General features: G+C 33.6%; 6 protein-coding genes, 1 long non-coding RNA gene, 1 other non-coding gene and 1 pseudogene across 14 annotated transcripts; 5 read left to right on the top strand and 4 right to left on the bottom strand.

The window, feature by feature from the left end:
• Positions 1–30,348: 30,348 nt before the first annotated feature.
• Positions 30,349–34,963, top strand: LOC145976656 (uncharacterized). Its single transcript, XR_014440288.1, has 3 exons — positions 30,349–30,625; positions 30,719–30,817; positions 34,220–34,963. It is a non-coding gene; the product is annotated as an uncharacterized LOC145976656 (long non-coding RNA).
• Positions 34,964–50,605: 15,642 nt separating this feature from the next.
• LOC145976539 (very long chain fatty acid elongase AAEL008004-like) lies at positions 50,606–65,637 on the top strand. Its single transcript, XM_083107712.1, has 4 exons — positions 50,606–50,748; positions 59,951–60,222; positions 60,675–60,980; positions 64,791–65,637. The coding sequence occupies exons 1-4, from the start codon at positions 50,700–50,702 to the stop codon at positions 64,992–64,994; spliced, it is 831 nt and encodes a 276-aa protein (XP_082963838.1). The 5' UTR covers positions 50,606–50,699; the 3' UTR covers positions 64,995–65,637.
• Positions 59,038–59,111, top strand: Trnas-gga (transfer RNA serine (anticodon GGA)). Its single transcript has one exon. It is a non-coding gene; the product is annotated as a tRNA-Ser (tRNA).
• Positions 65,638–70,432: 4,795 nt separating the features above from the next.
• LOC145976528 (very long chain fatty acid elongase AAEL008004-like) lies at positions 70,433–84,978 on the top strand. 3 transcript variants are annotated; one of them, XM_083107682.1, is made up of 4 exons: positions 70,433–70,575; positions 79,786–80,057; positions 80,510–80,815; positions 84,149–84,978. In XM_083107682.1, the coding sequence occupies exons 1-4, from the start codon at positions 70,527–70,529 to the stop codon at positions 84,335–84,337; spliced, it is 816 nt and encodes a 271-aa protein (XP_082963808.1). In that variant the 5' UTR covers positions 70,433–70,526; the 3' UTR covers positions 84,338–84,978. The 3 variants fall into 3 exon arrangements, with proteins under 3 accessions (XP_082963808.1, XP_082963824.1, XP_082963818.1); XM_083107698.1 differs by lacking the exon at positions 84,149–84,978 and adding an exon at positions 83,707–84,018; XM_083107692.1 differs by lacking the exon at positions 84,149–84,978 and adding an exon at positions 81,568–82,398.
• Positions 84,979–86,763: 1,785 nt separating this feature from the next.
• LOC145959210 (cytochrome P450 4C1-like) lies at positions 86,764–100,747 on the bottom strand (annotated as a pseudogene).
• A 1,782-nt stretch (positions 100,748–102,529) lies between these two features.
• LOC145968555 (uncharacterized) lies at positions 102,530–105,321 on the bottom strand. Of its 2 annotated transcripts, XM_083094127.1 has the most exons (5): positions 104,399–105,321; positions 104,144–104,290; positions 103,800–104,024; positions 103,652–103,727; positions 102,530–103,534 (listed from the first exon to the last, which is right to left on the bottom strand). In XM_083094127.1, exons 2-4 carry the CDS (start codon positions 104,202–104,204, stop codon positions 103,687–103,689), a joined length of 327 nt encoding a protein of 108 aa, XP_082950253.1. In that variant the 5' UTR covers positions 104,205–104,290; positions 104,399–105,321; the 3' UTR covers positions 102,530–103,534; positions 103,652–103,686. The 2 variants fall into 2 exon arrangements, with proteins under 2 accessions (XP_082950253.1, XP_082950243.1); XM_083094117.1 differs by having other exon boundaries at positions 103,652–104,024.
• Positions 105,322–105,524: 203 nt separating this feature from the next.
• Positions 105,525–129,392, bottom strand: LOC145976497 (very long chain fatty acid elongase AAEL008004-like). Of its 4 annotated transcripts, XM_083107630.1 has the most exons (4): positions 129,238–129,381; positions 128,521–128,834; positions 124,759–125,030; positions 123,957–124,307 (listed from the first exon to the last, which is right to left on the bottom strand). In XM_083107630.1, the coding sequence occupies exons 3-4, from the start codon at positions 124,981–124,983 to the stop codon at positions 123,984–123,986; spliced, it is 549 nt and encodes a 182-aa protein (XP_082963756.1). In that variant the 5' UTR covers positions 124,984–125,030; positions 128,521–128,834; positions 129,238–129,381; the 3' UTR covers positions 123,957–123,983. The 4 variants fall into 4 exon arrangements, with proteins under 4 accessions (XP_082963773.1, XP_082963765.1, XP_082963756.1 ...); XM_083107647.1 differs by lacking the exons at positions 123,957–124,307; positions 128,521–128,834 and adding an exon at positions 105,525–106,584 and having other exon boundaries at positions 129,238–129,392; XM_083107639.1 differs by lacking the exons at positions 123,957–124,307; positions 128,521–128,834 and adding an exon at positions 116,107–116,222 and having other exon boundaries at positions 129,238–129,392.
• On the top strand, positions 116,681–119,362 carry LOC145974042 (cytochrome P450 4C1-like; the record flags this gene model as incomplete). Its single annotated transcript, XM_083103788.1, has 8 exons — positions 116,681–116,761; positions 116,974–117,036; positions 117,758–117,806; positions 118,024–118,142; positions 118,224–118,292; positions 118,554–118,722; positions 118,933–119,112; positions 119,169–119,362. Coding segments are annotated over 8 exons (924 nt in total), but the record flags the coding sequence as incomplete, so codon positions are not given.
• A 6,560-nt stretch (positions 129,393–135,952) lies between the features above and the next one.
• On the bottom strand, positions 135,953–138,688 carry LOC145973394 (uncharacterized). Its single transcript, XM_083102733.1, has 4 exons — positions 138,570–138,688; positions 137,873–138,191; positions 137,027–137,652; positions 135,953–136,520 (listed from the first exon to the last, which is right to left on the bottom strand). The coding sequence occupies exons 2-3, from the start codon at positions 137,984–137,986 to the stop codon at positions 137,365–137,367; spliced, it is 402 nt and encodes a 133-aa protein (XP_082958859.1). The 5' UTR covers positions 137,987–138,191; positions 138,570–138,688; the 3' UTR covers positions 135,953–136,520; positions 137,027–137,364.
• Between the last annotated feature and the right edge of the window lie 5,491 nt (positions 138,689–144,179).

Below are 144,179 nucleotides of genomic sequence, written 5' to 3'. Positions count from 1 at the left end.
AAAACATTTTTACGACGTGTCATCGCGTGCCCGAGACGCGCGAGAGACGTTCTTTTACACAAAATCCGGCGACGTGAGAAACGTATCTCCCGCTAAAGAAAACCGTACGAATACACGTATATACACGTCGATGTGTCTGTACGTCGTGCATACGTTAACGCGTTCGTAACCTGGATCTAATAGACTCTCTCGAAACAGCGACCTTTTCGCTTTGACGAGCGACGAAGTTAAATCGGAGTCGTTGCATAAAAAGAGTCAGTTCACGCTCCCTGTGCGCGCGTTTACCATTACAATGCTCTTTGTAATACCGAAAAAAAAAAAAAAAAAAAAACGAACGTAAATTTTCACTTAAGATAAATGTCTCTCGTCTCCCTCGGAAAAAAGAAATACATACGGCTGTCATAAATTATTCAGTATTACTATGACCGAACTACGCGCTCTATGCACCTTGCCTAGGGCATCGGCACTTTACAATGGGAAATGGTATATCTTGAAACATCGGAGGGATACGAGGGAGATAAAACAGAAGAGGAGGAGGAGGGGGAGGAGAGACAAGCGTGCGCCTGCTTCTTCCCCGAGGATTTAGCGGACACGAAAGAGAGTTAAAACGTTTGTTATTCGGTGATTAATGGCGAAGGGGGACGCGGGGGGCACCGCGGTCGTTAGGATCCGCTTCTGTTCTTTTTGTTAACACTTGGCCTCTCGCGGTTCCGCCTGCTCGTATCTGATTTCTTTGCGCGTAAAACGCTCGCACGCTTGATATATAACCGCCATTTTGTCGCACGCCGTTGCACTTCGCGCGCGACCGCCGAGTGTTTTTATTATTATTACGCGATGTTAAATAGCCGTTGAATACATGTTTGATACGTGTATGTACGGGGCGCGGTTCACGAAAAAAAATATAAGTTTGGAGAAAGAGAAAGAGGGAAAGAGGGTGTGTCAAGGGGTGTCTCACTGTCGCAATACATGTACATTTTTCCTGGAATTACTTATGCATTACTTCGAATTACTTCGAATTATTTCGAATTACTTCGAATTACTTTGCATTACTTCGAATTACTTCGCATTACGTTGTATTATTTCGCATTTTACCGCGCTTACGTCTGAAGCAGCATCGATAGCATAGGAATGGGGATGAGTGGGGGTCATTTTGGACGGTACACAGTGTCTGTATGCATGTACGGCCGTTCAGAACCATTCCCACTCACATATTGTCGATGTTAAACTTATAGAAAAGTTCAGTCTACAAGATATTGTATCTCCTGATTATTTGAAGCAACTTCTCCTTTTTACTGGATATGACAATATCATATCAATAAGCAAAATAAACGAAGAAAGACTTTTGCCAAAGAAAAGTTAACTTTATTGTTAACTCCTGAAGAAAAAAAAGATTTTTTTGGTATATACACGACAAAAGAACAATATTTTGAAATTTTATTTAGGCGTAAAGAATTATTAAATATATTAATTAAAAGTAGTAAAAAGTTTCTTGAATCTACTATTCTTGAAAAAACTCAAGAAAAAAATTTAGAATGTTTATGTGACGTTAGTACACAACATCAAAGCACGTCTAATAAACGTAAATGCTTAAATAAAGATAGAAATATAAAACGTAATAAAAATAATTTTGATGATACAATTAAGACATCTAAAATCTTCTTATTTAACTGAAGACGATAAATCTAAAGCTGTTAATCATATTAAAAACGTAGTTTCAAATTATATTATTAAATTCCTACATATAATATTAAATTCCTACAAAACATCGATTATGATGAAGCTAAAAAATCACAAACTCTTTCTAACTTAGATAATATTAGCATAGAAATAAAAAATCAAACTGCTTATGTAAATTGCACAGAGTGCAATTTTTTTTCTAAAACATTTACACAAATTGAAAATAATAAATATAAATGGGTTCTTTCAAATTTTAATAAGCATTTTAAAACGCATTTTAAAAATAAAAAGTCAAAATATGGTAAAAAATTCTAATATTTTAAATTTTCTTCAAGTAAATCCAAAATCTAATGTAATAGAAAAAAATATTAATGAACAACCTGATGAATGTAATAATAATGTCGTCATAATTCCGTATGATAATGCACTCAAGAAAATACATGTATGGAAGCTGAAAAATTATCAAGTGTCTCATTATGTTCTTCATCAAGTGTTGATGATTCGATTCAAAAAGAAATTAATTTTATTGAAAATGTATCACAAAGTTCTAATTTCATATGTACTCAACTTTATACGGATGATCAACTAACATCATATAATGCAAGTCTTTTCTTGGATTTTTCCTCGGATTTTTCTAAGAGTGAAATTACTAAGGAGGCAAATCAAAATGACAACAGCAATTCTGATGAAATTATCTAGCTTCCACAAAAAATAACAAATTTTCCAAGCAGATTAGATCGAACAAAGACAAAAAGAAATTTTGTTTTAGATATAAATCAAACAAAAATCACAAACTTTGTTGAAATTTGTGAACGTATCAAACAGCATGTAAATGAATGTGAAATAATTTCTCAAGAGTTTGTTTCCAATTTAAGACTTTTGGATGAGGAAAAATATTATGCTGCCTATTATAATAACACATTCTATATTGGAAGAGTCATTGAAATATTTGAAAATTCTACAAAAATTAAATTTTTAAAATCCGAATTAGATGTTTATAAATGGCCTAAAGAAACAGATATTCAAATAGTACAAAATGAATACTTATTCTTTGGATCAGTTACTCTAATTGGAACCGAACCGTTTTATTTAAATAGACATGAAAAAATATTAATTGAAAAAAGATACAAAGAATTAAAGAGAATATATAATGATTAACTATACGTAACTCAAATATGTGTACAAATATTTGTATTTTATATGTGTTCATGTTCGTAAATTTAAAATGAAAGATTTTTATTCTAAACTTATATATATATATAAGTTTAGAATAAAAATCTTTTATTTTAAATTTACGAACATGAACACATAAAATACAAATAAAATTAATACAGATCGGAATAAAATCATTAATGATTTTATAAATTATAATATTTAGTTATACATATATTTTTTAATTATTCATGTATATATTTATTTTATATATATATATATATATATATATATATATATATATAAAATAAATATATACATGAATAATTAAAAAATATATGTATAACTAAATATTATAATTTATAAAATCATTAATGATTTTATTCCGATCTGTACTAATTTTATTTGTATTTTATATGTGTTCATGTTCGTAAGTTTAAAATAAAAGATTTTTTTTTAATTAATAATTGGAACAAAGTTTAAAATAAGACATTTTTTTAAATTTATAATATGTATATTTTGCAAAATAAAAAATTATAAATAAATATATTTGCATTACATAGAATTACTTTATATTTCATGGAATTGTTTCGTATTACGTCGCATTACTTAGAGTACATGGTGCATTACATGGAATTACTTGAAATTACCTGATAATTCGCAATACATGTACAAATTTTTAGTCAGTGAGACACCCCTTGGGGTGTGTACTAGAATTGATTTTATAAGGTAAAATAAAATAAATGGAAAATTTTATTAATTTATTAATATTTCTATTTAATAAAATTTTATTAAATAGAATATTTTATTTTTATTAAAGAACATCCAAAGAGAAAGAGGGCGTATACTAGAATTGATTTTACAAGGTAAAATAAAGTAAATAGAAAATTTTATTAATTTATTAATTTGTCTATTTAATAAAATTTTGTTAAATGGAATATTTTATTTTTATTATTACAGAAAATCCAAAGAAAAAGAAGGTGTATACTAGAATTGATTTTATAAGGTAAAATAAAGTAAATGGAAAATTTTATTAATTTTTCTATTTAATAAAATTTTATTAAATGGAATATTTTATTTTTATTAAAGAAAATCCAATTCTTAAGGGGTGTCGAAATAATCATGCATTTTTTGATATATTCATTATGTTTTAAATTTATATGCTTCGAATAAAAATACAAAGACTCATTTATAAAAAGTTGGAAAATGAAAAACGTACCAGAATTAATTTTATGAAATTAAATAAATAAAAAGTTTTGTTAAATCTTCTTCTTCTGCCATTAAGAATCGAAATCGCTTCCTTATTTAATAAAATATAATGAAATTCGTTGTTATATGATTTTCTATTATATTTTATTTTATTAAAACAAATTTTTAAAATTTTTTATTAAATAAAAAATTTTAAAAATCCAGATGCTTCTTTATTTAATAAAATTTTTTATTTCATGGCTCTCGAGATAAACTGTCCATTTTTTCATATTTTCATTAATCTTTCAAAATCACAATCTTTTTTGTATTCCAGAAAATGGCGATGGGACATCAACATGGGATAGCTTTAACTAATTGTCTCCCACAAAGATTGAATAATACGTAGAATAATAATGTATCGGAAGTCAGGATTAAAATTGCTACGATCGCAACAACGGATATTATAGCGCGAGATTAGAGACATACGCATACGCACACATACACAGGAACAGTTAATGCATTACCTTCGACGATAATGTCACTGCGCAATATGTATACGGCACGGAACAACGTTAATAGCTTTAACAGGACGCTAACAGCTCATTTTCTATACCGCCGTGATAAGTGCGTAAACGCACAACGCGGGGGAGATCGATTCGAAGGCTCTTGCCGCCATAACTTCCTCGAAACGTCCTCGAAACGATATCCACCCAACCGGCCATAATCGATGACACGTTTCCAGATAGAAAAAAAAATAAAAGCGTTATTACTTGTTGAGTAATATATCCCTTCCCTTTTGTCAACCGTACGCATGAACCTGTTACAAATGTTTCCTCCGATCTACGATAACTAGTTGACAGATGTGGACCATTAAAAAGAGTGCCAAATTCGATGTGAAATCATTGCAACCATTTTTATTCCCCCTCTATGTATTTATATATCTTTGTTACATTATTCGTATTTTAATCAATATTAATATTAATTCGTTATATTAATATGAGGATTATAAAATACGCTATTTTGTAAGGACGATAAAAATGGAAAAAATAAAATTGAAAAGCGGGGATTTTAATTTGACGGTGTTCTCGATTAAAGCGATTTGCAACGCGAACGGTTAAATTCAATTTTCTCGCGATTTTCCCCTATTTTATTAGAAAATATATTGGAGAGGCGCTTCAATATATATAAATATAAAATTTAAAATTTGAATATATAGAATATTTGGTTAAAGCTATGCATTAATCACTCGACGTGTATCCATGTCAAATACGTTTTCAGTCAAACATGAATTTATGATAATTGGATTCGATTTTTCCTGGACTGAGTTTAATTTCAATCGAAAATATACTGGATCCTCTAAAGGACCTCTCCTCTTAAGATTAGTTCAAATGTACATTCAGTATCTTGTTTCGAAATTGCAACTCTGAAAAAAAAAAGGATAAAGATTTCGTGACTTTTGTGTGCCTCGCCAGCAAAAACTTTCGGAGCAGATTTGTTGATCGCCGTTGAAAAAGTTCGCAATCACACTGCAGTTCTGTATCACGGCTCATTACACGTGTAATAGGAACGAACAAAGCGTTCGAAAGGAAACTGCCGTCAGATCGAGGCGAGGGAAAACGTTGAGCGAAATTAGAGATACCAAACAATGAGACTATAAAACAAGTAAGCGATAAGTATTGTGCCTTTAGAGCCAAGAAGCTAGCTGCATTTCCACGTGAACGAAACATGAGCTTATTACATTACTGTGCTCATCTCATTATACCGAATATGATGATCTCATTATATCGTTGGACGTGATCTTATTACGGTGCTGATTAATTTTCACCCAGTTCGATTCAACGCTCGTGATGAGATCGCGATTGGTTTTTGTCCATCATCGTTTTCGAAATATTTCAGAAACAATTTTCATATGTTAGAGACATTAAGGCAAAGTATAATATCAAAAATTTCATGTGATATGTCATCGTGAGAATTTGTGATTCAAGTCATCGTGAATTTAATAAGATTTAAAAGACACACGCGACACGAACAATTATCTCATTTGTCTATTATATTCATAGCACTATGATGTTATAAGGTTTTCAATATCCCCAACATAATATCGTAATCAATTTTTCTAACGTGTATCATATAATATAGGATATTTATGACTCATAGCTGACATTATGACGTAGTATCATGTGCACATACTGATAACAAAATAAATTAAACCGCTAAAAAAAAAACATCAAGTCGCGAATAATTTAAAAAAAAAGGTATTCTAAAATTTAAATATTGAAATTATGATGACATTTAACATATATAATTAACATAGTGCAAAACATTTTTTAAATAATAATAATGCTGTAAATTCGCAGGTTATAGCAGAGAGATTTATAGAAACATTTAAAAAAATAAATTTTATATATAACTAATAATTTACATTAAATATACTAAATAATATATATATTTAAATTTAAATATTATATAAAATTAAATATCAAATTTTAAAATAATAGAATTATTTAAGAAAATAAATAAATTTTTTGTATATTTTATCAGATATAAAATTTTTAATCATTATTTTTATAGTGAGAATACAGTAAAAATCGATAATACAAAACAATAATTATAAAATAGTCTTAAAAAAATTATATTAAATTATTATTTTACTAAATAATAATATGAAAAATAAAATATCGTTCAGAAATCGACGCATCAATTTCTATAATAGCATTTAAATTACATGATTACGATATAAATATTGTTTGAAATCACACGCGATATTTTGTCGACATCAAACAAAATTTCACAAAGCCTCAATTGCTCCTATTCGTATTATGTATGTGCAAGATGGCACACATACTTGCGGCAAGAAAGCCTCTGATTAATTATACGCGGCAAAGCCCACAAGCTTCATCCGAGAATACAGAGTAATTAGTCATGAGAGTCAGGTACATGTGTTATTATTAAGGAAGGAACATACGCACGCGTACTTTCGATTTATTGCTAATCGAAGGCCGCATAAACAAAACTTAATTCGCAAGAGTTCGATTCTTGAATAAAAAAATCGCTCGAGCTGAAGATTTTTTTATAAAATTATTATTTCAAGTTAACGTGCATACAGGAAAAATAATACAAGAGATTGAAAAATCAGGGAGATCGATAGTTACATTTTAATAAAGCATATTTAATGCGCATAAAATAAATATTTAAACATTTCTATGAAGGGATTTTTACACAGCTTTCCTCAGTTTCATATTTTACCAATTTTTTTCAGCAAAAAAAATAAATCCCTAAAATCTTATCAGTTGTGGGAGGAAATAACATGTCAATTAGACGGGCGAGTATTTAAGAAATCGCGAATATTTTGTTTATTTTCCTTTCTTCTCCGTAAAATTGCATCAAAGCGTGAGCACGAAAGTGTATATACTTCGCGTGCTTAAAGTCGGCAAACGCGTTGCACGATAACGTCGCTGTTAATAACGAAGTAATTCATTAGAGTTTGCCACCCGTTTCATGAATTCATCGATAAATTCTCATTAGGAGGAGAACTCGAGAATTCGCGCTCAAGTTACAGTGATCTTGCAGGGGCAAGAAAGAGGGAGAGGAAGGGGGATAAATAAACTCGATGGCGACGATGCCGCGATCAGCATTGCCTATTGACAAGCCGAGGAACTTAACCATTACAGCTGTTTCAGGAATACCGAGAAACTTCGTTCGCGAGGAACGATTAAAAAAAAAAGGCAACGACTTCTTCGAAAAAATAAAATAAAATAAAATTTTTCTTGCTAAAGTTAATTATGTAATAATTCGTCCTGCAATCCTGTTGTTACCAAATCAGTACTGATTTTCGGGGCGTACAATGCGCGACGATGTAAATGCCTGAAATTATATCAATTTTCCGACAGCAAAACAAACAACTCGCTTCAAAGGGAAGCTTTTTTATCAGAAAAATATTATCGCCGAAAAATCAACAAAAATAGCCGGAACAGTTTTCAATAGTGACCTTGTCAATCGCTTATTCAGTCTATTTTCAATCAGAATGACATATGAAATTTATTTGCAATTAACGCAAAATTAAAATTTAAGATTTATTAAATTATAAATATAATAATAATTATATTATTATATAAATTTATTAAAAGAAAAAGAGAGAAAGAAGGAAAAAATTATAAATCTAAAAATTATAATATGAATATTTCCATTCAGGAAAGAAACTTTATATTTTACTAACAATCATTTAGATGTTATTTAATAAATATTTAATAAATTTTATAAAAATAGAAATTTAAGATTTATTAAATTATAAATATAATAAAATCAATGCCGAGCTCGAAACTTGGAGATATTTATACGAGAGAAAATATATTCACGTTCATATATCAATTAACTAATTGAAAAAAAATTACGATATAAACAATACAATATTGAAAAAATATTCTTAGCAGTTTCTCTTGAAAATAAATGTCATGTAGATCAAATCTAATTTTATTAAGGAGCGAGAGTGCAATTGTGTACATCACATATAGCAGAATAATTACTAATTATTACTATACTAACTAACCTATCATTATGTATCTTTTCTTATCCCTGAGTTTAATATAGATCAGAATAATTTATTTTCACTTTCTTTTACGCTTGAGTACATTTGATCGATATTTTTTGCTGAGCAAGCTTTTACTGAATTTTTATTATGACTGAAATAAAGTCAATTTTAAAAGTTAAGCAAATTGATGTCACAGGACAAATAAAGTCAATTTTAAAAGTTAAGCAAATTGATGTCACAGGACAAAGATTTTGACATCATTGCTACATGTTTAACAGTTTCCTTGACACATTGACATTTAGTATGTAAAGGAATCATTTTACGTAACTTGAAATATTTTGAAAATTATTTACTTTATTTCAAATAAAAAAATTGCGACACTTTACAATTTTCATTACCCAAGAGTGCAAGAGACTGCACTCTTTCCCCTTTAAATTATTTTTCGTCCTTTCAAACATCAATAATTACAGGAAGACATTTTTACAGAGCTTTCCTCGACAGCGATAATTAAGTTTCGCTTATATGTATATAACACGTGTAAAGAGAGCACTCACTCAAGTCTGTCGAGATGATTCTCAGCAGCCTCGCACTCGCTATCGCGGCATCTTTCGCCTTATGAATTCTTCGCCGAGAATGATCCTGAAGAAGCCTCGCTGTTGGTCTCCCTATCCTTCGTTTTTCACCCAGCTTGTCGGAGGAAAGTCACGAATTTCGTGGGAAAAACGCACAGACGCATCATCACGAATCACGGGGGATCAGTCACGCACAGAAAACGCAAGTCACAAACATAAACCGCTTCGACAAAAACGCAGGGTCGACTTTTCTGGCCGGCTCTCACTGCGCGTTCCAACCTGACAACCACGTGGCAACGAGCGTCTACCTCGGGGGGAAAAGCGCCGAGTGGAGGAGAGGCCAACGCGCGACGCGGAGCGACACCGTGAACTGAATTCGGCGCGGCTACGCTCGCAGCCCGATTGACTGCCGCCCGCGGGGGCGCGGGGGCGCGGGGGCGGGGGCGTCGCCCGCGGCGCCCCCGCACCCCCGTGGCCTCGCTCCCACCGGCCGCCGTTGTTTATCGATACGTATTTTCGCGGTAATATGCTCGCTCGGTGCAGGCGCGGGTCGAGAAGCAGTTACGCTCGATCGGAAATGCGGCGATTTACTATGATGGTGCTGAGAGAGGGAGATGACTCGGAAATTTGAATCAACTAATTTTAATAATTTTAAAAATTGATTACATTCTAATTATATAATTTTTTCATGCCCATTAAATGACTGAATTTTAAGTTTTGATCTTTAAATCAACTATAATAGATTTTATTCTATTTTTAATGGTAAAGAATTAGTTTAATATTTAAAACATTAAATTGTCAATCTAATAATATTTATTCTTAAATAAAATATTCTTTTATTCCTCGTATAATACCAATAATATGAACCTTAATTTATATTTATATTTACTTTATTATCCTTCTTTATCACCATCACTATACTTTTAATGTATATTAATTGTATGTTTATTTTTAATGTATTTCTCTTTACAAAAGAACCTTCTTCTAATTAAAATAAAAATTGTTTGTGTAAAGGCTTATTAGTAATTCCCTTAAAATTTTTAAAATCTTTTTTCAATCATTAATATCTTGTTTTTGTAAAAAAGTCTCCTTCAAATTAAAGTGAAAATAATTTATCGATAATTTTCCTAAAATAAAGCGAAATTGAAGCTATATCGAGCAACTGTTGCTTCAATAGTTCATCAAGCATGCTTTAATAATTTATCTCAAGAAATTAGAGATTATTAACAGTTATCTATCAGTGTTAATAGAAATTTTTTAATAATGCATGGGTTTGTTGTACAAAAAAGAAAGATGGAAAATGGGAGAATAATATCAGCGAATTCGTATCGGGGCAAGAAATAGAAACCATCGAGCATGTTTTGGAAAACTGATCCAGCACTTGCGATGCTCGTGGCATAAACTGTTTGTGCGGATCGACCGTAAACAATCCAAAGAGACAACCGACAGAGAATCTTCCTATGGCGAAATTAAATTGGGGAACCGTATCGTAAAGGGACAAAGCAAAATAAATTAAAAAAAAAAGACAAAATGTGATAAAAAATCAGGGATATAAAACGCAGCAACAACCGAAGGCGTTTTCGTTATCCTCATAGGAACTTCCTCGCGGACTCGTTTGGTCAAGCACGGTTGTTTATCGATATAAAATCGATTTTAAATACACACACATGTATATATACAGGGTGTCCAATTTTAATCTATTCTTAATTGCAAATTACATATTTTTTCTTAGAAACAACTATGTGTTTTCTTTACACCAATCCTCTCGTTATTTTACATAAAAGCATTCAGGTAAGATAATCGAAAAATATTTTACTAGATATTTTACTAGATATTTTACTAGATATTTTATGGTTTATATAAAATTAAGAAATTATTTCAAACCTCATAACTCGAAAAGTACTCAATAAAAAAATACTTTATTATAGTGTTTTGGACAGCTCTCGAAATAAGCTATAAGAACAAGTAATAAAAAATAAGGGGTGCCGTTTAAAAAATTAAAGGTGACCTACATATGATCTTCAAACAATTATCCAAAGTTAAACCAATGGCATCATCTTATGCCCCCCTTCGAACCAAACAACTTTTGTTTGAAACATTTTTCTCTACGACCGCTCCCTGCAAAGTTACTAGGGATAATAGATTAAAATTGGACACCCTGTATACACACACACACACACACACACATATAATCGGACCACCCTGGTCCGAGAGAACAGGGTTATTTCGAAGATAAAAGAACCACTTACCGATGCGATTTGCGTGGTTGAATTTTGGAGTGTACCATGAGACTGCAGGCATTATTTGAATTATATCCCTATATATAATATATACACAGGATATGTGGGGGAGGACGATTATATATATATATATATATATATATATATATATATATATATATGCCAATAAATATCAACGTTCATCGAAATCCAAATAACTAGAAAAGCATACAAACGCAGATTTTTTTAAAATACAGGTTTCAGATTAACCACTCGATGAACAAAAATAACTGAAAAAATATTGGATACGAGTGATCTTGTAAACGCACAAGTTTTTTCGTTTCGGATTTAAACATTTGACAAATGCGTGCTTCTGCGACATTTTCAAAAAAACATTTAGGAGCGTATAATGAACATTAAGAAAATAAATTCGCGAAGCTACGTCGCACAAGCCTCTGTTCATTGAAAAAAAAACAGAGATAATTGACTGTTAGTTTCACAGATCGTTTTTTGGGGAAAGAGTGATTTCAGACGAGAACAATTTCGGTTAATTAGCGGGTAATTCGCTACGAAACGCGAAGTAAATGGAGAAGTTAATTCGTTTGTTTCACTGCTAATTCAGCGTCGAAATCCGGTAATCTGACGTTAAAGCCACCACGTAGCTTATTCGCAGAGATGGGATTAAGTGAATCGACGCGCAGCGCGATTTAATCACCGGGAAATCGCGAAGGTTCACGGACTACCTGAGGGATAAGCGTTGACACGAAATTACAGCAGAATCCTCCCCGATAACATTCCAAGATACGAAATTGAGCAAAATGTCTCTAGGAGAGAGGGATCACCACAAACGTTGCATAGATATTTGTATCCTTCGTTCTTGATTTAATATTAAAAGGTATGGCTTCCAAACAAATTTAAGAAGATTCATTCTCGTGCTTTCTAAAAGCAGCAGGAAATCGATTCAGAAACATAATTCGTGCACAACAATGTTTTTATCATAAAAGATAAATTTAATCACGGAAAATTCCCTGTGGTTGCATAATATAATAGCATTATACTGGAACATAAAAAATATAAGAAAGAAGAGAGATTAACAATATATGTCACAAAAATAAAATTTAAAAAATAAAAAAATAAACATAATTAAAATAATAAAAAAATAAACATAATTAAAATAATAAAAAAATATACATAATTAAATATAATTATAATTAAAAAATATAATTTAAAAAAAAATATAAAAATATAATTAAAAAAATTTTTTTTAAATATACATATATAATTAGTATTCCATCTCTCTCTCAAACTTCAAATTCATTAATCATGTAAATTAATAGAGAAATAGAAGAAAGTTCTCCCGTGTATTACATTATATATCTTGCTTAGCTGCCCAAATGTTTCGAATCAGTGACAAGATTTCAATATAGCATATTTTCTCTCTCTCTCTCTCTCTCGCTCGAGCCCTCGAGCCAGCAATCGCTTGATGACTCGCACAAATTGCGAGGAGGCAATATATTCCACGCGTGTATACGAAGGTTCTTGGCCCTCGCTCACGCACCGTTAAGTCAGCCTTAACCGAGCGCAAGTTCGAGGCCGCGTGCAGTCGAAGACACGCGGAACAAACGCAATTAATTCGATCGCGTAAGTCTCCTGCTTAGGAGGAACAAGGATGCCAGAAGCAAAAACCACGTTGAAGAGGCAGGTTTTAGGCTTTGCCTCGGCTCAAAACGATAGGACGATTTATCCAACACGCTTCGTGCAGACATTAAAAATTGGGGTAAAAATTTTTCAGGATTTTTTAAACCTGTCGTGAACGGCCGCGATTAGGCGTGCGACGTTTACATCACAAAGTATACCTCCTACGGGATGTGTGTTTACTCAAGCCTTGTCAAAAAATTCCCCGATCTTCCAGGATATTTATGTGTTCGAAATTCTAGATAAAAAATATCTTAGAGATCTTTTGATGAAATTTTATTGTATGCAAGTTTTATTCATGCAAAGAAAAAACACAGAGAGCCTTTGAAGTTTCCAGATGTTAGATTTGCAAGTACTGAAAGAAAATGAGCAGCGTCTGTAAGATAAATATTTTTTTCATTTTGCATAACATTTTCATTTTCTAATTATTAAAAATTATATAATGAAGGAAATAATTAAATAATAAAAAGAATAAACAAAAGAAATAATTAAGTAATAAAAATATACTGTACATTCAATATATTGTTAAGACATTATTAGATATTATATACTATAAACAAACAAATATATAGAAAAAATATATTTACAATATATTTTAAGTACACTTAATTTATAACTTGATTTACCAGCGAATTGTCGCGATTATTTACAATATAAAAACATTAGCAAAGAAAAATTTTACGAAATACTCGGGCTCCAATAAAATTACTTGATTTATCCAGGTATAAAAAAAGCCCTGAAAATTCCAAGCTCTTTCCATGTTTTTTCAGGAAATAGTAGATACCTTCCTATCTCCGTATATCGTGAACTCTTGCCCGATCTCACACACGCATAGAAACACACCGGCAACAATCGTTTCACTGGGCCGCTCGTGCCAGGTGAAACCTGCGCCGAATAAATGTCGAGTGGCGCGCAGGTGCGTAAAGACGCGTGGCATTTATTAAGTGATTATTCGTATACCGGACGCAACAATCTCTTTTTTTCACATCGGATTTTATTCCGTCAAATGTCAAGCGGCGGGGAGAAACGCGTTGCGAAATAAGTCTTTATCGCGCCTTTAAGGCGCGTCCGCATGTCATATGATTCCCGCGTATATGTGGCATAATACGATATTGGCTCGCAATTTTTACGTTTCTGGGGGAAGGCTTTCGCTAACTGTTGGGGAGAAAGGGAGATCTTTGCGAGAGAGAGAAAAAGAGAGAGAGAGGAGGGAGGTAGAAAGGTGAGAGAGGGGGAGAGGGAGGGAGGGAGGGAGGGAGGGGGGAGAGAGAGAGAAACGAAAAGATCCATTCCACGTTATATATGAGAAATAGTACCCTAGGTCATAATGTATTTACGTAAAGAGATTACGCGAATGGAAGCTATATCCGATTTCCAACGAATATTTCACGTCGAATTTAAATGCGTTTTCTTAACGAACGGTTTCAAACATACATTCGAGTGTGTTTATTGTAACGATGAAAATGGAAGGAAATAGAATAGTCTCTTTTTAATGAGATTAAGGTCTGGATTAGCGTTTGTTATAATATATAGGGTGTTCCTTAATAAGTGTGAAAAATTTTAGGAGATGATTCTTTGTCAAAAATTAAGGGGGTTTTTCATATAAACATATACTCCTACATTTCTCCCTGTGGAGTTACATTCCTTTAAAAATGGGGGCAAAAATTAGATTTTTATTTTTTAGGTTTTTATTATAATTTTGTTTTTGTTCCAATTTTCCCAACATTTACTCTAATTTTATTTTTATTTTAAAATTTAACTTCTCGTAATTCGAAACTCAAGCTATTTAGCATCATACTGTGCACGATAACGTATCTTATTTTTTTTTCTTGAAAACTACTGATTTTTATAAAAAAATAAAAGAAATAAAAAAGTTTCTAAATCAAACTTTTTAATGCATATTTTTAGATGATCATATTCGGCCCATTAAAAAGTTCTAATAAAAAAATTGAATAGGGGTTGCTATAGTTTTATTCCCTTATAACAATACGGGAGGCTGAAAAAAATATTAATAAATAACCTTTTTACTAGTATAAAATATCCATCTAATTTCATTTCTTTAACTTGTTCCAAATTTGAGAAAAAATTAAAAATCTAATTTTTACTCCCATTTATGGAGAAGTGTAACTCCACAGGGAGGGATGTAGGAGTATATGTTTATATGAAAAACCCCTCTTAATTTTCGACAAAGAATCATCTCCTAAAATTTTTCGCACTTATTAAGAAATACCCTGTATAATAAGATTCCTGCTTGTGTATATGTGAACACAAAAAGACATTAATGATAAATACAAAGATGAATTGAAATCGCTGAATAGTTAGTCTCATTCATTTACATGTAATGTCAGTTTAATAATTTACCTGATATTTTATATTTAATTATTTATACATTTTTTAATATTTTAAAATATTTTAATAGAGAAAAATTAGTAGAGAAAAATTTTCCATTGTTGGAAAAATAAAAAAAAATCTTTTATCAAATCAAAATTAAATGCACATATTAAAACGTTATCAATTTTGATGTACTTTAAACGAAAATTAAGTAAATTTTCTATGCAAAGCTTTTATCTAACATTGCTCGTTCCATCGAATGGTCCAATTTCTTAGGACGCAAGAAATTTCGGCTAAGAATGATGCAATGATGTTCGTAGAATGTTTTCATTCGTAGAACGAATCGTAATGTCCAACGACATTATTGTTAATGGGACGTCGACAAAAGATACTTGGCAGTCAAGGTTCTAAAGCAATGAAAATTAATAATGCATTCACCAGGATGACTAATGCCAACTATTACGAGGTCGTACGCGGCTACTTTACGATCGTGAGATCATCATCGGTCGGTTGATAACGTGCGAATACATCGATATATGGACGCAATGCCTTTAACTTTCATATTTTCCAATTAAGCAAACCGCCCTCTCTCATCGAAAGTTCACGGAGAAGAACACTCGTGAATTGCGCGAGTCGCCGCTGATGTTATCTTTAAAATTCAATTTTAGTCTAGGAGTTTTAATGAAGTAAATTAATTCATCTAAACGCAAATAGACGTTGAGAGAAAAATGATCTCCACGCGTTTATAACTTAACATTTAAATTCTAATTCCTTCATAATTAACACCCTCCCACAGGAGAATCAATGCTGGAGAATCAATAGATCATGCTTAAATTAATAAAGAGTATAAAGGAATATTATAATTTGAATCTTGAATAAATAATTTTTTACAATACAACAAAAGAAGATAAAGAGAAAGAGAGATGGCAATAGAAGCTATTTATTTCACAAATTTAAAAAAATGTCCCATTGTCATTTGACAATCTTCCTTTCGTGGCAAACAGATGAGACGTTTGTCAGCGAAGATCGTCGAGAGGCAGACGAAGACAAATCGAGACGCGCTGAATACGAGTTTGCATAAAAAACTCGGACATTGATATGCACATGTGTTTGAATTCGACTTTGAATTCGATTTCGACGAGCGAGTATCGCTCGCGCGTAAAATTCTTGCAAGACAAACGTGCGAGTTGGAGCTGCTCCGGAATATAAAGTATGTCGGAGCCTGTGTGTAAGTAATACTCGATCGACCTTTTCGTATCGGGCGTTCGGATATTTTTAAAACCGGTTTGTATAAGTTTGTACCGCGCTACGAGAGCGACCAGGCTAATGAACGCTTACAACAGTATCCCAACTGTACGCGTTTCTGACGCTGAATCCCGTAATAAAAGTTAATTGACGGATCGGGGTCGATCGTGATTGTCGCGACAAAAACATGAGTACGATGCATTTTAAATTTGCCATCGTTCCGTGTTTGCGCGGTTGTAAATTAGAAAGTTTCTACAAAATTGGGAAGACTTTTAAGCACGAATTTTATCGAGACCACCGAGGCATGTATTCAAAATTCAGGGGGTGTCTAATATTGTCAAGAAATTCCCTGAAAATTCTCTGATTTTCTAGGTATTTTTGCTCAAAATTCCAAGTAAAGAGAATAAAGATTTCTTGGTTAAATTTTGAAAGAAAAATAGAGTGTGTTGAAGGAACACAATTGAATAATTCTCGTGACAAACATTTTTCGCTTGCATAACATTTTCATTTTTTAATCGCTAAAAATTATACTAAAAATATTGAGTATTAATAATTGTATTCAATATTTGATCAAGATATTAAATATACGAATAAAGATAGATATATATTTATAATATATTTTGAACACATATACTTCACGATTTGACTCTTATCAGCGGATTATCCATAATATGAAAACAAAATGATTAAAAAGAAAATTTTTAAAAAAATTCCATAAGAATTTCCTGATTTTTCCAGGTACAAAGAAAGTCCCTGAGGAGTTCTTCCAGGTTTTCCAGGGACTAAACACCCTGAAATTCCTATTTCCTGAGAAAAAAAAGATTTTTATATAATTTTACATATATAGGTCCTTTTTAAAGACCATTCTCCTCCGCCAACAGGCGAAATGTAATCATGAATAAAAAAGGACGATTAAAAGTACTCGACGTAAAAATTGATTGGTTGAACACTCGACTGCGCGTCTCGATTAAAAATAGGGTCGAAGGCCTTAAAGGCAGTTTCGGAGCTTCTTCTATTGCCCGAGCGTTCGCTCGGACCAGGGTAAACGAACCGTGAAGTGTCATCGAGACTTGTGCAGTGAGGTTTAGTCACGTGAACAGACGTGTGTGCAGACACGTATGAATATACGAGTCGTAGCGGGTCTTCTATTACCTTGTAAGAGTGTGCAGAGAGCTCGCCGCTTCTGGTTACCTTTGCTCGCGTTTACGCGAACGTAAAGTCTGATCAAATAGTCTTGGAGAACTCGTGCTATTGCAACTTTATAACCTGCAGGTTGATGTAATTACACAGCTACACAAGTTTCGTCGATTGTTACTGCTAAAGCTTTTAATTTTTTCATTACTGTTAATTAATCTATATAATTTGTTACACGTGTAAATGACTTATATATAACGTATGGAAAATTATTTATTTAGATCTTTATATCACGAGATATTTACGAGAAAATAAATAATCTAAATTATTGTATGCAGCTTTGAGATTACAACAAAATGTTCTATATTTTTTAAAAATAATATATAATTTTTTAATAATAATGTATAAAATGTGTAATTTTAAAAATTTTTTAAATTCATAATTTATAATTTTTATTAAATAAAAATTTAAATAAAATTTATATTAAAATATTTATATTAAGTAATTACATCAAAATATTATATATCTTTTGCAAATAATTATAGTGAATATATTAAAAGAGTGAATATATTAAATTAAAAGAGAAAATTTTTAATATTATACTGAGGAAATTACATCTACTATTTGCAAAAAATCAAATCTCATTTCTAGTCTATAATTTCATATATTTTAAAAAAATAAAAAAAAAATAATTAAAATATAATTATAAAAAATAAAAATTATAATTATAATTATAAAAAATAAAATATAATTAAATTATAATTATAAAATAAAATATAATTAAACTATAATTATAAAATAAAATATAATTAAAAAGTTCCACTCGGTTCCAATATAATGAGATAAAAAATTAAAAACTTTAATAACAACAATTTGTATTTGACCGAAAATTAACACGAATCAGAAATGAGAATGTCGAGATTAATTGTAAAAACGTGATTCATATGAGAGTATATTAATAGAATTAAATCGAATTAGAGTATATTAATCGAATTGATAAATCAAAGACAGAGAGAGCGATACAAATCGCGAGCAAGACAAATTGTGACAAATATATATTTCTCTCTCATTCTTCTTTAGCGTGTAATCCCACAATAACTAAGGCCGGTCAAGGTAAATGTAGTCGACTATCGATTAAATTTAAATTAGCTCGAGCTAATGTATCCTTAGAATCACTACGGATTTCATTCCAAAAAAAAAGCGATCGATACATCGCGAAAATACGCGCGAAAACTTTCTTGGTTCACTTGGAGAATCGATACGTTAATTTTCGAAGGTTTATATCGGATGACGATGGGAGACAAATAGCAAACTAGCCAACCGATAGAGCGTGTTATCGCAATGAGGTTTCCGCTAATTTTATGCTAATAAAGCAATCGCGCGTACGATGATAATGACCATGATAATGACAATGCCATTATCATTACGTCAAATTCAAAAACCGTAACGCTATTAACATTACGTCATTAAATCCGTATCGCAAAATCGGCATTTTCCGAGCAAGATCGCTCTTTACCTCCAATCATTGAATGCGATGAAAATGACAGGAATTCCATTGCGTGCTGAAAAAATTCGGTTGATTCAAGTTTCTTTTAAGCGCTAGTCAGTAAAAAAATTACGAGCGACGCTCGTTTTATCCGGTGACCTGCAAAACTTGAGAATTACGAAAACGTGAAAGAAAATCAATATTAATATATTTGTGCAACGTATGAAATGAAGAATATTAATTTCGGGAAGAAAATCAATATTAATATATTTGTGCAACGTGTGAAATGAAGAATATTAATTTCAATTATTGTGTATGCAAGAGGAATTTGTTGAAAGAGTAAAGTCGAAAGAGAAAAACGAGAATCACTAGATTAGGTATAAGAGTGAAAATGTGTTTTTTTAATGACAATTTTATATATTATTTGTTACATGTGTATATATATATATATATATATATATATATATATATATATATATACACAGAGAGAAAATTTTACAGTGCAAATTATATGAAAAGTATATTTTTTACATTTATTATAAAATTGGAATATAATGACATTAGGATTTTTTCTTTTATTATCATAAAAATTGTAAATTATTCATCTATTTTTATTATTTGCTATATGCATTTCTTTGTGCCTCAAAATATTTGAATAAATGTAATATTCCTTTATAAAATATAATATTATTGAATAAAAATAAAACAATATCATTTCGTTTCGGAATTTTTGATCAAGAAGAATACTGTCAGATTTTTTTTGTGTCGCTGACCTTTGAGCCAGCACGGCCACAGCATATATTTCATTGTGTTTTATGAGAATGCATTAATCAATATGTAAATATCATACTTATTTCTTAATTTAACTGATTCGTGGCCTATGAAACTTATTACAATCCATGCTTTCTCTCTCTTTCTCTCTTTGTTTTACACTTCATTTTTCCTACGTTTCTCTATCTGCTCCCGAAGGTTTTATTTCCATGAAATCAGGAGTAATGTACGCGTCACGGGAATTTTCCCGTCGTGCGTTATGCAATTTAAATTTCACTACAAGACGTCTCTCTCTTTTCCACACTCAGGAATATAAAATTTTCTAATTTAAAGTCAATATGTTTTTTCTCGTAGAAAATTAACCGCGTTATTTTTTCCTGAATCTTTTCCATAGATAAATATATGAACAAAGAAATGGCTCTATAAAAAAATATAAAATTTGCTCGACATATTTATTAAGTGTCCTCATTTCGACATTCGATAAACGCACTAATTTCTCCTTTAATCGATAAATGAAGAAAATGGCTGATATTGTTTTATTTTTATAAAACTTTTCTTTAAGACAACTCTTTCCTCGAAGACCTTCGAGAATTATTCAGCAAGTTCACGTGAGTAAAAGAGAATGGAACATCCTGTACATCGAAGAACCATGCACACCTGCATCATGCATTCTACACACGCACGTCACCGGTATTCTAATGGCAACCGGTGTTTCCCAAGCGCCTGTTGGGTCGTTGTTGACCCATTCGCTTCTGTTGACCGTCATTGTTTGTCAGTTTCTATCCTCTTCTCTTGCAATCATACGACAGGAAACTTTATTCTACCGAGTAATTATCATATTGGCTTGGACAATAACTGGACAAATGAGATAAATGGTGTTTTTCCCGAGCGTCTGCAGCATCCTATTTGCGGTCCAATGTTCTTTTTGCAAACTGCTGCGATTGGCCTCGCACGAAAAACCGATTAGTTCGAGCTGACCGACACTCAATGCTCTTCGTGCATTCACAGATCATATAATGTGTTGAATCACTGTTCTACAGGGTGTACGGAAAGTTGCTGAAATTAATCAATTGTTATTTTTAAATAGCATACAGAGAGCAGAGAAAATAAAGTCTTCTAGAGGATACTTGGTTTTCATTTATATTTGGACTGAAGACAATCTTCGGAGATATCCTTGTCATTTAATAAACGTTTATGAAAAAATGACGACAATCTTAATGATGCAGTATATTTTCTAACCAAGTCTCTTTCGGAAAAGAAAAATAAAGAATTTTCAAAGATATTTTCGATGTGACAAGAAAAGTGTTTATAGTTTTTACAGTTTTCGGAAGAATTGGTTCGAAATATGCGGAAACGAATGCCTATTTTGCAGAGTTGGACCAATCCTTATTCGGAAGGGAACAACAAACTGAAGCAGCGTTGGACGAAGTGTATAAGCCTAAAAGGAGATTACGTTGAGAAATAAAAAAGGTTTATCCCAAAAAATGAAGTAGTTTTCATTTCTGCACGGACTTTTCAAAACATCCTCGTAAAACTGCCAATTCATATAAAATAAAACTGCCAAGTGTCCTCTATCAGAAGACACTTTACTTTCTCCGCTCTCTGTATGCTACTTAAAAATGACAGCTGATCAAGGGACACGCTGCATTTCGATTAAGCTGGGAACGAGACATGATATTTCACATTCGAAACATTAGACGCAACCTATCGGGGATGTATCGTTCCGATGGTACGATAAATAAAATATGAAATTGATGGGATAAAAGTTTCACTCACTATGAATGCGTACCGAGTGAGACAAACTAGCGAAACGAAGCAAATAGTCGGGCATAAAGCATCAACCGTCGTCGTTTCTCCATATGACACAACAGAGAACGTGACTTATAGCTTCTTCTGCCGATAACTGCGACCGAGTTGCCATATACTTGCGTAATGGCAGACTTGTTGTACGTATGTTGGTCAAGGCAATTGGGTTAAAGCGCTCGTGACCAACGTAAATATCTCGCCACTTTCACGGATCATACGAACTCTCGTCGCGTGTAAAATGCTCCGAAAAAATATGCGAGTTACGAGATATCGAACGATCTGTTCGCTAATTTTGTGAAATGGAGAATTTAAACAGCACTTTCAATTCATGTATTACAATGGTAATACATTGATTTAATTGTTACTAGTACTAATTAGATTTAGTCAGTATTAATGTCAGCAAAAAATTTCGCAAATTCTGTCGACGAACAGAAGTTGGATAATATTTAGGAGAGAGTGACAATTATCCTTTCTCTGGCAGTGTGCCTTTTCTCATCTAGGGAAAACGTTTCTGAGACACCAGTTATATCACAGACCTGCCAGTGAAAGGAAGGACGCACATGTGCGTTGAATCAAGAGGATCGTACCTCTCTTTCTAAACATGTAATTAAAAAAAATAATGAAAAAGAGGAAAAAATCAAAAAGTATTCACAATATTCACGCTGATCTAACGATGATTCAGCGGCAATTCAACGATACTCTCGTACTCGAGGGAGCTGGAGCGCATTTTCTTTCTTTCTTTTTTTTTTATTTTTATTATTTTTACTGTCTCGTCGGAGTTTTCGATAAATCAAAATCGATGGATGGGCGGGCGAGGAGAATGAAACGAACTGCAAGTGAGACTCGAGAGCGAAATTATGGCAAGATGTCGAGGGGGACGCATTTAAACGCCGCTGATCGAAACCCCGGATCGCATCCCGCATTTGCAGCGAGTGCAGCGAAATGGCGAGGAGTGCATTTCGCGGAGAAAAAGGGGCAGTCATTTTCAACAACGGTGGCCGCGGCCTTTGTACAAAGTGCTACCCGTTTCCCGACGTCTGTTCCGCTCCACCTCGCGCATCTCTCGCTCGCTCGAGTTGAGAAAAAGGAGACAGGATGGACGGAGAGAGGGAATTTTCGCCGGTGGAAAATTCTCGGCGAGATGTATCAACCTTGTGCTTTTCCACAATGAACGCCTTTAGAGTTGGAATCATTATTTATGCGAGATGTTCTCGATTTACGACGACCTCGTGCTCCAAAGTGGACCGATGTTTTATTTTCTTTTTTTTTATCATGTGGCGCAAGAGAAGCCCGAAGCAACATTATGTTGTAATAAATTCGATTCACATTGCATTAATACGGAGTATTTCACGCGGAAAGTAAAGTGTTGACATTAATCAGCTGCTACTTTTAAATAGCGGAGAAAGTAGTGTCTTCTAATAAAGGACACTTGGCAATTTTTGTTTACATATGGATTGAAGACAATCGAGGGTAGTTTTGTCATTTAATAAACTTTTATGAAAGAATGTCGACAATCTTAATGAGATGTAGTATTTCCAATTTCGAACTAATTCTTCCGAAAACTGTAAAAACTATAAACATTTTTCTTGTCACAGAGACTTGATATCTATTTCAATTCTCTCTGAGATGTGTCCAATCGAAAATATCTGAAAATTCTTTACAGTTTCTGAAAGAGACTTGGTTCGAAAATATCTGCATCATTAAGATTGTCGTTATTTTTTCATAAACGTTTATTAAATGACAAGGATATCTCCGAAGATTGTCTTCAGTCCAAATATAAACCAAGTATCCTCTATTAGAAGACTTTATTTTCTCTGCTCTTTGTATGCTACTGAAAGTTTTTGTTTACCTATGGATTGAAAACAATCAGGGATATTATCATTTAATGAAACCAAGACTTTCTCAAAAACTGGAAAAAACTATATATTTTTTTGATACCATTCAACACGAGAGAAACTCGATATCTGTTTCAATCTTCTCGGTGTGCAAGATATTGAAAATCGAAAATATCTTTGAAAATTCTCTACAGTTTCCGAAAGAGACTTGGTTCGAAAAGACACTATATCTCATTAAGATCAACATTTTTTATTAAATGACAAAAATATCTCCATGTGTAAATGAAAACTGCCAAATGTTCTCTTGGAAGACACATTATTTTCTCTTTATATGCGTTTGATGAAAAATGACAGCTGATAACAGTTTCAACAGCTTCCAAGGAGACACCCTGTACATTCAGAGAGTCATAAACCAATTAATAAATTCCTCTTCGGTCAATTTATTTATACTTGTCCTCCTCGTATCATAAACTGCATGGAAACTCACGATAAACCCACAGTGATAAAAATTACGTGGACAAGTGAAAATACACTCGTAAGTCTGGATTAGATCTTATCAATCTTGAACATGTTCAGTTTTATTTTCGTGGAAAAGTTCTTATTGAAATTTTCGGGTATTTGCGCTTCTTTATAAGCGATGCAGGATTCTGAATGATTCGCTGTCCCCTAGTAGCGTGCCAAGTGGCATCCAGGGCGATTTATTGTCTCTGTTATGATACGAACGAGGGGCTAGTGCATTACGCTTACGTATAGGGTGACCGAAGTAACGCATGGGAGAGCAAAGGTTTATCATTTTATCGCTATAGGACACAGCGCTCCAATGACACGTGAGAAATCTTGATGCAGAGCTCTATACAGCATCATTACGGTCTATATAAAAAAAAAAGATGGAAAACGCGAACAAACTGTATATCCGTTCGGAAAATATGAACTCGAGACCCGCGATAAATATAGATTATGGTAAACGTGATAAACTGCAGAATGCCATATATTGCCGCAAAATATTGCACTCACCGCATTTTATGAATCGTCGGCGCTGTATTATTAATAAGTATGAAGATCTTTCGCCATTTTTAAATTAAACCATCGTAGAAATTCGTTCTTTTTCCATATTATTTAATTTTCACAAGACAACCATTCATGAAAAAGACACAATAGATAGAGTCTTCTTAACAGAAATAAAAGAGATCCTCATGAAACAAAATTCATAATTGAAAATCAAACTTGTGTATTTAGATTAGATTAGATAATTCGATTTTTTATTTCGAATATATAATACGCATCGATGAAATGTGTATGAAAAATAAAATAACATGAATAGTGAAATAATAAAAATAACAAATGTAAGAAAATAAAGTAATACAATAATAAATAATAAAATATATAAATAATAAAATAATAAAAATGGTGAAAAAATAAAATAATACAAGAAAAAAATCATGCAAAATAATAATAAAAATATGTCCCGCATCCGCACTAGTAGGAAAAATGCCTCAAAAGTATGAAAGTGTACGTTCGAGTTATGAAACTTACTTAACGCACTCTAATAAAGAACGCGGGCGGAAACGACCGACAGCCGGAAGCTTCAGAATAAAGTTCTCAGACGTATCGCGAATGTCATGGACGGTGCGTCGTCGACACGTGACGTGGAATTTCGTTCCAAGAGAGCGCGAACTATTCGATTCTTATCGCTTCTCCGACGCGAGCGTGAGCGAAGCCATTGACCCGGCTACGAATCGCATGCCCACACGCACTCACGCACGAAAATGTCCGAGTTGTGTGCACGCGTGTACAGATACGACAGATACGGCAAGATGGACGGGCGTTGTTCGTGGGCGTGCCGACTAAAATCCTGGCTGAAACACAGGGAACGCGCGTCCCAGCGTTGGACGAGAGATCCTCCGGCGAGGGACAACACGTGGCGGGACAACGCAATAACTGTCATCTCCGGTAAAGGAGGACGTCAACGACGACGCGACTTTTACGCGTTCTCGAACGTATACCGAATATGACATATATATCGCTGTGTCGTACGCGAATAGGGTTCACTCTATTTAGGACGTCGGATCGCTCCCAAATTGTCCCGCGGGGGTGGGTCGAGAATCACCGAGTAATATTTCGATGATGACCACGTATTTACCACCGCCACTATTCGCACCACGGAGAATGTTTCTACATCTTCAAAATTTTATATTCATCAAGTCTCTGCGTAAAACAATAATAAATAATAATAATAATAATAAATAATAAAATAATGAAGATAATAAATGTAAAAGGAAATAAAATAATATATAAATAATAAAATAATTAATGTAATAAATATAAAGAAACAAAATAATATGAATAATAAAATAAGGAAAGATAATAGAAAGTAATAAAAAGTATGCCTCGCTTAATACGAAGATACAATTCTCGCGCCATTCAAGGATTTTTATGAAAAAAATGAGGTAGAGGAGAAACATTTTTTTCTTTTTGAAATAATGAATATCACAAAAAATTAAATCGCCATTCCCTGTTACCTTATCGCGTATGGTTAAACTATTCCCAAAAATCTTTCGTTTCGGGACATGGATTGTTGAAAATAAGCGAGGATACTTAGGGAGGAGGCCAGAATACCTTGGTTCGTGGTGTGATATCCTCGAAGAATGCTTAAAAGCGGGGGCGCGCAAACTTTCCATGGGAATAGGGGAGGCGCCGACGAGACTCGTAAAAAGCGCCGCGAGCGTGGTCTTATGAGTTTTAAATCGTGAATTATAATGCGACAGGAGCTACTGCTTAGCTCTCTGGAATGGATCCAAGTCACATTATATGAAATAGTTATGTCGTCCTATAGCAGGCGGAATTATAATGTATAGATAGAGGGAGAGTGATTTTATATGATTAAATAAGTAAAGATACAATAGAAAACTGACGTAGATGTCTCCTATAAACGGTATTACATTTATGATATATCTCAATTTTTTAGTTTACTACAAAATAATTTTTTTGTTATTTCATTCATTTGCAATATATGCATAACTACATTTTAAATCTTTGATATTCTTTCATTAACTGACTCTTAATTATGTAATTAAATTCTATTATTTTATGGGGATGACTCTTTGGGTCTTTAATCATTTAAACACTCACAAATGCTAAGTTATATTATTATAATAAAATAATCTTCTAATTAAAAGTGCCAAGACAGAAATATTCGTCTCGTTAAATTTTATTATGAAATTAATATAAAATTATTATATGTCATAATCGTACATAAACATACAATACAATTGATTTTCCGGATACTTTTTCGATAGAATTCAAGTAAAAATATTTTGTTTACTCTTTTTCACTCTTTAATTTAAATTTAAAGCGCGTATTTTCTGACAAAAGCCATGCTAATCAAGGATAGTAATCGTGCATAACTATATTTTAAATCTTTTAGATATTCATTCGTTAACTGACTCTTAATTACGTAATTAAATTCTATTATTTTATGGGGATGACTCTTTGGGTCTTTAATCATTTAAACACTCACAAATGCTAAGTTATATCATTATAAGAAAATAATATTCTAATTAAAAGTGCCAAGACAGAAATATTCGTCTCGTCAAATTTTATTACGAAATTATTATAAAATTATTATATGTCATAATCGTACATAAACATACAATACAATTGATTTTCCGAATACTTTTTCGATAGAATTCGAGTAAAAATATTTTGTTTACTCTTTTTCACTCTTTAATTTAAATTTAAAGCGCGTATTTTCTGACAAAAGCCATACTAGTCGAGGATAGTAATCGTGTCTGTCTAATTATGCGAAATCGGCTGCCACAATGACATTATCCAAATTCGCGGTGCAATACACTAGTAATTTAATTAAGCGCGACGCGCTGTTGAATCGGAAAAAATAATAACCGCGGATGAGAAGAGCGATCCCGTTTCTGCAATATATGTGCTTTGCACATATATACGCACGTGTGTTTCAGCATGTAAATCACATTACGTTACGTGACATTTCGGGAAACTGTCCCTTTAAATAAAAATAGAGCTTAGAAAAATTCGCGGAATAGATATCAATTAAATAACAGCAATTACATCTGGAGCAATTAAAAAAAAACAAAAATAAAAATAAAATAAAAAAATTAAAATTAAAAATAAATAAAAAAAGATCTAAAAGATTTTCCTTATATTTAAAAATTTCTTTTCGTGGTTCGGATATTTTGCAGGTGAAAGTTAAGGGCAAAAAAAGGGCGGGCAATCGTTGCTTCCGGCAGGAACGAAAACGACGGACAATAAGGACGAATTACACACATGGAGAGGGCTACAAAATATAATGAGGTTAATTTTTATTTATTATTACTTTTTTTAGCTGGAAGTCCCTCGAATCGAGTCCGGATCAACTTGGCCTTAACTTACTCCTAATTCTCGCTTCACGATAAGCGTGGTATTCGGTATCTTAAAAAAATAGTCTCGAGATAAGATACAAATCAGTTCCATTGAAATTTATCAGGGTATTTATGTACTCAAATCTTGTAAAAAATTTCCTGAAAATTCCATGATTTTCCTGGAATCTTAGATCTTTCAGTAAAGCAAATATTTTTGAGATTTTTTAGTGCAACTTCCTAAAATAAATCTTTTTATTATGTGTTTTCTAACATTTTTCATTCATATAAAGGAGAAAACATAAAGCCTCTTAAGTATCAAGTGCTAGATTTATAAAATGTATTTAAAAAAGTTGAATAACTTTTGTGAGATAAGCATTTTTTACTTGTAGAAAGTTTTCATTTTTTTATCTGAAAATTAGAATAAAGAACACGTACTTCATATTCAATATTTCGTTAAGGTATTAAATATAAACAAACATAGATCATATTCATAATATATTTTAAACATTTAATTGGCTTGTCGACTCTTTACAATATAAGAGCAAAATTATCAAAGAGAGAATTTTTTTAGAGAAATTCCCTGAATCCCAATAAAATTCCATAAGAATTCTCTGATTTTTCCAAAAGAAATTCTTGAGAATTTCAAGTTCTCTAGGGAGTAAACGCGAATCAAATTTCGAGTATCGAATCAAATTTCAAGTTTTAAAAAGAGATAGATATATAAATCTTGACTTTCTTAGGTTAAATTTTAATTAACGCGCTTATTGGAATATAATATATCTTTTCTCTAAGTCAGATCGAAAAACTCTAGCACAAGGCTCGGGCGATCTCTCGATCGAACGTAACAAAGATTTCTTTGTAAAAAGCAAGCGAACTAGGAGAGAGTGATGATAGTTTGTTCTTATCAATTGGATGTGTGTGCTTAATTTTCCAAGCTGGAACTCTCAAATATAGAAATAGTATAGAATCAATCTCAATATTTTCTTATTTCAGAGAACTGCTTTCCTCATCAGAAAATTTCCCGCAAAATGTAAGCGTCATCAATATATGCGCGAGTAAGAAAAATCTGATAACGAGCACTTTTAATCTAAAAAAAAAAAGCTTGAAAATTATAGAAAAGAAAGCATGCAGAATCAGATGTAATTCTACTTATTTTATATATCAGAAAATCCTATATTACTGGAATAAGAAAATTTTCAAATACAACTTTTATAAAAAGTTATATTTGTGTGCAATTATAAAATAAATTATAATAAATGTATGATTGATGTGATTATTGAATTATGAATTTGATCAATATTAATAAAAAATTGCTTAATCCTAATTCGGAACGAATAATTATTTTCATTAATTGTTCAATTATTTCAAATAAATAAAAAGTGAAAAATTCCGTTATAATTTCTTGAGTATAATTTGTTTATAAAATAAATTTAAAAATATTATGTACAAAAAAATAATAAATTGTATAAATTAATGTATGAAATGTATATATTGTAAATAAATTTATGAATATAAGAATTTTCTAATATTAAAAAAAATTTTCTAATATTAATAAAAATTAATATAATCTGACACACTTAAGAAGTTTATAATTTAATAAATATTTAAATTTACATTAGAAATTTGATAATTTATAATAAAAAATATTAAATTTACAAAAATTTATAATTTGCAATAAAATGTTAAATTTGAAGAAATTAAAAGAAAAATTAAAATATAACAAAATTCAGTTAAACATATTATACATATTAAAGGAGATTTATAAAAATTTAACTATTATTCTACATCTGATTTCCTGCCCGAATCGAAAGTGACGCTTTTAATTGGTCAATTATAATACAATAAATGTCGCGCGAGGATTTTCTTCTCGCGATTGTCACGGTTCTGGCGCCTAGTCGTTATCCGTCATAAACAATCTCGTTAATTTGCGAACAAGTTTCTCCTTCGCGAATGTAAGAAGGAGAAGTCGCAAAAAGTTTCTTTAACGTCGACTCTGGCAAATAGTACGCGAACGCTCGGCGCTGGTTTAATAAATCGGCGGAAGGAATGCGATGCGCGCGGCGCTGACAATCAGCTGATCGAAGAAAAACATCCGAGCGTTCGCTCGCGCGGGGCTGCCGGGAATTCGCGAAATCAATACGCGTATAGAGAACGGCGAGGTTCATTTCCCTCGATTAATTTCCGCTAAAAAGAGATTAATTAAAATTAGATAAAAAGAGAGAAAATTTGCGACAGCTTATTATTTATTCCGAGTTTATTTTTCAGAATTATTACGAATCGCTTTAATGAACAAAGATCTTTAATCTAATCGAATTCGAGATATCAGTCGCCAAAATAACGCGTGTGTTTTGTCGAAGAGAACGTCATGTAATTAACATATTTATAAAAGATTATCGCGAATAATCTATGCAATGATATATCATGAAAATCGTTTAAAAAAATTAATTACCGTATATTCTACTTTAATACTATCATTAAGTAATACGTCCTTATCAATTTGCGTTTTTAATGTGCAAAGAGGAGGACGAGAGCGATGATAATAACCATAATGAAAACCATAAAAATGTCGTCATCGTGAAAAATACGCTTAATCGAAAGATACATCCGGCTCATAAGGTATATGTAACATATGTGTGATTTGCCGATTCTGGACGTTTAAATCGTGGTGTATTTTCAAACTCGTATGTATGTACATCTGTCCATGTCCAGATATCACATGTGTGTCCGTATCGATCGAGATTACTGAGAATGAGATCTCTTTTATGTGCATCTTGCGCGATTAGATAGATTGAGGATGAACAGTAGCAAGTAGGTCATTTTATGTATACAATCGTAAAGCAAACATCCTTCATGATACGAGGGTATACGTTATGATTCGTGAGAAATTTTATTATGCCCTTTCGGACAATCTGGGTTTCAGTAATTTCCCGAAATCCTCGCACGAGTTACATCATGAAAGAGACAGAGAGAGAGAGAGAGAGAGAGAGAGAGAGAGAGAGAGAGAGAGAGATAGAGAAAGAGAAAGGCGTATAAATATGCATAGTGTTTGTACGCCAATTATCGTATGAAACGCGATAAAAGAGAAGGAGAAAAAAACATAATTACAATATACAAAATTAAGATCCATTATTTATTCGCGTCATACATAAATCCATTGTAATTAAGACCGAGAGAGAGAAAAATTAATTTATTTTTACTTTATACAAAAATTACAGAAATTATCTTCTCTCTCTCTCTCTCTCTCTCTCTTTCTCTCTCTCACTCGCTCTCTATCTCTTTCTCTCTTATATAAACTAGATGTATATATTACTTTAATTAACTCTCGAAATATTTTACAAAGTCGACGCAATTAGTCAATGAGTTTATAAAATATTATATAAATATTATATAAATATTATATTATACAATATTATATATTATACAATATTTTATTATAATAAAAAATCTACACAAAAGACTCGATATATATTTATATATATTATTTATATATTTATATATATTTATAGAAATAAGACCAATTTTTAAATCGAGATCTATCGTCGTTTAACAAGATTAATACATCTCGCAAGTCAAGTGCATTTAATACTCACCGATCTTTTGAGAATCAACTGTCAAAAGGAGATAAACCTCGGGAGAGATAGAATTACGTCAAGACGATTAAACGCGACCCTCTATTTCGAGCAAGTTAACGACAGCACGATGCACACAAAAAATTCGAAATGCACACGCGTATACCCGTTTTATTGGCAGTCGCGAGAGAAAATTCGCGAGACGCGTCCGGGGCAATCTCGCGCGCGCGCGCGCATGCGCACACGACTCGAATTCCGCGCGCTCGCGTTTCGCGCGACTCGAGACGGTTTTGACAGCGAGAGAAAAAGAGAGAAGAATTCGGTCGCCGAGAGAGATCGACGTGCGATACACTAACCTTGATCGTCGGTCCAGTTTCGAATGCGTATCCCCGCGTCTCCTCCTCCTGCCCCCCCTTTTCTTCCTGCTCCTCCTCCTCCTTGCGCTCCTTCACCTGCGAGCGGGCGTAGACGCAGCTGTAAGCGACGTTGTCGAGACTCCTCGGGGATATCTATCGACGAGCGATGACAGATCGGCGCTGTCTTTCTCTGTCTCTCCCTTTTTCGAGGAAGGAGTCCTGCCCTTTCCCTGCCGCATAAAGCACAAGCTGTCCGTCCGTCTGCCTATCTCTCTCGCACCGCGAGATTCTGCGAATCTTCCTCTTCGTATCCCTCTCCCCGCGCGCTCCCTCACCCGCCCGCACGTTCACTCTTCCACATCGACTTCCTCTCTCTCCCTTCCTCTTCTACTCACTCACTCTCTACCTCTCTCTATCTCTCTTTATCACCGTACAACACACGGAAAATGGCAGCCCTACTGTACTCGCGGGCAGGCCAATGCTTGCCAACTCGCGCACTGACACGGACAAGGGCGACCGCGGGAATAGCGCGGCGTCGCGGATACCCCGACGCGCTTGCAACTCGCTTCCGGTGTACTCGGAAGGGGGAGCCGCGTGAAACGATCGCGCACCGACGAGGCCCGAGTCCGCGTTCAATTTGGGGTATGAAGCGCGAGTCGCTTGTTTACGACGGCATTTACGCGGCACCGCGTACGTTCTACAATTGACCCCGCGGTGTCCCGTTGGCATCACTGTACGTGGCCGACCCGCCGAATGCGAGCTGATTATCCGCGTCATCACGAGATGGCGCTAACGCGCGGAACTAATTACTCGCGCGGCTGCGAGATGGCACTGACGAAGGACGGCGTCGTAAATTGACAGTTGATGGGCTGGCGTTATTACAGCGACCGTTTTGATCGACTACCGGGTGAGATTCCGATGGTTCCAACGATTCGAGAAAGAGAGCAATCGCGTACAGAGCATTGTACGGAACGCGCTATATGTTAAATTGTTACAGGCTTTTTTGTAAAATCGGCCTTATGTATATGTATATAAATATATACAGGATGTATCAGACCACCCGTGCCAGCCAAATATCTCGAAAACCTATTTAGCGGTCCCGCCAGGGTAGTGTTGGGCTCTAACATACATAAAATTTCGTATTACATAAAAGTACATAAATTTCGTATTACATAAGTACATAAAATTTCGCAAAATAATTTGTATTACTATAAAAATTATTGAGTATCAACAACTTAATTTTCATCCTTATATAAATAAAATACCTATAAAGAAAAAAACAATCAAAAAATATTGACCCCTTAAAAATTCTTAATATTAATAATATAATTATTGAAATATTTATTAATCTCTTTTCCCTAATATTATTTAAACCTACATTTCCTGATTTTTTAAAAGATACATAATATATTAATCACCTAAATTAATCACATAATAGCCCTAACAATCCTCTACTTCTTCAAAGGAAAATTAAAAAATCTTAATGATCACCTAGTAGCCCTAACAATCCTATTTCTCGATTAAATGAAATTATTCGAGGAAAGCCTATCTCTTATCACGAATATTTTAATTACGTGCCCTAATTACATTCTCTAACCGCGTGCCCTAACCGCGTGAATAAATGTCCGACATTAGGTATTATTGTACGTAAAGCTTTTCTTCAGGCCAGTTGAACTTACTTTTCGTTGATCCTGGCCACTTTCTCGCTCGATCTCTAATCAGAGATCGAAAAAGGAGATAAACACTCCTTCTTTTGCCGATTAATTACCGGTAAATAAGCGTAAATATTTCACGCTCATCGTAACGATCGCTCGATTTTACGATCGTTCGTTAAATATTTGAATATAATTTTATTTTAACTCAAATAAAGCCAAATTACTACAAATTTCTGTATATTATATTTTTTAATAAAATATAAAATTCATGTGTGTGTATAACTTTTATCATATTACAAATAATTTAATTAATTCATCATTTGGCTTTATATTAAGTTAAAGTATAAAGTTTAAAAACAATATCTACAAACAAATTCTACGATGGATGAGCTATAAGGAATTAGAATAAAATAAGTGCACGTTATAAAAATACAGCAGCACCAAAAATTGGTAAAATTGATAAAATTATTAATGCGTGCTCTTTATTTAATAAATTAGACAAAAATCTTTATAAAAAAATTTTCTTTCCTTGATTCTCTTTTTTTAATTAATACTTCAATATATTTTCGCAATAGATGCAAAGCATTTCGAAAGAATTTATTAAAAGTTATTTAATTTAATCTATCCTAGCTCATGCATTTTAAGGCAACGGATTTACTACAATCTGCAATCTACAATGTACAATCTACAATCTATAATCTACATCTACATCTACATCTACATCTACATCTACAATCTCTACGAATTCGTTATCTTAAAGTTAAATAAAAGTTTTTCTCACTCACCGGCACTGATGCGCAACAGCAGAGTTATCGAAGCTACGTTGTCTGTAACATACAAATATAAAATTCATTTATAATAATGTTCACAAAATGCAATCAATATTTCAAAAAATATTTATCGTTCGGAATTTTATATCCGATATGTAAAATAATAAGCAGAGATAAACACGTGTGGAAAAATTTTATAAATTTTTGAAACTGCTTTTTAAATAGAAAGTTTTATATGACTTTTATAGAAATCTTTTTCTCTAATTTTCTCTTTAATTCATTTAAATAATAAGACCGAATTATTATGCGTACAATTTATACCAATTGATATAAAAATAATAAATATTCACCATCAGGTTGCTCCGCTGATGCAAGATACCTCTCCCAGGCCTCCTCCTCCTCTCATGCTGTTGACGCACGATACTTTTAACGGCACTCCCGCACTCACGAGCGATATTTTTATATCGCTATTTCCGCTATTTTACGCGCGATATTAAACGGCATTCCCGCACTAATTCGGTACGATTAAAAATTTGGTCGCGCGATATATATATTTAATATATGTATATATATACTTTGTACGACACTCCCGGTTTCGGTACGAGCGAAAATCTCATTTCATTTCACGAGAATCAACAGGTCGGGAATGCAACGATACAACGAGCAAAGACTAAGCCCGAACCGGAAAGAAGACGAAACGATTGATGGAAATAGAGGAAAATGAAGTTCACTAATTCTTTTTCGCGCATAATTATCCTATCTTGTATCTCGTATCGAACCTGGACCCGCTAAGCACGATTTCAGGTGCTCCGCCCGGACATATTATGTCTCCCGCGGTTGCTATATGCTACACCAGGGTGGTAGACGGCAAAAGAAGAGGATACCCACATTTTTTAAATGCTAACATTCAGCAATTTAGAAAATGGGGAGGCAACCTCTTTTACCGAGCGAAAATCGTGCCTAGGAGAATCCACTCGACGGAGTCTCGACAGGGTTAACACACGCAGTGCGTGTGGCTGTAGACGAGCAAAGAGAAGGGACCCATTAATGACCATTCCGAGCAATCGATCGAGTTCTAACTAATTCTGGCCGAATCACTTGACGAAGCACGAAGCACGAGTGTATATGTTGCATAGAAACGTGTGCAAACTCGAAATCCTAGTTAGTTGGCATCGGAAGTAGAGACTCGTGACAATAATGAAATTGGGATTTTTATACGAAAAGTCCAACGCGGAAGCGCGAAAACGCGACGACGCGAGAATACTACAACGCGAAAACGCGGTAACGAAACGCCGCCGTCCGCGACACGTTGATGGCACCAACGCCGCGAAAGGGTACTTAGCTTCCCCTTCAGGCTCCTTAAGATTTATCCTAAATAGAAAAATTTAAGATAAACCTCAAGGCACCATCCAAGTACTAAGCCCTCCCACCCCGACAAGGTGTACCCAATGGGAGGGTTATATTATATATAATTTTATATATAATATATTTTGTGGAATTTATTTTGTAATATACTATATAAATTTAAATTCGCAAATATAAAGGATAAGAGAAAATATATTACATAAAGCAATGTCCAAAATAATTGATTTTAAAATTAATTATTACGCGCAATTAATTTTTACATTCTTACTTTTAAATAGATATATTTTAATATTATAAATTGCGTAATTACAAAATAATTTATATTTTTTACACTGAGAAAAATCGTTTGATTGTACCAATAAGACGTATATGATTGAAGGCGTTTTGGTTAAATCAAACAAGAATTTCTAGTTATCATGATAAGACTTGATTTTTTATAATTAGAACGTTTAATAGATTTTACTATAAGGATCTGGTTAATATTTTCTGGTTGAATCTATAAAATATCTTATTACATTAACTTCTTTGCTTGCCGCTAGGCGGCGAGCCACTCTTAACTTAACTCGTATTCAATATTTGCCATGAAATGTATATAAAGAACTAGTATTAAATCCAAGGTATATTTTTTTTCTCTTACGAGCAGTAGTGCCAGAAAGAGAGCGCTAGCTCTCTGATTATGTGTGTTTGAGCTGCATCCTCTTCTTGCATCATTGTTTTATCAGTTTAATTTCTAACAAACTGAATTTAAAATAATTTATTCAATAATCTGGATTGAATTTATCCAATAATCTTGTTGGAATTCAGAATATTAAACAGACTTTTGAAATTAGATGGAAGAAATTTTAGACGACTTGGTGCTGGTGAGTTTAGTATTATTAACCAGAAAATTTGGTAAATTTAACAGGAAGAAATTAATCAGAATCATCTGGTAATTCCTACAAGAATTCTGGTTCGTCCATTTTCCAACAGACATACTGGTTGAATCTACCAGAATTCTAATTAATGCAACCAGATTTTCTTCTCAGTGTAGATATAAACTTTTAGTAATACGATAAATAAAAAATTTCTATTTTTTTAAATGTGAAATATTTAAATAAATATATTAATATGAAATATTTTATAAAACATAAGAAGTATCTAAAAATATTAATAAAAAATTTTATAAATGTTTTAATCATTTTAAAATAAAATGGGATATTTTTTATAAGTATATGTATTATATATGTTACAATTTAAAATCTCTATTAAATCACTATCAAAGAAATAAAACGAAACGTGAAATATGTATATTTTGAATATATACTAATGATAAATAATTTATATTTTGTTGCGTCCGCGGGTACGATATATGTATATCGAACGCGCGCGACACAATCGGCATACGCTGACGCTCGTGCACTCGTAACTAATAACGCGATTTAAGGTGCACAAGAATTTTAATAAACCGCGAGTAACATACAGGAATTCAAAATAATCGTAAAGAGGATCACAAATAGACGCGCGTCCGCACAGCTTGACAGCTGGGTTCAGACTTTCTGACAATCGTTGTTCATAATAACATCTTGACAACGCGCGCGGAAACGATCTTCTTCGAAAGAATTCAACGGGTGACGAATACATTCAGCGGGACGGGACGCGGGGACGCAACAATGTAATAAATAATGAATGTGATAAATAATTTATATTAATAACTTACATCATATCTCATTGGTCCATCCAAACCTCCCTTTTTCTTTTGCTTTCTTCGCTTTTTCCTCGTGGCACTTCAATCTTCGTTGCACTCATTTGAATTCCTCGTTGCACTTACACTCATTCACGAAAAGTTCCTCGTTGCACTTGCAATTGTGTTCAGAGAAAGAATTTGATAATATATGAAACGCCTCACATCACTACTTCACTGCTCAAGAGCTCAAGAGTCACTGAGCGAATGATAGTAAGTCAGAAACATTACCGCGGTACTGTTTATATCGCCAAGGTTGACTATGTAAAGAAAGAATTTGATAATATGTGAAACGTCTCTCACGTCACTACTCAAGGTCACTGTGCGAATGATAATAAAGCCATGTAACGTATTAACAATAGCGCGATACTGTTTATCAAGGTCGAACACGGTGTTATTGATAATTCTCTCGTTGCCGTAATATTTTCTGTAATATAAAATATTTGCGCGAGGAATATTAAATTATAGAAGTATTTTAATTTATTAATTAAGATTAATTGATCATTTATTAAACTATTCATCATGAAGTCTTTCGTTATGCTAATTAATTGCATCTATATTTCGATTGTTTTACTTCGTGTTCTTCCACAATCCCCCCTCCCCCCACATTATATTTAGATTGTTAAGTAGAATGATAAAGTAACACGGATGGAATATATTTGTGACTTTAAGTATTAAAATAATAATTATTGTCCGTAAAGATTGCGAACATCGATGTGATTATTTAATATGTTGGATTCCTATCACATTAAATCGATTTTCGATTAAATTGTATATTGTTTAATTAACCAGGATTGAGAAAATTTAAAGCATTGGTCGAAATATATTTAATTCTAGTATTGTTAAAGAAATATTATAATAAGCATGGATGATCAAAAGATCATAATATATTTAATTCTCTTGTCCCCTTTCATGTATCCTCTGTTTCAATTTTTATTCGCAGTAGTGAATGATTACGATTCGATAAATATTTATCGTTGCGATACAGTTTCATGTCGTTTATCAAAAGTTAATTAATTTTTAATTATTAATATTTATAGCAAATTATGTTTTGATACTAATCGTAATCGTGTTTAATTGTACAAAAATTACAATATACGAAGCGTTTCTCATCACTACTTTATTACTCGAGAGTCACCGTGCGAATGATGACAAAGCCGTAATATAGCGCGCTACTGTTTATATTTTGCCAAAGTCAAACACCATGTTATTAATTCGTGGCCGAAATATTTTATACATTATAAAATATACATTAACGCTAAATATTAAATAACGGAAGTATTTTAATTTATAGATTAATTAATCGATTATTTATTAAACAATTAATTAACATACGAAGCATTTTGCATCATTACTTTACTGCTCAAGTGTCACCGAATAAATGATAGCAAAACCATAACATACAAACAATAGCATCCTATTATTTACGTTGCCAAAATCGAACATAATGTTATTGATAAGTCGTTGCCAAAATATTTTATATATTATAAAATATATTATAAAATGTTTCTGACTTACTATCATTCGCTCAGTGACTCTTGAGCTCTTGAGCAGTGAAGTAGTGATGTGAGGCGTTTCATATATTATCAAATTCTTTCTCTGAACACAATTGCAAGTGCAACGAGGAACTTTTCGTGAATGAGTGTAAGTGCAACGAGGAATTCAAATGAGTGCAACGAAGATTGAAGTGCCACGAGGAAAAAGCGAAGAAAGCAAAAGAAAAAGGGAGGTTTGGATGGACCAATGAGATATGATGTAAGTTATTAATATAAATTATTTATCACATTCATTATTTATTACATTGTTGCGTCCCCGCGTCCCGTCCCGCTGAATGTATTCGTCACCCGTTGAATTCTTTCGAAGAAGATCGTTTCCGCGCGCGTTGTCAAGATGTTATTATGAACAACGATTGTCAGAAAGTCTGAACCCAGCTGTCAAGCTGTGCGGACGCGCGTCTATTTGTGATCCTCTTTACGATTATTTTGAATTCCTGTATGTTACTCGCGGTTTATTAAAATTCTTGTGCACCTTAAATCGCGTTATTAGTTACGAGTGCACGAGCGTCAGCGTATGCCGATTGTGTCGCGCGCGTTCGATATACATATATCGTACCCGCGGACGCAACAAAATATAAATTATTTATCATTAGTATATATTCAAAATATACATATTTCACGTTTCGTTTTATTTCTTTGATAGTGATTTAATAGAGATTTTAAATTGTAACATATATAATACATATACTTATAAAAAATATCCCATTTTATTTTAAAATGATTAAAACATTTATAAAATTTTTTATTAATATTTTTAGATACTTCTTATGTTTTATAAAATATTTCATATTAATATATTTATTTAAATATTTCACATTTAAAAAAATAGAAATTTTTTATTTATCGTATTACTAAAAGTTTATATCTACACTGAGAAGAAAATCTGGTTGCATTAATTAGAATTCTGGTAGATTCAACCAGTATGTCTGTTGGAAAATGGACGAACCAGAATTCTTGTAGGAATTACCAGATGATTCTGATTAATTTCTTCCTGTTAAATTTACCAAATTTTCTGGTTAATAATACTAAACTCACCAGCACCAAGTCGTCTAAAATTTCTTCCATCTAATTTCAAAAGTCTGTTTAATATTCTGAATTCCAACAAGATTATTGGATAAATTCAATCCAGATTATTGAATAAATTATTTTAAATTCAGTTTGTTAGAAATTAAACTGATAAAACAATGATGCAAGAAGAGGATGCAGCTCAAACACACATAATCAGAGAGCTAGCGCTCTCTTTCTGGCACTACTGCTCGTAAGAGAAAAAAAATATACCTTGGATTTAATACTAGTTCTTTATATACATTTCATGGCAAATATTGAATACGAGTTAAGTTAAGAGTGGCTCGCCGCCTAGCGGCAAGCAAAGAAGTTAATGTAATAAGATATTTTATAGATTCAACCAGAAAATATTAACCAGATCCTTATAGTAAAATCTATTAAACGTTCTAATTATAAAAAATCAAGTCTTATCATGATAACTAGAAATTCTTGTTTGATTTAACCAAAACGCCTTCAATCATATACGTCTTATTGGTACAATCAAACGATTTTTCTCAGTGTAAAAAATATAAATTATTTTGTAATTACGCAATTTATAATATTAAAATATATCTATTTAAAAGTAAGAATGTAAAAATTAATTGCGCGTAATAATTAATTTTAAAATCAATTATTTTGGACATTGCTTTATGTAATATATTTTCTCTTATCCTTTATATTTGCGAATTTAAATTTATATAGTATATTACAAAATAAATTCCACAAAATATATTATATATAAAATTATATATAATATAACCCTCCCATTGGGTACACCTTGTCGGGGTGGGAGGGCTTAGTACTTGGATGGTGCCTTGAGGTTTATCTTAAATTTTTCTATTTAGGATAAATCTTAAGGAGCCTGAAGGGGAAGCTAAGTACCCTTTCGCGGCGTTGGTGCCATCAACGTGTCGCGGACGGCGGCGTTTCGTTACCGCGTTTTCGCGTTGTAGTATTCTCGCGTCGTCGCGTTTTCGCGCTTCCGCGTTGGACTTTTCGTATAAAAATCCCAATTTCATTATTGTCACGAGTCTCTACTTCCGATGCCAACTAACTAGGATTTCGAGTTTGCACACGTTTCTATGCAACATATACACTCGTGCTTCGTGCTTCGTCAAGTGATTCGGCCCGAATTAGTTAGAACTCGATCGATTGCTCGGAATGGTCATTAATGGGTCCCTTCTCTTTGCTCGTCTACAGCCACACGCACTGCGTGTGTTAACCCTGTCGAGACTCCGTCGAGTGGATTCTCCTAGGCACGATTTTCGCTCGGTAAAAGAGGTTGCCTCCCCATTTTCTAAATTGCTGAATGTTAGCATTTAAAAAATGTGGGTATCCTCTTCTTTTGCCGTCTACCACCCTGGTGTAGCATATAGCAACCGCGGGAGACATAATATGTCCGGGCGGAGCACCTGAAATCGTGCTTAGCGGGTCCAGGTTCGATACGAGATACAAGATAGGATAATTATGCGCGAAAAAGAATTAGTGAACTTCATTTTCCTCTATTTCCATCAATCGTTTCGTCTTCTTTCCGGTTCGGGCTTAGTCTTTGCTCGTTGTATCGTTGCATTCCCGACCTGTTGATTCTCGTGAAATGAAATGGGATTTTCGCTCGTACCGAAACCGGGAGTGTCGTACAAAGTATATATATACATATATTAAATATATATATCGCGCGACCAAATTTTTAATCGTACCGAATTAGTGCGGGAATGCCGTTTAATATCGCGCGTAAAATAGCGGAAATAGCGATATAAAAATATCGCTCGTGAGTGCGGGAGTGCCGTTAAAAGTATCGCGCGTCAACAGCATGAGAGGAGGAGGAGGCCTGGGAGAGGTATCTTGCATCAGCGGAGCAACCTGATGGTGAATATTTATTATTTTTATATCAATTGGTATAAATTGTACGCATAATAATTCGGTCTTATTATTTAAATGAATTAAAGAGAAAATTAGAGAAAAAGATTTTTATATGTAGACGATAAGAGTAAAACGATATAAGACGCGCGTGATTTGGCGATGCGCGGATCGATTGCGCGGAGAATAATCTTCTTGCGCGACGGTTCGATTTAAACAGTCGTTCGGGATCAGTTGTTACAATAACACATATATATATAGACGCGAGTCTCCTTGACGGATTTAGTGTATATCCCTATTATATAGGCCATCCGTATTAAAGCCTTTTATACCTGATATCGAGTTATTCTAATTTTTATATTTTTCCTTACACGCCGTTCCTAATTGAGGGAGTTATTAATTTGAATATAATAATCTCCCACAAAATTCAGAAGTGGGATTATTCGGATCGCAGTATCGGATCGAATTCGAGTGCACGTTCACGGAGTGATTTTATAGTGCCTGACTTTTGACTGTGAGACTCGTGCAATGAAATTGACGAACCGCGGAATTGTTTGACGGCGGTGCGTGGACAATTTTTTTTTCTTTTCGTGTCAGCTTTGTGATCCCGCGACTCGATAATTGTTAATTTGCCGTGATTATCGCGAATCGTTAACGGCCGAATTTGAACGTTGTTTTATTTGATGCCGTGGTGACATTGAAACAGTACATTCGAGAGTTTTATCGGCTTGTGACCCTTTTGACGGGTAATATTGTGTGCTTCCCGTTGTTGTTATATCGGGTGAGCGGTGACTTTGCTGCGTGACTTAGTAAGATTTCAGTAGTGAAGTATTGTCGTTGCGGGGATGGAGCGGTTATCTCAAGACAAGTTGAACGATTTAACCGTCGTGAATTTGAAGGATATCGCGCGGCAGATCGGAGTGTCTACGAGCGGTGCGAAGGTCGAATTGGTGGCGCGAATATTGGCTGTCGGTGAAGACGGGTGGCGAGGTGCATATGAGCGTCTTTTGGGCGGTGATGTCGTGCGGGATTCGTTGACGGGCGCGGATGCGGATATGTCGGAACAGCAATCGAGTTCTGGTGGTGGAATATCGTTGCGTTCCGGGACGGTCATTGTGGCCCCGCACGGCCCTGCGTTGCCGCCGGAATTGATGGAGAGAGAGATAGAGATATTGAGGCGCGAGAAAGCTCTCTTGGAGCGAGAATTGGGTCTCGTCCGTCGGGGGGCAGGCATGACGCCGAGTATTGAGGACAATGCTAGCGACCGCAGTATCGATTCAAGAGTCAACATCCGAATCATTAGTGATTTATTAAGTGAGTTTCGCGGTGACTGCGACAGTTTCGAAACATGGAAGAGACAGATTGAATTTTTGCGTGCAACATATCGATTAGATGAGAATTCGACCAAAATATTGATCAGTTTGAGATTGAAGAACAAAGCCTTGAGCTGGTTTCATTCGAAACCAGAGCATTTACAATTAAATGCGGCAGACCTGCTATCGGAGATGTCTCGCATGTTCGATAATCGCCCCAGTAAGTTGACACTGAGGCGTGATTTTGAGAAGCGCAAGTGGCGAAGCGGCGAAACGTTTGCGGAATACTATCACGAGAAAGTGGTTCTCGCTAACAGAGCGTCCGTCGACGAGGAGGAGCTCGTTGACTGCTTAATCGACGGGGTGCAGGATACACGTATGCGGAATCAGGCGCGGATGCTGTGCTTTACGTCGGCGGTGGACGTATTGGACGCGTTCAGGAAGCTGTCGTTGGATGGCGAGGCGAGAGGCGGCGGGGAGCGAGCTGCGAAGGGGCAGCGACCAGTACCGAAATCCGGTGGAGGAGGAACATCTACGGCGAAAGGCGGTACCGTCCGCTGCTATAGTTGCGGGGCGACCGGACATTTCTCCAGAGACTGCAAGGAGGAACAGAAGCGGGCGAGGGGCTCGTGCTTTGGATGTGGCAGTCTGGAGCATCGCGTGAAGGAGTGTCCGAAGTCGCGGCCGGGAGCGGAGAATGCGGCGAGCGTGGTCCAGGCAATCTCGCCGAGCGATCCATACTTGGTAACCGCGTATCGGGTCGCGGACGCGTCCGGTAGCAAATGTAAATACTCGTTGATGGCGATGATTGATTCGGGGTCTCCCATTAGTTTAATTAAAGATAATTTTGTACCGGCTCACATTCGCATGTCGATTATTAAACAACAATCTTTTTTCGGTATTAACGGAGCTAAGTTGGAAGTGTTGGGGACCTTCGAGGATGTTGTCGAGATCAACGATATTGAATTGAAAATGAATTTTTTTGTTGTGCCGAATACAACGATAACGTGTGCTGCTTTGCTCGGTCGAAACTTCACATCGTCGCCGTTAATTGAAATAACAATGGGGGAAAAATTTAATGTTTCGAGGGCAGATTCGCGCACGGTGGATAGCTCGGATTTTTCGAAGCAGATTTTCCACATATCATATGTTGACCGTCCATTGTCTATTGCCGAGGCAATAAATATTAATCCGCAGATTGATTTTAAAATAAAAGAACGCGTCGAAAAATTATATAATAACGAAAATATTATCGACACAGGAATTGCGAGTCCTCAAAAAGAAATTGAAATGAATATTAATTTGACGCATGATCGGCCTATTAGTTTTAGACCGCGAAGACTCTCGTTTGCCGATAAAGAGAAATTAAAACAAATATTGGATAAATTGTTACAAGAGAAAATAATAAGATCGAGCAATTCTCCATACGCTTTCCCAATTGTACTTGTACGTAAGAGAGACGGTGAATTGCGATTATGTATCGACTATCGCGAACTTAATAAGATAACGGTGAAGGATAATTTTCCGACACCTTTGATCGATGATCATTTGGACAGATTGCGCGGAAAATCCTACTTTTCTAGCCTCGATTTAAGAAACGGATTCCACCACGTTAAGGTTGCCGACGAATCGGTGAAATATACGTCTTTTGTGACCCCCTTGGGTCAATTTGAATTTTTAAAAATGCCTTTCGGGTTGACGAATGCTCCGCGTGTCTTCCAGCGGTATATTGGTGACATTTTTCGAGATTTGATTCGAGAGAATAAAATATTGATCTATCTTGACGATATTAATTGCGACCGAGAACGTTGGCGATCATTTAGAAATTCTTCGTGAAATTTTTAATTTGGCTCGACGGCATGGGTTGCAGTTTCGCTTAGACAAATGTTCATTTCTATATCGCGAGATTGTCTATCTTGGTTATTCGATTGACGAGAGCGGCATTCGACCCAGCGCTATGAATGTGGAATCTGTTGTCGATTTTCCGGTACCGCGTAACGCAAAGGAAGTTCATCGTTTTGTAGGGCTTGCGAGTTATTTCCGTAGATTTGTAAAAAATTTTTCGATCATTGCAAAACCGTTCTATGACTTAATAAAAAAGAATGTAGCTTTTAAATTTGGACCGGAAGAAAATCGTGTATTTGAATTGTTAAAAGATTTGTTGTCGTCACAGCCGATTCTTGCCATTTATTCGCCGAAATTGGTAACAGAATTACATTGCAACGCCAGTGCTAGCGGATTTGGTGCAATTTTATTGCAGAAACAAAATGACGGTACGATGCGACCCGTATCTTATTTTAGTCGCAGAACCACGGCGACTGAAGCACGATATCACAGCTTTGAGCTGGAATATTTAGCGGTTGTGTACGCGATTAAAAGATATCACATTTATTTGTCGGGAATTCCGTTTACTATCGTCACGGACTGTGATAGCTTCCGCCTTACACTAAGCAAGCAAACTGTTAGCCCGCGTATTTCGAGATGGGCGATGTTCTTACAAGATTACGATTATGGGATCGAGCATCGTCCTGGCAAGCGAATGTCACATGTCGATGCATTGAGCCGATGTAACAGCGTATTAATTTTGGAGTCCAATACTTTTGAACAAACATTGTCGATTCGACAAGACAAAGATAAAAAAATTTGTGAAATTCGGAATAAACTAGAGAACGGTAAAGATAAGTTTTATGAGTTGAGAGACGGTTTGGTTTACCGAAAATTTAAGAATAAAAAATTATTGTTTTACGTCCCGAAAAGTATGGAATTAAATGTAATTAAAACTTGTCATGACGATTTGGGCCACCTCGGGGTTGATAAAGTTGTCGACAACGTAATGAAAGTCTATTGGTTTCCGAACTTAAGAGAAAAAGTACGGGAATATATATCGAGTTGCCTAAAATGTATCGAATTCTCCCCAGTTTCCGGGAAAAGAGAAGGATATTTACACAATATCCCGAAAGGAAAATTGCCGTTTCAAACGTTACACGCCGATCATTACGGACCACTAGAAAAAACGGGAAAAGGCTACCGATATATTTTATCATTGATAGATGGATTTACGAAATTCATAAAATTATATCCGTGTAAGACAACAAAGACTGAGGAGGTAATTCGACACTTAAAAGATTATTTTCGCGCATACAGTAAGCCTAGGCGCTTGATAAGCGATCGTGGAACGTGTTTTACGTCGCAAGCATTCGAGAAATTTGTAAGGGAAGAATCTGTCCATCACACTTTGATTACCGTCAGTACTCCTCGCGCTAACGGACAGGTCGAACGCTTTAATAGGGTCCTTACGCCAACATTAGCAAAATCGTGCGATACGCCGGAAAAATGGGATAGGACACTAGAAGGTGTCGAGTTTGCTTTAAATAATACGCGCTGTCGAAGTATAGATAATACTCCTAGTCGATTGTTATTTGGAATTGATCAGATAGGAATTGTGAGAGACGAAATCCGTACTCTACTCGACCCGTATTCTGATGGCGATAGAGATTTGGAGGCCATTCGAGATCGTGCGGCGAACGTTATTGAAAATTGTCAGCGAGCGAACGAAATCCATTATAATAGCAAACGAAAGCGTGCTACTATCTATAAAGTAGGTGATTACGTGATAATCACCAATACCGATGTAACACCGGGAATAAATAAAAAATTGATCCCGAAATTTAAAGGCCCATATATTGTAAAAACCGTGTTAGATAATGATCGTTATATTGTATCTGATATCGAGTTTTCAGGTAACTCAGATGCCGTACACGGGAACTGTAAGCGCAGACCATATGAAAATATATAGTAAAGATTAGACCCTGAGATATTATATTTTGTATTTGATTAGCATATATATAATATGTATTTAAATTTTGACGAGTATCGACTCTAATATATTTTTTTTTATTTTTACGTATTTATTATACCCATGGCCGAGACGGCCATATTGTCAGGCTGGCCGAACTGTAGACGATAAGAGTAAAACGATATAAGACGCGCGTGATTTGGCGATGCGCGGATCGATTGCGCGGAGAATAATCTCCTTGCGCGACGGTTCGATTTAAACAGTCGTTCGGGATCAGTTGTTACAATAACACATATATATATAGACGCGAGTCTCCTTGACGGATTTAGTGTATATCCCTATTATATAGGCCATCCGTATTAAAGCCTTTTATACCCGATATCGAGTTATTCTAATTTTTATATTTTTCCTGACACGCCGTTCCTGATTGAGGGAGTTATTAATTTGAATATAATAATCTCCCACATATAAAAGTCATATAAAACTTTCTATTTAAAAAACAGTTTCAAAAATTTATAAAATTTTTCCACACGTGTTTATCTCTGTTTATTATTTTACATATCGGATATAAAATTCCGAACGATAAATATTTTTTGAAATATTGATTGCATTTTGTGAACATTATTATAAATGAATTTTATATTTGTATGTTACAGACAACGTAGCTTCGATAACTCTGCTGTTGCGCATCAGTGCCGGTGAGTGAGAAAAACTTTTATTTAACTTTAAGATAACGAATTCGTAGAGATTGTAGATGTAGATGTAGATGTAGATGTAGATGTAGATGTAGATTATAGATTGTAGATTGTACATTGTAGATTGCAGATTGTAGTAAATCCGTTGCCTTAAAATGCATGAGCTAGGATAGATTAAATTAAATAACTTTTAATAAATTCTTTCGAAATGCTTTGCATCTATTGCGAAAATATATTGAAGTATTAATTAAAAAAAGAGAATCAAGGAAAGAAAATTTTTTTATAAAGATTTTTGTCTAATTTATTAAATAAAGAGCACGCATTAATAATTTTATCAATTTTACCAACTTTTGGTGCTGCTATATTTTTATAACGTGCACTTATTTTATTCTAATTTCTTATAGCTCATCCATCGTAGAATTTGTTTGTAGATATTGTTTTTAAACTTTACTTTAACTTAATATAAAGCCAAATGATTAATTAATTAAATTATTTGTAATATGATAAAAGTTATACACACACATGAATTTTATATTTTATTAGAAAATATAATATACAGAAATTTGTAGTAATTTGGCTTTATTTGAGTTAAAATAAAATTATATTCAAATATTTAACGAACGATCGTAAAATGAGCGATCGTTACGATGAGCGTGAAATATTTACGCTTATTTGCCGGTAATTAATCGGCAAAAGAAGGAGTGTTAACCTCCTTTTTCGATCTCTGATTAGAGATCGAGCGAGAAAGTGGCCAACGAAAAGTAAGTTCAACTGGCCTGAAGAAAAGCTTTACGTACAATAGTACATAATGTCGGACATTTATTCACGCGGTTAGGGCACGCAGTTAGAGGATGTAATTAGGGCACGTAATTAAAATATTCGTGATAAGAGATAGGCTTTCCTCGAATAATTTCATTCAATCGAGAAATAGGATTGTTAGGGCTACTAGGTGATCATTAAGATTTTTTAATTTTCCTTTCAAGAAGTAAAGTATTGTTAGGGCTATTATGTGATTAATTTAGGTGATTTATTATGTATCTTTTAAAAAATCAGGAAATGTAGGTTTAAATAATATTAGGGAAAACAGATTAATAAATATTTCAATAATTATATTATTGTTAGTATGCCTGGTAGTATGCGTAAGCGCTCCGCCGCTACGGCGCTATGTCATGCTGCTATTGTGCAATATTCTTATGCGTCGTAATAATGCGAAAAACTTTATTTTGCGTTAAAAATCATATTTCTTCCGTTAAAAGCGTTTCCTTAAAGAAAATTTCGACAAGGAGGCTGAAGGTCGATGCTTATTGGCGCAACTTTACTCAATAATTACCGTTTTATTAAGCATTATAGAAAAAAATGGTTCAGGACTTTTCGACTCGATTTTTAATCAGGAATAACGCTATTTGCTCCGTGGGCGCTTTTTCAGTTATATCCTGTATATATATAGATATTTTTTTATTATATTTATGATATATACATATATAGGGTTAAACTAAAATAGCGCCCACGGAGCAAATAGTGTTATTCCTGATTAAAAATCGAGTCGAAAAGTCCTGAATCATTTTTTTCTATAACGCTTAAGAGGATGCCGAAGTTTTGTTTTACCGATAAAATAGTCATATTTCATTTTTGTCCGAAATCTTTTTATTAGTTGCACAGAATAATAAATGTTCCTCCACGATTAAAATACATACAGAAACAAAGCGGGAACCTCCTGATTTTATGGTAAAAAGTTAAAGAAAAATTGAAAAATCGTAAAAAGATTATAACAATATTTGCTTAATATAAAAGTTTTGCAATTTGTATGTACAAAATAAGATAGGTTCCCACTAGAGATTGTATGAAAGAATATAAATGAACTTTTAGAAATGAGTTTAGAAGCCTAATGAAAAAGATTTCGATAAATAAATCAAAATCTTTTTTATTAGGCTTCTAAACTCATTTCTAACAGTTCATTTATATTCCTTCATACAATCTCTAGCGGGAACCTATTTTCGTTTGTACATACAAAGCAAATATTGTTACGATTTGACCCCAGAAGCCGATAAAAAAACTGTAATTTTTCAATCTTTTTAAAATTTTTAATATAAAATCAAGAGGTTCCTGCTTTGTTTCTGTATGTACTTTAATCATGAAGAAGTATTTATTATTCTGTGCAACTAATAAAAAGATTTCGGACAAAAATGAAATATGACATTTTATTAGTAAAACAAGACTCCGGCATCCTTTTAATAAAGCGGTAATTATTGAATAAAGTTACGCCAATAAGCACCGATTTTTAGCCTCCTTGTCGAAATTTTCTTTAAGGAACCGCTTTTAACGGAAGAAATATGATTTTTAATGCAAAATAAAGTTTTTCGCATTATTACGACGCATTAGAATATTGCACAATAGCAGCATGACATAGAGCCGTAGTGGCGGAGCGCTTACGCATACTACCAGGCGCGCGGTTGACTGACGTGCGCCCGTCTAAAGGTCGGTGCTCATTGGCGCAACTTTATTCAATAATTACCGCTTTATTAAGCATTATAGAAAAAAATTATTCAGAACTTTTCGATTTTTAATCAGGTATAATGCTATAATTCTTTTTTTCAATCTGTAACAGTTATTGCGGATGGTTTGAAGACAAAAATCATTCGATTAAATTGCCTTTTCTTTTAAAAATTGATGAAAAAATGAAGATTTACGCCACAATTTCCTGCCTTCTATTCTTTTCTATTTGTGCACTGTTATGTTAGTACTATTAACCTTCAAATGCAAAATATTTCATGCATTAATATTAATAGTCATTAATATCTTAATATATTAATATTAATATCTAGATAAAATGTGCACACTATATCACCTTATATATAGTGATTAGACGGCATAAAAGATTTAATGTTAGTATATATCGGATGTAACTGTTAATGCTCACATATATAATTATAAAAAAAATATATATATATATATATGTATATATACTGATACTGACTATATATATTTCTTTATGTAATGGAACAAATTTACAATAGTTACAATAATTTATTTATAAAGTCTTCCGGTAAGTAATTTTATCTTTTCAAAGTTCCTCAAATACTAGAAAAGAGTAATGTGCATTAATTATAAATAGAGGATTTCTATATTTTAATAGGAGTTTATATTGTTATTATTTATTTGTACAATTTCGAAGTAAGAGTTAAGTTTGTGCTATAATTCTGGTATTTGATAAATTAAAGTGTTTTATAAATATTTTATAATATATGAAAAACAAAAATTTTTAAAATGAAGGAAATGTGATGTGAAAAATTAAATATAGAAAGTTTGAATTGTCACGCTGTTTTTTACATAAAAAATAAAGATATGCGGATTATTTTGTTAAAATGCATATATCTGAATCTAACATATTATATTGTGTTAATTTGCAATACAAAGAACCATGTTAAAAATCTCCATTTTTTTATCTAGAAAATGAGAAATGGAAAAAACCTATTGGATATGTTTTCGACGTTCATAGACGATGAAAACATAGATTAGACTGTGAAAAACTTGAAAATTTTTGAGACTATCAAACATTATACAGGGTGTCTGGAAAAGGGTTTTGCAGTCCCGAAGTGTGAAGGTAGATTGGTTCAAATTAAGAAGGAAGGTCCTATACTATTTTGCGATATTCGCAATAATTAACGAAAAATTAATTAAAGAAGATCGGCCAATCTGCGTGAGTAGAAGCGCGCGGCGACAAGAGTTGTTTCACTGTAACCTTATACTAGGCACGCGGCGAAGCGGTGAATGGGGAAGAAATGGTGAGTGAGCCCCGGAATAGTATAGGACCTTCCTTCTTAATTTGAACCAATCTACCTTCACACTTCGGGACTGCGAAAAATTTCCAGACACCCTATATGAGAATGACTAAAATACAGCAATTATTATTCCCAGGTATGTGTCATTCTTGGCAGTGAAACCTTTGGAAACATCATATACAAAGTTTTTCGGGTCGCTGAATTAAAACCTGGACTCCTATACTCGAAATCATTAAAACCCAAGCCCTTAAGCTAAATCCCTAAGCTCTTAAATCCAAAGTCATTAATCCTAACGCTTAGACTCATAACCTTAAATCGCAAATCTTTTAGCTAGGAACTCTTAAACTCTAATCTCAATCTTAAACATAAAAAGTTTAAACATATGAAGGAGAGTGAGTCCGTAGGGCTGCCCAAGTGCTTGAGTATTTTCCGAGAAATAAACAGATAGACCACTCGAGCACTTAAGTTAGGTATAAACAGATAGGTCGCTCGAGCATTTTTCGGTCCGCGATACGAGTAGTCTCTGTGTCGTTGCGAGAGCGCGAAGACGTACGTTAGACGAGCGTATCTCTTTGTTCATATTAATCTAGTAATCCAACAAATAAATATCTCAGTCATTTGCCCTGAAAAGTATTCTATTCCATTTTACATCCTTACACCAAAATATCCTACACGTATGATCTACAAAGCGGGAACCCTTCAATGATTAACTTTTGAACCCTAATTAATCTTTATTACTTTATTATCTCTTGTTCTTTCGTAGTATTAATAATAATGTTGCCAAATATTATTAGTAAAACCAAAGTACCAAACTAAATATTATTAGTAAACCAAAGTAAAAAAGATTAATTAAGATTAAAGCGTTAAAGGTTTAAGAAATTGGGAGTTTCGGGTTAAAACATTCAAGATTTAATGTTTTGAGATCTAACAGTTCAAGAGTTGAGAGTTCAGTGTTCTAGGACTGAAACTTGAAGGAGTTTGAGTTTAAACATTCAAGGTTCGAGGGCTTCCCAGGTAGCATACGTTCGTTTTATATATGTTTCTTAAACGTATCCAATATTTTTTAATCGTAAAGCATTAATAAAGAACGTTTCTATAGAAACGCTTTATAGTTAAGGAAACGTATTTTTCACGTTTCTATAGACAAAATAAAAACTAATTTTTATTAATTTCAAATTAATATTAAATTATATATATATATATATATTGTGACGTGACGCCTGGCGGCACGTCACAAGGATCGCGAGATCCAACCGGGAGGAATTTTTGGGCTCTCGTCCTCCCCTGATTTAGGGAGAGAGAGCGGATTTTGGGGGCGGGAGTAGAACCGCCTCCCTTGCGTAAAAATTTATTTTTTTTATTATGGCGATAGTAATATTAAGATTAGACGCTACTGTAATGGGGGACGCTAGCGGAATCTCACCCGGTGACTCGACACGGCGCAGAGGACCGGACCAAGAGATACGGGACGAGCGGAGGCGCCGACCGGAAGGAGAACGCCGAGCTAAGTACCTCTCTTTCTACTTTCCTAAAATTGTAACGTCAATTTAAGACTTCGCTGCCGCCCCTGTAAACCTCCCTATACTCAGCAGGTACGAGGAACAATCGGGGAAGGTCGACCGAAAAATGAGATCGAACTCCGGAACCCCGAAAACGGAGCCGTTGCGGCCGAATTAAGCGCTACCGAAGAACCATAATAGTTACGGCGAGCGGCTACCGTAAAAACCCCTCACACCGGGCTTCAACAGGAGGGCCAAGAAAAATAATCAGAGAAGAGACAGGGAGCGACAGGCGCGAATACGGCCCTGAAGGCCGCAGGATTAATTGAGACGCGTGACGATCCTGAGGGTAGCGGAAGCGCCACAAGTGGCCTAATTGCACATTAACTTGCCGGCGTGAATCCGACGGGCCTTCCGCTCGTCACTGTTCGGCGGACTGGCGAGGAGCACGACGGCCCAAATCCATCGATTTTCTCGAGCGGATGCCGAGAGCGCCGAGGACCTCACGGAGTCATCGGTGAGACGAGCGTCGACCCCATCAGGCCGTTTATCGTTTAGAGTACCAGGTAGAATTAGCTCGAACAATGTCGGTGCCGTATAGCTGCCGTCATTAAATTTATTGTGAAATTCTTTTCCCGCGTTCTCGATATTTGCGTCTTAGAGTATGACGGCCGGCCGAAAGACTTTGTTCGAGCTCTCGTAAGATTAAGTGCCCTCTCTCCCGAGTATGCGCCGACAGTCAAATTAATTGTCTTTCTTGTTGCGTTTATTGTGATTTTGTGAAAATCTTTGCCTGTTAACTTTCGATACGACGAGCTCACACACACATACGGCGATCTCGATATTCGATAGCTGGCAATTGCGGCGTCGACTCGTATTCCGTGTATTATATCATAGAGAGTAATTGTTCGCGTTTGATCTAGTGTGTCTTTTATGAATTAATCGAGTCGTATCTAAATTCTTTTCGTTAACGTGTAACATATCGGTAATTGATAATCCAATTCATTGTGTAAAGAATTCACTCATTTTGCGTCCGGCTATTTATTCTAATTTTATAATTCGCTCTCTTTCTTTCACGCCGGGTAAATAACATTAACCGGGCGAGTAGTGCGGTAATCATTATTAAAAATTTGTCTAAATTCCTAGCTGTCGAGGCTCCGACAAGCCTCGCATAGCGCGGAATTCCAAAACTTTCTCAACGCTTTTTGTCAATGCTGGACATGTGATACCGCGGTGCTTGTACCCGTATACCGGCCCGTTGCTGCCGATGATAAAATAACTAAAATCGATTGTATAATTTTTCTTCTCCAACCGCCCGCGTCGATTTGATATCCAATATTAATGTTCATAATTATCTACGCCAAATATATTTTAACTTTTATTATCTTAATAGCTTGTGTTATTTTCAGCGACCTTGTATTTTCGATCCTTCCTAATTAAATTGGAAATTAAACGGACCGCCCCTCTACCATTCTCGATACGGGGCTAGCCGAGTGTCCGTCGCGATAGCTTTGAAATTCTTTCGCTTTCTTTTAAGTATCGTATATCGTCCAAAGACTTTATTAGAGCGGTGCGTATTCCCGCACCTGACGCCCATGCAGATTTAGAGTTGAAGTTTTGAAGAGAAATCGCGCCGAAGGTGTGCCGTGGGCCAAAATCACCGGCCACAATTATCAGCCCAGTATCAAAAAAATAAACGGTCACAATATATATATGTACAGGGTGTAAGTGAAATTTTCGACCTTACGAAGTAAGGAGGTAGATTGGTTCAAATTAAGAAGGAAGGACTTCTACTGTTTTGCGATATTCGCAATAATTAACGAAAAATTAAATAAAGAATATCGACCAATCTGCGTGAGTAGTAGCGCGCGGCGACGAAAGTCGTCCCACTGTAATCTTATACTAGGCGCGCGGCGAAGCGGTGGGCGGATCGCTCTCCGAGACATTAAGGGGGCGTGCGATATATCGCAATACCGCGCCGAAAAATGACCCGTTCTTTTAGTGACGAGAAAATGATGCGCTATCATTTCCACACCACCTTGCGGTAGATAGCATGGTGCGCTTTTTTTATAGTGGTTTCCCCCATAGGCCTATTCCACTCTCAATTTAATGCGAAAATTGTTCAAAATGCCGTTAATTACCGTACGCTGAATGTATCGTAAATGTAAAAAGTTGATGACAGTACCTTCACAAAAATTGATCCGTGGTTGAAAATCGCTCGATAAAATGTGTTGCACACGTTGCTAATGATACGGGCGTAATCCGTTACACGTAAAGCGTGATGTATCGCGAAAAACCAAATTCATGTGCCACACGACGCACGCTAGTTTCAGGATTTTCATAAAATGCTTCAAGAATACTTTCTTCATCTCGTACACGAAGCCGCACTGCTGGACCGGTTATCCCGATATTATGCACGAGACCCAGTTTCACATAATTATTGCACAACACGTAAAATTGTACGTCCACTTGGTTTTCGTGGACGCCCGGAAAATCATTCCACGTAAATTACGGCCGCGCGATAAGTATTTTCTCCCGCTAGCCCGTATGCCACAATCATATCCGTATATTCCTGAAGAGTATATTCTTGAACACTTCATTTTCACTGTTAATTTACTACGCGAACACAAGATTTTTACTAAAACCGTCTGAGCTCTTGCATGCTGTTGCCAGAGTGCATACGCCAGCAGCACGCAACTACAGCTGAGCGGACATGTGAGTGTAATCATAATGCGCAGGCGCCGAGCTCACACGTACGCTTACACATGTCCGCTCAGATGTAATTGCGTGCTGCTGGCGTATGCACTCTGGCAACAGCCTGCGAGAGCTCAGACGGTTTTAATAAAAATCTTGTGTTCGCGTAGTAAATTAACAGTGAAAATGAAGTGTACTCTGCAGGAATATACGGTTATGATTGTAGCATACGGGCTAGCGGGAGAAAATACTTATCGCGCGGCCGTAATTTACGTGGAATGATTTTCCGGGCGCGCACGAAAACCAAGTGGACGTACAATTTTACGTGTTGTGCAATAATTATGTGAAACTGGGTATCGTGCATAATATCGGGATAACCGGTCCAGCAGTGCGTCTTCGTGTACGAGATGAAGAAAGCATTCTTGAAGCATTTTATGAAAATCCTGGAACTAGCGTGCGTCGTGTGGCACATGAATTTGGTTTTTCGCGATACATCACGCTATACGTTTAACGGATTATGCCCGTATCATTACCAACGTGTGCAACACATTTTATCGAGGGATTTTCAATCACGGATCAATTTTTGTGGAGGTACTGTCATCATCAATGTTTTACATTTACGATACATTCAGCGTACGGAAATTAACGGCATTTTGAACAATTTTCGCATTAAATTGAGAGTGGAATAGGCATATGGGGGAAACCACTATAAAAAAAGCGCACCATGCTATCTACCGCAAGGTGGTGTGGAAATGATAGCGCATCATTTTCTCGTCACTAAAAGAACGGGTCATTTTTCGGCGCGGTATTGCGATATATCGCACGCCATCATCATGTCTCGAGAGCGATCCGCCCACCGCTTCGCCGCGCGCCTAGTATAAGATTACAGTGGGACGACTCTCGTCGCCGCGCGCTTCTACTCACGCAAATTGGCCGATATTCTTTATTTAATTTTTCGTTAATTATTGCGAATATCACAAAACAGTAGAAGTCCTTCCTTCTTAATTTGAGCCTATCTACCTCCTTACTTCGTAAGGGCGAAAATTTCACTGACACCCTGTATACACACACACCCACACACACACATATACAGGATGAGCCATTTTAATTAACGCACGCAATTATTTCGGAAACAAAGCATTTTAGAGAAAAATGTTTCAGACAAAAGTTGTTTGGTTTCGAGGGGGCCATAAGATGGTATCATTGGTTTGACCTTAAAGAGTTATTTGAAGGTCACATGAAGGTCACCTTCAATTTCTTAAATGGAACCTACTATTTGTCATTGCATATTCTTGTAGCTTATTTTGATAGCTTTCCAAAACACTATAATTAAGTACCTTTTCCTTAAGTACTTTTTGAGTTATGAGGCTTGAAATAATTTCTTAATTTTACATAAACCGTAAAATATCTTGTAAAATATTCATTTTTCGATTATCTTACCTTAATACTTTTACGTACAAACTAATGAGAGGAATCAACTGGGGTAAAAAAAACACATAGTTGTTTTGAAGAAAAAATATGTAATTTGCAATTAACAATTCCATATTTTTTCTTAAAAACAACTATGTGTTTTCTTTACACCAATTGATTCCTCTCATTATTTTGTACATAAAAGTATTAAGGTAAGATAATCGAAAAATGAATATTTTACAAGATATTTTACGGTTTATGTAAAATTAAGAAATTATTTCAAGCCTCATAACTCAAAAAGTACTTAACAAAAAAGTACTTATTTATAGTGTTTTGGAAAGCTCTCGAGATAAGCTACAAGAATATGGAATGACAAATAGTAGGTTCCATTTAAGAAATTGTAGGTGACCTTCAGGTGACCTTCAAATAACTCTTCAAGGTCAAACCAATGATACCATCTTAAGGCCCCCTCGGAACCATAAAACTTTTGTCTGAAACATTTTTCTCTAAAATGCTTTGTTTCCGAAATAATTGCGTGCGTTAATTAAAATGGCTTACCCTGTATATACAGGGTGGCCCATTTTAATCCATCCAGTCGAATATCTCGAAAATCAAGCCCGGGAGAGAAAAATGTTTCAGACAACAGTTGTTTGGTTTCGAGGGGGCCATAAGATGGTACCATTGGTTTGACTGTGAAGATTCATTTGAAGGTCACGTGAAAGTCACCTCAATTTTTTTAAATGGAACACCCTATATATTTTTGCACATCCTTTTAGCTCATCTCAAGAGCTTTCCAAAACACTATAATTAAGTTAGTTTTCATTAAGTACTTTCCGAGTTATGAGGCTTGAAATCATTTCTTAATTTTACATGAACCGTAAAATATCTTGTAAAATATTCATTTTTCGATTATCTTACCTTAATACTTTTATGTACAAAATAATGAGAGGAATCAACTGGTGTAAAGAAAACACATAATTGTTTCGAAAGAAAAAATGCAATTGTTAATCGCAAATTACATTTTTTTTTACTTTATCTTATATCTCATTATTACTTATTCATTATCACTTATTTTTTGTTACTTTATCTTATATCTCATTAATTATAGTCAGTGGAAGTAAAATTTTACTGTAAAATTAGTAATAGCTAGTTCGTTTGTTTACCGCTACGGTGCGCTATTTTTTTCGTATTTAAGTTTCAGTCATGAGAATTATATAAAGCTTGCAAAGGGCGACAGATGAAATTGAAAGTATCGTTTCGAGTTAATTTTTGATACAATCTCAATAGAGGAACTTCAGATATTAAATCGATTTTACAAGTCGGACAAGTAAATGTCCGAATAAACGAAAATGATCTGTTCATTATATATTGAAGATGTAAAATAAATCATCATATATTTAACATTCAGGTTCTAATATGTATGTAAAAATAAATAAAATTTTTAATTTTATACGAAGTAGATAAATTAATATTACTGATTAAAACAGTCAATATTATTGATTTTTCAGTGAAATATTATTGATTTACAGTGCTATAATAACTTATAACTGCTGTATCAGTGACTCTGTTTACTGCTTTGAGTGATAATATACTGATTCATTTTTAAAGAGTGTGTATGAATGCATTACTTTATTAATTCTATAAAAAAACAAACGTTGAACGAATAAAAGAAAAAAACGTATTTTAAACATATTTTAAACATTTTTTAAACGTTCTTTTTATCAGAAGAGAAACATATCTCTTAACGTTCTCCAAGTGGACATTTTAACAAATCAGAAACGTTTTCGAGAGTCGGTTATGAAACATTTCAAAGAAACATTTGTGAAACGTTTTTGGAACGAATATGTGCTACCTGGGTTAGAATTCAAGGAATTAGGATTCTTGAGATTAGAGTTTAAGAGTTTCCTGGCTAAAAAGAAACTCTTAAATCCCCCCCTCTCTGTCCAATTAGGTCTGGATAGCTCAGTGGTCTAGAGCAGTTGCCCGGAAAGCGAAAGACTCGGGTTCGATTCCCGATCCAGCCACTTGCGCCTCACATATTTTTCTAGTCTGCGAATATTGTTTTCTAGCAATTATTCGTTAGGCTGAAAAATGTATGAATGCTCTCTCCACAGGATATGCGTCAATGCCGTTGCCACGGATGGATTCTGTCGCTCGTTGATCAAATGGGCGTAAAGACACGTCCGACCTCCTCCCACATACATCCCTATCTTTCTCTGGAAAGGAAACTCTTAAATCCCCCCCTTAATCTTTGCGATTTAAGGCTATGTATTTAAGCGTTAGGATTAATGACTTTCGGTATAAGAGCTTAGAGGGTATAGCTTGAGGGCTTGAGATTTAAAGATTCCGAGTATAGAAGTCCAGATTTTAATTTGTAGCGACCCACAAAATCCTATATATATGATGCTTCCAAACGTTTTTAATGTCGAGAGTGACACATAACTGAGAGTATTAACTTCTGTATTTTATTCACTCTCGTATAACGTTTGATAGGATCTCAAAAATTTTCCTTAGAGTTTTCCATGTTCTAACCTATATTTTCATCATCTGTGGACGTCACGAAAATATATCCAATATGCTTTTTCCGTTTCTCCGTTAGGTAGAAAGACGGAGATTTTTAACATGTTCTTTTCTTATATGTATTTAAATGTTGATGCAAGATTGTGCAATATTATTAAAATAATATTTACTGTATATAATATCTATATATAAATTAATGAAAGACCTCTCTCAGCCTTTTTTATTAAAAAAAAAATTAATGCACAATGTATGCTGAAAGAGGTTTCTCTAAAGCCTCTAAATCTTTTTAAGGAAGATTAATACACAAGGTATATTCTGTTATAAAAATTATATTTTTGTACAGAACCACTAACTCGCGAATGGCAATTGATATCCTCACCATTTCCATTAATGTTCATAATTTTTGGATATTTGTATCTTGTCCTTTATGGTGGTCCACGCTACATGAAAGATCGACCACCGTATAAATTGAAAACGTTTATATTGCTTTATGACTTAATACAAATTTGGGCGAACTTATGGTTCGTAAAAGAACATATAGCTTTTGGTTGGTTTTCAAAGTATAATATAATATGTTTACAATTACCAACTCCGGATTCTTCAAATACACATAGGGTATGTTTTTACAATATACATATAATAATTAGTTATTATTGATTATCATTAGTTATTGATATAAATTACATTGTCTGTTAAAAGAAACAAAATTGCCAACAATTTTTAAATATAAATTTTACGAGTTATAATAGTTCCAACTTCTCTCGAAAAGAATCAAGACAGCATTTAGGAAAATATTATATTAATAATTATCAGACAGATCTCCATTAGCACAAAGAAACAATTGTCTAATATAATAATATTCTCATAATTTATTCAATCATATATCAAGAAACATGATCAAGATCTTGGGAGAAATTTGATTTATTTTATGAGTTTAACTATTCTATAATTCTTTTAATGAAATTCTATTTTATCATTCGTTATTATATTTATATCCTAGATAATGTATTTCATTTCTCTAATATGTAGTATTTTGTACACTTTATATTATCAAAATTGTGTTTTAGATGCTCAATACTATATGGTGGGTGTTTTTATTGAAAATATTCGATTTAGTTGAAACTTGTATATTTGTATTAAGAAAGAAACAGAATCAGGTTTCTAATTTGCACGTGCATCATCATGTATCTAATTTAGTTATCAACTGGCTTTTTTTAAAATACTTTCCGGAGGAGAGGTTGACATTTATTTCTCTGCTAAATTGTACTGTGCACGTAATTATGTATGTGTATTATTTGAGCTCTGCTCAAATGGGCCCAAAATATCAACCAATTCTACATTTTTTTAAACCTTTCAAAACTAGAATACAAATGGTAAGTTATTCGTTATAATATTTTATGTATACATGTACATACTCATATATATATGTATGTATATGCACGCACGAACGTACATACGTTGTGTATGTGTGTAAATCAGTGTGGGTAAAATATGTTTACTGGGAAAAAAGCAATCTCCACAAATTCTTTTTATAAAACAGTAATTGCTGCGTTCTTAAAATACAAAAAGAAGACGACGAAAATTCCGCGAATTGGTTCGATATCTTCAAAATTTATTGAAAGTAGAGGATTGTTGTTCAAAGAAATAAGGATATCTCACAGTATCTAGAAGAAAATGCAAGATCAAATCATTAAGAAAATACATTAGCGTAAATATTTTTCAACTGCGAAGATTGAAGATTTTGTACAAGTCAATTATCAAGCGACGCGATAGTGTTGCGACGCTATGATAAAACTATAGCTATAATATAATTGGCAGCGGCTACCTGATGCTGATTTATCGACTTATTTATTAATCATCATAAAAATTTTAATACGCTAATGCCCGATTTCACCAACTGCGTTTAACTTTAATCTTAGGTTAACTCACTTTTTGTATCTTTCTAAAATAATAATCTTTCGGTGATAAGCCTTTTAAAAAAAGGGGAAATGGATTTTAACAAAATGCACTAAAATCTTGAAGCTAAGTGTTCATTAATCATACTTCCAACAATCATTTCAAGATCAATGGAAGCATTTTAGAAAAAAATGTTTGAGACAAAGATTTCTTATTTCTCGTCAGGAAATTCGAATCTGGGCTGTACTTCCGAATGGGGAACCTCTTCGATTGGGATGAAACTTTGCACATAGCTTCAGGAGATGATATTAAGATCAACTGTCAAGGTTTTATTCACAGGTTTTGAATGATTCAAAAGTTATGAACAAAAATATAACTAAAAATCGATACCAAAAAATTAAGCTTCAATGATCTTGACTTTGACATATGTTGTCAAGGTTACTGTCTTGTCCTTCACATTTAAAAAGTTTTAATCGTCGTTCGTTGTTTATTAAAAAGTTATGAATAAAAATGTTTTATAATGTATGTGTAATTTATCTATTTATTATTTATTTATTTATTTATGTGTAGTAAATCGAAGAGAGAGAGAGAGAGAGAGAGAGAGAGAGAGAGAGGGAGAGAGGGAGGGGCTTTGTCCATTCCAAAGAGCTAACCTAACCTAGGGGGGAGGGTAGAACTCACTGTGTCTACGCATGTACTTTGCAAGAAAAAACGAAGTTTACATAGGTTTGCAACTTTTCACGCAAAGGAAGGTTTGCCTCAAATCAAATTTTAATTTTAAATCGGAAATAGGTTTGGGTTAGGTTCAAAAAAAGGAAAAAGAATAAAAGTTAAAGAATTTTAATTTAGTTTTGATTTTTCACAAAGATAAAGAATTATATTTCTTTATAAAATGTTTTTAATTTATAACTTTTTAATAAACAACGAGCGACAATTAAAATGTTACTCAGGACAATAACCTTGACAACATGTGTCAAGGTCAAGATCATTGAATCTTAATTTTCTTGTATCGATTTTTAGTTATATTTTTGTTCATAACTTGAATCATTTAAAACCCGTGAATAAAACTTTGACAATTGTAATCGTAATATGATCTCCTATGTGCAAAGTTTCATCTCAATCGGAGGGGTTCCCCATTCGGAAGAACACCTCCGGAATTAAAAATTAAATGAAATTAAAAATATCATCAAATAGAGCATACCTAGATTTAGTTATCAAGATTTTAGCGATTTTTAATAAAATTCACTTCCCTTTTTTTTAAAAGGCCTGTGCGGGTGATTAGGGACACTTTGTATAAGTTTCCCTTTTCCCTTTTTTTAAAATATAATGTATTAAGAGAATTACGATATGTCCTAATCGATCAATTAAATTAATGAGAACTGATTCTTTATACGTGAAACAAATTTCTAGTTTGCAAATAAATAAATAAGCTAAATCAATAATAATAATTTATAACTATAAATTGTATAATAAATAAACTAAATCAATAATAACTTTGATTCTTTGCATAATACGTATAATTAAATTCTTTTTCATAAATAAAGAAATAAACTAAATGAATAATAATGAAATTTATAACAATGAATTACGTAATGATTTATTATATCAATAGCATCAATTAAATCAATATTAACTTTAACTTCTTGTATATACTTGTAACTAATATAGTATATAAAAGTTGATACGACATAAAATAATATAAAATAACATAAAATATAAGGTAAATTTAATTTAACAAAAAGCAGTAATCCTATTAAAAAGCTTACAAAGATAAAAAGATACAAGAACATAAAAAATATGCTAACTTGTATAAAACAAAAACGTTTAAAAAAGTATCTAGTCCTAAAACCTAAAAAATATAAAAACTAAAAATAACTTCTTCCTAAAAAGTCCTCGAAAAAATAAAAAATCAAAATGAAATATGAAATCAATAATTATAACTAGCCAAGAAATACTTAGAAGCAATTCAATTTGTGAGGGTTTGTAATTTGAAATAATATTTGCCATAAAGTCAATCTTACCCTTATTCAAAGATATTATACATAGATTTTTTTCCATGAAATTAAAACGCATTTCATTTTTATTAAGAGAAACTTGATTTTTAAAGTGTCTAATTTTTGTATGATATATAAAATAGCATTATTATGTCGCAGATTTTATTGCAAATAAATTATCTAAGTGTTACTGTGCCATAATGCCGATCACATCGATTGTCAATTTCGATACATATATTATGTGGAGATATAGCATTACATGAAGATGTGATTATACGAAGATATAATATATGTGAAAATCTAATAGTATTACCCATGGGCGCCGGGAGGGGGGTGCAAAGCGGTGCACTTGCACCCCCCTGGCCCTGGCCTATGAAATAAGTGGGGAAGAGACAGAGAAAAAATTCAATAAGAAAATCATGTAATATAGAATAATATCGATAATTTTTTCAATTGAACAAAAATGCAATGGTTAAATATTAATTAACATTTGTAATAAGCCTTTGGGAAATCAATTTTAGAAAAATCAATGTTTGAACAAAAACTTGAGCCGTCTTGGTTGCTTTCCAAATTCATTTGTCATATTATCAATAAATTCAGTCTCCTCTTGCACTCTTTTTCTATGAACGCTGACACAGTAATGAATCTTTATTAAAATTCAATAAATAACATAAACGACGTTAACAAAAATATAATTATGAGCTGGGAAAAAACCGTTTTTCCAGTGCATTCTCTTTTGAGTGCACCCCCCTAAAAGTAATTCTGCCGGCGCCCATGGTATTACCTATCTAATAGTATTACCTAACCTAACTGTTCAGTCTCTTGAATAAAATCAATATCTTATTCATAAGATAGGCTAATAAGAAGAATATTTACTAACTTTTGCTAATCTCATGAAACCATGGATCAATGAAGATTACATTTGATAAAAAAAAATAATCAAGAAGTCATTCGATATGAATGATAGTGCAGAATGGCCATATTATAGGATGTGTTATCTAAATTTCGTATGCATGTCACGCTCTATTATAATTAGTTGTATTAATTATTTTTACACATGGAACGGCGGTAAGAAAAAAGAAACGCACGCAGCTGTTCAAATTGATATTTTAAAAAAAATTGGAGACTGTACTTTTCTCGATAAATATATTTTTTTATGTACATTTACATTATTATTACTTTTTACCTAACACACATACATTTATTTTGATATTTTTTTATTTTGATCATTTTGATATTTCAATTTAAGTGATATAATGTATATTTGTATAATTTTTTGTTTTGCGAAATTAGATACAGTTTCTTGCGATGATAGCATACTTACTACAGGTTTTGAATCCAGCTTGTCAAGCACGTTTAAAATATTATTTATTTAATTATTATTCATCTAACGTTATATTTTTTATATTTATCGTAAATTTTTTCTTATATCTTTACTTATTTTATGATTTTTATAAAAAAAGTTACACTAGTACACCTAAAGAGAAAAATAGTTAATATCAAGAAATAATACATTATGTACCAATAACATCCGACAAAATTTGACTCTTGTTTCTAACACGAATAATCATTTTCAATGTATTTTTTGCTTGTTAAATATATTTTAAATATTTGAAAATAATTTTTCCTCGCTCCTCATATATTACATGGGAAATATTCTATTTCTTCTTAATACTACATTATGTGGAAAGTAAGTACTTTGTACTTACATAATATAATAGAATTATATTGCAAAAAATTAATAATATTATCGCATATAAAATAGTAAGACTGCACAGAACTCGAGTTATTGCGAGATATATTAAAATCATACCGAAACAAAACATGTATTTTAAATGTCAAAGTTAATACTTTAATATTATATGGTATTAAAATTTAGAAAAAGAATTGGATACTATAATGTTACAGTAAAAATTATAAAAATCATTTTTAGTTTTATTAACATCATTTCTTTTTTAAACTATGATGTGTTGCCAAACTTGGACAACAGATTCGTATTTAGTAAGCAAAAATACATTGAAAATAACTATTCACACTCGTATTACAAAAGTAATGTTGGACAATTACCAAACAATTAATTATGTTCATATTGTACATATTTGATGTTAATAAAATATATTGTTATATATATATAAATTGAGCATAACACAGTGTTGTATTATTTAATATTATTTATTTCTTTTACTAATTTTATATATATACAGGGTGGCCCATTTCAATTCATCCAGTTGAATATCTCGAAAACCAAGCCCGGGAGAGAAAAATGTTTCAGACAAAAGTTGTTTGGTTTCGAGGGGGCCATAAGATGGTACCATTGGTTTGACCTTGAAGAGTTATTTGAAGGTCACATGCAGGTCATCTTCAATTTCTTAAATGGAACCTACTATTTGTCATTGCATACTCTTGTAGCTTATCTCGAGAGCTTTCCAAAACACTATAATTAAGTACCTTTTCGTTAAGTACTCTTTGAGTTATGAGGCTTGAAATAATTTCTTAATTTTACATAAACCGTAAAATATCTTGTAAAATATTCATTTTTCGATTATCCTACCTTAATTCTTTTACGTACAAAATAATGAGAGGAATCAATTGGTGTAAAGAAAACACATGGTTGTTTTGAAGAAAAAATATGTAATTTGCAATTAACAATACCATATTTTTTCTTAAAAACAACTATGTGTTTTCTTTACATCAATTGATTCCTCTCATTATTTTGTACATAAAAGTATTAAGGTACGATAATCGAAAAATGAATATTTTACAAGATATTTTACGGTTTATGTAAAATTAAGAAATTATTTCAAGCCTCATAACTCAAAAAGTACTTAACGAAAAGGTACTTAATTATAGTGTTCTGGAAAGCTTTCGAGATGAGCTACAAGAATGTGCAAAAATATATAGGGTATTCCATTTAAAAAAATTGAAGTGACCTTCACGTGACCTTCAAATGACTCTTCAATGTCAAACCAATGGTACCATCTTATGGCCCCCTCGAAACCAAACAACTTTTGTCTGAAACATTTTTCTCTCCCGGTCTTGGTTTTCGAGATATTCGACTGGATGGATTAAAATGGGCCACCCTGTATATACAGGGTGGCCCATTTTAACCTTTAATGGATTTCTCCGTCCGTTCGTTCCTCCGTTCCTCCATCCGTCCGTCCGTCCGTCCGTCCGTCCCTCCCTCCCTCCCTCTCTCTCTCTCTTTTTCTCTCTCTCTCTCATTCGCTCACTCTCCTGTAATTTTTTTTTTTTTTTTTTACGAGAGAGGGGAAAATGCATTTTATGCATATTCACCAGTCGATCCAGTGAGTTATGTGGAACTCGAGTACCAAGTCGAATTACCAACTCGGTACTCCTTACCCACTAAAAACCCCTCTCTTTTCACGAATTTCCTTTGACACACTGTCCCTCTGACTTCCCGAGATCTGTTTTCACATAACGTCAAAAAATAGTTATTATTACCTTGTTCGATGACTTTTGATGTATTGCTGTAATTGCTTGAAGGAGAAATGAATTTTCCGATAGATCGTACGTTCTCAAATTTAACGTAGATATCACGTTGCAAAAGACAAGAAATCCACACTAAATTATTAACTGAAAGTTTTTCTCCTTTCATGAACTGTATTCTTTTATAAACTTTAACGTAATCACATTTATTTACTCACTCGATGGGACGAGAAATTTACTAATGACTCTCACTAATCACTATTAATCACTGTCGAATAATAACTGTTGGCGATTAAAAATCACTCGATGAAAGAAACACGCGCGGACACGTTACTACACGACGCGACGACGCGACAATGCGACGATAATTACTCGGCGACTGCAAGCAGTTTTTTGTCATGGTAGGTTGCGGTAGGTTAAGGTACTACTGGCGCAATCGAACGCGATCATGTGTTCGATTGAAGAATGCGGTAAACATAATAAACATTTAACATATTAATATTATTATTATCATGAATAATTGGTTATACATACATATTATACATGTATGTATAACAAATTGTACATATATAATATATTATAATAATAAAAATTTTAATATTTAATTATTTATAAAAAGAAAATTTATTTACCAAAAAAAATTTTAATGACGAGTTGGCGAAACGGCTTGGCGGACGCTCCTGAAGCATAGCGTTACGCGCGCGATCGGCGGCTCGGCCGTCGAGCCTCGGACGGTAGTGGGGGGATCGTAGGCGTCGCCTCAGATATCGGCCTGAAAAGGGCAACTAATTCCGAGCACTGTTTTAAATAGATAACGAACGAATAATTTTCATTAAGTAGCCAGACATTTATTTGTCCGACTTATAAGATCGATTTAATATCTGAAGCCTCTCTATTGAGATTGTATCAGAAATTAAATCGAAGTAATATTTCTAATTTTATCTGTCACTCTTTGCAAACTTTATATAATTCTTATGACTAAAACTAAATACGAGAGAGATAGCGATCATAGCGGTAAACGAACGAACTAGAGATTACTGGTTTTACAGTAAAATTTACTGGATTTACAGTGAATTTTACTTTAACAATTATTAAAGTCTGGTCGCGAAAGTCGTTATATAAAAAATTTTAAAAGATTTTTTTATGGGATCGATGTACTAACTAATGACATTAATAATAAAATAATCGTCACTTCATGACTGAAAAGTGACGTCAAAATAATGTTATATTACGACGTCAATATAAAGTCATGTAACAAATCAGTCATTTTGACGACATATGACCAAAAATGACCAGTTTGGAACGTCAAAATTACGTGTGCTTGCTACCTGGGGACATGAAACGACTGTATCGCAACGATAAATATTTATCGAATCGTAATCATTCATTACTGCGAATAAAAATTGAAACAGGGGATACATGAAAGGGGACAAGAGAATTAAATATATTATGATCTTTTGATCATCGATGCTTATTATAAGCGAAAATGTTAAGCTACAAGATGTTAAGCTACAAGAATATGCAATAAAAAGTGGAGGGTTCCATTTCAAAAATTCTAGGTGGCCTTGTCGTGACCTTGGTTCGATTCCCGATCCAGCCACTTGCGCCTCACATATTTTTCTAGTCTGCGAATATTGTTTTCTAGCAATTATTCGTTAGGCTGAAAAATGTGTGAATGCTCTCTCCACAGGATATGCGTCAATGCCGTTGCCACGGATGGATTCTGTCGCTCGTTGATCAAATGGGCGTAAAGACACGTCCGACCTCCTCCCACATACATCCCTATCTTTCTCTGGAATGGCGACGCCATTCAAGGTCAAACACATGGCGCCAGTAAATAGACCTTTTTACACCCTACAACTTTTGTTTGAAACAATTTTTTGTAAAACTTCTATTTTTTGTGATATTTCGAGGTCCCGACTCTTTCGAACACTCCGTATGCCGTAGCGATGTAATGACACGTTTTCGACCCCAGGTTCATTTGCAAAAAATGATTCTTATGGTGCCCCCGACAATCTCTGAAAATTTGTCGTTTGAATTTCCGAACACCCTGTATATATTTTTTTATTATATTTATGATATATACATATATAGGGTGTAACTAAAAAAGCGCCCACGGAGCAAATAGTGTTATTCCTGATTAAAAATCGAGTCGAAAAGTCCTGAATCATTTTTTTCTATAACGCTTAGGAGGATGCCGAAGTTTTGTTTTACCGATAAAATAGTCATATTTCATTTTTGTCCGAAATCTTTTTAGTTGCACAGAATAATAAATGTTCCTCCACGATTAAAGTACATACAGAAACAAAGCGGGAACCTCCTGATTTTATGGTAAAAAGTTAAAGAAAAATTGAAAAATCGTAAAAAGATTATAACAATATTTGCTTAATATAAAAGTTTTGCAATTTGTATGTACAAAATAAGATAGGTTCCCACTAGAGATTGTATGAAAGAATATAAATGAACTTTTAGAAATGAGTTTAGAAGCCTAATGAAAAAGATTTCGATAAATAAATCAAAATCTTTTTTATTAGGCTTCTAAACTCATTTCTAACAGTTCATTTATATTCCTTCATACAATCTCTAGCGGGAACCTATTTTCGTTTGTACATACAAAGCAAATATTGTTACGATTTGACCCCAGAAGCCGATAAAAAAACTGTAATTTTTCAATCTTTTTAAAATTTTTAATATAAAATCAAGAGGTTCCTGCTTTGTTTCTGTATGTACTTTAATCGTGAAGAAGTATTTATTATTCTGTGCAACTAATAAAAAGATTTCGGACAAAAATGAAATATGACATTTTATTAGTAAAACAAGACTCCGGCATCCTTTTAATAAAGCGGTAATTATTGAATAAAGTTACGCCAATAAGCACCGATTTTTAGCCTCCTTGTCGAAATTTTCTTTAAGGAACCGCTTTTAACGGAAGAAATATGATTTTTAATACAAAATAAAGTTTTTCGCATTATTACGACGCATTAGAATATTGCACAATAGCAGCATGACATAGAGCCGTAGTGGCGGAGCGCTTACGCATACTACCAGGCGCGCGGTTGACTGACGTGCGCCCGTCTAAAGGTCGGTGCTCATTGGCGCAACTTTATTCAATAATTACCGCTTTATTAAGCATTATAGAAAAAAATTATTCAGAACTTTTCGATTTTTAATCAGGTATAATGCTATAATTCTTTTTTTCAATCTGTAACAGTTATTGCGGATGGTTTGAAGACAAAAATCATTCGATTAAATTGCCTTTTCTTTTAAAAATTGATGAAAAAATGAAGATTTACGCCACAATTTCCTGCCTTCTATTCTTTTCTATTTGTGCACTGTTATGTTAGTACTATTAACCTTCAAATGCAAAATATTTCATGCATTAATATTAATAGTCATTAATATTAATATCTAGATAAAATGTGCACACTATATCACCTTATATATAGTGATTAGACGGCATAAAAGATTTAATGTTAGTATATATCGGATGTAACTGTTAATGCTCACATATATAATTATAAAAAAAATATATATATATATATGTATATATACTGATACTGACTATATATATTTCTTTGTGTAATGGAACAAATTTACAATAGTTACAATAATTTATTTATAAAGTCTTCCGGTAAGTAATTTTATCTTTTCAAAGTTCCTCAAATACTAGAAAAGAGTAATGTGCATTAATTATAAATAGAGGATTTCTATATTTTAATAGGAGTTTATATTGTTATTATTTATTTGTACAATTTCGAAGTAAGAGTTAAGTTTGTGCTATAATTCTGGTATTTGATAAATTAAAGTGTTTTATAAATATTTTATAATATATGAAAAACAAAAATTTTTAAAATGAAGGAAATGTGATGTGAAAAATTAAATATAGAAAGTTTGAATTGTCACGCTGTTTTTTACATAAAAAATAAAGATATGCGGATTATTTTGTTAAAATGCATATATCTGAATCTAACATATTATATTGTGTTAATTTGCAATACAAAGAACCATGTTAAAAATCTCCATTTTTTTATCTAGAAAATGAGAAATGGAAAAAACCTATTGGATATGTTTTCGACGCTCATAGACGATGAAAACATAGATTAGACTGTGAAAAACTTGAAAATTTTTGAGACTATCAAACATTATACAGGGTGTCTGGAAAAGGGTTTTGCAGTCCCGAAGTGTGAAGGTAGATTGGTTCAAATTAAGAAGGAAGGTCCTATACTATTTTGCGATATTCGCAATAATTAACGAAAAATTAATTAAAGAAGATCGGCCAATCTGCGTGAGTAGAAGCGCGCGGCGACAAGAGTTGTTTCACTGCAACCTTATACTAGGCACGCGGCGAAGCGGTGAATGGGGAAGAAATGGTGAGTGAGCCCCGGAATAGTATAGGACCTTCCTTCTTAATTTGAACCAATCTACCTTCACACTTCGGGACTGCGAAAAATTTCCAGACACCCTATATGAGAATGACTAAAATACAGCAATTATTATTCCCAGGTATGTGTCATTCTTGGCAGTGAAACCTTTGGAAACATCATATACAAAGTTTTTCGAGTCGCTGAATTAAAACCTGGACTCCTATACTCGAAATCATTAAAACCCAAGCCCTTAAGCTAAATCCCTAAGCTCTTAAATCCAAAGTCATTAATCCTAACGCTTAGACTCATAACCTTAAATCGCAAATCTTTTAGCTAGGAACTCTTAAACTCTAATCTCAATCTTAAACATAAAAAGTTTAAACATATGAAGGAGAGTGAGTCCGTAGGGCTGCCCAAGTGCTTGAGTATTTTCCGAGAAATAAACAGATAGACCACTCGAGCACTTGAGTTAGGTATAAACAGATAGGTCGCTCGAGCATTTTTCGGTCCGCGATACGAGTAGTCTCTGTGTCGTTGCGAGAGCGCGAAGACGTACGTTAGACGAGCGTGTCTCTTTGTTCATATTAATCTAGTAATCCAACAAATAAATATCTCAGTCATTTGCCCTGAAAAGTATTCTATTCCATTTTAGATCCTTACACCAAAATATCCTACACGTATGATCTACAAAGCGGGAACCCTTCAATGATTAACTTTTGAACCCTAATTAATCTTTATTACTTTATTATCTCTTGTTCTTCCGTAGTATTAATAATAATGTTGCCAAATATTATTAGTAAAACCAAAGTACCAAACTAAATATTATTAGTAAACCAAAGTAAAAAAGATTAATTAAGATTAAAGCGTTAAAGGTTTAAGAAATTGGGAGTTTCGGGTTAAAACATTCAAGATTTAATGTTTTGAGATCTAACAGTTCAAGAGTTGAGAGTTCAGTGTTCTAGGACTGAAACTTGAAGGAGTTTGAGTTTAAACATTCAAGGTTCGAGGGCTTCCCAGGTAGCACACGTTCGTTTTATATATGTTTCTTAAACGTATCCAATATTTTTTAATCGTAAAGCATTAATAAAGAACGTTTCTATAGAAACGCTTTATAGTTAAGGAAACGTATTTTTCACGTTTCTATAGACAAAATAAAAACTAATTTTTATTAATTTCAAATTAATATTAAATTATATATATATATATATTGTGACGTGACGCCTGGCGGCACGTCACAAGGATCGCGAGATCCAACCGGGAGGAATTTTTGGGCCCTCGTCCTCCCCTGATTTAGGGAGAGAGAGCGGATTTTGGGGGCGGGAGTAGAACCGCCTCCCTTGCGTAAAAATTTATTTTTTTATTATGGCGATAGTAATATTAAGATTAGACGCTACTGTAATGGGGGACGCTAGCGGAATCTCACCCGGTGACTCGACACGGCGCAGAGGACCGGACCAAGAGATACGGGACGAGCGGAGGCGCCGACCGGAAGGAGAACGCCGAGCTAAGTACCTCTCTTTCTACTTTCCTAAAATTGTAACGTCAATTTAAGACTTCGCTGCCGCCCCTGTAAACCTCCCTATACTCAGCAGGTACGAGGAACAATCGGGGAAGGTCGACCGAAAAATGAGATTGAACTCCGGAACCCCGAAAACGGAGCCGTTGCGGCCGAATTAAGCGCTACCGAAGAACCATAATAGTTACGGCGAGCGGCTACCGTAAAAACCCCTCACACCGGGCTTCAACAGGAGGGCCAAGAAAAATAATCAGAGAAGAGACAGGGAGCGACAGGCGCGAATACGGCCCTGAAGGCCGCAGGATTAATTGAGACGCGTGACGATCCTGAGGGTAGCGGAAGCGCCACAAGTGGCCTAATTGCACATTAACTTGCCGGCGTGAATCCGACGGGCCTTCCGCTCGTCACTGTTCGGCGGACTGGCGAGGAGCACGACGGCCCAAATCCATCGATTTTCTCGAGCGGATGCCGAGAGCGCCGAGGACCTCACGGAGTCATCGGTGAGACGAGCGTCGACCCCATCAGGCCGTTTATCGTTTAGAGTACCAGGTAGAATTAGCTCGAACAATGTCGGTGCCGTATAGCTGCCGTCATTAAATTTATTGTGAAATTCTTTTCCCGCGTTCTCGATATTTGCGTCTTAGAGTATGACGGCCGGCCGAAAGACTTTGTTCGAGCTCTCGTAAGATTAAGTGCCCTCTCTCCCGAATATGCGCCGACAGTCAAATTAATTGTCTTTCTTGTTGCGTTTATTGTGATTTTGTGAAAATCTTTGCCTGTTAACTTTCGATACGACGAGCTCACACACACATACGGCGATCTCGATATTCGATAGCTGGCAATTGCGTTGCAGCGTCGACTCGCATTCCGTGTATTATATCATAGAGAGTAATTGTTCGCGTTTGATCTAGTGTGTCTTTTATGAATTAATCGAGTCGTATCTAAATTCTTTTCGTTAACGTGTAACATATCGGTAATTGATAATCCAATTCATTGTGTAAAGAATTCACTCATTTTGCGTCCGGCTATTTATTCTAATTTTATAATTCGCTCTCTTTCTTTCACGCCGGGTAAATAACATTAACCGGGCGAGTAGTGCGGTAATCATTATTAAAAATTTGTCTAAATTCCTAGCTGTCGAGGCTCCGACAAGCCTCGCATAGCGCGGAATTCCAAAAACTTTCTCAACGCTTTTTGTCAATGCTGGACATGTGATACCGCGGTGCTTGTACCCGTACACCGGCCCGTTGCTGCCGATGATAAAATAACTAAAATCGATTGTATAATTTTTCTTCTCCAACCGCCCGCGTCGATTTGATATCCAATATTAATGTTCATAATTATTTACGCCAAATATATTTTAACTTTTATTATCTTAATAGCTTGTGTTATTTTCAGCGACCTTGTATTCTCGATCCTTCCTAATTAAATTGGAAATTAAACGGACCGCCCCTCTACCATTCTCGATACGGGGCTAGCCGAGTGTCCGTCGCGATAGCTTTGAAATTCTTTCGCTTTCTTTTAAGTATCGTATATCGTCCAAAGACTTTATTAGAGCGGTGCGTATTCCCGCACCTGACGCCCATGCAGATTTAGAGTTGAAGTTTTGAAGAGAAATCGCGCCGAAGGTGTGCCGTGGGCCAAAATCACCGGCCACAATTATCAGCCCAGTATCAAAAAAATAAACGGTCACAATATATATATGTACAGGGTGTAAGTGAAATTTTCGACCTTACGAAGTAAGGAGGTAGATTGGTTCAAATTAAGAAGGAAGGACTTCTACTGTTTTGCGATATTCGCAATAATTAACGAAAAATTAAATAAAGAATATCGACCAATCTGCGTGAGTAGTAGCGCGCGGCGACGAAAGTCGTCCCACTGTAATCTTATACTAGGCGCGCGGCGAAGCGGTGGGCGGATCGCTCTCCGAGACATTAAGGGGGCGTGCGATATATCGCAATACCGCGCCGAAAAATGACCCGTTCTTTTAGTGACGAGAAAATGATGCGCTATCATTTCCACACCACCTTGCGGTAGATAGCATGGTGCGCTTTTTTTATAGTGGTTTCCCCCATAGGCCTATTCCACTCTCAATTTAATGCGAAAATTGTTCAAAATGCCGTTAATTACCGTACGCTGAATGTATCGTAAATGTAAAAAGTTGATGACAGTACCTTCACAAAAATTGATCCGTGGTTGAAAATCGCTCGATAAAATGTGTTGCACACGTTGCTAATGATACGGGCGTAATCCGTTACACGTAAAGCGTGATGTATCGCGAAAAACCAAATTCATGTGCCACACGACGCACGCTAGTTTCAGGATTTTCATAAAATGCTTCAAGAATACTTTCTTCATCTCGTACACGAAGCCGCACTGCTGGACCGGTTATCGCGATATTATGCACGAGACCCAGTTTCACATAATTATTGCACAACACGTAAAATTGTACGTCCACTTGGTTTTCGTGGACGCCCGGAAAATCATTCCACGTAAATTACGGCCGCGCGATAAGTATTTTCTCCCGCTAGCCCGTATGCCACAATCATATCCGTATATTCCTGAAGAGTATATTCCTGAACACTTCATTTTCACTGTTAATTTACTACGCGAACACAAGATTTTTACTAAAACCGTCTGAGCTCTTGCATGCTGTTGCCAGAGTGCATACGCCAGCAGCACGCAACTACAGCTGAGCGGACATGTGAGTGTAATCATAATGCGCAGGCGCCGAGCTCACACGTACGCTTACACATGTCCGCTCAGATGTAATTGCGTGCTGCTGGCGTATGCACTCTGGCAACAGCCTGCGAGAGCTCAGACGGTTTTAATAAAAATCTTGTGTTCGCGTAGTAAATTAACAGTGAAAATGAAGTGTACTCTGCAGGAATATACGGTTATGATTGTAGCATACGGGCTAGCGGGAGAAAATACTTATCGCGCGGCCGTAATTTACGTGGAATGATTTTCCGGGCGCGCACGAAAACCAAGTGGACGTACAATTTTACGTGTTGTGCAATAATTATGTGAAACTGGGTATCGTGCATAATATCGGGATAACCGGTCCAGCAGTGCATCTTCGTGTACGAGATGAAGAAAGCATTCTTGAAGCATTTTATGAAAATCCTGGAACTAGCGTGCGTCGTGTGGCACATGAATTTGGTTTTTCGCGATACATCACGCTATACGTTTAACGGATTATGCCCGTATCATTACCAACGTGTGCAACACATTTTATCGAGGGATTTTCAATCACGGATCAATTTTTGTGAAGGTACTGTCATCATCAATGTTTTACATTTACGATACATTCAGCGTACGGAAATTAACGGCATTTTGAACAATTTTCGCATTAAATTGAGAGTGGAATAGGCCTATGGGGGAAACCACTATAAAAAAAGCGCACCATGCTATCTACCGCAAGGTGGTGTGGAAATGATAGCGCATCATTTTCTCGTCACTAAAAGAACGGGTCATTTTTCGGCGCGGTATTGCGATATATCGCACGCCATCATCATGTCTCGAGAGCGATCCGCCCACCGCTTCGCCGCGCGCCTAGTATAAGATTACAGTGGGACGACTCTCGTCGCCGCGCGCTTCTACTCACGCAAATTGGCCGATATTCTTTATTTAATTTTTCGTTAATTATTGCGAATATCACAAAACAGTAGAAGTCCTTCCTTCTTAATTTGAGCCTATCTACCTCCTTACTTCGTAAGGGCGAAAATTTCACTGACACCCTGTATACACACACACCCACACACACACATATACAGGATGAGCCATTTTAATTAACGCACGCAATTATTTCGGAAACAAAGCATTTTAGAGAAAAATGTTTCAGACAAAAGTTGTTTGGTTTCGAGGGGGCCATAAGATGGTATCATTGGTTTGACCTTAAAGAGTTATTTGAAGGTCACATGAAGGTCACCTTCAATTTCTTAAATGGAACCTACTATTTGTCATTGCATATTCTTGTAGCTTATCTTGATAGCTTTCCAAAACACTATAATTAAGTACCTTTTCCTTAAGTACTTTTTGAGTTATGAGGCTTGAAATAATTTCTTAATTTTACATAAACCGTAAAATATCTTGTAAAATATTCATTTTTCGATTATCTTACCTTAATACTTTTACGTACAAACTAATGAGAGGAATCAACTGGGGTAAAAAAAACACATAGTTGTTTTGAAGAAAAAATATGTAATTTGCAATTAACAATTCCATATTTTTTCTTAAAAACAACTATGTGTTTTCTTTACACCAATTGATTCCTCTCATTATTTTGTACATAAAAGTATTAAGGTAAGATAATCGAAAAATGAATATTTTACAAGATATTTTACGGTTTATGTAAAATTAAGAAATTATTTCAAGCCTCATAACTCAAAAAGTACTTAACAAAAAAGTACTTATTTATAGTGTTTTGGAAAGCTCTCGAGATAAGCTACAAGAATATGGAATGACAAATAGTAGGTTCCATTTAAGAAATTGTAGGTGACCTTCAGGTGACCTTCAAATAACTCTTCAAGGTCAAACCAATGATACCATCTTAAGGCCCCCTCGGAACCATAAAACTTTTGTCTGAAACATTTCTCTCTAAAATGCTTTGTTTCCGAAATAATTGCGTGCGTTAATTAAAATGGCTTACCCTGTATATACAGGGTGGCCCATTTTAATCCATCCAGTCGAATATCTCGAAAATCAAGCCCGGGAGAGAAAAATGTTTCAGACAACAGTTGTTTGGTTTCGAGGGGGCCATAAGATGGTACCATTGGTTTGACTGTGAAGATTCATTTGAAGGTCACGTGAAAGTCACCTCAATTTTTTTAAATGGAACACCCTATATATTTTTGCACATTCTTTTAGCTCATCTCAAGAGCTTTCCAAAACACTATAATTAAGTTAGTTTTCATTAAGTACTTTCCGAGTTATGAGGCTTGAAATCATTTCTTAATTTTACATGAACCGTAAAATATCTTGTAAAATATTCATTTTTCGATTATCTTACCTTAATACTTTTATGTGCAAAATAATGAGAGGAATCAACTGGTGTAAAGAAAACACATAATTGTTTCGAAAGAAAAAATGCAATTGTTAATCGCAAATTACATTTTTTTTTACTTTATCTTATATCTCATTATTACTTATTCATTATCACTTATTTTTTGTTACTTTATCTTATATCTCATTAATTATAGTCAGTGGAAGTAAAATTTTACTGTAAAATTAGTAATAGCTAGTTCGTTTGTTTACCGCTACGGTGCGCTATTTTTTTCGTATTTAAGTTTCAGTCATGAGAATTATATAAAGCTTGCAAAGTGCGACAGATGAAATTGAAAGTATCGTTTCGAGTTAATTTTTGATACAATCTCAATAGAGGAACTTCAGATATTAAATCGATTTTACAAGTCGGACAAGTAAATGTCCGAATAAACGAAAATGATCTGTTCATTATATATTGAAGATGTAAAATAAATCATCATATATTTAACATTCAGATTCTAATATGTATGTAAAAATAAATAAAATTTTTAATTTTATACGAAGTAGATAAATTAATATTACTGATTAAAACAGTCAATATTATTGATTTTTCAGTGAAATATTATTGATTTACAGTGCTATAATAACTTATAACTGCTGTATCAGTGACTCTGTTTACTGCTTTGAGTGATAATATACTGATTCATTTTTAAAGAGTGTGTATGAATGCATTACTTTATTAATTCTATAAAAAAACAAACGTTGAACGAATAAAAGAAAAAAACGTATTTTAAACATATTTTAAACATTTTTTAAACGTTCTTTTTATCAGAAGAGAAACATATCTCTTAACGTTCTCCAAGTGGACATTTTAACAAATCAGAAACGTTTTCGAGAGTCGGTTATGAAACATTTCAAAGAAACATTTGTGAAACGTTTTTGGAACGAATATGTGCTACCTGGGTTAGAATTCAAGGAATTAGGATTCTTGAGATTAGAGTTTAAGAGTTTCCTGGCTAAAAAGAAACTCTTAAATCCCCCCCTCTCTGTCCAATTAGTTCTGGATAGCTCAGTGGTCTAGAGCAGTTGCCCGGAAAGCGAAAGACTCGGGTTCGATTCCCGATCCAGCCACTTGCGCCTCACATATTTTTCTAGTCTGCGAATATTGTTTTCTAGCAATTATTCGTTAGGCTGAAAAATGTATGAATGCTCTCTCCACAGGATATGCGTCAATGCCGTTGCCACGGATGGATTCTGTCGCTCGTTGATCAAATGGGCGTAAAGACACGTCCGACCTCCTCCCACATACATCCCTATCTTTCTCTGGAAAGGAAACTCTTAAATCCCCCCCTTAATCTTTGCGATTTAAGGCTATGTATTTAAGCGTTAGGATTAATGACTTTCGGTATAAGAGCTTAGAGGGTATAGCTTGAGGGCTTGAGATTTAAAGATTCCGAGTATAGAAGTCCAGATTTTAATTTGTAGCGACCCACAAAATCCTATATATATGATGCTTCCAAACGTTTTTAATGTCGAGAGTGACACATAACTGAGAGTATTAACTTCTGTATTTTATTCACTCTCGTATAACGTTTGATAGGATCTCAAAAATTTTCCTTAGAGTTTTCCATGTTCTAACCTATATTTTCATCATCTGTGGACGTCACGAAAATATATCCAATATGCTTTTTCCGTTTCTCCGTTAGGTAGAAAGACGGAGATTTTTAACATGTTCTTTTCTTATATGTATTTAAATGTTGATGCAAGATTGTGCAATATTATTAAAATAATATTTACTGTATATAATATCTATATATAAATTAATGAAAGACCTCTCTCAGCCTTTTTTATTAAAAAAAAAATTAATGCACAATGTATGCTGAAAGAGGTTTCTCTAAAGCCTCTAAATCTTTTTAAGGAAGATTAATACACAAGGTATATTCTGTTATAAAAATTATATTACATTTTTGTACAGAACCACTAACTCGCGAATGGCCATTGATATCCTCACCATTTCCATTAATGTTCATAATTTTTGGATATTTGTATCTTGTCCTTTATGGTGGTCCACGCTACATGAAAGATCGACCACCGTATAAATTGAAAACGTTTATATTGCTTTATGACTTAATACAAATTTGGGCGAACTTATGGTTCGTAAAAGAACATATAGCTTTTGGTTGGTTTTCAAAGTATAATATAATATGTTTACAATTACCAACTCCGGATTCTTCAAATACACATAGGGTATGTTTTTACAATATACATATAATAATTAGTTATTATTGATTATCATTAGTTATTGATATAAATTACATTGTCTGTTAAAAGAAACAAAATTGCCAACAATTTTTAAATATAAATTTTACGAGTTATAATAGTTCCAACTTCTCTCGAAAAGAATCAAGACAGCATTTAGGAAAATATTATATTAATAATTATCAGACAGATCTCCATTAGCACAAAGAAACAATTGTCTAATATAATAATATTCTCATAATTTATTCAATCATATATCAAGAAACATGATCAAGATCTTGGGAGAAATTTGATTTATTTTATGAGTTTAACTATTCTATAATTCTTTTAATGAAATTCTATTTTATCATTCGTTATTATATTTATATCCTAGATAATGTATTTCATTTCTCTAATATGTAGTATTTTGTACACTTTATATTATCAAAATTGTGTTTTAGATGCTCAATACTATATGGTGGGTGTTTTTATTGAAAATATTCGATTTAGTTGAAACTTGTATATTTGTATTAAGAAAGAAACAGAATCAGGTTTCTAATTTGCACGTGCATCATCATGTATCTAATTTAGTTATCAACTGGCTTTTTTTAAAATACTTTCCGGAGGAGAGGTTGACATTTATTTCTCTGCTAAATTGTACTGTGCACGTAATTATGTATGTGTATTATTTGAGCTCTGCTCAAATGGGCCCAAAATATCAACCAATTCTACATTTTTGTAAACCTTTCATAACTAGAATACAAATGGTAAGTTATTCGTTATAATATTTTATGTATACATGTACATACTCATATATATATGTATGTATATATATGCACGCACGAACGTACATACGTTGTGTATGTGTGTAAATCAGTGTGGGTAAAATATGTTTACTGGGAAAAAAGCAATCTCCACAAATTCTTTTTATAAAACAGTAATTGCTGCGTTCTTAAAATACAAAAAGAAGACGACGAAAATTCCGCGAATTGGTTCGATATCTTCAAAATTTATTGAAAGTAGAGGATTGTTGTTCAAAGAAATAAGGATATCTCACAGTATCTAGAAGAAAATGCAAGATCAAATCATTAAGAAAATACATTAGCGTAAATATTTTTCAACTGCGAAGATTGAAGATTTTGTACAAGTCAATTATCAAGCGACGCGATAGTGTTGCGACGCTATGATAAAACTATAGCTATAATATAATTGGCAGCGGCTACCTGATGCTGATTTATCGACTTATTTATTAATCATCATAAAAATTTTAATACGCTAATGCCCGATTTCACCAACTGCGTTTAACTTTAATCTTAGGTTAACTCACTTTTTGTATCTTTCTAAAATAATAATCTTTCGGTGATAAGCCTTTTAAAAAAAGGGGAAATGGATTTTAACAAAAAGCACTAAAATCTTGAAGCTAAGTGTTCATTAATCATACTTCCAACAATCATTTCAAGATCAATGGAAGCATTTTAGAAAAAAATGTTTGAGACAAAGATTTCTTATTTCTCGTCAGGAAATTCGAATCTGGGCTGTACTTCCGAATGGGGAACCTCTTCGATTGGGATGAAACTTTGCACATAGCTTCAGGAGATGATATTAAGATCAACTGTCAAGGTTTTATTCACAGGTTTTGAATGATTCAAAAGTTATGATCAAAAATATAACTAAAAATCGATACCAAAAAATTAAGCTTCAATGATCTTGACTTTGACATATGTTGTCAAGGTTACTGTCTTGTCCTTCACATTTAAAAAGTTTTAATCGTCGTTCGTTGTTTATTAAAAAGTTATGAATAAAAATGTTTTATAATGTATGTGTAATTTATCTATTTATTATTTATTTATTTATTTATGTGTAGTAAATCGAAGAGAGAGAGAGAGAGAGAGAGAGAGAGAGAGAGAGAGGGAGAGAGGGAGGGGCTTTGTCCATTCCAAAGAGCTAACCTAACCTAGGGGGGAGGGTAGAACTCACTGTGTCTACGCATGTACTTTGCAAGAAAAAACGAAGTTTACATAGGTTTGCAACTTTTCACGCAAAGGAAGGTTTGCCTCAAATCAAATTTTAATTTTAAATCGGAAATAGGTTTGGGTTAGGTTCAAAAAAAGGAAAAAGAATAAAAATTAAAAAATTTTAATTTAGTTTTGATTTTTCACAAAGATAAAGGATTATATTTCTTTATAAAATGTTTTTTATTTATAACTTTTTAATTAACAACGGCCGACAATTAAAATGTTACTCAGGACAATAATCTTGACAACATATGTCAAGGTCAAGATCATTGAATCTTAATTTTCTTGTATCGATTTTTAGTTATATTTTTGTTCATAACTTTTGAATCATTTAAAACCCGTGAATAAAACTTTGACAATTGGTCTTAATATGATCTCCTATGTGCAAAGTTTCATTTCAATCGGAGGGGTTCCCCATTCGGAAGAACACCTCCGGAATTAAAAATTAAATGAAATTAAAAATATCATCAAACTGAGCATACCTAGATTTAGTTATCAAGATTTTAGCGATTTTTAATAAAATTCACTTCCCTATTTTTTAAAAGGCCTGTGCGGTGATTAGGGACACTTTGTGTAAGTTTCCCTTTTCCCTTTTTTTAAAATATAATGTATTAAGAGAATTACGATATGTCTTAATCGATCAATTAAATTAATGAGAACTGATTCTTTATACGTAAAACAAATTTCTAGTTTGCAAATAAATAAATAAGCTAAATCAATAATAATAATTTATAACTATAAATTGTATAATAAATAAACTAAATCAATAATAACTTTGATTCTTTGCATAATACGTATAATTAAATTCATTTTCATAAATAAGGAAATAAACTAAAAGAATAATAATGAAATTTATAACAATGAATTACGTAATGATTTATTATATCAATAGCATCAATTAAATCAATATTAACTTTAGCTTCTTGTATATACTTGTAACTAATATAGTATATAAAAGTTGATACGACATAAAATAACATAAAATTAAAATATAAAGTAAATTTAATTTAACAAAAAGCAGTAATCCTATTAAAAAGCTTACAAAGATAAAAAGATACAAGAACATAAAAAATATGCTAACTTGTATAAAACAAAAAAATTTAAAAAAGTATCTAGCCCTAAAACCTAAAAAATATAAAAACTAAAAATAACTTCTTCCTAAAAAGTCCTCCAAAAAATAAAAAATAAAAATGAAATATGTAATCAATAATTATAACTAGCCAAGAAATACATAGAAGCAATTCAATTTGTGAGGGTTTGGTTTGAAATAATATTTGCCATAATGTCAATCTTACCCTTATACAGAGATATTATACATAGATTTTTTTCCATGAAATTAAAACGCATTTCATTTTTATTAAGAGAACTTGATTTTTAAAGTAAGTCTAATTTTTGTATGATATATAAAATAGCATTATTATGTCGCAGATTTTATTGCAAATAAATTATCTAACTGTTACTGTGCCATAATGCCGATCATATCGATTGTCAATTTACATATATTAATTAATACATATATTATGTGGAGATATAGCATTACATGAAGATGTGATTATAGGAAGATATAATATATGTGAAAATCTAATAGTATTACCTAACTGTTCAGTCTCTTGAATAAAATCAATATCTTGTTCACAAGATAGGTCAATAAGAAGAATATTTACTAACGACTTTTGCTGATCTCATGAAATCACCATGAATCAATGAAGATTACATTTGATAAAAAAAATAATCAAGAAGTCATTCGACATGAATGATAGTGCAGAATGGCCATATTATAGGATGCGTTATCTAAATTTCGTATGTATGTCACGCTCTATTATAATTAGTTGTATTAATTATTTTTACACATGGAACGGCGGTGAGAAAAAAGAAACGCATGCAGCTGTTCAAATTGATATTCAAAAAAAAATTGGAGACTGTACTTTTCTCGATAAATATATTTTTTATGTACATTTACATTATTATTACTTTTTACCTAACACACATACATTTATTTTGATATTTTTTTATATTGATTATTTTGATATTTCAATTTAAGTGATATAATGTATATTTGTATAATTTTTTGTTTTGCGAAATTAGATACAGTTTCTTGTGATGATAGTATACTTCCTACAGATTTTGAATCCAGCTTGTCAAATACGTTTGAATCATTATTCATCTCACGTTGTATTATCTATATTTATTGTAAATTTACTCTTATATCTTTACTTATTTTATGATTTTTATAAAAAAAATTACACTAGTACACCTAAAGAGAAAAATAGTTAATATCAAGAAATAATACATTATGTACCAATAATATCCGACAAAATTTGACTCTTGTTTCTAACACGAATAATCATTTTCAATGAATTTTTTGCTTGTTAAATATATTTTAAATATTTGAAAATAATTTTTCTTCGCCCCTCATATATTACATGAAAAATATTCTATTTCTTCTTAATACTACATTATGTGGAAAGTAAGTACTTTGCATTTACATAATATAATAGAATTATATTGCAAAAAATTAATAATATTACCGCATATAAAATAGTAAGACTGCACAAAACTCGAGTTATTGCGAGATATATTAAAATCATACCGAAACAAAACATGTATTTTAAATGTCAAAGTTGATACTTTAATATTATATGGTATTAAAATTTAGAAAAAGAATTGGATACTATAACGTTACAGTAAAAATTCTCAAAATCATTTCTAGTTTTATTAACATCATTTCTTTTTTAAACTATGATGTGTTGCCAAACTTGGACAACAGATTCGTATTTAGTAAGCAAAAATACATTGAAAATAACTATTCACACTCGTATTACAAAAGTAATGTTGAACAATTACCAAACAATTAATTATGTTCATACATATTTGATGTTAATAAAATATATTGTTATATATATATAAATTGAGCATAAAACACAGTGTTGTATTATTTAATATTATTTATTTCTTTTGCTATTTTATATATATATATATATATATATATATATATATATATATATACACATATATATACAGGGTGGGCTATTTTAATCCGTCCACTCAAATATCTCCAAACCTGTAAGTTTTAGAAGAAAACTTTTTACAAAAAAGTTGTTTGGTTCTGAGGGGGACAGAAGACAGGAATATTAGTTAGACCTTGGGTGGCGTTGTTAAGGTCATATCAAGGTCACATTGAATTTTTTAAATTGAAATCCCTATTTTTTATTGCACATTCTTGTAGCTTATCTCGAGAGCTTTCCAAAACACTATAATGAAGTATTTTTTCATTAAGGTCTTTTCGAGTTATGAGGTTTGAAATAATTTCTTAATTTTACATAAACCGTAAAATATCTTGTAAAATATTCATTTTTCGATTATCTTACCTTAATACTTTTATGCACAAAATAATGTGAGGAATCGATTAGTGTAAAGATGTTAGAGAGAGCATGAGTGATGGAAGGACGTCACGAATTAGAATTTCAGTTTTCGAATGTCACACAATTAAAATATATTTAATAAAGTATTTACGCTATTAATTCGTGGTTTTCTTTTTTCTCTTTTCGCGACAGCTAAGGAGAACGCACTTTCTCCCTCAAGCGGAGGGTTAGCGGACGCGAACAATTAGACGACAGCAGGCGCGAGTCAGCAAGCCGCGGGCTCGAACTGTGGTCGTCGCGAAATACACGAGCTCGCAAGCCACGAACTCGACAGCGGTTGTACAGCGGTTGTACAGCGGAATACGCGAGCAACGAAATAGGTAGCGAAATTTCCCAAGCGCGGGGAAAATTATAAGTAGCTCTGATAAACACTTTCTCCGTGATAAGCAACGGTAGAATGATCGGAGGGCTCGAAGAGCTCAGTTTATATATCCGGGGAAACCGAATGTTCCCGATACATGACTAGCAGCTTTTCATATAGGCCGATTGTCTAACGGGCGATCAGCTGTTTTGATTTTAAGTGTTTATTTCTCGAGCCTGTTTACTCAAGGCTCGAGAAAAAACCGGCAGCGTCAAACAAACTCATCGAAAACAGTTTCTGTTACCTACGAAATGCCTCGTACAATTTAATATAATAATTAAATATTATATTTCACGCAATTATTTCCGACTTTATTTCCGAGACTTTATTCGTTCAATGCGAATTATGTCATGAGAAACGCGCGCTCTTATATAATACTTATATTCTCGGAATCGAGGCATTACGACAGCTACAAAAATTATTTCCATGTTTTGATAGAAAGTTCGAGCGCAATCCCACGAAACACAACCGACTTTCTCAGTACAGTGAGTCTTGCTGTATGCCTGAAATTCTGTTATTAGATTTAGTCGGATTTTGCTGTCAATTTCCGACAAAAGAAAACATAATTATTTCTAAGAAAAAATATGTAATTTGCATAATTACATATTTTTTCTTAAAAACAACTGTTTTCTTTAATTTTTGGCAATTAATATGTTGTCATCTTTATATTGTTTCATTGAATAAGACAAGGAAAAGATTGTTTTATTAGCTTTACACGTGTATATTATATTCTTGGATATACATTTTTATTTCCATGCAAATAATACACGATAAACTTCGATTCCAGGGCTTGACTTATAAAACATTCTATGTGGTTATATTTTTACGATTAAATATAATATTTACATATACAATATTTTGTTCATAATATTGAACATATAAAGATGTTTTTTTTGCAATGCATCAAATTGTTACATTCATGTAGTATCCGTGTTAGTTTTAAACTGGTTGCATTTGATTGGGACGAATCTAATATGAACTGGATGCGAAGGACGAATTATGAGATCGTACTTAAATCGGATATTTTTTAAATGCTCAATGGGTTCCAAGTAAAAATTATGCACCAAAGGAGCTATTACAGCTTTCATCTCCAGCAGAGCAAATCGTTGACCTACAATTTAAAGTTCATGAAAAAATCGACATGGAGAGAAACGAAAATTAATTCACCTATGCAATTCCTCGGTCCTGCGCTGAATGGTATATAAGAATAAGGATGACGATTCTGCATCCTCTCTGGCAAGAATCTATCCGGATCAAATACTTCTGGATTTGGCCAAAAATTAGGATCTCTGTGAAACTCCGTAGATATTAAGCAATAAGATTGTTCCAGCAGGTACCATATATGATTCTAAAAAGCATATTATAAAATGAAAGAATACTGAAATTTACGAAAATAAGAATTTTTCAGAAAAATAAAAGGTAATTATGCATAAAAAGGGCCCACCTTCGCACAAATGTGTCATTGACATATGTTGTCAAGATCATATCTCTAATTAATATTTTGAAGGTTTTAGCCGGCGGTCCTTGTTTATTAAAAAGTTATTAACAAAAGAATTTCACAATTTTAATGCTTTTTATCTCCGAAAATATTGATTTGAGAAAAAAAAATTTTAAGCAAAAAATAAAGCCGCTGAAAAACTCTACAAAAAAGGTTATATGCATTTTTTCATAAACCTACTATTTTAGCTGTTATATGAAAAAATAATAATTTTAAATACATTTAATACAATTTAAATTTATATAGAATTTAATACAATTTAATACAATTAAAAAATATCACAAATGTATGTGTACACACACACACACGCGCGCGCGCGCGCGGGGGATACAAGGGGTGGCCCCCCCCTCCCGCAACCACCTCGCCGGTAGGCGGATGGACCTCGCTTTACAACTTACAGCATATATCCATTGTGATTGAACTCTTCGCAATGCGTCCCCTACCGGCGGGGTGGTTGCGGGAGGGGGGGCCGAAGGCCCCCCTTGCACCCCCCCCCGCGCGTGTGTGTGTGTGTGTGTACACATACATTTGTGATATTTTTTAATTGTATTAAAATGTATTAAATTGTATATAAATTTAAATTGTTTACCTTTCTTTTATTTACCTTTAATTTACCTTTTTTTGCGTTTTTCTTCGACTTGCGAGTTCGACCGCTATTTTTAAGTTTCATATTCGTGTTCAGGAGATAAAAATACGTAGAAATTGGATATTCTTACTCATTATTTCATATAGGTAGGTTTTCCGAAGGTTTACCTTATTTTTATATTTATTATTTTTAAATAACTATAAGAAATTAGGCTCTGTATATTAAAATATAAACTTAAATTTAAACAGGCCATCAGAGCTAAACGCGGATGGTAGTGCGTAAGTTCAACGAGAATTAAGTTTTCGTTGAAATTTATTTGTGTGCACAGGGCACAAAATTTTCTTGGTACGATACCAAGCAAATTTTAAATAATTCTCAATTCGAGAAATTATTTAATTATTATCCCTCTATTTCCCCCCTGTAGTGTTGTAGGCGAGAAAAATATCGGGCTGAAAGTCGCTGAATCGGGAATCGAACCCGAGTCTTTCGCTTGCCGGGCGACTGCTCTTACCACTGAGCAATTCAGACCCCTCAACTCGATACTTCTCGGTCGCCTACAAATATATATTAAATTAAAGTATAACGCCATCTTCCGCCGGCGTGAATTAAATGGCTCAGTGGTAAGAGCAGTCGCTCGGCAAGCGAAAGACTCGGGTTCGATTCCCGATTCAGCGACTTTCAGCCCGATATTTTTCTCGCCTACAACACTACAGGGGGGAAATAGAGGGATAATAATTAAATAATTTCTCGAATTGAGAATTATTTAAAATTTGCTTGGTATCGTACCAAGAAAATTTTGTGCCCTGTGCACACAAATAAATTTCAACGAAAACTTAATTCTCGTTGAACTTACGCACTATCATCCGCGTTTAGCTCTGATGGCCTGTTTAAATTTAAGTTTATATTTTATTATTTTTATCCTTTTTCAGCCTATATCTCCAAAACTATTTGAGTTCAACCCTTATATATATATATATATATATATATATATATATATATATATATATATATATTGTGACGTGACACTTGGTGGTCCGCCACAAGGATCGCGAGATCCGACCGAGAGTGAATTTGGGCCCTCGTTCTCCCCTAATTTAGGGAGAGAGCGGCTATTGGAGGCGAGGTTATACTCGCCTCCCTGGCATAAATATTTAATTGTTAGCAATAAGATTAGGTTTAAGCGCGGGCGTGATGGGAAACGCGGACGGGATTTCATCCGGTGGCTCCAACTTTAAGGAAGGAGTTCAGCATGCAAGGAGACGGGCGAGTGGAGGCGCCGATTAGAGGGAAACGCTAGGATAAGTATTATTTGGTTGTGCCAATTTATCTAAAGTCCACTTAAGACTGTCGCTGCCGCCCTGTGAACATTAATATGCCCAGCAGGTACGGAGAATGATAGCGGGGAAGGCCAACCAGCGGGAAATTAACACTGGGACCCCGCGCCGGAGCCACCTCGGCCGGAACAGAGCTCAAGAAGAACCTTATAATCAACGGCGAGTGGCTGCCGAAGATATTCCCCCTGACGGGCTCCGACGAGAGAAATTACGAAAAATCCAAGGAAAACGGGGTGCGACAGGCACAGGTACGGCCCTGAAGGCCGCGGGATAAAATGGGCCACACGACGATCCTGAGGGTTGCGGAAGCGCCGCAGGTGGCCCAATTACCAATTAATTCGCCGGCGTGATTCCGACGGGACTGCCGCTCGCCACTGTTCGGCGGACCGGCGAAGGGAACGACGGCCCAAAGGTATCGATCCGACGAGTGGATGCCGAGAGCACGGAGAACCGCAAGGAGTCACCGGTGAGACAAGCGTCGACCCCATCTGGCCGTTTTTTTTTTGTGTAATAAGGTAGAATTAGCTCGAACAGGGTCGGGGCCGTATAGCTGCCGTCACTAAATTTCATTGTAAATTTCGTTTTTCCGCGTTCTCGATATTTGCGTCTTACCGTACGACGGCCGGCCTAAAGACTTTGTTCGAGCTTGCGTAAAATTAAGTGCCCTCTCTCCCAGTTGCGCGCCGACAGTCACTTTACGTGTTTATTGTACGATTATTATTGTTAACTGTAAATTTTCGTCCGTAAAAATTACTTTAACTGAGCCCCACACATAAGGCGATCTCGAGATTCGATAGCTAGCAATTGCGTTGCAGCGTCGACTCGCATTCCGTGTATTATATTATAGAGGGTAGTTGTGCGCGTTGAATTTAATGTGCCTTTTATTGAGTTATCGAGTCTTGTCTAAATTCTTGTCGTTAACGCGTAATATACCGATAATCGACGGGCAAATTAATTGTCTTTCTTGTTGCGTTTATAGTGATTTTGTGAGAATCTTTGCCTGTTAAACTTTCGATACGAAGAGCTCACGCCCGAAGGCGATTGCGGTACTCGATAACCGGCAACTACGTCGCGGCGTCGGCTCGCATACTCCCGAGTCTCAAATCGGTTGATACTTCCTGGTTATTTATAATTTTTCAGGTCTAGATTCAATCGGCTATGTAAGATACGTTAGTAGCCGCTCAATTCTTTCGTTAAAGTAGTAGATCTGAATAATCGACTCGCATCTATAATCGATTCTGTCAACTGTGCGTGTGGCGAGTAGATCCATTATTGTAATTAATTATTTTATTTGCGACAGACGGATGTCATTAAAGGAGCCAAAACCGCGGTATTCATTATTAAAATTTATTTGGGAATCCGTAGCTGCCGAAACTCTAACAAGTTTCGTTTAGCGCGGAATTCCGGGACTTTTCTTTTACGCTTTCTTCCGGCCGCGTGACACGTGATACCGCGGTGATCGCGCTCGAATGCCGGCCCGTCGCTGCCGGCTAATAATCTGGTAATCAATATTATAAAATCGTTTTACATCTACGCCAGTCGGTCTGCCATTGGAATTTATTCACATGTTAAATATATCTATTCTCGTTACTAAAATATTATGTTTTATTTGCAGCCACCTTGTATTCTCGATCCTTCCTTGTGAATTAATTAAACGGACCGCCCCTCTACCAATTTCGATACGGGGCTAGCCGAGTATCCGTCGCGATAGCTTTTAAATTCTTTCATCTTCTTCAGAGCGTGGAAAATTATATAATTTGTTGAGATTTTATTAGAGCGGTGCGGATTCCCCGCACCTGGCGCCCAGGCAATTTTAGAGTTTTACATTTTGAGAAAAGATCGCGCCGAAGGTGTGCCGTGGGCCAATATCACCGGCCACAATTAACATTAGCCCAACATAAAAAAATAAACGGTCACAATATATATATACGAAATTACTCGGGAAAATCTCCCCTATAACATATTTAAAAATAAAGCAAATCGGTGAATAAATAAAGTAGAATCTTTATGTCAATATTTCTCACATTTATTTGTTAATAACTTTTGAATAAAGAACGACCGCCGGCTAAAACTTTCAGAATGTTAATCAGGGATAACATCTTCACAACATACGTCAATAACACATTTGTGCGAAGGTGGGCCCTTTTTATGCATAATTACTAAATAAAACATAATATAATATTGTATATAATAACATAATATTGCATTTTTAAAATACTTAAAATAATTAATTTTATTTTACATTCAATAATATATACTCTTGTTATGTAACATGTTCAAAAATATATGTAACAAGAAAATGATAAATTACGTAATTTTATATCATCTCCACAGTTTCGAAATGTAAAAACACGCTAGGATACAATCGTAGCGCTTCTTTCAAACATCTTTCTAAATACGACAAATTTTGCAATGCTCTTATATTAAGTTTTCCTTCGTTCTCTTGCATCACGATATCGACTTCGACTCTCACACGTTCCTGTATAATTGATAATAATTAAAGTATATTTTACACTTCTGATTCTTACGGATAAAAATAAATTCTTAATAAATCAAAATAAAATATTTATATTTATTTTAGATACATTTTTAATAATTTTTCGGAAAATATTTATATATCTAATAAATTAATATATCTAAGAATTAATATATCTAAATTAATATATCTAAAAAATATATGTCGCAACAAGAATTTCGTAAATTAAATAATATATCGCAATATATTACGGGAAATAAGTACCTGGATATCCTTGTGTTCAGCTAAGAGTAGTAAAATAAACATTATACCCGCCGCTGTAGTATCATGACCCTGTAATCATCGTCATATGTATCGTCATATCGGTATGCTTATATATATACAAAAAATTAAAAAAAAAATAACGGATATATATTTCGAATATAAAAGTATCGACTTCTTCCCTTATGTCCAAATCAGTTAAAGAATTTTCTTGAGATGCCTTTATTAAAAGGTCCAACATGGCTAATCGCCTTTCTTTAAGTAGAAACAAAACTTATTAGTAACGATTTTATTTTTGCATGTCGCATTATGTAACATTCTTGTTTAAAATTCAAATTCTGTTACAAATAATGATGATTTAATTTTACGATAGACATATGTTGCATCATGACGTGTGCGATTATGTGTTTAGTATAAATAGTACAAGCATAATTTATAATGTTAGATTGCGTAGTCAAACTTAAATTAGAAGCTCTGATCTCTTACGTACTTCCAAACACATCTTCTGTCTCTTTGTTACTTTCAAAGTTATTTAAGTATCGATTATTAGTACGTTCATGATAAAGTACGTTCATGATAAAGTTTTCTTTCCGCGATGACCTATATGAAAATAATATTTAATTTTTAAAATGATTTTTTACTAAATAATGTATTAAACAACAATGGTACATTATATCATAGATATTTATAATATAATATTAATATTTATTATTAATATTTATAATTAATAATGTAATCCTGCAAAGATTACGAGATCTATCGTTATTTTATAAGAGTGTTGTAAGATTTAAAGTAATGTGGTTTATTACTTACTTTTTCGGTAAATCCATGCAATATTTTCAAGAGTTTCTTTTGCTTTCTACTTTGTGGTGTCAATGAGAATAACAAATCGTTATACAACCAAGGCCTTATTCCTCTAAATTGAAATTTAATAAAATCATTTAATTTCAAATGATGATGTAATGTTATTTTAAACAAAATTAGAAAAAATATGAAAAGTGGTTTGGTAGATAAAAATCAATAAAAACTTTTTCAAAAGATTAATATAAACCACAAGCGTTGAAGGGCGACGCAAAAATAAGATTTAAGTAAAAATCAATGATTTAATATTAAATGATCATGAATAACATATTAATTATTATTTTTCAAAAAGAGATATAAAGATGTTTGATCGAGCATTCAATGTAGAAAAACGCAGACGTTTCGATTCTCTTCGGATCATTCCTAATGCCAAAAAAAGCAGAAAAAGCAATACAAAAATATACAAAACATAGTCAGTACAATCTCAGATATTAAAAAGTCGAATCGCTATCATACAATGTTAAATTTTGAGATAAAAATAGGAATGAAAATACAATATAATTAAGTTTCGCAAATGAAATACTTGTCGCAATGGAAATGTTCGAGGGGCAGCGAGTCACTCACCTGTACTCCAAAACGAAGATCGGAGCCGTGCGGAAAAAATGAGACAAAAAGTCGTCCGTTAGAATAACGCAAACGAAGAATGTATAAATGGGCTGCGATGACACCAAAAATCAAAGTTATTCTTAATTTTGAAACGTTATTATGTCCACAAGCACAAGATGAGCAGTAGAGATGAGCAAAAATCGCAATAATCCCCGAAGAAAAAGCGTGAAGAGAAAGGGAAAGCACATTTCGTCGAAAAATTAAGTCAAAGTATTACTGAATCCAGACTATTGCGCCATTTGACCGGCGATACATTACTTGTAATATCACAATCACAAGTTAAAGGACCATAGATATCACATAATTATATATTATATATTATATTCATGATTTACCTATAAATTATCAAATCAATCATTTCGTGAGTCGCATTTCGATACTGTTTTTGAACTTGCCAAGATTTTGCAGAGAGATGCCCATGGCAGTTTCTACAAATGCATTTATTATAAGATAGAAAAGTGAAACAATCAAATATTACTTACAGTTGATTATTTTGTGAATAGCTTTGAATATGAAAAATATCGGATATTATCTATCTTTACTTGTAGCATTGATACTTTATATAGGAACAAATTCTATTTTTATTTTAAGCTATAATTATTTCGAATGAAATTCTTATACATGATACGCAATAAGAACTTTTACCGCATATCGCAATTAGCGTATGTTTACTAATAAATGGTAATAAATCCTTTACAACTGTTCCTCCAACATCCTTCAAAGATTTTGTCATTTAGTCGCCCTTCTTGATCAAGATATCAATAAACTGATTCAATATATTAAAATGGAATGTAGGTGTTGATATCTTTCGCCGCGTTTGCCACTTAACCCCTATAACGGAAACCAAATAATGCAAAATTTTGCGATAAAAAATACAGATGATATTATATAAGATTAATATCTTTCTTACAAGTAAACCTATCTTTGTGTTACTTGCCGATTTCATCGAAACTTTGTATACCTGTAGAATAGTCAGAAATAATAAACAGGTATTTTTTTATATTAGCCATGATGCAATTTTAGGTGAAAACTATCTTTTGTATTTATAAGTACGAATAACTAATTTGTTGCATTTTTAAATTCATAATATTAGAATTTTTTTAATTTTGTAGGTAAAGAGGTTTTTCACTGGAAGGACATGAAATTTCATAAAAATTATAGAATAACGGATCAAATATAGCGATCTAACAAACTCTTGTTTTGCTCTTTGTCGAATCCAGAAATAATTAATGAGTAGGTGGCGAAAATCTACCCCCATTTTATTTGTTTTAATTATTTTTTAATATATTTTCTTACATTTTTTATTTATCTTTTTTGTTTTCTTTTTTACGCCTTATTTATAATTATAATTTTAATAATTTTTCACGCCTTATTTATGTGTATTTTTTCAGGTTTTATATTTTTTGTAGAAACGATGTGCAAAAAGATTTTTTTTTACAAAAGAATTTGCACAACAAGTATACTTATGACTGCTATATTAATGCATAGATAGCATCACAATTTTTTAAACAATAATCTACAAGATTGTCAAACTCAAGTGGTTTCTCTCGTAAATATTCAATTTTGTAATACAAATATTTACGAAATAATATTATAATATCAAACTTCGATTGCTTATTCATAATTTGCTATCTTCTCCTCGATTTATAAATCTGTTTAGTATGTTGTAGTAGGATATTTACGAAAGAATTCACTTGAGTTTGACAATCACGTAAATTATTGTCTTAAAAAATGTGAAATTATCTGTGCCTTATGCAATAATATAACAATAAAATAAAATTTGTTTGGTGTGCAAATTCTTTGTGTATAAATGTTTTTTTGTATATCGTTTCTGCAATAAATACAAAACCTAAAAAGTAAATATAAGAAAGGCGTAAAAAATAATGTAGTAAAAGAAAATGTAAAAAATATATTTAAAAAATAGTTTTAAAAAATGAAATGGGGATAGATTCTCGCCACCTCCTCGTTGATTATTTCTAAATTGAACAAGAAAGAGCAATACAAGATTGTTTTATTAGGTCATATTTGATCCGCTATTCTATAATTTTTACATCGAATTTGTTTTTAGTGACATGAAAAACCACTTATTATCTTCAAAATTAAAAGAAAGATTTAATACCGTGAACTTAAATGCAACGAGTTAATTACTCGTACACATATATTATTTATATATGTGTACATATATTATATATTATTTATAAATACAAAGAGTTTTCACCAAAATAAAATTGCTGAAATTATACCATTGCCAATATAAAAAAATACGTGTCTATTATTTTGACTATTTTACAAGTATATTAATATATTGTAAGTTTTAATAAAATCGAATAACATAAAGATAGGTTTTCTTGTTCGTTTATTATTTATTGATTAATTTTTGAATAACATTGTTATCCTACATTTACATTTCTTGTATCGCAAAATTCTTTTATAAACCCTTTTTTTCTTGAAATTTTTACGGTAAAAGAAATTGCAAATATGTATTAAGTAGACTTAATTATTTTTGAGAATACATGCATCACGGTGAAATTATCTCTCAATATTTCATCTGCAAATTTCTTTAAATCTGTTAGTTTTTACAACAAAGAAGTTGCATAAATTCACTATTTAAGATAATATTCAAGTCTTATTGTAACAATTTATTTGATTTTTCTGTGCTGGAGATATGCTGCTGGGATCAACAAACTACTGGCGGTAACAAACTACATTAAAAATATATATTATACTTACATATTCATGCCATTATGTTATTACCTTTGCTAGTGAGGAGACCAGTGTTTAACCAAGGGTGTAATAAATTATACAAACGACTTCTTTCGATATGCTTAGTACTGCTTAGAATCGTCTGAAATTATCAGGAGAAACAGAAAAAAATATATATTATCCATATAATCTTACATACACAAATAATTCGTAATAAATCGTATCTCTGTATTTTAATGTAATCTCGATGAAATATCGATTTGTCTCATCATTTTTCTAAGAAACATTCTTTATTAGTAAAAATCTTTCTGTGAATCGCAAGACTCCTGAATCTAATTCAATTGTAATATGTATAGAATTGAATTTTGTTTTATTATCTCTAAATCATCCGGATGACTGACACACAGCGCATATACAAACAAACCTCCGAATTTTACAATAGGATAATATTCCTTAGGTACTCTACAGAAGAGCTCCTATAGTCCCTCTGAAAATTATGCGATAAGTATCAATACACATAGATGTTTTGATGACATTAATTTTATTTTCAATATTAATGCATCTTTACTCAAATACACTGAAAATACATAAATAATAATAAAGAAAGTGGAAATGGTTATTGCAAACAGAAGTGCTCAGATTAGTAATCTGTATGCAATCTTGAGTAAGTATAAGTAAAAGTAGAGTTCTAGAATAAAGGACGTAAAATGAAATATATATCTGTCTGCTTGTCTGTGTGTTTTAATGTAAATTACAATTCCGAAAAATTCCGATAAATTACATGTTCCTTTTTTTATGATAGGACGTCCACTGGATCTCAATATCCTTAAAAATCATCTTATGGATATTCTTCGGATATTCGTGTGTTGGCTATAACTTTTGCTTGTATAAATGACAAATCGTTTGTCAATTATTGTAAATAGATAAGAAATTTTGTACTTACCTAGTGAAACATAGCATTCGAGCAAATTGCCAATAATCGAAAAGCCTGGTGGTCCTGGTATAAGATTAAGGAGTCGTATGTTTCTTCCATGATGACATAATAATTATATGCCAATAAAATAAATAAAAATAATACCAATATAATATAATTATAAACATCGTTTTTTAACTGTCGTACTTGACATCCTTGATCGTCTAAAATTTCTTATTTTTCGTTTATTGGTTTTATTATTCTTGAATCACATGTCATAAAATAAATATTAGTAGATATGGGCCACTATGGTGCGTCAAAACAAACCCCCACCACTCGACCCCTGGCGCCGTGGGCGTGGCCGGGTGAAGTGGAGGGAGGCGTTCTGATTGGTGGAAACAATACCCCACCGCCCGAAGTCTCGATTTTGATTGGCTTGCACCATAGTGGCCCAGCGTTTGATTGGCTTGCACCATAGTGACCCAGCGTTTGATTGGCTTGCACCATAGTGGTCCAGAGCTGTGATTGGTCGGCGCCACCTATGTCGGGGATTTATCAAATTTTTATTTCCCTACCTCCACGGTACTAGACTCGAAGAAGCAATCCTCCTCCCACTCCATCTCAGGTCCACCTGTATAGGGACCCTCCAACAATTCAAATTCCCGTTACCTAGCCCTTAGTCTCGCTACGTCTTGGCAGAACGAACCCCCCACCTACCGACTTACGGGGTAACCGGTATATACAGGGTGAGCCATTTTAATTAATGCACGCAATTATTTCGGAAACAAAGCATTGTAGAGAAAAATGTTTCAGACAAAAGTTTTATGGTTTCGAGGGGGCCATAAGATGGTATCATTGGTTTGACCTCGAAGAGTTATTTGAAGGTCACATGAAGGTCACCTTTAATTTCTTAAATGGAACCTACTATTTGTCATTACATATTCTTGTAGCTTATCTCGAGAGCTTTCCAAAACACTATAATTAAGTACCTTTTCGTTAAGTACTTTTTGAGTTATGAGGCTTGAAATAATTTCTTAATTTTACATATACCGTAAAATATCTTGTAAAATATTCATTTTTCGATTATCTTATCTTAATACTTTTATGTACAAAATAATGAGAGGAATCAATTGGTGTAAAGAAAACACATAGTTGTTTTTAAGAAAAAATATGGAATTGTTAATTGCAAATTACATATTTTTTCTTCAAAACAACTATGTGTTTTTTTTACACCAGTTGATTCCTCTCATTATTTTGTACGTAAAAGTATTAAGGTAGGATAATCGAAAAATGAATATTTTACAAGATATTTTACGGTTTATGTAAAATTAAGAAATTATTTCAAGCCTCATAACTCAAAAAGTACTTAACGAAAAGGTACTTAATTATAGTGTTTTGGAAAGCTCTCGAGATAAGCTACAAGAATATGCAATGACAAATAGTAGGTTCCATTTAAGAAATTGAAGGTGACCTTCATGTGACCTTCAAGTAACTCTTCAAGGTCAAACCAATGATACCATCTTATGGCCCCCTCGAAACCATAAAACTTTTGTCTGAAACATTTTTCTCTAAAATGCTTTGTTTCCGAAATAATTGCGTGCGTTAATTAAAATGGCTCACCCTGTATGTCTCGAGGAAACAATCCTTACCTCTCCACTCTGTCTCGGGGCCCACTATGGAATATCGAAATAAACCTCTCCGCTCGAACGGTACATGACGCGCTTTATCGAAAAAGACAAAGTCTCAGCACGGGACAATAATTATAATTAGACTACATTGCACTACAGAGGATTCTGATAATGGAAAATTAAGAAGATGAACATGCGGATGATTGAATGCGAGGGGAGCTGTTATAAAGGAAGAAGGGAAAAGCTAAAAGTATTAAACATGAATTAAGATAAAAAATTTTCACCTTTATTAATATTTTTTTCAAAACCAGACATTTTGTATAAAATATTTTGCTTATTATTATTATACAAAAATATATACAAAGAAGAATTATATTTATATTGTTATAAATTTTACATTTTTCTTATGCTACGTACAATATTTATAATTCTATTTTTCAAAATAAAATCAGAAAATGCACGACTTTAAAAAAAAAAAGAAAAAGACACACAAGAAATAAGAATACTGTTATACCCTCGCATATCCATATGGTAGCGAATATTTGTTATTGATAAATCTACGCTTTACTAATACCGGCACGCATATTTTTGTTTCACTTCGCGTAACAATTTCGTGAAACGCCGTACGTCGAATTGCATTAAAGCGTAGATTTATCGAAGTTTCACTATTTTCTTCTTCGTTTTCTTGTGTTTCTTTTTCTCTCGCTAATAGTAACTTTTTTATAGCATTAAAATTAATTCGCCGCGAGTTCTCGTAATTGAGAGTAATACCCTTAACTTTACAAGTTTCGTGAGTATTACCCTCCGGTGTTCGCACGATGTATGCGTAAAATTTCGGGCCCCCGGACACGAACGCCTCTATATAGCTACCACGCCCGTAGCTTTCGAGTTCGTCCGTCATGTCGCCTAGAAAATTTCCCGTGGGCGGCACGTATTCGTTCAAATCACCTGTGCTTATAAAAATACACGAATCTGTATCATAATATAGTACACGACGATCTAAACGTTCTAGGTACTCATACAATTTTAAACGCGCTAGAGCTGTCGTATACGCAGCTATCACGACGTTTGTTATCGGCGAGGGAACGAGAGCCTCTTGTCGCAGTCGCCACGAAACATACATCACCTCGTCATTCACGGGTAATATATCGGTTATCTCGTATTCGACGCTTGCTAATAATGTCGCGAAATTCTGTTGCGTTTTTACGATTTCCGTAGTCGGCAAATTGGATCGTTAGCCGAATTTTCCCCAGAATGAATTTAAGCACAGTTTCGCAACCGAGCGTAAACCGGGATTTCGCGCGATGTTTCGCTTATCAAGAGCGATATCCTCGGTTTTTTCATATTCCCTCAAGTATCGCTCTTTTGCCTCATCGTCGTTTTCCCCGCATTCGCCCGGCCAACCACTGGCTTCCTGTTTAAGCTGTAAAAATGTATTAATATATTCGGCGAACAATCCACCTTGGCGCGACGTACGATCGTATAGGCTAACTTTATATTGCCAAATTTCGCTTACCGACGTTACGAGATAACCTTTTTCGACGGCTTTGCGTAATACCCAGGTACCCTCGAATTCACGCTCGCTATCATTATGTGTGCACGGTGTCTGAGAAAATGTTTCGCAGCAACTACGACATAACGCGAAGAGTAATTTTCCTCGTACGCGATGCGGAAGAAATACGGGGTGAAATAAATCGCGAGGAGGGAGTACTCTACAGCGTATGAGACCCTCGATCAAGTCAAAATTATAATTCGGCGACCTTCCGACCAACGTGCTACATTCTTCGCCGACGTAAATTTCCGGATGACCGATCGGAAAAGCGCCCGTCTTCAATACATACGGGTATAAAGAGCATACGTCGACGTAGCGTATTTTCTCCATACCTGTGACTTCGTATTGAGTTGCGATATTTCCCGTACGCCCACCGAAAAACGCGTCGCGAGGATCGAGCGGCGGTGTTTCTATCATCGGATGGTTCGCGAGAAAATCATACATTACGCGATTGTCGCTCATTTCTTGAAGGCGCACTCCCATTTTTCCGACACTATGTATCCCCGCTGACGAAGTCGCCATGAAACTGCGAGAGTTCGTTCATATCGTGAATTTAATGTATCTCCGCGATCCTCCCCCGACGAAAGCGCTTTTTCGCGATTTACAGGGAAACATGATGGACATCCGTGCCAAAAGCAACCGTGAAATTTCAACACGTGACGCTGCGTCCTTCCCGCAACAGACGTTTCGAAGTAACCATCGACGAGCATACCCTCGATCGTACGATATTCCCGTGCACGCCCCGCACGGATTTATACGACGGGCGAGTTCGCGCTCCTTCCATATCAGCCATTGCAAGGCTTTACGCGAATGATTGCTCGCGCGTCTGTATCCCCCCGTAGGAATGATGCCTATCGTATCGGCTTGCAAAAAGTTTTTCCGGAAAACCGTCATGCAAGTCGAAGCAATAGTTGTACATTCCTCGAACGGACATACATTTCCGCGATCTAGGAAAATTTTTCTAAACGCTACGCACGCTCATCGAAGAATATCAACATCGTTACGGCAATAGCGCACTATTTCGCGTTGGAAATCGAACACGATATTTTTTTCCCTCATTTCGGTATGCCATGTGAGAAAGCGTTCGCGCTCTTGCGATTTCATGCTATCCGGAGAATAATATTGTACATCGGGTAACGGTCCGATGTATGTTTGATTTTCGATAGTATTAAATAAATGCGGAAAAATGCCTTTATCCTCAGTGTCCTTTAGCCCGAAAGCCTTAGGTAATTCGGATAAGCGCATCGGCATATAATTAACGCTATCGATGAATTTTGTATGTCCCGCGGTTAAAAGAATAATTTTTGTGCCGTTTAAAATTACTTTCGGTTCAATATCTCTACAATTTTCCACGATATATTTCAAAATAAATTGAGCGTCGAACGCTTTCGCATTATGCGCTATACAAATTATGTGCTTAAAATATTTTACCGGACGCGTAACGAAATCTACAAACTGTTTAACCGGATCGCGATGAAATACGAACTCTCGCACTCCGCACCAACGACACCGCACGGACATGTTATTTTCCCCCGCACATGCTTCGCAAATCTGTTGCGCGATGCATAGTGTCGGAATATGCTTTTTTATATTTACCGTTCCTTCGACCGTCTCGTCCTGTCGCGTTTCGAAATCGTAAAATACGAAAGCCACACGTCCCTTTCCGCGTTCATATGCACGTTCGTTCTTTTCCACGTTATCACATATGCTCCGTGCTTCTTCTTCTCGCGCGCTAGATATAATTACCTCATCCGGTACCATCGTTGACGTGGATGGTCCGGCGGAGGAAATATCGCCACGATGACGAAGAGGTTGCATATAACACAAATGATTGCGTGGCTGTTGTGAACGGCATAATTTGCAATAAGAAACGCCGCATTCATGTTTTAAATTCGATTTAACGATACGCCCGCAACTATCGCAAAATCGCACGATGCTACAAACATTAACGCGTGTTCTACCGTCGTACGATTTCTCGCTACGATGACGCTCAAAACACCTTGCACCGTAAAATAGCCGATTGCACGCGTCGCATTTTATTTCGGCGTAAGTGGAATCGCACGGTGGTGCGGATAAGCATCGCGGGCATTTATTTAAGCACCGGTGATTATTGGGTCTATCGTTTCGGAAGCCTACATTACACGCTACGCAATAATCGCGAGTACCAGCGGCGGCTTTTAAATTTAAAATAGGATTATAATGTCGCGAATCCTCGTAATACGATGGTGTTTAATCGCCGCGAGGACTCGCGTCCGAGAGAAGCGAGTATTTCGGCACCGTCATACATCGGTTTTTCGCCGCGACCGATAGTATTAAAATTATACACAATAATCGCGATATTGTCGGCGGCGAAATAACGCTGGAAACGTTCGATTTCACGAATTCCACAACCCTCTTCCGGTATTGCGACACCGGCATTTCTCGTTAATTGCAATGCACATTCGCGTTGTAACGAAGAATGCTGATATCTTATCGCGTTCCATTTCTCGTGCAGCTCACCCGTACGGATATTACCGCGCTCGCTATAAGTTTGAGCTACTACGAGAGCTCGAGGGAAGCACAGGTTATCGGAATTATTAATTTCGACTATCGAACGTTTCGCGACATCCCCCCGTGTTAACGTGACGCGACCGCGACCCGAAGGCATCGAGACATTATAAACCCGTATGTTAAATTGGTCGGCGATATCGAGACCACCGGCGCTCTGTGCTAACGAACTCACAAGTCTCCAAATGTCCTCGTAACTCAAATCACGCGCCGGACGAAAAGATATACCCGCAAGACCATGCGATAAATTCGGCGAATCAAACGATAATCCTACGTAATCACCCGGTTCACATGAATTTAACGCATACGCGTGAATTTCGCGAAACGCGTTTTCTAACGAGTGATATATATCGGTGCCTTCAGTCAACGGACGTATCGCGAAACTCGCTTCTCTACCGATTACCCGGAATCTTCTAAATTGTCGCGCATTTTCCGATATTAAATTTACAAAATTAAAATTATTATTTCCGACCTGTTGGTGAAGTTGTTGCTGCTGCTGCTGATGTTGCTGTTGTTGTTGCTGTTGTTATTGTTGCTGTTGCTGCTGGTACTCATGCTCCTCCTCCTCGTCCTCCTCACCCTCCTCGGTCTCGGATGAAATATTTTCCGAGCGGGGTAACTCGGCTACCTCCCCCTCAGTCTCATCTTCTTCCGCTTCTTCTTCCTCATTGGTGTGGGAGAGCGCTGAATTTTGTTGGCCGTCAACACCACCTCCGTATTGTACTGTTAAAAAACCGTATAAATTATAAATACTATTTTTGTTATTTTTATTATTTTAATATTTTTATACTCGAATGTAATCCGTATTATAAATATTATAATACAACGAAATAATCTCACCTTTTTAGCAATATTTGTTGTTTTTTATTCCGCTACTAATATTCTGGGGAATAGCTAATCCCCCAGCGACGAGTTTCTAAAAAAAAATTAAGAATTTGGATTAAATTCGAGCATAAAAATATATCGAGAAATAAATTATTAAAGTTACCTTCTCTGGAGGGAGCGTATATATTTTCCTCTTCTTCTTCATCCCACTCTTCTTCCTCTCTCACAGTCTCTTCTTCTTCTTCTTCTTCTTTTTCTTCTTCTTCTTCTTCTTCCAGCACTATCACTTCTTCCTCTTCCTGCACTTCTTCTTCTTCTTCCCCACTCTCTTCTGGCTCTTCTTCGTTAATCTCCACTCTCTCGCGCTCCTCCATCTCTCGCGGAAATTCTAATATTTTAAGATTCGAATATTTAATATTATAGAAACAAAATTTAAAACAATTCTAAAATTATTTTTATATTCGAATTTTCGTTTTAGCCTATTTTTTACATAATCATCATCTTTACCCGGCGAGAACACTTCGCTATCAGGGCTACTGATTGCATATGTGATGTCGTCAGCGTTCATGTTTTCCTCGTCGTCGTCGTCGTCGTCGTCGTCGTCAAGAACGACAACGGGAGTCGCCGGATTTTCCTCGAGTAATCGCGGTCTTCCTGAAATGTAGAATATTTTTTATTAGTATTGATTATTTTTTTTTTATTACTACCGAACATTCTATCCGAGAAAAATTAGCACTCGTTTTCATTACGTGCAGAACTTACGCGAAGGACCTGCCTCGGGTTCTTCCTCTGCGCAGCGTCTACGTGAAGGTCGCACTATCGCTGTTCTCGCAAGATTATTGTTTCCTGTGATTAATTAGTAATTAAATATTTAACTTTATAATCGCGATTTTTCGTATTTTTTCTTTGAAAGCAAAAATAAATAAAATAAGTAAAATAATTACCCGTCGACTGGATCCTACTGTAGTTTTGAAGTAGGTAGGTTATATGTTCACCTATATCTTCTTCTTCTTCATATTTTTCATCTTCGCTCAAGGCTCTTCGTGCACTAATTATTTCGCCGGCAATATTTAGTAATTTCGCGTCGCCGCCGAAATGCCCCAATTTATATAAAATTGCAAGCAATGTATCGGAGCAGGCACACGCGAAATTCGAAAATACGCTGTAATTATGTTCACTTGTTTCCGTTAATTTGGAAATGTAGCTCGCGGAATTTATCTTTGAAGATAAACTCGCAGCCAACTTTGCACAACTCGATATCAAATTTTTATTACACGCCATTTTTTTCTTAAAGGAATAACACGCGAGTGAAAATCGTACAAGTTTCCTCGGGCAAAGAAAATCTCGAAAATGCTTATATTCGGTTAAGCGTTGTCCATTTTATATATTTTCCTCCCCACTCAAAAAGGAAAATCAAACAAACCTTTATCAGCGCACGGAGAAGTCCATAAAAAATGAATAGAAGTTTGAAATTTCTTGTAGTCGTATATACCGTATTGTAATTATATTTTTCACCGTAGCGCGAATAATCTATTTCATTTCTTATTTTGTTTTTCGAGAAAGCAACTGACGCTAAACATTTTGCTAATTACCTTAATTAAGTAATGGTTTACGCATATGATTTCTTAAAAACTAGGCGTAATAAAAAAAAATTTGTAATTATTTTATTTGTCAAAGATTTTTATTTTGCGTCGACCATAGTTATTGCACGAATATAATAAATTTTTAAAATTATTTGTTTCTTTATAAGAAAAAATACACGTTTAATGCTAATAATAATAATAATACACGACGTGTTGCTGCGTGTTCGCAGTAAAGGACAGAAGGAGATATTGGGAAATATGTTGAAAACGTAGTAAAAAGTACTCTGTGAATTTTTTTTTTAAGAAAAACTTGTTATGTTATTTATTATATTTTATCGATGTACATTTATTTATTGGTTTTCATAAAATTTTCGTTTTTGTAAAATCGCACGAGAAATTTCATTAAATTTAAGCGAAAGTATCTCTACAAGTATAATGCTGAAATATACATCTAAAAATGTTAAATTATTAATTTGAGTTCGAACACTTTGTTTGATTTGTTCATAATTTCCTTTAATTGTGAGTTTTATAATTTCACAATCTATGTACGATGAGGGAAGTTTTAATTCTATTTCGTTTATTATATAGTTAGCACATGTATTGACAGTATCAACGATATTAATTAATTGTGACAAATGCGTATCTATGCATTTTATAATATTTTCCAAGCCGAGGAAAATAACTTTCTGCATCACGATAGCGGTGTTATAAGTTTTTCGTTTCTTCGACGGAGGTTGTTCTTCCTTCTCGACATTACTCGCGGAATATTCGTTGGTTTCCTTGTATGCCACTAGAATAGCCCTCGAGCCATAAGCGCTGGTAAAGTTGATGGTGATATTGTTAATAATAATCGGATTTATTCCTCCCGTTCTTTTTTGATCGTCGTTCAAATACTGTCTCATATGTTCCATGCAGGATTGAAATTGCTGCCACGTGTCGGAGTCGAGACAAATCCCATCGGCATTATTGCTCGTTAATTTAACAATTGGAAAAAAAAGACTTCCTTCGTCGATTGCAATCCCACTTGTATCTTCTTAGTGAAGGATGAATTAAGTCCGTATGTTGTTGATAGCAACAAATGTCGGTTTCTTCCACCGTTGCATTTTATTGTCTCCATTTCCTGGCTCCTTAATATCGCAAACATGCGAGGATTTCACAAAACTGGCTATTTCCGTCGTTCCAGCCATTACTATTAACCACTCGAAACAAACTCGAAAAATGTACTGTGCAAAAAATAGTCACAACAACAACGTTAGCGTATTTGCGTAGAATTTTTCTTCTTCGCTCGAGACTTAACTTCTGTTAACGACGAAATTCGAATGAATACACGGTTTGTCCTCGCGCTTATATTACTGCTTCTCCCACCTAAAAAAAAAATCTAAGCAAAAAGAGTGGGGGGAAATAATATGGGCAGAAGTGAGCATAAATGCGTATTCAAACAAAATATTTTACAATAATCAAAGAAAAATACCGAGAAACTTCTATAAACGTTTCTAGAAACTTCTAAAAATTTTCTCTAAGCTATATCTCGAGTGATTCACCACGGGGAAAAATATTTAGGGGATGTTTTATTAAGGAAGATTCGAATGATAAATTTATAGATATTACGGGCGATTTCTTAGTCGATACGGTATATATGCTGTTTCAGCATGAGAAAAAAATAGGTTGAGGATTTAGGATGAGGGTTTCGCTAGGATAGATTCAAGATGAGAATATTTTCCATATCTTCCTAAATTATTTGGAAAGAGAATTGTTTTCTTAATCACTATTGCAAATATAGCGGGGTTATTTTAAAATTAAAACCATTGACGGTTATCTTAAGATGAGATTATTTTATTGGATGTCTCTAGCTTTTTAACGTGTGTTTAGGGTTTTAAGAATCTCTAGATATTATTATTATATCACGGGGGGATAGTGTTTGTCTGAGTCAGCTATCGGTTGATTCATAAAATACGAGTATGTACAGGTATTTTGTAATTTAGGCGATACATCGATTTAAAATATATTTTCCAGAATTTAAGCATTTTATTTTTACTATAAGCGTATATGGAGAATCAATTATAAGCTCATTAGCGTTGGTGCTCGCGAAAGTCGCCGATGCGAGCCTACCCTCGCGCGAATACGCTTACTCACGGTCGCGCGTCGTGTATCGTCTAATCAGCGGTGCTTTCCGCTCGCACGCGTAACAGAGAACTCTAGCGCGAGCACGTGGCCGGCGCGGATGGGGCCCCACGCGAATAAGCTTATTTTCTTCTTACATTCCTGTATAATATTCGAGGAGCATGCGCATTTTTTTCTTTCTTAGATTATTGTTGTTAAATATCGTCGTTTACTTTTTTATTTATGAGATTGTTCCTAAACGCGAAATCGATTATTTTGTGTAATGGACGTGCGCTGGAAACATCCTTGGACGTCGATCGTCTGCGGTCCTACGGGAAAACAATTTTCGTGAAAACATTTCTTCGACATTTATCCCGCATGTCCGATGTCCGATTCGAGAGAATTTTATTTTATTACTCCGAGTGGCAAGATACGTATCAGTGCTTACATTGCGACACGGGAGAGAGAGAAGAAGAGAAAAGCGAGAGAAAATATAGCGATAATGCTTTAATAAAATCGAGGAAAAATATAATCGAATTTCGCGAAGGGTTACCGCGTCCGGAGGATTATTCTAACGATGCGCTTTCTCCGAAATTGGTGATAATCGACGATCTTATGAGGGAATCGTCTTCGTGCGACGCTATCGTGGATCTATTTACGAAAGGAAGTCATCATAAGAATCTCAGCGTTATACTCATTTCGCAAAATCTTTTCCATCAGGGACGTGGACAGCGCGACATATCTCTCAACGCGAATTATATAGTAGTTTTCAAAAATCCGCGCGATCGTGCGCAAATTCGTCATTTAGCGCGTCAGGTATATCCCGACGATCCAAAATTTATGGAAGAAGCGTACTACGACGCTACCTCGAAGCCGCATGGATATTTATTGCTCGATTTGAAACAATCGACTCCAGACGAATACCGATTTCGCACGTGTATCTTTCCGGAGGATACTCTACATTACGTCTACATACCACGTAAATCTGTCATTAGAACCGGAAGCGTATAAAAGAAAGATATTCGCAGCCGCGAATTGTAGTTGTGCGATTACGACGCAATGGTGAAAAAAGCAGGCCCTAACAAAATATCATCGACGGCGACATCGAGGATAAATTTATCGAATAGCGCGGTAAAGACTGCGAAACGTTGCATCGGAGAGAGGAACCTGTGTCTCTTGAAAACTTTATGCTATTTGAAAAAAAATCAAAGAGCGGCATTCTTACGCGATGCCGACAATAAATTTGTAAAGTGTATTCAGGAGTGTATTTTCAATACGCTCGAAGGTAACATACCGCTCGAATCTAACGAAAAAAAGCGCTTGTCCAAGCATAAAACGACTTTACGACGCATCGCGGCGAAGCGGGGTAATTTGAAGACTAAAAGGAAACTGTTGGTACAACGCGGAGGATTTTTACCCTATATTATCGGTCCTATACTCGGTGCTTTATTATCACGGATTATCAGCGAGTGAAAAAAAATACAATTCTTTATATCCATTGCGAGGAAAAAAATAATAATAATATTTGGAAAAGTATTAAAAATGGAAAAGGCTAAAAAAATTATTTTAATTTCTACGGAAAATCTCGAAAAAATGCAACGAATGCAGCAGCAGCAACAAAATCAACAGTCGGAAAATGTTAATAATACGGAAAATGATAATAATAAATCTGTACGGACACCGGGAACCCCTTTATCGCGACTCGATGCGGAGATGTGTCGTATTCTCAATCTCTCGACTCCCACCGACGAGAGTGAAAGATGGAAAATGTATAAAGAAGTCAACGTTATCTTTACTTTGTTCGAGATGCAAAAAAGCGTTTTCGCAAAGATTCGCGTGGGGCTTTAAACGGCGACGCCGATGATAAAACCGAGCAGGACGAGGACATGTACTTGGAAGATGACGATACCGCTGAATTTACGCGTACTTTAATTAGTAGCGTTGGAGATGGGGGTGACGCTAATAGTTTCGGGAAAAAACGCGATCAATCGGCGGAAATGATTAAAAATATAATCGAAAGTGTGCCGAAAACTTATCGCTACAAAGCTCACACGCTATTGAAATATTTACTCGATGCCCCGTCGTCGAAGATCGGATGGGATAGACAAGGACTCGTAACTATAAACGGTGCGGTTGTAACGGGTTCGAATATTAGCGATCTCATAAATGACGCGATACGCGAGAGAAAAACAGTAAAAGCAATCGGAAGAGTTCAGTTTGCGCGATTACTGCACGACATAAACACGCCCTCCAGTCTCATAGGAAATCGTAGTTTTTTACACGCGGGCAAAATAGCTCGTCGTATTAAGAGCAGCGAATTAGCACCTGTTACTTCCACTCCGAAAACTCGTCGTTCACGCAGCAGGTTAAACGAGACGGTTGTATCCAAAGGAGATACGGTATTTATATCCGCCGATGAGGATGAGGATGAGGCCGATAAAACATTAGCAAGTAAGGACGAGAATTCCCCGACGAAGAAAGCAAGAGGATTATTCGGTTGGAGCAAATTCTAATAAGATGGAACTCGAAAAATTATATTACGATCCTTCGCACTACGCTGGTTATTCAGCGACGGTCAATTTATCGCGAGCGGCTAAGCCGAATTTCTCGCGTAACGAAGTTGTCAACTGGCTTAAATCGCAAGACGCGTACACGTTACATCGTCCAGTACGTCGAAAATTTCCGCGTTTACATTATAACGTGACAAATATCGATGATTTATGGGAAGCGGATTTGATCGATCTTCGTAATCTTAGGAGTTATAACGACGGATATTCCTATCTACTGGTGGTTATCGATGTACTTAGCAAATTTGCCTGGGTAGAACCTTTACAATAAAACCTCGTCGTGTGTGATAAAGGCCTTTCGGAACATATTCTCGAGAAACAAAAAACGTTTACCCGTATACCTACAAACAAGGGTAAAGAATTTATCGCGAGCGCTGTACAAAAATTCTTAAAAGAAAAAAACATCCGATTTCGTGTAGTGCGAAATCCCGATATCAAAGCAGCTATAGTCGAACATTTCAATAGAACACTTAAGGAGAGGATGTGGCGCTATTTTACACATAAAAATACTCGCCGTTATATCGATATTTTGCAGGATATTGTTCACGCTTACAATCATACTCGTCATTCTAGCATTAAAATGCAACCAGCGATCGTTACGTTGGAAAATGCGCGTATCGCGCGAGAAAATATGAATCGACGTTGGAATATCAATGCCGAAGATGCTGAAGGAAGAAAAAATCGCGGGCGCAAACAAAAGTGTAAATACAGAGCAAGCGAGCTCGTACGCATTAGTAGAGCAAAAGCAGCGTTTGAGAAAGGATACGAGGCGGGATGGAGTGAAGAAATATTTCGAATTCATCGCGTTCTCGAATGGAGAAGACCTCCTGTATACGAACTAAGCGATTTACAGGGCGAGGTTATAGACAGGATTTTTTACGAGCAGGAATTAACGCAAGTTATTAAAGACTTACGAGAGGGAGAATTTATCGTAGACCACGTGATAAAAACCAAGGGACGGGGCGACAATAAACAATTACTAGTTAGTTGGCGGGGATATCCTTCTAAATTCGATTCTTGGATATCAGCCTCGAGTTTAATATCAAAATGAGAGGGGAAGAATTTCACATAATCCTCCCGAGTAATAGTAGCATGCGCTACTTTCCGGAAAATGAAACAACGTGTTTCACCACCGAATTACCTCAGCGTATAGACTTAAGCGGTCGTTGGGAAATAGCGCTCACGGAGATCCAGTTTCCGTGTAGCTTTTTACATATACGCCCTGGAGAAGGAACAATAAAATTTATCGATATTAATAAGAGCATCGATGCGTTTTCTCATGCGGATGTCGAAGTATCACCAGGCGTTTATTCGAGCGTACGCGATATTATAGAGACAATGAATGACGCGTGCAAACCCGTAAAAGCCCATGTCGTTTGGGAATTAAAAGCTGGTGGTAAAGTTGTTATGAGACTTTCCTGCAAAGAGAGGAAATGCGATATGGAACATCATGTGCATTTTTCCGACAAGCTTTGTCGTATGCTCGGTTTTGATTCACGCTGTGGAAGTTCGAACGATCTACTACCGATCTACTACAATCCTGACATTCCTCCTTCTTCGAGCATTGCTTTTCCAAAATTTCCTTTTGTACTCACGGGTGACGACTGTATAATAGCCGACATACCAGCTAGTTTGTTGCGAGGTATTCCAGACAAACTTTTCGTCTACTGCGACATTTGCGAACCTTATATTACGGGCGATGTACAATCGCCTCTTCTTCGAATAGTCGCGCACGATGCACGAAACGATTATCCGTTTGCATCCACCCAGATAAAGCATTTTTCGCCCGCGCAATACATCGCGCTGCGGCGAACGAGTTTCCGTACGATCGAAATAGATATAAGAGATCAGCTGGGGAAGAGCATACCATTCGAATTCGGAACGTTGACGGTAACTTTGCATTTTAGGTGTATCGATTAGATATTATAAAATACACGGAATCCGCGAAAGAGAAAAACGCATTTGACCGTTCATTATTATTATTATTATTATTATTATTATTAATGGACTATTACTCGATATATCACGACGAATTACAGAGCGGAGGCGGCCGAGGCGGCGGTATTCCACGAGTTTTCGTCGGATCGCCCTATCAACGTGGCCATGGAATCGGTAGTTTTCTCGGGGGATTATTCAGACGCGTACTACCATATTTAGGTAAAGCAGCACGAGCTGTGGGGAAAGAAGCTTTACGAGCCGGAGTTAATGTAATCGAAGACGTTGAAAACAATACGCCATTAAAGGTAGCGGTCAAACACCGTTTTGAAGAATCGCGAAACAATCTCAAGAGAAAAACCAAAGAAAAAATAAGTAGTCTGATGAAAGGCTCGGGATATAAGTCTGATGCGAAAATGCATGTAGCTCAGTTCCCTTTTGTCGGGCTTGATAATCACATCGCACGATCTGCAATAACATCGACTCGTAAGCGACGACGGACGAGTAAGAAAATCAAAACGTATGGGAAAAAAAAGAACGAGTACGAAAGCACAGAAAAATAAAAAGAAGAAGAAGAAAAGTCATACGGTTGTGAAAAAAAGACTTAAGACATCTGCGAAACGGCGTAAAATCGGTAAAAAACGTACAGTAACCGATATATTTTCTTAAGCGGTTATATTCGAAGCATTCTAATTTAACGACTGCGGTGTCCGACGGACGACTGTGAACAATTTGCGATAAAGAAATATGTCTTTTCTTCACACGCATTCGAGCGAGTGTTTAAAGAGCGAACTCGATCTCTTCTCTCTACCGCCTACGCAAACTAGCATCGAAAGTTCGCAATGGATTCATTACAAACCCGTGACCTCTCTCTCGGACGACTCGCCGATAGAATTCGTCATCCCCGGACACGGAGAAGAATATTTAGATCTCACACACACCATGCTGAGTTTTCGTCTGCGTGTAGAAACAAGCGCCGATTCCACAAGACAGACTTCAGGAGCAAGCGCCGAAAGAATAGCAGCCGTAGGCCCCGTAAATCATTTGCTTCATTCTATCTTCAATCAAATCGACGTGTATTTCAATCAAAAGCTCGTGTCGCCTCCAAACAACGCTTACGCGTACCGAGCGTACATAGAGGCGTTGTTAAATTATTCTTCACCCGCAAAAACTTCCCATCTAACTTCCTGTCTATGGGACATGGATACACCTGGACACATGGACGATCTGCTGGAATCAAATCCAGGCAATCCCGCTCTCGCGAGACGCGCTCGTTACATTTCCGGAGGGAAAGTGTTAGATCTCGTAGGACATCTCCATTGTGACGTTTTCAATCAAGACAAATTTTTAATTAACGGCGTAGAAGTACGAATGAGATTCGTTCGTTCAAAAGATTCGTTCTGTCTCATGGACCGTAGCGGAACATCGAAAATTCATATTCTCGATGCTATCTTGCTCGTTAGAAGGGCGAAAATAAGTGCAGGTTTGTTACTCGCGCATGCTAGAATGATGAGTAAAGTTACAGCCAAGTATCCGCTCACGAGAGTCGAGGTTAAAACATTCACGATTCATAGCGGTGTTATGGGTGAATCGTTAGATAATGTAATACTCGGTCAATTGCCGAAGCGGGCAATAGTCGGTTTCGTTAGTAATAAAGCATTTAACGGCGACAGAACATTAAATCCGTTTAATTTCAAAAACTACGGAATAAATTTCTTCTCGCTGTACGTCGATGGCACGCAAATTCCCAGTAGACCTTTGCAGCCGGCTTTCTCCGAGGAGGAGCCGCTTTACATCGAAGCTTATCAAACGCTTTTCTCGGGAACAGGTATTCATTTTTTGAATGAAGGAAATTCTATGAGCAGAGACGATTATTCCAAAGGATATACTTTATTCGCTTTTGATCTTACTCCCGATCTATCCGCTAATTGCGCTGGACACTGGAATCTCATCAAACACGGTAGTTTACGATTAGAAGTACGATTCGTAAAGGCACTTTCCGAGACGGTTAATTGTATTATTTATGCCGAATTCGATAATGTCATAGAAATCGACTCGTCTCGTCAGGTCGTCGTTGATTTTTCGGGGTAGATTTTTATAGACGTTTAAAATTGTTCCCCCTCCACTTCGCTCAAAATCCTAACATCGCTACGCAGCGTTTCAAAAAATATTCAGTTTCGTTGGAGACATGCTTGACGTCGTTTCGTATAAAGCTCCGCGACGAATTGCATAAGTTTTTCGTAAGATGGATATAGTCGTCGATATTCAGGGTTTCCGCGATGCGGAGAAAAAGTTTATCCCTAAGGAAGTTGCTGTTGTAGCGATTGACGCTCCAATCGTCAATCATTGGATTATGATGCAGCCTCATTCGTTTGCCGAATTACCTGAAAAAATAAGGTGAGAAAACAACTGGCTCACACGAAATCATCACGGCATTGAATGGTTCGATGGCGAAACTAATCCGAAATATTTTGCAACGCAACTACGACAAATTACAAAATGCGTGCGTCACATTTATGTTAGAGGAAACGAAAAAGCGAGTTATTTACAAAATCTGCTTTCTAGAAATATATATAATTTGGAAGGCATCTCACCGACATTCAAAAATCTGACGGTAGAAGAAGAGTGCGGACATCACGGATTTCGAAAATTCAGAATCTTTCATTGCGCATTACGCAACGCTCACAAATTAAAAAGCTGGATAGTTGCGCAAAATAATTTCGACAGCGACGGAGACAACATTACTCAAACGACTTGCAGTTCTCCCGAAATTTTGATAGTAAGCGACGACGACGACGATGATGAAAATATTAATTCACAATCAAATAATAAAATAGAGAAGAAAAATCTGCAAAAAATCGAACGTACGACTATTAATCGCTCCACGCAAACAGACATTGAAAATCCGTTAACTGTACAAGCCGAAAACAAGCCAAAAGAAATTATTCAAATAATACCGCTTGTTCGTGCGTCTTCGCTGCAAACAGATGGACTCTCGCGAAATTCTGCAAGCATTGCGTCAACTAGATGCCAAACATGTGGGAGTCTATCCTGCCGACAGATTGCCGACGGTGTGGACGAGGTCGACGGCCATCGTCGCTAATACGGACAATCATAACCGTCCTGGAGAACACTGGATCGCTTTCTTCCTCGACGAACATGGTACAGGGTCATACTTTGATAGCTACGGAATACCGCCCTTGTATCCCGGATTTTTTCTTCGTCTCCGACAAAATTCCAACATTTATCGATGGAATACCGAACAACTACAAGGACTTTTCTCTCAAACCTGCGGACACTACAGTTGTGTATTTTTATATTATATGTGCAGCGGTTACGATCTTAATGGATTTCTTAGTCTTTTTTCCGACAATTGCGAATATAACGATTATTTAATTGTAGAATTATTTCATAAAATTTTTCTTCGCAAAAAGAAACATGAAAAATATAATGTTAATTAATAGCGTGTTTAATTGTAAGAAGATATAAAAATATTTTGCGAATTGTATGCAGGTATATTAATAAATGTGAAAAATTTTTGTGAATATAGCGATCGTTTAATCGTAGAATTATTACGAATTGTATGCGACTATATCAATAAATGTGAAAATTTTTTATCTTAACGTGTTTAATACTTTTAGCATTTCCCCTTCTTCCTTTATAACAGCTCCCCTCGCGTTCAATCATCCGCATGTTCATCTTTTTAATTTTCCATTATCAGAATCCTCTGTAGTGCAATGTAGTCTAATTATAATTATTGTCCCGTGCTAAGACTTTGTCTTTTTCGATAAAGCGCGTCATGTACCGTTCGAGAGGCTTATTTCGATATTCCATAGTGGGCCCCGAGACAGAGTGGGGAGGTAAGGATTGTTTCCTCGAGACATATATACCGGTTACCCCGTAAGTCGGTAGGTGGGGGGTTCGTTCTGCCAAGACGTAGCGAGACTAAGGGCTAGGTAACGGGAATTTGAGTTGTTGGAGGGTCCCTATACAGGTGGACCTGAGATGGAGTGGGAGGAGGATTGCTTCTTCGAGTCTAGTACCGTGGAGGTAGGGAAATAAAAATTTGATAAATCCCCGACATAGGTGGCGCCGACCAATTACAGCTCTGGACCACTATGGTGCAAGCCAATCAAACGCTGGGTCACTATGGTGCAAGCCAATCAAACGCTGGGCCACCATGGTGCAAGCCAATCAAAATCGAGACTTCGGGAGGTGGGGTATTGTTTCCACCAATCAGAACGCCTCCCTCCACTTCACCCGGCCACGCCCACGGCGCCAGGGGCCGAGTAGTGGGGGTTTGTTTTGACGCACCATAGTGGCCCATATCTACTAATATTTTTTGACACATATAAAAATAATTATTTGATTTGTGACAAAATTGGCAGTTATCTTGATATCCTAAAATAAATAATATAATTATATAAATTATACAATTATCGCAATTGCTTAAAAGCGTTCATTTTGTTTTTCTTATCTAATTATCGCGTATTGATTTTGTGTATCTAATTATTGTATCAAACACTTCCACAAAATTAATATGCATTTACTAGGCAATATGCATTTCATATAAGATAATATTTATACAGCACATTTTTTTATTTTTGTTTCTCTTCGTGTCGATTTTTTCATGAACTTTAAATTGTAGATCAACGATTTGCTCTGCTGGAGATGAAAGCTGTAATAGCTCCTTTAGTGCATAATTTTTACTTGGAACCCATTTAAAAAATATCCGATTTAAGTACGATCTCATTTTGTTTAAAATAACATTACATCATCATTTGAAATTAAATGATTTTATTAAATTTCGATTTAGAGGAATAGAAATAGCTTTGATAGAGGAATAGCCTTGATTGTATAACGATTTGTTATTCTCATTGACACCACAAAGTAGAAAGCAAAAGAAACTCTTGAAAATATTGCATGGATTTACCGAAAAAGTAAGTAATAAACCACATTACTTTAAATCTTACAACACTCTTATATAAAATAACAATAGATCTCGTAATCTTTGCAGGATTACATTATTAATTATAAATATTAATAATAAATATTAATATTATATTATAAATATCTATGATATAATGTATCATTGTTTAATACATTATTTAGTAAAAAATCATTTTAAAAATTAAATATTATTTTCATATAGGTCATCGCGGAAAGAAAACTTTATCATGAACGTACTAATAATATCGATACTTACTCTTTAAAAGTGAATCAGTGAATATCACTAATTAAACAGTAAAATAAGATTTCACTGAGAATCAGTGAGTATTTTACTGATCTTCAATGGAAATGCTTATTTTTTTGTTATTTTATCTTATATCTCACTGATTATGGTCAGTTAAAATAAAATTCACTGTAAAACCAGTAAATTTCACTGTAAAACCAGTAATCGCTAGTTCGTTCGTTTACCGCTACGATCGTTATCCCTCTCGTATTTAATTTTAGTCATAAGAATTATATAAAGTTTGCAAAGAGCGACATTTAAAATTAGAAGCATTATTTCGATTTAATTTCTGATACAATCTCAATTGAGAGGCTTCAGATATTAAATCGATCTTTATAAGTCGGACAAATAAATGTCTGGCGACTTAATGAAAATTATTCGTTCGTTATCTATTTAAAATAACAAGTTCAATATGCATGTAATATAAATAAAATAAAGTTTTTAATATAATAAATATTTAGTAAACATAAATAAAATTTTTAATTTTATATGAAATAGATAGAGAGATGAATTGTAGTTTAATATTACTGACAAAAACGAAAGAAATATTACTGATATTGAGAAATATTACTGATTGAAACAGTCAAAATTATTAACTGATTCTTTCAATAAAATATCACTGATTTACAGTGCTGTATTTATAACTGCTGTAATCAGTGACTATTTACTGTTTTTCAGTGATAATACACTGATTCACTTGTAGAGAGTAAATAACTTTGAAAGTAACAAAGAGACAGAAGATATGTTTGGAAGTACGTAAGAGATTAGAGTTTCTAATTTAAGTTTGACTACGCAATCTAACATTATAAATTATGCTTGTACTATTTATACTAAACACATAATCGCACACGTCATGATGCAACATATGTCTATCGTAAAATTAAATCATCATTATTTGTAACAGAATTTGAATTTTAAACAAGAATGTTACATAGTGCGACATGCAAAAATAAAATCGTTATTAATAAGTTTTGTTTCTACTTAAAAAAAGGCGATTAGCCATGTTGGACCTTTTAATAAAGGCATCTCAAGAAAATTCTTTAACTGATTTGGACATAAGGGAAGAAGTCGATACTTTTATATTCGAAGTATATATCCGTTATTTTTTTTTAATTTTTTGTATATATATAAGCATACCGATATGACGATACATATGACGATGATTACAGGGTCATGATACTACAGCGGCGGGTATAATGTTTATTTTACTACTCTTAGCTGAACACAAGGATATCCAGGTACTTATTTCCCGTAATATATTGCGATATATTATTTAATTTACGAAATTCTTGTTGCGACATATATTTTTTAGATATATTAATTTAGATATATTAATTTTTAGATATATTAATTTATTAGATATATAAATATTTTCCGAAAAATTATTAAAAATATATCTAAAATAAATATAAATATTTTATTTTGATTTATTAAGAATTTATTTTTATCCGTAAGAATCAGAAGTGTAAAATATACTTTAATTATTATCAATTATACAGGAACGTGTGAGAGTCGAAGTCGATATCGTGATGCAAGAGAACGAAGGAAAACTTAATATAAGAGCATTGCAAAATTTGTCGTATTTAGAAAGATGTTTGAAAGAAGCGTTACGATTGTATCCTAGCGTGTTTTTTACATTTCGAAACTGTGGAGATGATATAAAATTACGTAATTGTTGTTGCGTAATATATTTTTGAACATGTTACATAACATAATGAGTATATATTATTGAATGTAAAATAAAATTAATTATTTTAAGTATTTTAAGAATGCAATATTATGTTATTATATACAATATTATATTATGTTTTATTTTTCTGAAAAAATTCTTACTTTCATAAATTTCAGTATATTTTTATTTTATAATATGCTTTTTAAAATCATATATGGTACCCGCTGGAACATTCTTATTTCTTAATATCTATGGAGTTCACAGAGATCCTAATTTTTGGCCAAATCCAGAAGTATTTGATCCGGATAGATTCTTGCCCGAGAGGATGCAGAATCGTTATCCTTACTCTTATATACCATTCAACGCAGGATCGAGGAATTGCATAGGTGAATTAATTTTCGTTTCTTTTCGTGTCGATTTTTTCATGAACTTTAAATTGTAGGTCAACGATTTGCTCTGCTGGAGATGAAAGCTGTAATAGCTCCTTTGGTGCATAATTTTTACTTGAAACCCATTGAGTATTTAAAAAATATCCGATTTAAGTACGATCTCATAATTCGTCCTTCGCATCCAGTTCATATTAGATTCGTCCCAATCAAATGCAACCAGTTTAAAACTAACACGGATACTACATGAATGTAACAAATTGATGCATTGCAAAAAAAAACATCTTTATATGTTCAATATTATGAACAAAATATTGTATATGTAAATATTATATTTAATCGTAAAAATATAACCACATAGAATGTTTTATAAGTCAAGCCCTGGAATCGAAGTTTATCGTGTATTATTTGCATGGAAATAAAAATGTATATCCAAGAATATAATATACACGTGTAATGCTAATAAAACAATATTTTCCTTGTCTTATTCAACGAAACAATATAAAGATGAGAACATATTAATTGCCAAAAATTAAAGAAAACAGTTGTTTAAAAAAAAAAATATGTAATTATGCAAATTACATATTTTTTCTTAGAAATAATTATGTGTTTTCTTTACACCAATCGATTCCTCACATTATTTTGTGCATAAAAGTATTAAGGAAAAATAATCGAAAAATGAATATTTTACAAGATATTTTACGGTTTATGTAAAATTAAGAAATTATTTCAAGCCTCATAACTCGAAAAGACCTTAATGAAAATATACTTCATTATAGTGTTTTGGAAAGCTCTCGAGATAAGCTACAAGAATATGCAATAAAAAATAGGGGTTTCAATTTAAAAAATTCAATGTCACCTTGATATGATCTTAACAACGCCACCCAAGGTCTAACTAATATTCCTATCTTCTGTCCCCCTCAGAACCAAACAACTTTTTTGTAAAAAGTTTTCTTCTAAAACTTACAGGTTTGGAGATATTTGAGTGGACGGATTAAAATAGCCCACCCTGTATATATATGTGTATATATATATATATATATATATATATATATATATATAAAATAGCAAAAGAAATAAATAATATTAAATAATACAACACTGTGTTTTATGCTCAATTTATATATATATAACAATATATTTTATTAACATCAAATATGTATGAACATAATTAATTGTTTGGTAATTGTTCAACATTACTTTTGTAATACGAGTGTGAATAGTTATTTTCAATGTATTTTTGCTTACTAAATACGAATCTGTTGTCCAAGTTTGGCAACACATCATAGTTTAAAAAAGAAATGATGTTAATAAAACTAGAAATGATTTTGAGAATTTTTACTGTAACGTTATAGTATCCAATTCTTTTTCTAAATTTTAATACCATATAATATTAAAGTATCAACTTTGACATTTAAAATACATGTTTTGTTTCGGTATGATTTTAATATATCTCGCAATAACTCGAGTTTTGTGCAGTCTTACTATTTTATATGCGGTAATATTATTAATTTTTTGCAATATAATTCTATTATATTATGTAAATACAAAGTACTTACTTTCCACATAATGTAGTATTAAGAAGAAATAGAATATTTTTCATGTAATATATGAGGGGCCAGGAAAAATTATTTTCAAATATTTAAAATATATTTAACAAGCAAAAAATTCATTGAAAATGATTATTCGTGTTAGAAACAAGAGTCAAATATTGTCGGATATTATTGGTACATAATGTATTATTTCTTGATATTAACTATTTTTCTCTTTAGGTGTACTAGTGTAATTTTTTTTATAAAAATCATAAAATAAGTAAAGATGTAAGAGTAAATTTACAATAAGTACAGATAATAAAACTTTAGCTGAATAATATGTAATACGTACTTGACAAGCTGGATTCAAAATCTGTAGTAAGTATGCTACCATCACAAGAAACTGTATCTAATTTCGCAAAACAAAAAATTATACAAATATACATTATATCAATTAAATATATATTAATTAAATTGAATTGAAATTAATTAAATTGAAATATCAAAATAATCAAAATAAAAAAATATCAAAATAAATGTATGTGTGTTAGGTAAAAAGTAATAATAATGTAAATGTACATAAAAAAATATATTTATCGAGAAAAGTACAGTATCCAATTTTTTTTTAAATATCAATTTGAACAGCTGCGTGCGTTTCTTTTTTCTTTCCGCCGTTCCATGTGTAAAAATAATTAATACAACTAATTATAATAGAGCGTGACATACATACGAAATTTAGATAACGCATCCTATAATATGGCCATTCTGCACTATCATTCATGTCGAATGACTTCTTGATTATTTTTTTTATCAAATGTAATCTTCATTGATTCATGGTGATTTCATGAGATCAGCAAAAGTCGTTAGTAAATATTCTTCTTATTGACCTATCTTATGAACAAGATATTGATTTTATTCAAGAGACTGAACAGTTAGGTAATACTATTAGATTTTCACATATATTATATCTTCCTATAATCACATCTTCATGTAATGCTATATCTCCACATAATATATGTATTAATTAATATATGTAAATTGACAATCGATATGATCGGCATTATGGCACAGTAACAGTTAGATAATTTATTTGCAATAAAATCTGCGACATAATAATGCTATTTTATATATCATACAAAAATTAGACTTACTTTAAAAATCAAGTTTCTCTTAATAAAAATGAAATGCGTTTTAATTTCATGGAAAAAGATCTATGTATAATATCTTTGTATAAGGGTAAGATTGACTTTATGGCAAATATTATTTCAAATTACAATCCTCACAAATTGAATTGCTTCTAAATACTTCTTGGCTAGTTATAATTATTGATTTCATATTTCATTTTGATTTTTTATTTTTTGGAGGACTTTTTAGGAAGAAGTTATTTTTAATTTTTATATTTTTTAGGTTTTATGGCTAGATACCTTCTTAAACTTTTTTGTTTTATACAAGTTGACATATGTTTTATGTTCTTGTATCTTTTTATCTTTGTAAGTTTTTTAACAGGATTACTGCTTTTTGTTAAATTAAATTTACCTTATATTTTAATTTTATGTTATTATGTCGTATCAACTTTTATATACTATATTAGTTACAAGTATATACAAGAAGCTAAAGTTAATATTGATTTAATTAATGCTATTGATATAATAAATCATTACGTAATTCATAGTTATAAATTTCATTATTATTCATTTAGTTTATTTCCTTATTTATGAAAATGAATTTAATTATACGTATTATGCAAAGAATTATTATAAAGTTATTATTGATTTAGTTTATTTATTATACAATTTATAGTTATAAATTATTATTATTGATTTAGCTTATTTATTTATTTGCAAACTAGAAATTTGTTTCGCGCATAAAGAATTAGTTCTCATTAATTTAATTGATCGATTAGAACATATCGTAATTCTCTTAATACATTATATTTTAAAAAAAGGGAAAAGGGAAACTTACACAAAGTGTAAGTTTCCCTAATCACCGCACAGGCCTTTTAAAAAATAGGGAAGTGAATTTTATTAAAAATCGCTAAAATCTTGATAACTAACTCTAGGTACGCTCTATTTGATTATATTTTTAATTTCATTTAATTTTTAATTCCGGAGGTGTTCTTCCGAATGGGGAACCCCTCCGATTGAGATGAAACTTTGCACATAGGAGATCATATTAAGATCAATTGTTAAAGTTTTATTCACGGGTTTTGAATGATTCAAAAGTTATGAACAAAAATATAACTAAAAATCGATACAAGAAAATTAAGCTTCAATGATCTTGACCTTGACATATGTTGTCAAGGTTACTGTCCTGAGTAACATTTTAATTGTCGCTCGTTGTTTATTAAGAAGTTATAAATAAAAAACATTTGATAAAGAAATGTAATTCTTTATCTTTGTGAAAAATCAAAATTAAATTAAAATTCTTTAATTTTTATTCTTTTTCCTTTTTTTGAAGCTAACCCAAACCTATTTCCGATTTAAAATTAAAATTTGATTTGAGGCAAACCTTCCTTTGCGTGAAAAGTTGCAAACCTATGTAAACTTCGTTTTTTTCTTGCAAAGTACATGCGTAGACACAGTGAGTTCTACCGTCCCCCTTAGGTTAGGTTAGCTCTTTGGAATGGACAAAGCCCCTCCCTCCTTCTCTCTCTCTCTCTTTCTCTCTCTCTCTCTCTCTTCGATTTACTACACATAAATAAATAAATCAGTAATAAATAGATAAATTACACATACATTATAAACCTTGACAGTTGATCTTAATATCATCTCCTGAAGCTATGTGCAAAGAAAAAATATGGAATTGTTAATTGCAAATTACATATTTTTTCTTCAAAACAACTATGTGTTTTCTTTAGACCAATTGATTCCTCTCATTATTTTGTACGTAAAAGTATTAAGGTAAGATAATCGAAAAATGAATATTTTACAAGATATTTTACGGTTTATGTAAAATTAAGAAATTATTTCAAGCCTCATAACTCAAAAAGTACTTAACGAAAAGGTACTTAATTATAGTGTTTTGGAAAGCTCTCGAGATAAGCTACAAGAGTGTGCAAAAATATATAGGGTGTTCCATTTAAAAAAATTGAAGTGACCTTCACGTGACCTTCAAATGACTCTTCAGTGTCAAACCAATGATACCATCTTATGGCCCCCTCGAAACCATAAAACTTTTGTCTGAAATATTTTTCTCTAAATTGCTTTGTTTCCGAAATAATTTCGTGCGTTAATTAAAATGGCTCACCCTGTATATATATATATATATATATATATATATATATATATATATATATATATATATATATATATATGAGTATGTACATGTATACATAAAATATTATAACGAATAACTTATCATTTGTATTCTAGTCATGAAAGGTTTAAAAAAATGTAGAATTGTTTGATATTTTGGGCCCATTTGGGCAGAGCTCAAATAATACATATACATAATTACGTGCACAGCACAATTTAGCAAAGTAATAAATGTCACCCTTTCCTCCGGACAGTATTTTAAAAAAAGCCAGATGATAACTAAATTAGATACATGATGATGCACGTGCAAATTCGAAACCTGATTCTGTTTCTTTCTTAATACAAATATACAAGTTTCAACGAAATCGAATATTTTCAATAAAACTAGCCACCATAAAGTATTGAGCATCTAAAACACAATTTTGATAATATAATGTGTACAAAATACTACATGTTAAAGAAATAAAATACATTATCTAGGATATAAATATAATAACGAATGATAAAATGGAATTTCATTAAAAGAATTATAGAATAGTTAAACTGATAAAATAAGTCAAATTTCTCCCAAGATCTTGATCATGTTTCTTGATATATGATTGAATAAATTATGAGAATATTATTACATTAGACAATTGTTTCTTTGTGCTAATGGAGATCTGTCTGATAATTATTAATATAATATTTTCCTAAATGCTGTCTTGATTCTTTTCGAGAGAAGTTGGAGCTATTATAACTCGTAAAATTTATATTTAAAATTGCTGGCAATTTTGTTTCTTTTAACAGACAATGTAATTTATATCAATAACTAATGATAATCAATAATAACTAATTATTATATGTATATTGTAAAAACATACCCTATGTGTATTTGAAGAATCCGGAGTTGGTAATTGTAAACATATTATATTATACTTTGAAAACCAACCAAAAGCTATATGTTCTTTTACGAACCATAAGTTCGCCAAAATTTGTATTAAGTCATAAAGCAATATAAACGTTTTCAATTTATACGGTGGTCGATCTTTCATGTAGCGTGGACCACCATAAAGGACAAAATACAAATATCCAAAAATTATGAACATTAATGGAAATGGTGAGGATATCAATGGCCATTCGCGAGTTAGTGGTTCTGTACAAAAATGTAATATAATTTTTATAACAAAATATACCTTGTGCATTAATCTTCCTTAAAAAGATTTAGAGGATTTAGAGAAACCTCTTTCTCAGCATACATTGTGCATTAATATTTTTTTAATAAAAAAGGCTGAGAGAGGTCTTTCATTAATTTATATATGGATATTTTATACAGTAACTATTATTTTAATAATATTGCACTATCTTGCATCAACATTTAAATACATATAAGAAAGGAACATGTTAAAAATCTCCGTCTTTCTACCTAACGGAGAAACGGAAAAAGTCTATTGGATATATTTTCGTGACGTCCACAGATGATGAAAATATAGGTTAGAACATGGAAAACTCTAAGGAAAATTTTTGAGATACTATCAAACATTATACGAGAGTGAATAAAATACAGCAGTTAATACTCCCAGTTATGTGTCACTCTCGACATTAAAAACGTTTGAAAGCATCATATATAGGATTTTTTGGGTCGCTACAAATTAAAATCTGGACTTCTATACTCGGAATCTTTAAATCTCAAACCCTCAAGCTATACCCTCTAAGCTCTTATACCCAAAGTCATTAATCCTAACGCTTAAATACATAGCCTTAAATCGCAAACCTTTTAGCCAGGAACTCTTAAACTCTAACCTCAAGAATCCTAATTCTATGAATTCTAACCCAGGTGGCACATATTCAAAAACGTTTCACAAATGTTTCTTTGAAACGTTTCATAACCGATTCTCGATAACGTTTCTGATTGATTAAAATGTCCACTTGGAGAACGTTAAGAGATACGTTTCTTTTCTGATAAAAAAAACGTTTAAAAAATGTTTAAAATATGTTTAAAATACATTTTTTTCTTTTATTCGTTCAACGTTTTTTTTTTATGGAATTAATAAAGTAATGCATTCATACACACTCTTTAAAAATGAATCAGTATATTATCACTGAAAGCAGTAAACAGAGTCACTGATACAGCAGTTATAAGTTATTATAGCACTATAAATCAATAATGTTTCACTGAAAAATCAATAATATTAACTGTTTTAATCAGTAATATTAATTTATCTACTTCGTATAAAATTAAAAATTTTATTTATATTTACATGCATATTAGAAACTGAATGTTAAATAGATGATGATTTATTTTACATCTTCACTATATAATGAACAGATCATTTTCGTTTATTCGCTGGACATTTACTTGTCCGACTTGTAAATCAATTTAATATCTGAAGTTTCTTTATTGAGATTGTATCAAAAATTAACTCGAAGCGATATTTTCAATTTTATCTGTCGCCCTTTGCAAGCTTTACATAATTCTCATGACTAAAACTTAAATACGAAAAAAATAGCGCACCGTAGCGGTAAACAAACGAACTAGCGATTACTGATTTTACAGTAAAATTTTACCTCCACTGACTATAATTAATGAGATATAAGATAAAGTAACAAAAAATAAGCGTTTCTACTAGAGATCAATGAAATACTGATTCTTAGTGATCTTGTTCATATATTTGTAAATAGAAATTAATATAGCTTTCGTAATAATTATACACACACACACACACACACACACACACACACACACACACACACACACACACACACACATACACACACACACACACACACACACACACACATACACACACACACACACACACACACACACACACACACACACACACACACATATATATATATATATATATACAGGGTGACCCATTTTAACTTAGGCAGCCAAATAACTCGAAAAATAAGCAAGAAAGGGAAAAATGTTTTAAACAAAAGTTGTATGGTTTCGAGGGGGCCATAAGATGGTATCATTGGTTTGACCTTGAAGAGTCATTTGAAGGTCACGTGAAGGTCACTTCAATTTTTTTAAATGGAACATCCTATATATTTTTGTACATTCTTGTAGCTCATCTCGAGAGCTTTCCAAAACACTATAATTAAGTACATTTTCGTTAAGTACTTTTTGAGTTATGAGGCTTGAAATAATTTCTTAATTTTACATAAACCGTAAAATATCTTGTAAAATATTCATTTTTCGATTACCTTACCTTAATAGTTTTATGTACAAAATAATGAGAGGAATCAATTGGTGTAAAGAAAACACATAGTTGTTTCGAAGAAAAAATATGTAATTTGCAATTAACAATTCCATATTTTTTCTTAAAAACAACTATGTGTTTTCTTTACACCAATTGATTCCTCTCATTATTTTGTACATAAAAGTATTAAGGTAAGATAATCGAAAAATGAATATTTTACAAGATATTTTACGGTTTATGTAAAATTAAGAAATTATTTCAAGCATCATAACTCAAAAAGTACTTAACGGAAAGGTACTTAATTATAGTGTTTTGGAAAGCTCTCGAAATAAGCTACAAGAATGTACATAAATATATAGGGTATTCCATTTAAAAAAATTGAAGTGACCTTCACGTGACCTTCAAATGACTCTTCAAGGTCAAACCAATGATACCATCTTATGGCCCCCTCGAAACCATACAACTTTTGTCTAAAACATTTTTCTCTATCTTGCTTATTTTTCGAGTTATTTGGCTGCCTAAGTTAAAATGGGTCACCCTGTATATGTATATGTATGTATATATGTATATATAATTTGAAATGAATAAAAATTAGTTTTTATTTTGTCTATAGAGACGTGAAAAATACGTTTCCTTAACAATAAAGCGTTTCTATAAAAACGCTTCTTATTAATGCTTTACGGTTAAAAAATATTGGATACGTTTAAGAAACGTATATAAAACGAACGTGTGGACTACCTGGGAAGCCCTCGAACCTTGAATTTTTAAATTCAAACTCCTTCAAGTTTCAGTCCTAGAACACTGAACTCTCAACTCTTGAACTGTTAGACCTCAAAACATTAAATCTTGAATGTTTTAACCCGAAACGCAGAAATCCCAATTTCTTAAACCTTTAACGCTTTAATCTTAATTAATCTTTTTTACTTTGGTTTACTAATAATATTTAGTTTGGTACTTTGGTTTTACGAATAATATTTGGCAACATTATTATTAATACTACGGAAGAACAAGAGATAATAAAGTAATAAAGATTAATTAGGGTTCAAAAGTTAATCATTGAAGGGCTCCCGCTTTGTAGATCATATGTTTAAACTTTTTATGTTTAAGATTGAGATTAGAGTTTAAGAGTTCTTAGCTAAAGGATTTGCGATTTAAGGTTATGAGTCTAAGCGTTAGGATTAATGACTTTGGATTTAAGAGCTTAGGGATTTAGCTTAAGGGCTTGGGTTTTAAGAATAGGAGTCCAGGTTCCAATTCAGCGACCCGAAAAACTCTGTATATGCCTGGGAGTAATAATTGCTGTATTTTAATCACTCTCATACAGGGTGTCTGGAAATTTTTCGCAGTCCCGAAGTGTGAAGGTAGATTGGTTCAAATTAAGAAGGAAGGTCCTATACTATTCCGGGCCTCATTCACCATTTCTTCTCCACTCACCGCTTCGCCGTGTGCCTAGTATAAGGATACAGTGAAACAACTCTTGTCGCCGCGCGCTTCACGCAGATTGGCCGATCTTCTTTAATTAATTTTTCGTTAATTATTGCGAATATCGCAAAATAGTATAGGACCTTCCTTCTTAATTTGAACCATTCTACCTTCACACTTCGGGACTGCAAAACATTTCCAGACACCCTGTATAATGTTTGATAGGGTCTCAAAAATTTTCAAGAGTTTTTCACAGTCTAATCTATGTTTTCATCGTCTATGAGTGTCGAAAACATATCCAATAGGTATTTTCCATTTCTCATTTTCTAGATAAAAAAAATGGAGATTTTTAACATGGTTCTTTGTATTGCAAATTAACACAATATAATATGTTAGATTCAGATATATGCATTTTAACAAAATAATCCGCATATCTTTATTTTTTATGTAAAAAACAGCGTGACAATTCAAACTTTCTATATTTAATTTTTCACATCACATTTCCTTCAATTTTAAAATTTATGTATTTCATATATTATAAAATATTTATAAAACACTTTAATTTATCAAATACCAGAATTATAGCACAAACTTAACTCTTACTTCGAAATTGTACAAATAAATAATAACAATATAAACTCCTATTAAAATATAGAAATCCTCTATTTATAATTAATGCATTACTCTTTTCTAGTATTTAAGGAACTTTGAAAAGATAAAATTACTTACCGGAAGACTTTATAAATAAATTATTGTAATTATTGTAAATTTGTCCCATTATATAAAGAAATATATATAGTCAGTATCAGTATATATACATATATATATATATATTTTTTTTTCTTTTTATAATTATATATGTGAGCATCAACAGTTACATCCGATATATACTAACGTTAAATCCTTTGTGCCGTCTAATCACTTTTATACGGTGATATAGTGTGCACATTTTATCTAGATATTAATATTAATGACTATTAATATTAATGCATGAAATACTTTGCATTTGAAGATTAATAGTTCTAACACAACAGTGCACAAATAGAAAAGAATAGAAAGCAGGAAATTGTGGCGTAAATCTTCATTTTCTCATCAATTTTTAAAAGAAAAGGCAATTTAATCGAATGATTTTTGTCTTCAAACCATCCTCAATAACTGTTACAGATTGAAAAGAAAAATTATAGCGTTATACCTGATTAAAAATCGAAAAGTTCTGAATCATTTTTTTCTATAATGTTTAATAAAGCGGTAATTATTGAATAAATTTGCGCCAATAAGCCCCGACCCTTAGACGGGCGCACGTTAGTGAGCCGCGCGCCTGGTAGTATGCGTAAGCGCTCCGACGCTACGGCGCTATGTCATGCTGTAATTGTGCAATATTCTAATGCGTCGTAATAATGCGAAAAACTTTATTTTGCATTAAAAATCATATTTCTTCCGTTAAAAGCGGTTCCTTAAAGAAAATTTCGACAAGGAGGTTAAAAATCGGTGCTTATTGGCGTAACTTCATTCAATAATTACCGCTTTATTAAAAGGATGCCGGAGTCTTGTTTTACCAATAAAATGTCATATTTCATTTTTGTCCGAAATCCTTTTATTAGTTGCACAGAATAATAAATGCTTCTCCACGATTAAAGTACATACAGAAACAAAGCAGGACCTCTTGATTTTATGTTAAAAATTTTAAAACAATTGAAAAATTATAGTTTTTTATCGGCTTCTGGGGTCAAATCGTAACAATATTTGCTTTGTATGTACAAAAGAAAATAGGTTCCCGCTAGAGATTATATGAAGGAATATAAATGAACTGTTAGAAATGAGTTTAGAAGCCTAAGAAAAAAGATTTTGATTTATTTATCGAAATCTTTTTCATTAGGCTTCTAAACTCATTTCTAAAAGTTCATTTATATTCTTTCATACAATCTCTAGTGGGAACCTATCTTATTTTGTACATACAAATTGCAAAACTTTTATATTAAGCAAATATTGTTATGATCTTTTTACGATTTTTCAATTTTTTTTAACATTTTAACATAAAATCAGGAGGTTCCCGCTTTGTTTTTGTATGTATTTTAATCGTGGAGGAACATTTATTATTCTGTGCAACTAATAAAAAGATTTCGGACAAAAATGAAATATGACTATTTTATCGGTAAAACAAAACTTCGGCATCCTCTTAAGCATTATAGAAAAAAATGATTCAGGACTTTTCGACTCGATTTTTAATCAGGAATAACACTATTTGCTCCGTGGGCGCTTTTTTAGTTTAACCCTATATATGTATATATCATAAATATAATAAAAAAATATCTATATATATACAGGATATAACTGAAAAAGCGCCCACGGAGCAAATAGCGTTATTCCTGATTAAAAATCGAGTCGAAAAGTCCTGAACTATTTTTTTCTATAATGCTTAATAAAACGGTAATTATTGAGTAAAGTTGCGCCAATAAGCATCGACCTTCAGCCTCCTTGTCGAAATTTTCTTTAAGGAAACGCTTTTAACGGAAAAAATATGATTTTTAATGCAAAATAAAGTTTTTCGCATTATTACGACGCATAAGAATATTGCACAATAGCAGCATGACATAGCGCCGTAGCGGCGGAGCGCTTACGCATACTACCAGGCGCACGGCTCACTGACGTGCGCCCGTCTAAGGGTCGGTGCTCATTGGTGCAACTTTATTCAATAATTACCGCTTTATTAAGCATTATAGAAAAAAATGATTCAGAACTTTTCGATTTTTAATCAGATATAACGCTATAATTTTTCTTTTCAATCTGTAATAGTTATTGAGGATGGTTTGAAGACAAAAATCATTCGATTAAATTGCCTTTTCTTTTAAAAATTGATGAGAAAATGAAGATTTACGCCACAATTTCCTGCCTTCTATTCTTTTCTATTTTTGCACTGTTGTGTTAGTATTATTAACCTCCAAATGCAAAGTATTTCATACATTAATATTAATAGTCATTAATATTAATATCTAGATAAAATGTGCACTATATCACCGTATATAAAGTGATTAGACGGCATAAAGGATTTAACGTTAGTATATATCGGATACAACTGTTGATGCTCACATATATAATTATAAAAAGAAAAAAAAAAATATATATATATATATATATATATATATATGTATATATACTGATACTGACTATATATATTTCTTTATATAATGGAACAAATTGGGCCTAGCGGAGTAAGCATGTAAAATCTGTCCTTGATCATACAGAGCTGACATTAATGTCACAAGTTAGTACCAATATGATAAAACTTTCCACCAAATATTATTTTAAAAAATTCATTTTTTTAGGAGTTATGGAGGGAGAAAGTAAAATCAAAAAATGTATTTTTCTCGAAAACCACTTGACCGATTTTGATGAAAAAAATATATGTTATGTAGACTAATAAAACTAATTAACAAAAAAAATTTCCAAAATGTTTGCCAAAAAAAACACCAAAAAAAAATTTTTGAATTTTTGAATATTTTTTTTGAGGGTGATATTTTAGAGGTACCATTTTGAAATTTTTACGAAAATTTCTCTTAAGTGTCCACTATAACATACATTTTTTTCAAATTTTTTAAAATGGTGGAACATAGTTAAAAATACGAAAATCGTAAGCGTCGCGTCACTCCGGCTTAAGCACAGTGCAGTGCCATTCCGCGTTGCGGGTGTTCAATGTGACTTTAATAGCACATATGTACGTCTGCAATTAGCCTATGATATGTATACTTTTTAATTTTTATATTTAAAAACTGCAATCTGCAAAACCAGTATATGCTGCATATGCATCAACAACATGTAGATACATATATCCGCACCTAGCGGCTGCAAAGCTAACTGCGTCGTGTGCACCGCGATTGACTGTATCGCCGCCGCTAGGCGCTACCACTTACACTTAGGCGCTGCAATTACAAAAATGGGTTTTGGTTTGGTACATTAAATATCTAGCCGGCAAAATCAGCTACAGCAGGTTGTAATACGGAACATCATTAAATTGTACAAATAAATAATAACAATATAAACTCCTATTAAAATATAGAAATCCTCTATTTATAATTAATGCACATTACTCTTTTCTAGTATTTGAGGAACTTTGAAAAGATAAAATTACTTACCGGAAGACTTTATAAATAAATTATTGTAACTATTGTAAATTTGTTCCATTACATAAAGAAATATATATAGTCAGTATCAGTATATATACATATATATATATATATTTTTTTTATAATTATATATGTGAGCATTAACAGTTACATCCGATATATACTAACATTAAATCTTTTATGCCGTCTAATCACTATATATAAGGTGATATAGTGTGCACATTTTATCTAGATATTAATATTAATGACTATTAATATTAATGCATGAAATATTTTGCATTTGAAGGTTAATAGTACTAACATAACAGTGCACAAATAGAAAAGAATAGAAGGCAGGAAATTGTGGCGTAAATCTTCATTTTTTCATCAATTTTTAAAAGAAAAGGCAATTTAATCGAATGATTTTTGTCTTCAAACCATCCGCAATAACTGTTACAGATTGAAAAAAAAAATTATAGCATTATACCTGATTAAAAATCGAAAAGTTCTGAATAATTTTTTTCTATAATGCTTAATAAAGCGGTAATTATTGAATAAAGTTGCGCCAATGAGCACCGACCTTTAGACGGGCGCACGTCAGTCAGCTGCGCGCCTGGTAGTATGCGTAAGCGCTCCTCCACTACGGCGCTATGTCATGCTGCTATTGTGCAATATTCTAATGCGTCGTAATAATGCAAAAAACTTTATTTTGCATTAAAAATCATATTTCTTCCGTTAAAGGCGGTTCCTTAAAGAAAATTTCGACAAGGAGGCTAAAAATCGGTGCTTATGGGCGTAACTTTATTCAATAATTACCGCTTTATTAAAAGGAATCCGGAGTCTTGTTTTACCAATAAAATGTCATATCATATTTCATTTTTGTCCGAAATCTTTTTATTAGTTGCACAGAATAATAAATGCTTCTCCACTATTAAAGTACATACAGAAACAAAGCAGGAACCTTTTAATTTTATGTTAAAAATTTTAAAAAAATTGAAAAATTATAGTTTTTCGGCTTCTGGGGTCAAATCGTAACAATATTTGCTTTGTATGTACAAAAGAAAATAGATTCCCGCTAGAGATTGTATGAAGGAATATAAATGAACTGTTAGAAATGAGTTTAGAAGCCTAATAAAAAAGATTTTGATTTATTTATCGAAATCTTTTTCATTAGGCTTCTAAACTCATTTCTAAAAGTTCATTTATATTCTTTCATACAATCTCTAGTGGGAACCTATCTTATTTTGTACATACAAATTGCAAAACTTTTATATTAAGCAAATATTGTTTTGATTTTTTAACGATTTTTCAATTTTTTTTAACTTTTTAACATAAAATCAGGAGGTTCCCGCTTTGTTTCTGTATGTACTTTAATCGTGGAGGAACATTTATTATTCTGTGCAACTAATAAAAAGATTTCGGACAAAAATGAAATATGACTATTTTATCAGTAAAACAAAACTTCGGCATCCTCTTAAGCGTTATAGAAAAAAATGATTCAGGAATTTTCGACTCGATTTTTATTCAGGAATAACACTATTTGCTCCGTGGGCGCTTTTTTAGTTACACCCTATATATGTATATATCATAAATATAATAAAAGAATATATACAGGGTGTTCGGAAGTTCAATCGTCAAATTTTCAGAGATTGTCGGGGGCACCATAAGAATCATTTTTTGCAAATGAACCTGGGGTCGGAAACGTGTCATTACATCGCTACGGCATACGGAGTGTTCGAAAGAGTCGGAACCTCGAAATATCACAAAAAATAGAAGTTTTACAAAAAATTGTTTCAAACAAAAGTTGTAGAGTGTAAAAAGGTCTATTTACTGGCGCCATGTGTTTGACCTTGAATGGCGTCGCCAAGGTCACGACAAGGCCACCTAGAATTTTTGAAATGGAACCCTCCAGTTTTTATTGCATATTCTTGTAGCTTATCTCGAGGGCTTTCCAAAACACTATAATAAAGTATTTTTTTATTGAGTATTTTCCGAGTTATGAGGCTTGAAATAATTTCTTAATTTTACATAAACTGTAAAATATCTTGTAAAATATTCATTTTTCGATTATCTTACCTTAATACTTTTATGTACAAAATAATGAGAGGAATCAATTGGTGTAAAGAAAACACATAATTGTTTCGAAGAAAAAAATGTAATTTGCAATTAACAATTACATATTTTTTCTTTAAAATAACTATGTGTTTTCTTTACACCAATTGATTCCTCTCATTATTTTGTACGTAAAAATATTAAGGTAAGATAATCGAAAAATGAATATTTTACTAGATATTTTATGGTTTATGTAAAATTAAGAAATTATTTCAAGCCTCATAACTCGAAAAGTACTCAATGAAGAGATACTTTATTATAGTGTTTTGGAAAGCCCTCGAGATAAGCTACATTAATCTCCCTCTAATGAATTGATTAATCTGTGTCATTAAAAAAGATTGACATTAAAGACAAAGCAACATGATAACAAGATATCAAATTCATGAAAGAATAATTAAAAAATTGTTATGCAAGAAAATGTTGTTAAAGTGTATATTTTATTGCTTGAATCTGCTTTATGCTTACAAAAATAATGTTATCACTTTTGAAATTGCATTTATTAAGAATAAACAGAGAGATATGAGTATTATAAGATTGTATTCTTTTGATTTAACATGTTTCTACATGTTATACATATAATGAAGATATAAATCCAAAACTAATAAAATATGAGAAACAGATGTAATAAAAATAATAAAAGAATTAATTAAAAGTAGAATATATTTTTAACATAAAATATATACACATTCACTTTGAGCATTTATCAGATATAACATTTTGCATATATTAAAATATGCTGTATAATATTATATTAATAATATATAAATACAAGTGCAAAACATGTATATCTAATGAATCAATCGGTGTCAATTCGTGTCATTGAAAAGATTAGCATTAAAGACAAAGTGTCAAAAAAATTGTGCAAAAAATGTTGCTATCTTGATTACACTGTATTGATTGCTATCGTGATTATCCCGCAGCTTATACTGCGAGTCAAAAAAACATTAGATTAAAATACATAGACACTCGCTCAAGAATTAAAGATGTGTCCTGGGAAAAATATGGAAAATTTTGTAAAAAAATCACAACTCAAAAAGCAACTAAAAGAGCTGCAAAAGCATTTTTTCTTCTTTTAAAAACAAACGTTTATTACTCAAAAAAAAGAAATCTGCACTTATTGTGTATTAGAAATAAGAAAGAATTGCCAGAAGGCATTACATATGAATCAAACATGGGACTTTAAGTATAATACATTAACTTTGCAGAATAATCTAAATATTGGAATTCGTAATTCGGATGATAATTTAGCGATCGTTTACTTCGATTTAGAAACATTCAGTTTTAATAAGAATGCTGACATTTTACAATTAACGGCAAAGTGCGAAGATCCAGTTTTTTCAGTACATATAAATCCAACTCAAAAAATAGAAAGAAATTTATTTTTTAATGACATTAGAGCTTAATCGATGCCCCTTGTAAGCACTTTTAGCACTTTATTTTTATAAATTTTTGACAAATTTGAAGAGGAAAAGTATTTTATGTGCGCATAACTGCAAATTTGACTGTCTTCGATTCGTCGTATAAAACAATTAAATTTTACATAGACCCTGTTTTTCTACCGTTAGGAGAGCTAGTCGGCCCGTGGCGAATCAGGCAAGTGTTTTTCGCGTTATTTTGGCGTCTAGCGAACTGATACGTGAAAGACCGTATCTGGCGCCCAATTTCGTGATCTCGAGACGGCCTTCGCTTCGCCGCGGCTCGCGCAGAACACCCTCCATCTCTGTTCCTCCGAGCGCGAGTATCTCATTTAGTCCTCGTGTTTTTGACGACGTTTTCGCCCCCTCTCATCCTCTCCAACACCTGAGGATTGTAAAAATAAAAATATTACGTCGCAAAAATTTGGCTACAAATTGTACAATTTGCTACAAAATTGGCTAACTTGATATACACAAAGAAGCGGATAAATCACTTGGCACAATTAATTACGGATCAAAAAATTGTTAACTAGATCAAAAAATTAAAATTCGAAAACAAATATAAGATTAATACACGCAGGTAGAAAAATGTTCTATATTTAAAAATATCTGTGTGAAACTTATAGCTATATATCATGCTTTTCTTAATTGCTTAGTTTAATAGATCTTGATACTAACAATAAGATGAACGTTAAATCAGAGTGGATATTAAGCATATATACAGGGTGTTTTAGGGTTAAATGTCTTAACTTAAAATATGAATTTAGGACCTCAAAACAAGAAAAAATTTTCCTCTAAGGGTATGCCCGTAAACGCTTTGTTTAATAGATATTAACATCAAAAGTTACGGATAGGAATGATAAATTTATTGTACAACTAAAATTATTGTACCGTTTCCTTTGCCGATCCACTCGCCAATGAGGTCCCGAATCCTCAGGATCCCGAGATGCTTTCAGATTCACATGCCGTAATCAGAGACTTGTTCGAGGGAAACCAATCTCTTCCTACTTCGTCCGCCTGGAATCTTGTCATGCTAAACTCGATCCAGTCTGAGGCTCGAGCTGATCTGAGTATACATCGATTAGAAGTAGAGTAAGGTTGTACATTTGTTGCCACATTTATTTGCGAAAGAGAGTTAGATTGATTTAATTGGGGTGGGACATATGCTGAATAATTTTGTTGTGATTGAAAAGAAAAGTATGGTTGATTATAAAATCCGGTATCTGCCTTTAAAAAATACTCATAATATCATTTTGCACGGCACGTCGAATTCTATTTGGATGCAGTCGCAATTTTTTGGCCACTATATTCCCGTATTCTTCACATTCATCGTTGCTTGCAGTTGAAGCATACTTGGTCGGAAGTTGTAAAGCTGTATCCAAATCGTGTTCATGTTTCTTTCGTTTCCTTAAAGGAGTTTTATTTTCAATGGGTTGTACATTGATCATGTTTTCTTCATGAATTTCAGAGTGCGATGATACGTTATCTTGTTTATGTTCCATATTTTCAGTTGTTATCTGTAAATAAAATAAATCTAAACAACGACAATAATAAAGAATAAAAATAAATGAAAATATTTTTTTATTTTAGGGAGAGAGAGAGAGAGAGAACCACAAAACTCATTTATATTAAAAATTTATTAAGCGTCTTGCTATATAGCACTGGTGTTACCGGCATTTCGTGCACATACAAAACCAGCACGGAACAAAACCAAAAATTATACACATTATATGTTACCCTCTGAGAACATTCGTGGACATTGGCTTCGTAGTTTATGTCCATGTTTTTAATGTCCACGAAGGTCGTATCGTTTTCAGGGATCACGTAAAAGCGGGCCATAACACCTCTCATTCTTCTCTCTGATCCTATAATTTAATATTCGTCTTTGTTGATAAAACAGACAACTTTTAAGAATTCCCTTTCTATCGAGCTCATTTGATCTTGTCGAAAATTTATCCATAGCTGATCGTCTTTAACAGTAACTCGTCGGTATATGAGGTGTTGATAATGTCATTCACACGATAATAGATTAAAAAGCGTGCTATAAAATTTTAACCTATAATTTTAAATAGATTATAATAAATAATTAATATTTTTTATTAAATCAATTATCTCCATTTTATCTTAAAATTTATGTATTTCATATAAAATAGTTCTAATATATTGGAGTTTAATGCAGAACAGATAACATATCGACCAAATTTTAATATTTTTTAATATTCAATAATTCAATATTTAATTTTTTTGGTACTTTACATACTTATTTAAAAATTCAATATTTAATTTTTTTGACTGTTTTTAATATTTAAAAGTTTAACACATATATTTAATTGTTTTATTTTTTAAATATTATGTGAATAAAACAGAATAAAACATGTTATTGATATTAAAATTGTGAGATATATAATTAATAAATTCTATTAAATATAATTACATGTCACTTTAATTGCTGATCAATACACATCACAGATGGCACTAATTGTTAGTTTCCTTTACAGATTTCTCTCTCTCTCTCTCTTTCTTCTGTATATTATATTACAAGTCTATGATTTCTTTACATTTGTACAATTGTGTATTTTATATAATAATACACACATTTATTTGCATTTATATTTTATATAACAAAATACGAACGTTGATTTAGTGACAGTTGACAGTTTTAATTTATCTTTCTCTTAAACTTTTTATATCCTTATGTAATTCTTATAAACTCAAGTAATTGAATTAATCTATTAATTTTTTTTAATAAAGTAATTTGTATTTTAAATAATATACAAAAATATGTAAATTAGTTTATACATGATTTTAATACAATATTATATTAAACGTTTCTGTATAAAAAAAAATGCATAATTGGAATTGAAATATTATAATTCATATAACTCTTTATAATTTAATCCATACATTTCTGCATATTATATTTAGAGTTTCTAAAATAAGAATCATTTAATTTAAAATGATTAATATGCATTAATAAAGTTTATATGCATAAGAATATTTAAAAACCCTAAGATAAAATACGAGAAATTGTCAAGACACTAAATTACTGTTCTTCATATTCTGTCACGCAAAATATAAACGGGATTGAATTAGTCTTGCATTATAAGCATGGTGCGTATTGATTGACTCAGCTGACAGAATGAAGCGTGCGAGGTGTGTTTGTCAATGCTGTTTTGGTATCGAAACGCATAATCGAACCGGAGAACCTCAGGGGTCCCTCAGACATAACATTTCGCGCCACGAGGGAGCTCTTTGTTAAAGTCTTCTCCTTACATCTCAGTCTTTTCGCTTTTTTTCGCTTCCACTTGATGCTGACCCAGCCAAGCTTCGAAAGATTTGACTTCCGCAATGATCTGAAAAACGAGAACATGGCAAAAAAATTGTACACCAATATCAATATCTCACAAAAGCATCACATCGGCTGTGAATATGACCGATATCCGATGATCGGAAGTATAGGAGCTGAACCATCTTCTTTACCTCGGTATCATCGACAATTTCATTCGCTAAACGCGATGTATCGCATCTAAACGGCACGAAGTTAACATTCAGGAAAAACACGCTCTCTCTTCTCTCGTCCGGCCGCAATAAATTCGTTTATCGTTCCATCTGCGTGGACGTAATATTACGTAGCTGTAGGATCCAGAGAGGGGAGGGAAAGAGAACACCGACAGCGAGGTGGTGGACGGTCAAAGGAGAGAAGGGGAGAGGGAGAGCAAAGGGATGATGGGAATGGCGGGTGGGATTGACTTCGTGTTCGTGCCGACCCGTGTATGTTGGTCGCGGCGATGGTCATTTGTGGGAACCTGAGCCTCAGCTCGGTTCCTCGGACTCGAAGAGTGGGGAGAGGGGGGGGAACGAAATGTCTCTCGCGATCCCACGACGAGATACCGGACACGCCACAGCCCCTGTGCCCTTCCAACCCTCCGAATGATGTCCACACTGCGACACGTCATCCCCGCTTTCCAAGACGTCGAGATTGTCTTCGTGGGGTGGTGGTGGTGGTGCTGATGATGGTGGTGGTCTTCGTGGTGTGTGCGCTCGCGGGGAAAGAACGTAACGCGCGTGTACTTTTATCACGGCCGCGGAAAGAATTGCCTTGACACGCAAGAACCTCGAGGTTGTCCCTCCTCACGAAAAGGAATACCGGTGAACCGCTCGTAAATAACGTCGCGTTTAATGTTATTTATGACATCGCGTATATGTGCGATTTGCAAAACAAACGAACAAATTATCATGTAGGCCAAGACTTGAAATACAAGCCACAATACGTTAATGCGAATTGTCATATTAACCGGCTTTAATCAGCTGTTCGAATGCCTTATGATGAATAGGAGAAAAACTGCAATCTTTGAAAATTATTGATATTCATTTAATATCAATTAATTAATATTATTTGACAATTAATATATATTAAAACTTAATATATATTAAATCTTTAATTCATTTAATTATACATTTAATATTAATTATTATTCGTTTGATGATAATTTTAAAACTTTTGCATTTTCATGAAGATACCTAAAAGAGATATTAAAAAATTGTTGTTGGTATCTGTGATTAAAATAATATTTCTTCATTAAAATGAGTCATGTACGTTTCTGTTAAAATAATATGATTTCACATTAGGCAAAAAATTGAGATTATCAAGTCCTGTATTTAATTTGTTTCTACGAAATTACACTTCTACAAAACTAGCACACTTTCTAAGAAGATACGTTCGTGCGGGAATAGAAAACGAAATACATATCTTAGGGCTATTTTCCAACCTGATACGCGGTAACGCGTCTTGTGGAAGGTTCATGCAAGCATGTGCGATGCGTACGAGATTGTACGCGTGATGTACATGCGATTTCTTCCTGTCTAGTATCGTGTCTACCTCATATTTCCCTCCTCGCCAACCCAGCTACCCTCAAGTTCAAGTTAATATATTCATTTTTCATTGTCTTCGCAACAATAGAGAGCCTTGTCTCTTCAGTAATCACGCATTTATTTATGATGAAAGTTACAATAATGACAGTTATAATAATGAAAGATGACAATAAAAAATAATGTATCATCTAGGACTAATAGCTTATAAAATGTAAGAGAATATATAATACACGTTATGTATGCTTTAGAAAAATCAAATAAAGGTACAGAAATTTAGCAATAATGTTAGGTAAAACCTTAAGAAATAGAGATTTAAATAAAAATGATTTCAATGAAAATTTTTTTAATATATGTAAGTGTGATAATTTATTTCCTTTAAAAAGGATGGATATTCTAAATGTATATTAAATTATTTCCTTTTACAAAGGATGGATATTCTAAATGTATATTAAATTATTTGAAAATATCGAAATTTATCGTTTATCTCTTTTTCATGATGCAGAACAATTATCTCGATATGCATTTTATTTTATTTCATATCGATAAAAATTTATCATTAAACGAAGACATTTGTGTATTTTAATACGCTTATTTAACTCGAATATATTAAGGAAGTTTATATATATGTATAATATGTATATTAACAAATTATTATATTAAATATCAAAAAAATATATCAATATAGTAAATATATTAAATTTTAAATTTTTGTTTTAATACCAATTGCTTTTAAAATTATAATATACTTTTCTGGAATTTACAAGAATATATTGAAAAATTGTCATCAAAAATTACCTAAAGTTTGACAGCTATTTTAATATCAAGCGCTGATTGAAAAATAAATATATTAATTGTTAGTAACTAAATCCGCTTGTGTTGCTTTCTTGAGCACGTAACAGTCAACATTAGTTAGTTAATTAATTCTAAACTTATATTAATTAATTCCAATATTTTACTTTTAATTATCTCTCATTCTTTATTAATTTTCTGATATCTCAAGACATTTATTAATTTTTGATAATTTTTATTGAAAAAATTATACCGACTCCAATAAATATAATGCAAGCTGTTTTTAGTTTTTAAAAATATTTATAATATTATAATGTATTATACATATATATAAATATGTAAAGATTATTAAAAAATATTAGAAATAATGTTTTTAAAAATAAAAATGTTATTTGAATAAAACTCGTATTATACAATGACGAATACGATTACAAAAGCAATGACGATTATAAAAAAATAAAAGCTATTTAAAACACTTGTAGATAATTTGATTTTCTAGATTTAAAAAATAAGAGCAGTGCTGCTGAAAAAATAATCTTAAAAATATCTATATACTTAAATAAACATTATTTGGAACATATTTATGAAAAATTGTTATCATAAATCTGTTACCATTTGTATGAAATATAAAAGACACGGCGTATATTATTCCTATTTTATTTTTATTAATTCATATGTGTATAAATATATACATATTTATTTATATAAATATTAATAATATAATACATATAATAATGACTAAAATAATAAAATGCTGAAAAATACATGAATGGAGCAGGCTGGATATGCTAGTAACTGAAAAAAGAACTTAAAATGAATATCGAAGGCATGTCGTTCGATCGAATCATCGTGTATTTCACTTCGGGATACATCGCTACTACCGCCACGTAATCATATAAAGAGCAGAAAGACCGTATACCTATCATTTGCAAGAGCAGTATGATAAGCGGTGCACATACTTGCCGTGAGTACCCGCGGTACTCACGCGGGTATCGTGTATAGGGCACACACAGTACACGGTATCAACGCCGTGAGACACGGCAACGCAGCTACTGGACATGCCACCGAGATCACCGGCCTGATATCGCCCGCTCGTATTTATGGCCGTCGAGATTTCGCATTATTAGAGCCATTTACCGTTTTCGCCCTATAATATCGCGGCATATGCCCGCGCCGAGATTGCCGAGAGGCGCCTTGAATCGTGAATCGTGAATTTAAGGATCGATAGAGACCGAAGGTAATTTCGGAAGACTTAGAGCCGATCAGATATACGTTACGTCTTAAGCCCAAGTACCCTCGACCACGACAGAATATAAAAGTATGAGGAAATTATTTTGCACGTGTTTGGCGTATTCAAATGAATGATGTTACGATCAGTTTAATTAAAATAAAACATCCGAAAAATAAATGTATACAAGTTTTTTGTAAATTTTCGACAACGCCTACGCATTTCGCGATGATTATAATCAAAGTCCTATCAATTTCGACACAATTTTAGTGCAGTAAAAATGTATATACGAAAGTTACACGTTTTTATTTGTACATAGATTATTACAAATTTTCCTTTGTAATATGAAAGTTCAAATTAATCCAATTATTGTCCATAACTGATCACTTGATAATAATCCTATCGGTAATGATCCTGTAATTGTTGCGTTCCATATTTAGCGTGAGGTAGATAGAATTACAGATATATGCGTGACGATATGCTATTATTACGTACAATTATATGTCGTAAGTTAAGGCCGCACGTGCCGCAAAAGAGACTCATCCGCTCTTGCTCAAAACGATGATACTTATTCAAACACATTACGAATAAAGTTGCGTTCGACCATGACGATAAAATAAGAAGACAAATAAGGGTGGTATCCCTGTTAGGACAAATTGCGCTATTACGTTCAACGTATTCAATTTTCGACACGAAGATTATCGAGCATGTCTCGACGATCGACAATTTCTCATCGTTTGTAGAATCTAAATTTTAACATGCATATTAGCAACGTTGGAAATTTTTTTATAAAATTGTACTTTTACTATATATTTTCACTTCTCTTATCTATTTCGACCTGCATTTCTACGTAAGAATTGTCTATTATGAATTCAAATCCACCGTAGCACATCGAGAGCGAATCCTTTTTCTCAATAAGATTATCGTTAATGAATGAAAGTTCAGGGACGATAGAGTAACACACGATCCGGCTCGGATGCTGACAGGAGACCCGAAAAACCATCCATTCCTACATTAAACCACGTTATCGCCGGCGTTAACATTCGTCTTCCAGGATGCATTGTCCTGCGATCCAGCTGGGGCAAGGTCCTCATCCGTCTCCTATTCAGGGTCGTGGGTCTCGACATTTCCGAATCTCCGAGGCGGTCCATTGTG

The sequence above is a fragment of the Camponotus vicinus genome, unplaced genomic scaffold, assembly GCF_025532165.1.
Source record: "Camponotus vicinus isolate PSW18456_S1 unplaced genomic scaffold, iyCamVici1.0 SCAF_1, whole genome shotgun sequence".
Taxonomy (NCBI): Eukaryota; Metazoa; Arthropoda; class Insecta; order Hymenoptera; family Formicidae; genus Camponotus; species Camponotus vicinus.
The sequence above is the reverse complement of the archived record's forward strand: the minus strand, read 5'-3'. Positions and strand labels throughout refer to the sequence as shown.

Coding starts and splice junctions, on each gene's coding strand:
- LOC145976539 (XM_083107712.1), top strand. CDS start 50,700: ATGGAACAAATTTACAATAGTTACAATAATTTATTTATAAAGTCTTCC. Junction 50,749..59,950: donor TTTATTTATAAAGTCTTCCG/GTAAGTAATTTT, acceptor ATTTTTGTACAG/AACCACTAACTCGCGAATGG. Junction 60,223..60,674: donor ATTCTTCAAATACACATAGG/GTATGTTTTTAC, acceptor ATTGTGTTTTAG/ATGCTCAATACTATATGGTG.
- LOC145976528 (XM_083107682.1), top strand. CDS start 70,527: ATGGAACAAATTTACAATAGTTACAATAATTTATTTATAAAGTCTTCC. Junction 70,576..79,785: donor TTTATTTATAAAGTCTTCCG/GTAAGTAATTTT, acceptor ATTTTTGTACAG/AACCACTAACTCGCGAATGG. Junction 80,058..80,509: donor ATTCTTCAAATACACATAGG/GTATGTTTTTAC, acceptor ATTGTGTTTTAG/ATGCTCAATACTATATGGTG.
- LOC145968555 (XM_083094117.1), bottom strand. CDS start 104,204: ATGAACGCTGACGACATCACATATGCAATCAGTAGCCCTGATAGCGAA. Junction 104,025..104,143: donor TAGCGAAGTGTTCTCGCCGG/GTAAAGATGATG, acceptor TTAAAATATTAG/AATTTCCGCGAGAGATGGAG.
- LOC145976497 (XM_083107622.1), bottom strand. CDS start 129,286: ATGGGACAAATTTACAATAATTACAATAATTTATTTATAAAGTCTTCC. Junction 125,031..129,237: donor TTTATTTATAAAGTCTTCCG/GTAAGTAATTTT, acceptor ATTTTTGTACAG/AACCACTAACTCGCGAATGG. Junction 124,308..124,758: donor ATTCTTCAAATACACATAGG/GTATGTTTTTAC, acceptor ATTGTGTTTTAG/ATGCTCAATACTTTATGGTG.
- LOC145973394 (XM_083102733.1), bottom strand. CDS start 137,986: ATGAGAGGTGTTATGGCCCGCTTTTACGTGATCCCTGAAAACGATACG. Junction 137,653..137,872: donor TCCACGAATGTTCTCAGAGG/GTAACATATAAT, acceptor TTTTATTTACAG/ATAACAACTGAAAATATGGA.